Source organism: Dipteris shenzhenensis, chromosome 18, assembly GCF_047967505.1.
Source record: "Dipteris shenzhenensis isolate YYH24624 ecotype China chromosome 18, Dip_SZ_1.0, whole genome shotgun sequence".
Classification (NCBI taxonomy): domain Eukaryota; kingdom Viridiplantae; phylum Streptophyta; class Polypodiopsida; order Gleicheniales; family Dipteridaceae; genus Dipteris; species Dipteris shenzhenensis.
In genome coordinates this window covers 55,353,561-55,466,826 of record NC_141613.1, presented here as the reverse complement: position 1 = coordinate 55,466,826, position 113,266 = coordinate 55,353,561, and the positions used below count along the sequence as shown (strand labels likewise).

Below are 113,266 nucleotides of genomic sequence, written 5' to 3'. Positions count from 1 at the left end.
TTCTCCCTTTGCAAAGCCAAAGTTTTGAATTGGGACATAATGCAGTGGTGCAAATTTTAAAATTTTAAAATGTTAGCTTTGTAACAGGAGAATGGAGAATGGCACTAGTGCCATTCTCCCATTGTAATGCCAGAAATTAAAACCATACAGTGTGTGTGTTCATAAATGTGGTATTCATTTGAGACCATACACTATTTTTATCTTTAAGACATTCCAATGGGAGAATGGGCCATCCTCCCAATGCAATACCCTGATTCATAAATTTTCACTGGTGCTGTTCTCACTCTGTGAAGCCAAAAATTTAAATCTGGGAGAGTGGCACCAATGCCATTCTCCCTTTGCAAAGATAACATTTTGAACCAGTACATTGTGATGGGAGAATAGCACTAGTGGTAGTCTCCCTTTGTGAAGCAAAAATTTTGAATTAGGAAATTGCATTGGGAGGATGGCATTGGTGCCATTTTCCCTTTGCAAAGCCAAGATTTTGAATTGGGACATTGCAATGGGAGAATGGTGTGAAGCAGTTTTTTTGAATTAGGACAATGTATTAGGAGAATGGTACTGATGCCATTCCCCCTTTACAAAGCCAAAGTTTCGAATCGGGACATTGCAATGGGAGAATGGGAATGGTGCGAATTTGGAATTTAAAAATTTATAGCTTTGCAAAACGGGGAGATTGGAGGATGCCACCAGTGCCATTCTCCCATTGCAATGCTAGAATTTGAAACCATAGACTTGTGTGTGTGTGTTTTCATAAACATGGTATTCATTTGAAACCATACACTATTTTATTTTTATTTATTCATAAATTTGGTATAGTTGATCGATATTATTTAGGGAACCTAGCTCATTGTGTGAGTTTATTTCATGTTAGTTTGGTTATGCTAGGTTGGTTGAGTTACAAAATTTTATGTTAGAGTATGGTTTTTATTATCAAGGTCCAAGTAATGTAAAATTTGAAGTTGTTGATTAAGTTAGTTGACGAGCATGTGATTTTTCTCCATGTTTAAAAAAAAATGTTGGATTTGGAAAAAGGAGAGGCATAGAAAAGGAGCGGATAAAGGGAAGAAAAGGAGTGGCATAGATTAAATAGGGTACATTAAAGAAATGCACAGGTGGAATAGGTTAGATAGGTTAAACCTAGGTTGAATAGGTTAGATAGGTCAGGTTATTATTTTTTTTAAAGAAATGCAAAAGGTTAAAATAATGAAATGCATAGGTAAAAAATTAAAGAACCCTAGCTACCCTACCTTCTTCTCCTTCGAGCTTTGCCCTAATGTCATAGCTATCGCAATCGTGTGCCCACCCTGTCCTCACCTCAATCTACTCACCTCAGTCTCCATGCCTTGGCTTGAGAGAAGATTGGTAATGATTCATAACATATTTTTCTTAGTACTCTAAAAAGACTTATTTTTATTTTTGATTTCTGAAAAAACTTTTTTTTATTGTGTAGGAGAAAGATCTCGGTAGACCACCGTCACATAATGAAGTGTTCTTTGAAGCACATAAGTATAAAGTCAAGGATGTTTCAAAGAAGAGATATTTGTCCTCTTATGCAAGAGATTTTGTGAATTTATCCTGGATAAATATTTTTGGTATATTTTAAAATCTCTTTTAAACTTCCATGCTATTTTAAATGTATGTAGCTTCTAACCTTAAACTAAAATTAGAATTGTATGTCTCGTTAGACTAATGAAGGAACAATTACTCCAAATTGCTTTGGCAATGTAAGTCGAGGATGGATGCCTGGTTACGGCATAGGTATGCCTTCAACATCTGGGAGTAATTCAAAGGTACTAAGGCAAACAAATATGGAGGAAATTCTATCTTCTCTTAAAGAACAAATACAAAATGATATGGAGGCAAAGTTTCAAGAGAGGCTTCACGCTAAGGTGCAAATAAGAACTCAACAAGTGTTGTCCACCATTGTAGGTGGCAACAATCCTACAGCACAACAAGATTCCTAGACAAGACTAATGGATCTTACATAAATATAAGTATGCAGTGTCAAGTATTCATTACCTTAAATGTTGTTTTTAGAAAAGATTCATATTCAATTTAGAGAAAGCATCATCTTGTTTTGTGATTTGTATCATAAACCCTTTGAGTAATAGTAAACACTTCACGTTTTAGGAAAACTTGAAATGTGAGAAACAAGCATTACAATCTAGTGCTTTGTCTCTATAAAACTTGAAGGAGGTATTGGAAATATTTTTATGCTATAAGTTGATTTATCATTTCTTAAATTTGGGATATTGATTGGATGATAGATCTATATATTAACAACTTTGATCAAAATATTTCAACTTTTGTTCTTTGATGATGTTAGGCTCATCTTGTGCCAACATTGTAAGCAAATCAAAGGTATTGCATAAGGTGCGTGTATATCCTTTCTCTCTATTTTCATCTTTTTGATAGGAATTAACTTTGAAATCTTAATTTGTTTCATATTTTTACTATAAAGCAGGTGATGTGGCATGCAATCTTGAACACAGTAATCTTTCACTACCAACTACTAGCGTATCTTTTGGAAGTAAGGTATGCTATAAATTGTATATGCTTTTCTCTTATGTTTGAGACTATAAGAAAAGATACATCAAGCAAAGGTTATATGATAACAGTTGATACTAAAATATTAAATGGATGGATATAAGTTAATATACTTTCTTTTGGTTAAAGACTAATATATTGAATGTTGAATGTATACTATCTTTTCTTATGTATAGGAAAAAAATGACTTCAGTACTATTAATTTGCAAAAAAGAATATTAAAAAGACAAGGGGATAAGCACATTGCAGAGGTACTCTCTCTCTCTCTCTCTCTCTCTCTCTCTCTCTCTCTCTCTCTCTCTCTCTCTCTCTCTCTCTCTCTCTCTGCGCGTGTGTACACGTGCATGTGTGTGTGTTTTTATTTCTCAATGGCAAAAACAAATCTTCTCTGAAGGCGGTTTCAAAGGGGTATTATCTCTTTATATTCGATACTTTAGTATCATTGTTTTAATGAAAAGTCACTTTAAACATGTCAAATATCTATTTTCAAATATATAGTTTAAAGAATAAATTCTTTTAGGTTTTCTAGGTTAGACTAGCGGTAAGCATTAATGAGTACCCTTGAAGTACACATATCAAAAGGAAACAAAAAACATAGAAAGAAAGTTGAATCTTTTTAAACTATGGAAAGTTTCATGTGAAAAGCAATAGATAATTTCATAATAGCTTTATTATTAATTACATTTAGCTTTCTTACTTGAGCGTTTTGTACCATGTTTATGTGCATAGACTCGAGTTGGGTGACAAAGTTGATATATATCAACTTTGTCACCCAAGTCGAAAGCTAGTTGCAAGGAGTTAATAAGTAAAGATCCTCAAAGTAGATGGCATTGCCAAGTAGTTGGAGAAGGGTATTATGTAGTTCAAGTGAAAGAAATATTTGAACCAAAAGAAAATAATTGTTGTTGAGTAATGATGAGTGAACTAGGATTGAACATTGAAATCTTATGCCAATTCCATGGCCTAAAAAGCTTCTCATGAAAACATATTTTTTTTAAATAGCTTTGACATGCATTGCACAAAGAATATTGCTGAATGTGCAAGTTGTCATCATCTTTAACCATTTTATATTTATTATTGTTAATAGATTCTATCTAATATAATGCTTCCATTCATGAATTTTTCTAAAGATTTTAAGTTATTGTATTGCACTTATTCTATGATTTCTAAATAAAAGTTTCCATGCCAGGCTATAAACAACATTGGATATGTGGATATGTTGGTAATGTATATTGTTATTGGGAAAGAATGGATCGATGCAAGTTTTTAATGATGTCTTCATGCCTTTCTCCTTCAAATATCTTTTCTTTTTGAACAATTATGAAAAGTAACTTGAAATTGACATCTTAAAATCTTTTTTAGACATTGAAATATCTTGATAGAAATCTATCATGCAGTACGCTTTTATTTTGTATGACCATGTTGATTGCCATGTAATTATCATTCATTTTTTCTCTATCTTTTAAAGAACGACAATCATTTATATGACCTCTTTTAGCTAATCAAATCTTGACCGCACTTTTTGGAATTTTGAGAGAAAAATAATAACCTCATACTCTACTTGTAAGCCCCCATATGAGGAGAAGGCATTTGAGTAGCTCGGTTATCTGGTAGGCCCTGGTTTAAATACTAGATGGGGGCCATGTGTGGCCTGATGGCTAGATGGCTTCAGATAGAGTGGGCACACTGCCAACTAGGCTACATGCAAGTGTGGGAAGGCATCCCATGACTGACCGCACTGAGGGTAAATGGAGCATTTCCCGGGGCAACCCACTCTTGGGTTGCGGGGCCCGTTTGGAGCCCTAGAGCATCTCGGATGGCTGTGGGCTGAACAGTGACCGTAGGTTAGTTGCTCTATTCTGCGCCACGGTTCTATGTGAGATCGGTGGCCTGTTTCGGGACCGACCTCTAGTCGGTCGGTTTGGGCAGACTGGATCGGTCTCCCAATTGAGTCTAACCAACTACGACTGGTGGCTATATAAGAGCAAGCCTGTGAAGCCCATCATCATCACTAGCTTCATTAACCTTGATTCCTTAGCATCTAGCCTTCGTACTCTACTGTTTCTAGCATGCCATCGAAGCTTCTCTCACAAAAGCGCATGGCTGGGAGGCAATGCCATCTATTGTATCAGTATTACAGTAATCAAATTTTTGATTCTCCATACTATCTGCTTTTCTCTCTTGCATACGAGATCCTGTTATCTGTTGAGCACAGACGTTGTATTGTTTTCTTATAGTTTTTAGTCCATCTATTGCTTTAGGGGCTTCTAATATTCTAGACATAATACGATTATTGCTACTAAACTTATCAACTACTTTGATGTTGTATTCTTCACCTGTTGTTGTTTGAAATACTTTGTCATTATGCCTGTTCGTTTCAAGATTGGTATAGTAAAGGTGTGGGAAAGTATGATCTTGAGGTGGTTCATGGAAGCAAGCTTGGTTGATATACTGTATTTGTTTAGGAGTGTGTGTGCACTTTTTGAAAGAGTTTAGCAGTTGTATGAATCGGCTATTGGTCTGTCACATTGTTTGTTAAAGTTCATAACATCAGGCTTTTGTTAGCCAATATGTGTTTACTAGTGTTTCCAATGTGTCTCTCTCTCATTTGAATACCCGACTATCTCTCACTGGTTTGGCTTGGTACAAATCTCCACAGCATATGACATCAACATTTCCAAAGTAGTATGCATGATTTCTATTAAAAGTTCTCATACGAAGGTTTGTGAAGTCCAAAGTTTGTCTTCCCACTCATAAAATCTTGTCAAACACAATCAGTTGTACTTGTTCATAGAGGCGAATTTGTGTCTAGTATTTCCCATGAAAGAGAGGTCAAGTTTTTTGTTTGGAGTGGTAAATGTAATGTAGAGTGTATAGTGATTCCATTGATATTGTGAGCTACTTTTCTAGTGTAAGCTAACATAAACACATGTAGCAAGTCATACTCTATGTGTGGGAGTGTATGATTGTAAAACCACATCAACCCTTGTATTATAAGTAATAGGAGGTACATTTTCCCTATGCGAGCTCCACTTGTTAGAAAGAAGTCTATTTTTCATAATGGATGAGTTCTTTTTTGTATCATGATGTCATCAAACAATTGTCTTGGTTCAAAGTTTAAAGATTGAATCATCTTGAAATATTTATCATTCTATAGGAGAATTTGTTTTTTAGTAGGAACAATGAATTTGTCAGTTAATGTTTTTTTATATATGGTTTTTATGTCTAAGGAAATATCGTAAATAGGAAAGTCATTTTGTCTTAATTGATGCTCTTCCTTTGTGTGTGTGCCATCATGATGCATGTGTTGAATGTCACTTTCTTTTGTTATTTGTTTGTTGTTGTGATCTTGCACATACAAAGCTCTATTTTGTAGAATAGTTTCATGTCAAGAATTATAAGCTTCTTGCCAAGGTCCATGTAGTGATAGTTCATGATTCTCATCATCTTTGAAGGGATACTATAGCAATAATTGCTCACGATAGTAAATTTCTAGGTATTTTGCCTTGTTGAACTTCACAAATCTTATAATTGTTGATTTTTTGCTCTTGTTAATTTTATTGTCATTGTAGTTATATCTTGTGACAAATGTTGTGTTGAGATATCGAGCTCCACTCGTGATATGCTAGGGTGACCGTTGTGCATTTATGTCACCGACTTGTTAGCTGCAAATGCGGTTGGTACACCACCCATGAATTATAGCTGGATGACAGCTATCTTTATGTACTCTAGTTAGTGGGTTAGTTAATATATCACCTTAGTTAGCTGAGTTTGGTTTGAGACCCACATATAGGGTTCACCTATTCTTTTGTACTTAGAGTTCTTTTGGCTTTCACAACTAAGATGAGGAAAACTATTTTCAGCCTCCACCTGTGTGTGTATTCCCCTATTGTGTATGTGAGAAAGCCACAAGTGAGACTCCTTCCTTCTCCCCCACTCTCTTCACATGGTATCAGAGCTCAGATCATGGTAAGGAGCTCAAGAAAGCAAACCAAGTTCACGGTGTCTTGGTAAGAGGATTAATGTTGCTTTCCTTTTTCGAGTTTGGGAGCAAATCTCTACAGGTAGCACAGCCGGAAAGTGCAAGAGTACACTATCTTAGATTGGGACACCCTTCACGGTGTGGTGACGTTATTTTTTTTATTCGAGGCCATTTCAGGGCCCGTTTTGGTGGTGAAAGTTTTCCGTAGGCACTCTGGAAAGTGCCATGTTTTTGCTGTGCGACCACTGTTCTGCAGATCGGTGAAAAGTTACCGCAGAAATTACATCGTATGCCTGCGTGCATAGATATTGGGTGACAGAATCATTCTTATTGCCTGTTGATGCAAAATCATCACTAGGAAGTAACTATGTGGTCAAATACCACTTTTGTCAGTTTTGCACATTTGCCCTTGTGAGGCAGAAGTTTTGTTTTTTGTAGTGAGAATATTTTTACAGTGTTCTGTAATGGCATCTGATGCTCTTTCACAGATAGTCACTGAAAAGCTTGACAAGAACCCAAGCATGGAAGTTTAGAATGACGAATTTCCTTAAGGGAAAAGGCTATTGGGAGTTCATTACTGGAGCTGAACAAGAACCAGTTATTCCTAATGTTCCCAATCAATAGGAGTTGCGGGCATTTAAAGGCTGGCATGAGAGAGCCAGAAAAGTTATGTACTAGCTGTCTATCAGTATTTTAGATTCTATGATTGTGCATATTAAGGATGCAAGCACGCTGAAGGAGGCATGGGATACTTTGACAAAAATGTATAGCACAAATACGCAAGCCAGGAAAATGCAGCTCAAGCAAGAGTTGCATAATTTGCAAAGAGAAAATATGAGCATCAATGACTACCACATGAAGGTGAAGAAGATTGCAGATGCACTTGCTTCTATTGGGTCGCCAGTGGAAGATGATGATTTAATTTCTGTGGCCTTAAAGGTCTAGGAAAGGATTATGCACAGTTCCGGACATCCATTGCCGTCCGTGAGAATTTTCTTGAATTTGGGGAGTTGATTGCTCTTCTAATTTCTGAAGAGCAGAGAAATGGTGGTGCATCTTCTTCAGGAGGAACTTCAAAAGAAACTGTCTTCTACTCAAATGCTCGAGGAGGTAGAGGCAGAGATAGAGCAAGCCGATTTGGAGGCCATGGTAGAAATCAAAATATGCAGCAAATTCAAGAAAACCAGTCCTATGAAAGAGGACGTGGTAACTTTAGAGGCAGGGGGAGCCAAAGAGGGCATGGTGGATGGTAGAGAGGCCAAAATGCAAACAACAATGTTGAATGCTACTACTGTGGTAAAATGGGTCATATGGTTAAAGACTGCTATAAAAAGTAGAATGACATCATGATTGGAAAATTGTAGCAAGGCAATTATGCATCCTCTAGTAGATAGGGTGATGACAGAAGTGAGCATATGTTTATGGTGCAGCACATGACCAATTCTATGACAAGTGCAGAAGAAAGCAATGATGTATGGTATGTTGATTCAGGTGCATCAAACCACATGACAGGTCATCCAGAATGGATGTAAGATGCAAGGAAAATGGAAAGACCAGGATTTGTGGAGACTGGTGATGATACTGCACATCCTATTGTGCAGATTGGTAAATTCCTTTGTCTATGCAGGATGGAAAAAAGAAATATTTGTCTGATGTATTTCATGTCCTGAATATCACCAAGAACCTGGTTTCTGTTAGTCAAATGGTTGAGTAGGGCTTGCAGGTTAGATTTAATCCTCATGGATGCTTTGTTGAGGATATGAAAAATAAAGGTCGCTTGATAGCAAAAGGGAAGAAGAAGGGCCAGATGTTTACGTTGGATGCAGACATGCCTGAAATGAGTGCAGCAATGTTTGCACATGGGACCGGTGTAGTTGCAGATATTGATATCTGGCATAAACGCATTGGTCATGTTAACGTACAACGACTTAAATTAATGCAGGCCCAAAATATTGTTGTAGGATTGCCTAAGTTCAAGGTTGCATTATTGCATAAGGTATGTGAAGCCTGTCAATTTGGAAAACAGGCAAGGAAACCATTTCGTAAACATGTTCAAGAGAGTAAGAGGCCATTGGAATTAATCCACTTTGATGTGTGGACTACTAAAGTTGCATCTATTGGAGGTTGTCATTATTTTGTCACTTTTATTAATGACTACAGCAGAAAAGTTTGGACGTATTTTATGAAAAAGAAAAGTGAAGTGTTTGGGCATTTCAAAGCTTTTAAAGCTATGGTTGAAAAAGAAACAGGCCTGCAAATAAAATGCCTAAGGTCAGATAGAGGGGGAGAGTACCTCTCAAATGAGTTTGCAAGTTTCCTACAGGAGCATGGCATAAAGCAACAATATTCATGCAGTCATACCCCACAACAAAATGGACTTGCAGAAAGGAAAAACAGGCATATTGGAGAGGTATGTCATGCCATGCTTAACAAAAAAGACATGCCAAATTATATTGGGCTGAAGCAATTGCTATAGCAGTCTACATAATGTACAGGACTCCCATTGCAGCAATACATGGCATGACGCTAGAGGAGAGGTATACTGGTAGGAAACCATATATTTCTCATTTGAAAGTGTTTGGTTGCATTGCCTATGTTAATGTGCCAGATGAGTTGAGATCCAAGTTGGATCCAAAAGCTGAGAAGTGCATCTTTATTGGTTATTCTCTGCAGCAGAAAGGGTATAGATGCTGTAACCCTTCTACTCATAAGTTTACAGTGAGCAGAGATGTTTTTTATGAGATGAGCACTTGATATAAACCAATAAATGTGATTGATGATGTAGATGCACAAAATGGTAATGCTGCACAGAATTCACAGCAGCAGTCACAAAATATTAGTGGACCTATAGTTTCCTCTAGTAGTGGTTCACATACTTCACCATGGACAAGCAAATTGAGATCAGGAGGATCTTCTCAAAGCAATGCAGATAGTGGTATGCAAGTATCACGAAAAGGAAAAGAGAAAGTAGATCAGCCCATGGTTGATGTGAATGTAGGTCACTCTTATGTGGATGGTGAATCCAGTGGCTCAGAAGAGAGCCTTGATGATGAGTTGGGTATTCCTTCTGTTGTTACACCTGGGGTAAGGAAGACAAGGGATGTTTTGAGAGAAACTAGTAGTGAGCTTATTTTGCACAAGTCTACCAGAGCTAGGTATCCTGTGGATATGCTGAAATATGATGGATTTACAGCCATTCACTATGCCTATATGGTCAAAGTGATACATGAACCAGAACCCACTTCTTTTGAGCAAGTCATGGGAAAAGAAAAATGGGAGAAAGCCATGGATGAAGAAATGGATGCCTTGGAAGCAAATGCTACATGGGAATTGGTGCCTTTTTCTAAAGACAAGAATGCAATTGGCTGCAAGTGGGTTTATAAGGTGAAGCACAATGCAGATGGTTCTATGAACAGATACAAGGCAAGATTAGTTGTCAAGGGGTATACACAGACATATGGCATTGATTATGAAGAAACATTTAGTCCAGTTGCAAGGATGGCAACCGTAAGAGCAGTCGTTGCTATGGCTGCATCAAAGGGATGGTCTTTACATCAGATGGATGTAAAGAATGCCTTCTTACATGGTGATTTGCAAGAAGAGGTCTATATGGAGCAACCACCAGGTTATGTCCATGCTGTTCATCCTGAGTTTGTTTGCAAGTTGAAGAAAGCCTTGTATGGCTTGAAGCAAGCACCCAAAGCATGGTCTGACAAGATAGGACAGTATCTTGTCACTATTGGCTTTCAGATTTCCAAGGCAGATTTCCCACTTTACGTGAGAAAAACATAGAAAGGAATTATGCTACTTGTCATTTATGTTGATGATTTGATCATCACAGGTGATAGTGATGAAGATATCCTTCATGTGAAAATGCTATTGAAGCAGAAGTTTGAGATGAAGGATTTGGGAGAGCTGCGTTACTTCTTGGGCATTGAGGTGATTAGATCCACAAGTGGGATATGGCTCTTGTAGAGGCAGTATGGATTGGACATGCTGTACAAATATGGGATGACAGGTTGTAAGTCTATTTCAGTTCCTTTGGAGTAGAATGTGAAGTTGAGCACAGATGCAGGTGAGCTTCTGGAAGATCCTACTATGTACAGACGCATAGTAGAAAGTTTGATTTATATAACTATTACCAGGCTAGATTTGAGCGATGTTGTTGGGTTGGTAAGTCAATTTATGCAGGCTCCAAGGAAATTGCATATAGATGCGGCTAGACGCATACTAAGGTATGTGAAGTCCACATTGCAGTATGGACTATTTTATGAGATTGGGGTTCAGATACAGTTGCATGGATACACTGATGCTGATTGGGTTGGTAGTATTTCTGATAGACGATCTACCAGTGGATATGTGTTCTCTTTTGGGAGTGCTGCAGTCACTTGGAGCAGCAAGAAACAACCTACAGTTGCCTTGTCGAGCACAGAGGCTGAGTACAGGGGTGCAACAATGGCTGCATGTGAGGCAGCTTGGTTGCATAAGCTACTTTATGATATGCATCAGTCTAAAGATGGGCCATTTGTCATTTATTGTGACACCATGAGTAGTATACACTTGGTAAATAACCCAGTCTATCATGCTAGAACAAAGCACATTGAGGTGCATTATTACTATGTGTGGGAGAAGGTTCTGATAGGTTTTATTGATCTAGTTTATGTCAGCATAGAGGATCAGGTAGCTGACATATTCATGAAGGCATTGGATGCAGAGAAGCTGTGCAAGTTTAGAGACCTACTTGGTGTGTAGGAATTGGGACTGAGCTCGAGGGGGAGTGTTGAGATATCGAGCTTCACTCGTGATATGCCAAGGTGACCGTCGTGCATTTATGTCACCGACTTATTAGCTATAAATGCGGTTGGTACACCGCCCATAAATAATAGCTGGATGACAACTATCTTTATGTACTCTAGTTAGTGGCTCAGTTAGTATGTCACCTTAGTTAGCTGAGTTTGGTTTGAGACCCACATATAGGGTTCACCTATTCTTTTGTACTTGAGTTCTTTTGGCTTTCACAACTAAGAAGAGGAAAACTATTTTTAGCCTCCACCTTTGTGTGTATTCCCCCATTGTGTATGTGAGAAAGCCGCAAGTGCCGCAAGTGAGACTCCTTCCTTCTCTCCCACTCTCTTCACATGTTGTGACATGTTTTCCATGTCTTTTCTTCTTGTGTATCCATTTATGATAGTCTCGCATATTTTGTCTATTGATTTAGTTGGGAGATGTTGCGATTATTGTTTTCCTTTTAGAATCAGTGCTATGTTTTCTTGTTTATTTGTATTTATAAAGTATAAGTTTGTATTGTTGTCCTATGTAATGGCAAAGATAAATTAATGAAAGATTGTTAGCCCTTGGCTTAGGCTAACATGGAGGGGTCCATGATGTATTATGTCTATGTTTGATTGCCACAAGAAGCTCATCTTTGAATTGAAAGCATTCGTGAAAATATCTTTGGATCTCTTTTCAAGAATAGGGTGGGTTTGGGTATCTGTGACCATAATACTAGTATATATGTTGACATGTCTATTCCGATGTTGTTAAGCCATGTGTAGTCTATATGAATGTGTAGATGTTTTGAATTCTATGTAGTCTATATGTGTAGCAATGTTTGTGTATATTTGTTTGTGAATGTGTATTTCATTATCTTGTAGGGATGTCTGTATCATAGTTTCATATAATGGAGGTTTAGGGTAGTGGAATTTGCAGAAGTTATTATTTTTCTTATTGCATGTGGATGTGTGTTTGAGTGCCCTTAATATTTTTTGACAATAGGTTGTTGTTGCATGTTATGTACGTATCAACAAAATACATAATGTCATCAGTTTTGTGAACACCATATGTAGGTGCATTTTGTATCTACGCGATGCCATGTTCATGTTGGCTTCCTCTACTTAGGAATTCTATTATGAAAAGGTAGTCAAGCACATGTCCAAGCTATTTTTTATCTTTCATTGTTAGAGTAAGGAATCATTGAAGTTTGTGTGTAATAACCTGTGCAAATTGTTGGATTATTTCTTATTGATCCTCATGTTCCAATGCTCATGTTTTCTTGTATCATACGATTTCTATTGCCGTTTGAATATTTAGTATGCAAACATTTTGTTAAAGGTTCCCATAGTCTCTCTGCACATGATAATGTCACAAAGAATGTTGGAGGACCTAATTGTCCCATCATCGCATATGCATCTTTTCTAAGTTTCTCTTTGTGGTCTAGAGAGGTGTGTAGGTTCTCGAAGTCCCTATATCCAATTATTGACTTCAGAACACCTTTAATATTGGTGTCATTTACAATATCTTTTGCATATATTGTTTTATTTTGTAATGCTTCTTTGCATAAGCACACCCAAATGGATTGCATTAGATGATTAATAAAAACCTTGATTGACTTGAAGAAAAGGTTTGGTATATTTTGTAAGAATTTGAGCGATGCATGTGTCAATTCCCACTTTGCAATGTCTTGAAATCTGAGTTTAGGATTTCCAATTTGCATTTCTAAGCCAAAGAAAAGTGTGGGGAAATTTAACTCTTCACTGTGCTTGTCTTGAAACAATCCTAATGGTTTCTTGTTCTCACAAGGAGCTACATTTTTTATTTCTACTTCATAATCTATAACTTATTTGGCTGAATGAGGTTATGTATTAAAGTGTATATGTAGGTCTTATCAGCATCTCTTGCATTATGTTCTTCTTCAGTGTGTTCCTCTTTGTTATGTTTTTTAGAATAAAGTGTGTGTTGCCAAGGTGCAACAAAGGCACTGCCAGACCTGGTAGCCCTTAGCCATTATGAAGAGCTCAACCAATGAGTAGATCACATAGGGCAAAAAGGGTGCTGACAGACACAGTTTTGGGCTCCTCCCATAGCCACTAAACACCTCATTGAGAGGCGTGCAATAGAATTGAGTAGCAGATTAGGGCAATAGTTTGTGGCCTCAGGTCTAGCAATAGTGGGAAGCACCTTGCTATCCATATATTTGTAAAACATTTTGGGTCCTCTCTTTGGGTACTCTCTTTGGACAATCTTATTCTATTATTGGTTGCCATATCTTGTTGTCTATTCCAAATCTGAGAGTGATTTACATTTCTACGTATGTATGCACATCCCAAGTAGGATCTACAGTTCTCAGATGTGATCTCATGGACGATTCAATTTTTGGTACCAGAAGCTAGGATTTGAGCTGGAAGTAATGTTGACATATTTTCCAACACCCACATCGTCTACAACATCCAAAACCAACCTCGATTATAGGTACAACCACACACCACCTGCTTGTGGTACTGAAACTCCAAGTTACAAACGTTTTGAAACCTCCCAAAAAAAAGACATTAGCAATGTATGCGTTTGACGTGATCTTTTGTTCTTCTTGTCATGCACATTTGTTAAAGAGTCAGGTCAATGATAAACATTTCAAGAGGTAATTTCTCAGAGGGGCAAGTACTTTCACCTAGTATTGCCCGAGAACTAATGAAAACAAAAAACATAGAAGCAATCAAGCATGAAAAGCACCCCATAATGCAACACAATCTACAACTTCAAACAAATGAGCAAACAATAAAAATTCCCAACACACTGATCAAGTAGTGAAAAATGCAAAAAAAGCAAGCAAAAAACAAAGACAATCCATAGTTAAGAAAGGGAAAACAAAATACACCAAACTAACACAATTATACCACACAAACTAAACTACCAACACTATCTTAAATGCCATGGAACAACAAACATCGAATAAAATACAACTAAACTAACAAGAAAACTAGTGACAAAAGCCATACCAAAAAACAAAACGTCAAAACCAAAACCAACTAACACATCCCATAGATAATAACTACAACCCATCCACACCTAAACATAGTAAACAGTGGCAAAGCAAGATAAACACATAGCACTAAGCAAGGAACATAAACTACCAACCAAAAATTAAACATAGTTAAAAATAACACCCAAGAATCACAACAAATCAAATACAATTGATGGCCACAAACCACACAAAATAGGTTAAGACGTCAATATCACTACGACCATACAAGCAATACAACCCAAACCTAAAGCAGGCATCAACTGAACATCACTAGCTATAGCCCGAAACTAACAACAACGAGAATGCAACAACCAAGTCACAACATACAAGACATCATCGAAGTCAAGTCCCATAGCAGCCCAAACAAAGACATCGGCTATAGGCATGACCTTACAATGAACGTGACAAAAAAGAACACATCAGATAGCAAGAACACAATATAAACCAACAAAATCGAGTAACAATCGTGCAATAAGAAAGACAAAATGCTCATAGGAAAAATGGAGGTGTAAAAGTATCTTGGGTTCGAGGCAAGCAATGCACACCTCACCACTGCAACTACCAAGAAACTCTCAGAAGTCCGGCCAGTCAGCCCTTGGCATACAAATGTTCATTACAGACTTTTCCTTTTACGTTTAGCCTTAGGGCAACTTAGAGCGGCAATGATTTGCTTGGATTCTTTTTTACCAACTCATTCTAAGGAGTTGTAGCCAACAACTCAAGAAGATGCGAGAAAAAATTGAAGATGGGAGGAGAAGCTAACTAATGTCCTTAAGGTTGTTACAACTCCCTTAGAGGCCTCGACAGGCTCTAAGAAGGCCAACCTGTTAGCAAAGGCAACAAAAGGGATGCCAAACATGTAGAAGGAAACATTGTGACAGATTTAGACAAGAAGTTAGAGGGTAAGCCCTTAAAGGCAGAGCAAATACCAAAAACAGAAGTAAAACAATTCAAGAAGGGACAAAAAACAACTACCAAACTTAGAAAAAGGGTAAGGAAAGACAGTCAGTAAGAAAACCCTCGGATGTAAATGGATGCAAACATTTTAGCCAAGTCAAGAAGCATCACGAACCTTGTAGAGCTAATGTAGGAGGCTTGCAACAAAGCAAGACACGAGAATACTAAAATGACAACTCATAACAACATCAACAAACAAAACAAACATATCGCACCAGCGAACCAAGGCAAGCAAGTATAAAGTAAAATAACGTTGGTAGCATTTAAAACTACAGACTAGTGCATTTGCAAAGTAATGACTAAGAGAAAATTCCAACACTAGTAAAAGCTAGGAAGCTAACAAAATTCCAACCACACGTAAAAGCTAGGGAGCTAACAAAATTAATTACATTCTAAAGCATTTTGCAAAGTAATGACTAAGATAAAATTCCAACACCACGTAAAAGCTAGGAAGCTAACAAGCTACTATCAAACACAATTGAGAACAGAGGCAAAAGGACATGAGAATGAAGGTTGAACACAGTCATACCAAGACCGCAACCACTTTGCGAAAAGGTAATGAGACAAAGAAGGGAAGCTGAAAAAAACTACTAATTAAAAAGTAGAGAAGAACACATAGTGAAGCTCTAAAAATAAGTGATAAGCAAGAGTGTATGAAGTCTTTGAATGAGGAAGGCATCTTCTCCAGCGAAGGCAGGTCCTCCCTACCAACTCTCATGTTCCGAGTTTGATACCTTTCAAATTTTGGGAAAGTGTGCCCAACGTTCCCTTCTTGCCATGGCTCCAAAAATCTGCTATTCTCCTATTATTTTCTCCAAAATTCCTCTCGTGCCTTTTTTCCATTACTTAGTCCATGGAATTTTATGATTATACCACTACTATCGTCACACATATTTTTGTGCTACCTTGTTCCATTCCTAGTAAGTCCTCCATTTCCCCATGAGTGCAAAGTGTTTTTTTAATTATGGTCCTCTTTTCTCCTTCCTCAATTGACCCATAAGGGGATTTCTCCATTTGTATTCCATTCTCCTTGGAGAACACTGTTTAATCCAAAGGGACATGTGTGTGCGTGTGCGCGTGCACGCGAGAGGGGGGGAGCCATGACATTGGCCAAATGATAGATTGCACGTGCACATTCTCTGTGTTTCTCCAATCATTGAGAGGATATCAACCATCTCTTATGGCACTACTCGACTACGGGGCATCTCCTTGTGACATTATCATTCGGACTCCGGATTCATTTTCCTTCACATCATTTTTCCAAGCATTTCTAGCTATTTGGGAGATTTCACTCTTCTTGTTGTCTTTGCCCCTTTGTTTGCAGGGGTTAGATATAGTGCATTCTGAACCATCTCGCATGGCAAAAATCGTCATGCATCCTCCCATGCCCCATGCATTCTTTGAGCTTGCCTTGCATACATCCCTATATGACCCCTATCATTTAGGATATGTTTCTCTGCATCTCTTAAAAATGTTTCTTCATTGTTTCTAGCTACACTTGGGTGCTAGTGGTTGTACATTTAATTAATTAAATCAATGATTTCACATTTTTTTAAAAATGTACGTGTGTGAGCGCGTGTACATATGTGCATGTACGTATGTCTGCAGCCCTTGACATGAGACTAGGTTCGTTTCTTTAACTTTAGATCCTAAGCTTCATGGATTGAAGAATTCTATAATTCTAACTGTAAGTAACTAAGCTTAAATAAGCAAATTAGCTTCCAACTATTGCATCACAAGCAGCTTAGGCCATCATTCTTTTCAAGCCTTGGTTAGCTATCATATCATTTGCTTGAATTGCACCCTTCAAACTTTGGGTGAGACCCCTAGCATTCATGTTTCCTTATGGAAGGGAAACCAAGGAGTTCAAAGCTTGATGAAATCTCAACAACACACCATCTCTTCAAATCTCTTTTCTATAAACTAGTAGACCTTCCTCACCTCAAGGGTGGGCTTAGTTTAGAGGTGCTTGTCCAGGCCAATTCAAGCATAGCATGGGTTTAATGCACTCTTGCAAACACTTCATTGCACGTGGTCAGATAATTTCTTATATATAATGGTGACTAGGACTAAATTCATATATTTGCTCAATCAAATTGGTATGGCATTGTTCTTTCTATTGGGATAACACATGCTCTACATCTAAATGCTCCATCTATAGGCAATGAACAACTATAAAACTAGCTCAATGAATTTGTATCAAGTCTTGTTGCCATGTTTCTGTAGGAAACATTGTGCAATCTAATAAGTTTGCTTGAGCCACTTTTGGATCACCTTAGCCTATCCAAGATGATGCTTGGTAACTCCTAAGCCCAAAAACTTGGTACTACTACCTCTTACCATACACAAGTCAATGTCAACCTGTTAACCCACCACACTACACGAACCTCGAAATCCCAATATAATCTTCCATTAGAGTTGTATTTTCTTTGTGAAGGAATGTGTACAATCCACCGAATTGCTACAACTATTTCTTACTGATGTGTGATTAGCTCAAAGACACAAAGCTTGGTGACATGAAGTGACAATGGTGTGATGGTGACTCAAACAAAGACTGAGTATCGATTTTCAAACGCAACGCACATTAGAAATCTACAAGTGAAGAAGATACACAAAGCTATTTAGATTGGGAAGATCACAACAACAATAATAGCACAAAATGTTTGAGATACCATGTCCAAAGTGGTTCAAATCAATAACAAAGACAATCAAGGTCTATCACTCCTACCATCATTTCATTTAGGCTTTAACTATGAATGAACGACCCTTTCATAAAATTCAACCTAGGTCTATAGATGTCAATTTATGATCACATTGTTATTGATCTTGAGGAAAGTTGTTAAGGATGACAATGGCAATATCATATTTGTGTATTTGTGAATATGCAAAAGAGAGTAGTAGAATCGAAAGCCCTAGCCCTCTAACCCTAATGGGGTTATGTATATATTACCTATTTTAAAAAGAAATGAAGCGTTCTCCAAATTGTACAATTACAAACTCATGGTAACATTTCCAAAATTCCCATCTTGGAAATATCAATCGGACAATGTAGTGGTATGGTGCTATTTGAAGAGACCACTTTCCTAGTACATGAATCTAATTGTAACTATCTTTTGAAACAATTATATGCTACAATTATATTTAGCATGCTTTCTGGGATAAGAGTTGCACTTTTGTTCAACAAACAATTATAGTAGTCTGAAATGCTTTCTGGGATAAGAGTTGCACTTTTGGTCAACAAATAATTATAGTAGTCTGAAATAGAATATATTATCCACCTGTACTCCTACAGCCCCTTTTAATACACACTATTGTACATTATTCTGAATGCAAATAGCCCACACAAGTCAACTAGACCTAAAGTCACTTAATCGTTATTAAGATATATAAGAGAACTAAATTATTATGACAATTTCATTCATGACCTACTTTAAGGCAGAAAACTCTTTGAAACCTCGACAGTCAAAAGGTAATGAATACAGAAACTAGCTTATTGCACTGATACCTTATACATCTATCAAGTATAGGCCAATAAAGTTCCTTGAAGAAAACTATTGCAACGCTAATTGTAAAATGGAAGACTATTGTACTCGCTTCTCGTGGAATTTCATGAGATACTTCATATATCCATTAGGTACAAGCTTCCTCTAGAAAAATAACCACAACCACCTCAAGATTGGACCAGGTCGAAACAACTTCAAACTTCAGTACACAGAGTTTTACTAATTTTCTAACTCTCTAGGCTATGTTTGCCACTTACGTAACACCACCAGTCAAACATTTTGGGGTAGAAATCAGCTGTATTAGGACAACATTGCAAATGAGACGATGGATATGCAAATTTTAAACAGGAAAAATTACACATATTGAACCAGCTGCTACCCGAGGCTCCACATTATGAGAATCACCATGCACATAGATTCAAATATCACACAATCCAGAAAGGCATGCCTCTTTCAAATAGAAAAAACACCACACATGGCTTACACCCAAGATGTAAAAATAAATGTTCCAGACCTCAGTTATTTGCATTCAGCCACAATTGTGAAGGTAGTCCAAAAAACTAAGGACTGATCCAGGAGAACATAAATCCAAGCATTACAAATAGCCCTGAATCATGACCATCTGGAAGCCTCAGACCAGCCCATTACACATTACCACTCAATCAATTTCCATTAGAAAGAAAATAATTGAACAAGGTACACCCACACCCACTAGTCACTTCCAAATGACTGCATTCAGTAGGGACTTGCGTTCGTGACTTATCAGCAGGATACACCATCGCTGTAGGCATGTATACCGTAGCGGAGTGGAGAATTCATGAATTCTCTATAGCCCTTCAGGCTGCCATGTATGATGTTACAAAACCCAAAACAAGCCACAGATTCAGACGGATCAGTAAATGTCACCTTTGAATGTAGCCTTCCACAAACTGATCTTGTTCACCATAAGAGTCAGTTTCATCAAGCAGCACCCCTTGTGATGACCTCCTCCTGCCAGGAGCAAGCCGACTGGTCTCAAGCGCCTCATCTCCCAAGCTGGTACGCCTACTGTCAGAAATACCAAAAGGTCTGGCGGATCTCCATGGATCAAACTCGTTCAGTTTTTTTACAGGCAATGGCGGCAGCCCTGTTCTATGACCTACCCCATCCAGGGGAGACATGTCATAGACTGCAGAAAAAGGGTTGTGTGGATCAAACAACAATGGATTTTGCATTGGATCTGCTTCCTTTATTACTTTGGCAGGGTTCTCACTCTCTAAAGAAGACAAGCCTGAAGAATGTGTGTCCTCTACCTTCCCAGCTCCAAACATTTGCTTGTGCTTGCGTAGGGTTTCCATTTCTAATCCAGTGGGAACAAATGTGCGCACCCTGTACTTCGTTGGGATTTCTTGGCTTCCATCACTGTATAAAACATAGTCATGGTACGTGGGAGCAAACTGTAATAACAGTGACCTGTCAGACTTACAAGCAAAGACCCCTCACCCTCTCCTCTCTGCTTCAGCGTGTTTTTTTCTTCGGTAAGCATTTTTCAGCATTCCAGGTGAATGTTTGGCTTTGATGCACTAGACTGTTGAAATGTATCCTTTTTACAAAAAAACAGGGTTTCGACATTTAGCGCACCATAGCATTTGCTGCTAAAAACTACGCATGGATTCGAACTAACAAAAGGTTGACATAAATAATGAAGATGGTTAGCTTGTGACTGAATTGTTCATCCTTTTTTCCATCCTTGAGCAGATATCTACACTGTTGGCAGTGACTTTGACAGTCTGTCTTCATTACACTTGACAACTGAGATATGAATCCTTAGCACCCCAATTTCAAGAATAAAATGTGGCCATTGTGAGAAGTTTCATATGATGAGCAATGGATAAAATGAATTGCAAAATTTGTATGACATGTAAATTTGATGAATCAAAGGACAACATAATGGATGAAATGAATTGCAAAATTTGTATGACATGCAAATTTCATGAATCAAAGCACAGCATAGAAGCAGGTTGGCCTATGCCCATGTAAATATCACAACTTCAAATATCACAACAACATAAAACAAAAATGGCATTTCTTAGGTGCACTGGACTAGCGTAACTGAGAACCTAGTGTGCAATAGCAAGGAGGTTTTGGATTCATCATCGAATGTCTCTGTCTGGCATTTTACAAGGCCCATATGTATGTGAAGACAGCTTTATTTCGAAAAATTATGTATAAGAAACGATCCCTTGGAGCTACAATTTCGATATTATCTATTTTCTGTGAATGAATGTGAAAATATGCAAAAGAAAAGAGGAAGAATCATTTTGGAAAATTTTTGACATTGATTTCCATGTCGAAGATTGCAGCACAGATTTAAGCCCCAGGATAATGGAATGTGGCTCCAAGACATGAAAAACTGTTTTGTAGATCTTTGAAAGAGGGACACAATCCATCTTGTTGGTTTTTCAGAGATTTGGCTTCTTTTGGAGGTTATGAGCTTCTGAAGCGGACTCATATTTTTTAGTGTTTTCTTTATTTTTTATTTACTAAAGAATGTGATTTAGGATTTGGAAAAGCGTACAGCTTTGGAAACGAATCCATTTCTTAAAAACAGGTTCATGTTTGGATAGAAGCGTGATTTTAGCAGCTTTCGCTTCTTCCGCATTAGAGGCCGACTCCCTTGCATAGACCAAGACTATTGACACAAATCGACACATGGATTCCAAGATGATTGCTCTAGGCAGATTGAGGTTCGAGATTCCAAAAACAGATTGATTCTAAGCTATCTCGAGCAGTTTTGCAAGAGATTGAAGGGAGATCGAGATTGAGGCTGATAAATGAGACTGAGACTGAGATGATGCTCACCTGGTTTGACTCATGAATACCAGTAGGAGATCGAACCAAGTGTTCATGATCCAAAATCATATTCATGAGTCGAATGAGTAGTAGTTCCCATGTGTTGTTTTTCTGGATGGAATCCGATTCTGACTTCATGGCTCTCATCCAATGCTTGTTGTAGGCCACTTAGGATCAGTCTACCCTCAGGTTGACTTCATTGGTCAACACTTGTGGTTGACTTTGGGGCATATATTGTCCACCACTTGTACTTTCTCATTTTCCACTAGCAAGTACTTCATGTTCTCTCAACTCTTGTCTGCTCCCTCGCATTCTATTTGCATTCTATTGCTCTCCGCACCTAACAATGGTATAAGAGCAGGTGCTCCAGACTACTCCCTTCTGTGCACGTCTGCTGAAAATCAAGTCTTTTGTAGTTCAGCTCTTCCTTGATCATCGCTCATTCTGCATTCAACTTGGTCGTTGCTGCTCATGCTATACTTGCATTTCAAAGCCATCTTGGAGAACTTCTGCAGTTTTGCCGTCAACAGCATGCTTTGCAGTCATCGCTTCACCATACAATCATCCTACACACCGTATGGATCTGCATTAGCATCGCTTCACTGATCGTACGACCACCGTACAGTTGTGTTTTGTCCATACAAATCTTACGCAGCTTGCAGGAAACGTCCACACATCCTGCGTTTTGTCCATAAAAGCTGTTGCACACTCATCGGCACAAGCGGATGGGACACACCCGTAAGTACGAAATTCGTCCGTACGTCTCACGGAATCTATCCGTACAGTTCACAAAATCTGTCCATATGACTGTCAAATTCCGTCTGTAGGACTGCATAAACTCTCCGCACAATCTGCTAGAATCATCCGTACAGTACCGTACAAGTACCATGTACTCAGATTCGTTTCAGTTTTGGATTGGTAACCCTGTAAAACTTGACAAAATTTGGGCTTCTTTGTGTAATTTGACAGAAATTGCAGTAAGATAACCAATTCGTAAATGGTTTTGGGGCTTTTATAGTATTTCCACTTTTTGTTGACTCAATTTTATCTCCGAAATTGAGGCTTTTGGATCTATTGCAAGATATTGTCAGATTTGCTGGTTATTTTGTCACATTTGCACACATTGCAGTGATATTTGCTGCTTTGATTTGAAATTGGGGTTTGTCATTGACATTGGCTGAAAATTGCAGCACATCGAGTCACATTTGCAGGATTGCAGCACAATTTGGGGCATTTTCCAATTTGCCCTCTTTTTGGCATTTTGGCCCTCTCCACCTTTGGGACTTTTGCTAGAATTTTCTGCCGATTACAGTGAATTTGCTTGATTCAGCCAAATTTATATTTTAATGGATTTGCCCTTTGATTTGGGCTGGTCACTTTTGCAGGAGAGCCTTTTGCAAGCCAATGTTTTCTTGGATAGATTCTTACAAGTGATTGTGCATTTTGCTAAGTGTTTGAGCAGCCACCTTTGGCACAGCCAGCTCTTTGCAGTGGTAGCCTTGAGGCTTTGACATTTGAAGTACACTATTCTTCTTTCGGGGATTTTCTTTTGCAATGGCAAACCATGAGTAATTTGCAATGCTTGCAACTGAGGACAGATTTGATGGTACTAACTATCCCATGTGGTATGAACTTGGTATGCCACCTCTTGATGCCCAGGAAGTTTTGGGGAATTGTATCGATATCAGAGACTAGACTTGTCTCTCCAACACAAGCATCTGCCACACCCCCACCCACTACTCCTGCAATGCTTGCTGCAGATGCACAGGCACATGCAGTGATTGCTATGAATAGTAAAAGGGAGGTTATACCTCACATTGGGTCTTGCAACACAGCCAAGGCTGCATAGGATATTTTGGCTAGCCTCTATTCTATTCGGAATGAGGCCAATGTTGCTTTTTTGTGTAAGCAGCTCGATGGTGTTAATATGAACGAAGAGGACAACATGAATGCCTGCCTCACACAGATTAAGGATTATAGAGCACATCTCATCAATGTGTGAGTGTGTGTGTGTGTGTGGGGTGTGTGTACATACATATCATGGCCGGGCTTCTTGCAATAATTACAACGCTTCTTCCCATCAGCAAGAGAACAAGCTTATGAGATACCAGATGTAGGTTATGCTTGGTGCGCCAAAAGCATTCCACAACCCTAGCGATGAGCCCAAAGCTTGGTGCGAAAGGCTATGCCCAGCAACATGGCATTGACTTTGAGGAGACATTTACTCCCACTTCACGCATAACGATCATTCATTGTGTTATTGCTCTTGTATCTCACAGGCATTGGGAGGTCCATCAGTGGACATTAGGACCTCTTTCCTTCGAGGGGATTTACTGGAAGAGGTCTATGACAGTCAACCTCTAGGATTTGAAATTGCAGGTTCTGAAACTAAGGTATGCTGGCTGAAAAAGGTACCGTGGGCATGGTATGCCAAGATACATTCTTTTTTTGCTATACCTTGGATTTCAGAACAGCCCTATAGAGGCCACTCTTTATGTCCGAAAGAGTGAATCAAAATTTCTGATTTTGATTCTTTATGTGGATGACATGCTTATCACTGGGCAGACACACAGAAATCTGCAAATGTCAAGGAAATTTTGAAGAAATCATTTGCAATGTCAGATATGGGCAGGTTGCACTACTATTTGGGCATCCAGTTTGCTAATGTTGAGGGGAGCATAGTGATGAGTCAATCCAAATATATTGGACATCTCTTGCAACACTTCTAATTAGAGGATTGCAAACCGATTTCTATTGCATTGGCACCTAGCTTCTGTTTCTCCTCCGAAGATGGCAGTGCCCCATTTGATGCCACTCTTTATCAACATGCTTTATTTACTTATGTCATACCCGGCCTGATTTGCAATATGTCATTTCCCAATTAACCAGATACTGTAGCCTTTGAGCTCGGTTAAGCACGTCCTCATGGGGAGCTCCAGATCAATTGAAGGGGTCGAAAAGGAGGTGATGGTAAAAGACACGTGTTTAGTTTGCATGCAAGCTCCTGTAGTTCTACAAGATGTCCTTTTATCACTCTAAGGAGCTTCTTCTTCCAGGTCGGTTTGTGAACTACTGTCTCTTCCATGAGAGTCAGTAGAGGCGACTCTTGGCAGCAGCATATGGACACCTTTGTAGGCCATCCTCTGGTGGTTCTAGTGATGCCCTATAGGCCATGGTATGTGCCTTGTAGGCATAAATAAAGACACTTATAGTGTTAGTGTCTTTTAGGCCACCTAGGACACTTAGTCCTATGTGACACCTAGGACACTTAGTCCTAGGTCTAGGTACTTGTACCTTGTACTCCTTTGTTTTTGGTTAATCTAAGTTTGATGTGACGGGTGTTCTTCTGTGACCCTTTGCTACCTGCACTCTCTCTCTCATTCGACCCTTCAGTGGTATCAGAGCAAGATCTTCTTCCTGCGCACCCTTTCCATACAGATCGTACTAGTTGCCCGTACACCTGCCGTACAGTGCTGTACCTGCTCACAAGTATCCTTTCCGTACAGATCGTACTAGTTGCTCGTACACCTGTTGTATTGTGCTGTACCTGCTCCATCGTTCAACAGATCTGCTATCCTGCGCCATTTCTCCATACAGTCCATACAGACACGTACCGATACCGTACATTTCCTGCAGCTGCTGTTCCAGGGACTTCCATGAGTTTTTCATTGGCGACTTCACAGGCGTCTGTCCACAGCACTTCGCAAATCTCCATCAGCTAGTTTAAGCCTTGTACGGCTGTCTTTTCACTTCGGGCTACTTCTACACCAGATCGCGATCTGTCTAGGACACTCTTCAGGGATTTCCAGCAGCTACATCGTTAGCTCAAAGCCTTTTGAGGCAGTTCCAGCCATCCCGTAGCTGCTCCTTCACCTCGACTTGCTGCTACTGCTCTGCTGGAGACTCTATCTCCATCGCAGGTACTTCTATTGGCTAGGCAACCAACTGGATACAATTTTTCAGCTCGCAATCTGCACTAGGCTCTATTTTGGAGGCACCTCCGAGTGGCGAATGCTCATCTACAGCAGGCGCCTACTCCACACGAGTTATTTAGGAGCCTCTCTAGAGTTGTCCAATTTGCTCTCTACAGGATCCTACAGCCTCCCCTTTGCTGAACCTACTGCATTGCGACAGTATTTGACTGTCAAACCCTAATTTCCAACAGGAAAATTTAGGGCTTTTGACATCTGGACCTTCAACCTGTCAATACAATATTTTGCACAAGGTTGACAACTGAAATCTTTCCAAAAATTGAAGTTTTCAGTTAATTTCAGGTTCAGGACTGTCACATTGTGCCACGTCATCACTCAAGTCAACAAAATTTGGGGCTTTTGTGTTGGGAGCTCAATTTCAGCTGGTGTTTGGGAAAGTAAATCATACTTTTGCAGTGTAAAGTCTTGAGGCTATACATTGGGTCAAATTTGCATACATTGGGTCACATTTGCAAAAATTTCAGCAAAATTTGAAGCTTTTCTGTATTTGCCCTCTTCTTGGCCTATTTGCCCTCAATAAATTTGGGGCTTTTGCCAAATTTACTGTTTTTGCAGTGAACATTGCCTGCCACAGTCACATTTGGGTCAGATCTGCATTTGCCCTTTGATTTGGGTCAGAAATTTGCAAATATTTGCTGTCATTTTTGGACAGCCAGCTTTTTGCAATGATAGCCTTGAGGCTTTTGGGTTTTCAAGTCTTTTTCAGGGTATCACATTTGCTATGGCTGGGAACAATCAAGATTTATTTGGAGTTCTTCGTGAACATGATAAGTTGGATGGCACCAACTATCCGATGTGGTCTTATCTCATGAAACATATTCTTGTTGCAAAGCATTTGTGGAATATTGTTTCTGGGGCTGATCTGAGGCCAGCCAATGCTACAGTGGTCGCCTCTACTGCTGGTCCTTCTGCAGGGGGTACTACTCCTGATGCCTCTTCCTCTAGCACTCCTGCTGCTGCTGTTCCAACTCAAGAACAGTCAAGATGGGATGCAAGAGATGCAAATGCACATTCATGCATTGCTTTATCATGCAAGAGAATCATTATTCCACACATCCGGTCTTGCAAGACAGCAAAGGATGCTTGGGATAAATTGGCTTCTCTCTATCAGATTCGCAATGAAGCTCGTGTTGCATATTTGAGAAGGCAATTACAAGAAGTTAGTATCAATGAAGGTGAGTCTATGGATGCATACTTGACAAAGGTCAAGGACCTCATGGAACAGCTTGCCAACATTGATGAGGTGGTGCCAAATTCACAGCTTGTCAGTACCACATTGAATGGACTGCCAGATACATATCAAGGGTTTGCTACAACCCTTCGATTAGTGGCCATGGGTAATCCAGACCACTATTCTTTTGATCAGCTAGTGACTTTGCTTTTGCACGAAGAGCAAAGTAGAGCTAATAGACAAGCCGTTATTCCTGATCATGCATTTGCTTCACAGCAGACAGGAAGAGGCAAGGCTTCCAAGCCTATGGGCAAGCCAAAATCTGCGCATGCAGCTGCAATTCCTCCCATGCATCTAAAAATACAGCAGATAAGTCAAAGAAGAAAAGATGCAACTATTGTCGCAAGCCTACACATGACATTTCAGAATACAGGAAGCGCATTGCTTCGGAGAAAAAGAAAGCAAGATTGACAGTTAATGCCTCACATGCTATTGAATTCCATCAGCCAGAAGATGCATCACATGCACATGCTCTTCATGATGATTGGGCATGGGCTGTCCATTGCTCATTTGATCCCTCCAAAGCTAATGCATTCTTTACTGCTAATGATGCTCAGTCCTGGTACTTTGATAGTGGTGCTTCCAAGCATGTCACATCTTGTAGACAGTTGTGTCATTCTTTAGCTGACGCACCTCAAGGGGGGACTCTCACATGTGCTAATAATGCTTCATATGCCGTAAAAGGAATTGGAGATGTGCAGCTCACATCATTTCAAGCCATCCTGTTACTCTGACAAATGTTCTTTTTGTGCCTGGAATTGAAGTCAACTTTATTTCAATTTCAGCAATTGCCACTTCAGGTTTCATAGCTATTTTTGATGGCTACAGATGCCTAGTTTATGATCTTCGTGATGACAAGGCCATAGTTCTCACTAGCACTTTGCAAAAGGGCCTTTATCACCTTGATCATCACTCAACTGCACTTTCTATTGAAGCATTGGCTATTTCAGATTCACAGCTTGCTGAAACTCATCTTTGGCATGAGAGAATGGGCCATCTCAATTATAGAACTCTTGCAAAGCTACATTCACAGCAGATGGCAAATGATGTACCTCAAACTCACACAATTTCCAAACATGTGTGAGGGTTGTCTTTTGGGTAAGATGCATCGGTTTCCTTTTCACAAGAATTGTCCAAAACTCTCACAAAGGAAATTGCAGCTAGTACACAGTGATGTCTGTAGCCCAATGAGGACAAATGCCATTGTAGGGTTCAAATATTTCATGACTCTCATTGATGATTTCACAAGATATTGCTGGATATATCCTTTAAAAGCCAAATCTAAAGTTTTCTTATGCTTTCAGAGGTGGCTGAATATGGTTGAGAATGAATCAGGATGCAAGCTTGTCACCCTCAACACAGATAGGGGAGTAGAGTATATGTCTAAGGAGTTTGATGCATTTCTGTCTTCACGGGGCATTATTCACTCATGCACTACTCCTTACACTCCTCAGCAGAATCCCGTTTCTGAAAGGAAAAACAGGTCCACAATAGAGATGGCCAGATGCGTGCTTAAGGCCAAGTCTTTGCCCAATAAATTTTGGCTTGATGCAGTAATGTGTACCAACTATGTGCTGAATAGATCACCTACATAGGCATTGAAGACTGTTACACCTTATGAAGCATGGAAAGGCAAGAAGCCTTCACTTTCACACATGAGAGTTTTTGGGTCTCTTGCATATGTTCATGTACCATCTCAGCTGAGACATAAGCTTGATGACAAGGCAATCAAATGCATATTTATTAGTTACAGCCAGGAGAGCAGAGGGTATCGGTTATATCAACCAAATACTGGGAAGATTATTGTCAGTAGAGATGTAATCTTTGCTGAACATTCAGCTTCTCCTCTTGTGGACTGCAAAGCAAAGCCAGATGTTGACATGTTTGATGCCTTTGAATCTTGGTTACCTCTGCCATCATCAGAAGAGGATTTTGACCAGCAAAATGAGCCTCCTGCAGGCCCTCCACTAAGCAATAATCAGCCACAACCTTATGCTAATTTGCAGGTTACTTGCAGTATGCAGTATCTCAGCTCAGCAGATTCATGCACATGCCCAATTCACAGCATTGGCAGGCAGTGAAGAGAGTCTTCAGATATCTCAGAGGCACTCAGGATTTAGCCCTCTTCTATGGTGATCACGGTTCACTTACCATGCATGCTTACACGGATAGTGACTAGGCAGGATGGTCCGACACCAGAGTGTCACATACTGGCAATTGTTTTTTGCTTGGCAATTCATGTATCTCTTGGCTCAGCAAGAAGCAACCAACAGTTGCCACGTCTAGCTATGAGGCTGAGTACAGGGCAGCTTTCACCGCTATAGTAGAGTGTGATTGGCTTCGACAGTTACTTACAGATCTTGGTATTCGCCAGACATCCTCCACTATTGTCTACACTGACAACCATAGTGCTTTGGCCATTGCGCGTAACCCGGTGTTTCATGCGCGTACCAAGCATATTGAAGTTCACTATCATTATGTTTGGGAGCGGTTGTTAGCAGGAGACATAGAGTTGTCCTATCTTCCCACAGAGGACAACATAGCAAATATGTTTACAAAGACACTTCCTCGTCCCAAGTTCGAAGTCTTTCGACAGGCTTTACACTTGGTTCCCTTTGTTACATGATCTAACATCCCTTGTACATTCATAGGTGGCTATATCCTTTTGGATAAACATGTGCCACCATGACTAGAAAATACCAGGTATTCTGAGATAAAAAAGTGATCCTGTTGAAGAGCTTACCACCTGATCAATACGAAGAAACAGTGAGGATCTTGAGACTAGATGACGAGATGGATTCTCTGGATTGTGTAGGGATGTTGCTCAGTGAGGAGAAACGTACCAATACAAGCATCTATGACCCTAGAGTGTTTGCAATTACTGATAGAAAGAAGAAGACGGGTAGAGATACTCGAAAGTGCAACTACTATGGCAGAGAATTGAAAGGTTTTGTTACACTAAACAACGCGATGAGATCTTAAAATCAGACAAAGGCAAGGAGAGAGCACTAGTGGCGGATGTTCAAGAGAAGTCGACTATGTTGGTTGAGGTAGACCACCTCAAGGATCAAGACTATGCTTTCTAGGGCAATAGTAACTACCTAGTATCATGCTCTTTGTGAGCAATTTTTTATAGTTGTTGAAGTTCTTAGTGAACTGCTTGCTAGTGTAGCTCTTTGTGAGCATTGATTCCTTTGTGGGTGTTCTGTTTAGTTTTGATTAAGCTCTTTGTGAGCAAGCGATTGTTTACTTGTATCCATGATCTCTCCATTTTGGCCGAGAGGGGGTATGTAGGCTTTGAGCTTGGTTAAGCACGTCCTCATGGGAAGCTCCAAATCGGTTAAAGGGGTCAAAAAGGAGGTGATGGTAAAAGACACGTGTTTAGTTTCCATACAAGCTTCTACATAGTTCTACAAGATGTCCTTATATCACTCTGAGGAGCTTTTTTCTTCCTGGTCGGTTCGTGAACTATTGTCTCTTTCATGAGAGTCGGTAGAGGCGACTCTTGGCAGCAGCATATGGACACCTTGAAGGCGACCTCGTGCTCATGCACCTCAAGGATTGAGTGGACGTGAAGAGGCACAGTCTCTATTGGTTGATGGTGATGATATAGTTTCGCTTTAGATCGTTCTTGTGAGTGTGTGTGTTTCTTATGATTGTATGAGCCTTTGTGGCTATGCTTGTGTGGCACATCTTCTATATTGTAAAAGCAACAAGCATGGTCGGGCTGAGCTCCTGTTAGTGAGAATACATTGTCTTTTGTGAGAGCTATTATTGTTTTTCATTTCGGTTCCACACAAATTAACCTTTGCATGCACTAAGTGTTTTAAGGTAGATTAGTCATCAGGTACATGCACAAACCCAACACACAGCATTGGCAAGTAGTGAAGAAAGTCTTCCGTTACTTTAAGGCCATGCAGCATTTGGGGATGTTCTATAGAGTGGCAACTGCTTCATGCTTGGCCTTTCATGCATCTCTTGGTACATCAAGAAGTAGCCTACAGTTGCTACTTCTGGTTGTGAAGCTGAGTACAGAGCAGCCTTCATAGCTACAATAGAGTGTGTTTGGCTCTGTAAGTTACTCCTGGATCTTCATGTCAGCCAGGACACTTCTATGATCATCTACACTGACAGCCAGAGTGCTTTAGCTACTGCGCGTAATCCAGTGTTTCATGCACGTACCAAGCACATTGAGGTGTACTGTCATTATGTTCAGGAGTGTCTGTCAACTGGAGATATTCAATTGTCCTGCCACAGAGAATAACTTAGCAGGTCTCTTCATGAAGGCTCTACCATGACCCAAGTTTGAGGCTTTTCAACATGTCTTACACGTGGCGCCATTATTACATGATATTGATCTCCCTGTACTATCGCAGGTTGCTATATCCATCTTAGATGAATATGTGCACCCATGATACAATTTCCAAGTATACCTGAGATGTATCCAATATACTTCAGCCATACCATGGAGGGGGGGTTGTTAGCACTTAGCCCTGGTATGGCCTTGCAGGCCTAGGATTAGTCAACCCTTAGGTTGAATTCATGGTCAACACGTGTGGTTGACTTTGGGACCTATATTGGCCACCACTTGTACTTCTCATTATCGATTTGCAAGTACTTCGTGTTGTCTCAGTTGTTGCCTGCTCGCTCGCATTCTGTTTGCATTCCATTGCTCCCCGCACCCAACAATGCTCATTGTCTTGATGCATACTCAAAACTGTTAGGTTCATCTGTATCATACCGTGCCCTCATCCAAGCGCTATCAGCATACTTTGCTCCTCTTTAGCCAGCCTTTGTCATGCTGGATAGAGGGGCTGAAAGTCTGCTGCCCAACAGAGTTTGTAACAGCCACCTGGGGACTGCTCTAACTTCTGTGAAGCAACTCTCTTCTCTTTGACCACCTCCTGCACATCCTCGTGTGATACGCTGATCCTAGACGTGATTGGGAGCATCCAAAGGCTGCTGTGCATCAGCGTGTGCAGGCTGAATGTTCTGATCTTCTACTGGCTTTTTTGAAGTCTCTTCAATTGCAAATAGACGTAACACTTCAAACACATCCTGAGAACCTGTATGCAGCTGTCTATCAAATTCAATCATGGACAGATCTGAGGTTTTTGCAATAAACACACCTCTCGTAGCAAAAATCCTTTAGTCTGAGGATTGTAGAGATGGTAAGCTTTGTTCTCACTACTGTAACCAACAAAAATGCACTTCATGGCCTTATCATCCAGTTTCCTTCTCAACTGACTAGGCACATGTGTATAGGCTGTGCAGCCAAACACCCTGAGGTAGTACCTAATGCATATGCTTGCATCTTTATTTACAATAAATTGGCAATGCAATAAATGTTCACCACACCGGTGGTGCAGAGATCCCATCAAGACCATAAGGTCTCCATCTAAACCTTCGTTAAGGTGTGACCATAAAATAGGCAAATCTTGACAACGTCAAATCTATATATGCTATAATATAAATTATCTCAAGCAAGGATTATCGTCTCACAATTTACAATTGTCCTATGTTCCATCTGAGGCCTAGCTAGTATTAAATGCTAATCATGCCATAACACAAGCAATCAATTCTTTTACTTTTTTGTAATCTCAAGGTATTCTTCTATCAAAGGGATGAGTGACCCCATTCACACTAAATCTGTGCAAGCTTTTTCTAACCTTGGACCTTGTTTGGATGTGCTTTTCGATAACTAGATTATGTATGATGTGAATACAGTAAATTCTCTTACTTGAACATGGATGTAGTTCACTTATGTTCCTCACCTCTAAGAAAGCATGGAAGAAAGATCTCAATGAGTTTATTGCAGCAAACAAAAAAGGGTGAACATTTGGGTCCTACCTTATATTCCACGCATATCTTATATTCCACCATAAAACCATTAATTCAACCATCCACAAAATAAAACGAAAAAACGTTTACCTGGTGAACAGTATCGTAGTAAACATCATTGAAATTCAATGCATGGGTAATGCTATCTGTCAAACCTCCAGAAGAACCAATGTTGGCCTCAGCATACTCTTTGTATGGAAATGCATACAGATGACCAATTGCAGCCACTGCCATTTCAATACAGATTACAAAATTCTGCACATCTGCCGCATCATCTGCAGTCTTTATGATGCCAGATTTTGCAGCCAAAAACACGAGCACCCCCTGTCAGCAACAATACTAATCATAAACTGTTTGAAACATTGGTGCCATTTTTACCGACACTAACAAAACGACCAGCGGTGGTTATACCGTTGCATTCTGCAATATTTGACTGTTTAAACTTTTTAGAATCTACCACCATAAACAGAACATCATACCTGCCAGTATGTAAGAAAGACAACTGATTTGATTATGATAAACTTGGGTACTGGCTTAAAAGGCCTAAGCAGGTCTTTGCAGGCGACATAAAACAGGACCAAAGCATATAGTGCAAGTGAGTAGGAGATCGTATAAATGATGGTCACATAAAGGTAACCCTGTTTGGCACTGAAATTGCCATCTTCATATTTACCCTTTGAGTATAGAAAGAAGGTAACAGCAACTAAGACTGGCTTCAAAATGACAAATTGCAGTCCCCCCTGTTTGCAACGCCGTATAAAGCGCCTGCCAACATTCAGATAGATGATTAATTCTCCCAGAATGCCCCACTAGTATCTACTTGGAGTTTCCCTCACCTTAAATCAACCTGTAACAAGAGCAAGTAAATGACCCTCTTCCTTTCAAGGCTAGTAAATTTAAAATAACCTAATACTTTTGTTTTTCATAATTTGTTTGACACAAGGAGTCTTCATATTTGTGCAACTCACACCTTATGAATTCAGATCATAAAGGTTATGTGAGGACAGCCAAAATTAACAGGTTGTTCAGACACCTAAGACACAACACATTAGACGCACTTTAGATAATAACATTCTCAAAACGTTTTTTTAAAGGGAAAAAAAGTATGTACATACATGCATGCATGCATGCATATGTATGTATGTATGTTTGCATGTATGTATGCATGTATGTACAATGAATTAATTCAGAAAAAATTAACCTAAAGAGCTTAAAATTTGACAAATTCCTAGCTACAGCCTACAACATACAAAGGTTGAAGGTTCACATCTTTAAAGTTAAAAGCTTGCCAATGACTACTAACAATGTGACATGTCTAAATAGAATGTAGACTCTAGACAAAACTAAAAGTGAGTAATAGCACTATTGAAGTCTCAAAAAACAAGCCAAGCGCATACTCCATGTACAAAAATGATTACAACACAACAAAAACATCTAATCCATATCATATTTATAGTTTCTAGGGCTTCCCAAAAACGAAATCAAAAGTTAAATCTCGAAAGATTTATCTTTTTTTAAATGTGTCTAAAGCATGCCTTGAGATACATGTGGTGTTTTAAGGGTGGTTTTCGACTAAGCCATACCAGTCCTAAAGCGAAGGCTAAATTCCTTTCCATTGGATCATATATTCCAACAGTCATAGGCAAAGCGTGGTCCTATAAGAATATGCCTCTCAAAAGACTTTGAGGTCTTAAGGAATCAAGGAGTCTTGGTGTGAAGTCTGACACAAACAAAACTGGTCAACCATTGTGAAACCAAAGAACTACCATTTCAAAGAGCTACTTGAAACGATATACAAGTATCTTGAGAGTAGGATTTTGCAGGATGATGAAAGACATCTAGGCATTTATGAGAAGGAATTGCTGGCTGTAATTCATGCCCTTGCTACATGGAAGCAGTATTTACGTGGGGCTGATTTCATAGTGTAGACAGATCATCAGTCTCTGAGATGTTTCCTCACTCAAACGAAGTTATCTAAGAAGCATATGCGTTGGGCTAATTCCTTATCCATGTTTCACTTTTAGATAGTGCATGTGGAAGGTAAAAGGAATGTAGTAGCCGATGCATTGTCAAGGAAACCTCAGGTTTCCACAATAACCATTACTTACCACAATGAGTTGGATGCAATGAAGGACCAATATGCTCAGGATGAGGATTTCTTAAGGATTTATGACTAGCTGTCTAATAATCAGCTGCATGACCATTATACTCTCAGGGATGGCTTTCTTATGATGCATGGTCGCCTTTGTGTCACAAAGCACTTGTAATGATAGAGAATCACGCTCCATCGTATGCAGGCCCATATAGAAGCATTGATGCCACGGTGAAAACAGTGGAGCACTTTTTCTATAGGCCAGCTTCGAGATGGGATGTAGACGCCTTTGTAAGAACATGCACAATTCACCAGAAGGTCAAGTTTGACCAGCAAAAGACATCTGGGTTGCTGCAGCCATTGCCAATCCTAGATAGACCATGGGTGAGCATTGCCATGGATTTAATATTTGATCTTCCTATGACACCTACAGTAAATGATGGCCTTTGGACTATTATATGCCGATTCAGCAAGCTGTATTTCATTCAAAAATTACAACAGATCACATGGCAAGATTGTTTATGCTAATCATCTTCAAATATCATGGGATGCCCCAATCTATTGTGAGTGACAAAGATCCGCACACGGTGAGTCTCTTTTGGAGAGGGCTCTTTGAGAATATGGGCACTACATTGAAGTTTTCATCTTCTTTTCATCCTCAAACAGATGGGCGTCCGAAGAGTCTAATTCCACTGTCCTTGACTTGCTGGAATGGTATATGTCTGAACATAAGACAAAAATGGGAGCAGTATTTGCCCCTAGTGGAGTTTGCTGACAACTATACTGTGCATACTTCCACCGGAAAAGATCCTTTTGAAATAGTGGAAGTAGGAAGCAAAGTCTCGCCTATCTTGCATACTAAGGATAAAAATTTTGAGGCTGGTAATGGATGTGGCATATCAGAAGAAGGCCACTGATTGTCACCATCATGAATTAGTATTTCAAGCAGGTGATGGAGTTCTTTTGTGTTTTAAAAAGGCAAGGCTCAAAAAGAAGAGGGGCAAGGACTAGTTCCCCAAGCTTAGTATGAGATACTATGGGCCTTTTCAAATTTCAGAAAAGATCAGTGATGTAGCTTACAAGCTGAAGCTACAAGCATTGGAAGACTCATAAGTCTCCTTCAGCCTTCAAGGGGGATGTGCCAGAGGAGAGGCCTCTTGAGATGCAACTAGAGGTTGAGGAGCTTGATAAGATCCTAGTTGCAGAGTAGATTTTGAGTCATAAGGAAAGGAAGATCAGGAGTAGAGTTTCATGCCGCTACTTAGTGAAATTCAAGAACTATTCATTATTCAGGCAAAGTGGCTAGAAGCGGATGATCTGGCATATACAGCTCTACCTAGAAGCTTTACAGCTTGAGCCGACTTCATTTGTGGCTCCTTCAGGCTCAACAGAGCATACGTCTGAAGCATTGCCTCATGCTCAAGAGAGGGATAGTACCTCCGTTGCTTTTGTACAGACTTGGCTTAGATATCTAGAGGTCGCTTGGTGACATTGTATGTTCACCCGAGGTACTGCTTGCTGACAATATATCTACCTTGGGGACTTCTATGCTCAGTGTACTAGTCACTATGAGATGGTTTTTGACGTATATATGGATTGATATCCTAGGCTCTGAACAATCATGTATGCTATGTCAGTTTGTAATACATGCTTCTTTGATGGTATATTCACATGTATTTATGTTATTGCATATCCTTGTAACATCCAGATGCAATCGAGGTCGCTTGCTATGTTTCAAGAGAGGGGTATCGTAACGATCTATTACGTCAATGGAACGAAAACACGTTAGGAAAGACTTGATAGACCAGACACAGAGCCAAGGTTGATCCAAGATCCAAAATGCATCTATCTTCATTCATGTTTGGTCGGCCCTTTAATCAATCATGAATCCGTTACATCAAGAAGGGAGTTGTAAGCTCCAACAATCATCTTGTACCAAGTTGTTATCCTCAACTACCGACTGAGTTGGTGACATGTGCTGACCGAGCTGGAGGTGATGCTTATGCAAGCGACTGATCTGGAATTGCTGCCGATGTAGAGGGTGACGTGTACTGCAGATCGTCACATCTACTCCCCCCTGGAGAAAGGCAAGCCGTGCATGGAAGGGCTTGATTCTAGAGATGTGAGTAGTAGTGTAGGTGTCTAGAGGGCATGATTTACAGCGCATGCATGTTGGCCTGTATGTGGGTAGTCCCTCAGGGAAAGCAAGGAGCAAGGTTGCCGGTTATTTGATGTGCTAAACCCCCTAGCAATTGTGCCTTGGGGTGAATTTTGTGGTTTTGACGAAGAAGGGGGAAAAACACCCTTAGTTTTCAAGTTAGGCCATTGGTGTGCTTCCAAAAAGAGCCCCACTAAAGGGGGCTAGGGGCAAACAAAAGAAGATGCCATGTGGCACCTTCCAAATGCAAACCAATTTGGTAAGGTTGCCCATGGAGGCTTTGAGAAAGACCAAGGAAGAAAAAAGACAATGGCCGTACGTGAAAAGATGAGACAAGTTGGTTGGTCATCACGCAGAACGACAGACGTACGGCGTAGCAAGTGAGCTAACGAGCTATGGGCATAGGGACTATGTCACGAGGACATGATTTTACGAGAATTTTGATTTGCGACTCCCGTAATTTACGTGTGACTGTCTTCGGCCTCTGAGGCATAGAAGTCTGACCACGTGTGCGAGACTTGGGGAATTAAAATTCCTAGTCAACCCTTGGAAATTGTGAATGTGCATTGAATTACTAGGTTATTAATTCCTAAGACCACTATGTGCAACAGAGGGGCAAAAGACTGGTGCAATTAAAATTTGCTATTTTTGGCATAGGACTCCAAAACAGCACAGCACACCTTTTTGGCATGCAGGAGGCCAAAATCAGCCTAAGAACAGAGAGAAAATCCATCACAAGTTTTCCCTGGAGTGTGCCTGGAGCTGGGTGACCTGTTTTCTGGCTGAGTTCTCGACTTTTGCTGCTGCTGGTGACCTCCAAGAAGCAGGGCGACTTGCTTGGATGCTGTTTCTACTGCCAGAAGCTAGGCAGGAGTCAAGCAATTTCTCTATAGGTTGGTTCTTTTGCTGTTTCTGGGCTCCAAAAGTGCTGCGATTTCTGATCTTGCTGATTTTCGGGCTCCATGAGAAGAGGCGGCCTGTTTTGTTGCTTCCCGGGTTGCAGACAGGCACCAAAAAGTGGGGCGCTTTTCTCAATTCACACAGGACTGTCTTCACAAGATTCTGAGTTCTGAAACGCAGCCAAAGAAAAGGAAGTTCGATGATGTGGATAAGGAGTTCGAAGTTAACAAGAGGCCACATGTGAATTTTCAGGATCAGCCCTCGCAAAACCCCTATGGTTTGCAGCAATGTAATGTTATTCCGGGGACAAATCAAGGCAATAATTTTCAGTCTATAGTTTCGGGACAGCAAGGAGTTATTGCACCCCCTATGCAAGAGGGTTATTACGGTGGAGGATCAGTTTTCCCAGCCCTTGAGCACAATTTGCTGGTATGCCTGTAAGTCACAGTGGGGTTTCAGCCCACTATGCAGCCCATGGGACAGAATTGAATGTATGCAAATGTTGAGGTAGTCCCAGGCATGCAAACGGGTATGCCTAATGCAACAACAGGTAACATGGTTGTGCCAAATATGCAAAACTCAGGAGCTGGTTTGAATAATACAGCTTTGCCTCATGGTGTTGGTGCTGGAGATAGTGTGAGTGTTACTGTTCCTTTTGCTGCATATGATAATTTGGCACCAAATGGGGAAGTGAAAGACTAAAAAGAAGCTGGGGCTGCGATCAAATTTGAGACCTTTAGTGGTACTCAGATCTTTCTCCAGCAGTTTGATGCAGCGTATACTGGAGGAAATTTTTCTATGTCATCTAACATACGTTGGACTGCAAGTTTTCTGAAGGATAATGCTCTCCAATGGTGGACCACTATGCTTATGTAGATCACCGTACCTACTACTTGGGTAGGCTTTAAACAAGTGTTTTCAGTTGCATGGCTTACCACAACCTTTGAGGTTGACATCATGATTGCCTGGCATGAACTGAATTCAAACAATTGCCGAGATCTTGAGGAGTACAAGAGTAAATTTTAGGTGGCTTTGTTGCTTGTAAGCTCCTATCGACATGTTTCTTTCTCTGAGCAGATAGAGAAGTATTGTTGTGGCTTAGCAAAGGAGCTTAGAGACTACTATATGAAAACGAAGGTTTCTAACATGTCTCAATTGATTAAGAATGCTAGCACAGCATATGCCTTGATGCAAGGAAAGAGTAACGGCTTTTGCCATTAATTCCATAATAAAAAGCCATATTTCAGCGTACACGGTTTTTGCTAAGGAGATTTCTCTTTGGATAGAGAAAGAGCTGTCTTTTTAAATCAGTTTCTTCAATGAATTGCCTAGAGAGCTTCCACCAAAAAGGCCAGAGGACCATGGGATTGATATTGTGCCCAGTAGTAGTCCGCCTAATAAACCACCTTACAGGGTCAGTGCGGCGCAGCAGGAGGAGATAATGAGTCAAGTTAGTGAAATTTTGGAAAAGGGCTGATTTAGCCGACTTCGTCACCTTATTGTTTTCCAATCCTGTTAGTGCAGAAGAATGATGGTTCCTAGCGTATGTGTATCGCGCCTTGAACAAGATCACTATTAAGAATCGCTTCTTGATACCCAAGATAGATGATATTCTTGATAGATTGAAGGGGGCAGTTGTATTCTCCCGCATTGATTTAAAGAGTGGGTATCACCAAGTTCGCATCCGCCCAAAAGATGTACATAAGGCGGCGTGCAAGACTTCTTTTGGATTGTATGAGTTCTTGAACATGCATTTCGCACTCACTAGTGCTCTCGCGACGTTTAATCGCACAATGGACAGGATCTTTCGAAATCACAAAGCTTTCCCTGGTACGTTCTTTGATGACATGATTGTGTTTTCGAAAGATGAAAAGCGGCATTGTGAACATCTGGCAATTGTGTTTGAAGAGCTTAGGAAAAAAAGGTTGTTTATTAACCCCAAGAAGAGTGAGTTTTTCATGGCTGAATATTGTTTCCAAGGATAGGGTCCTAATGGATCCGACTAAAGTGAAACAACCGAAGAATTTGCATGAAGTTCACAGTTTCTTAGGCTTGTGTTAATACTACCGCCGCTTTTTCCATCATTTTGCAGATAGTGCAGCTCCTATGCATACACTGTCAAAGACAGAAAGAGCGTTTCTGCGGACAAAGGTGGTAAATGACTCTTTTGAGGAGCTGAACAGAAGCTTATAACATCCGGTGCTGATTTTTTCTGATTTGCGAAAATCTTTTCATGTGCACGCGGATGCTTGTGGTACAAAGTGCGACCTACTATCCATCAGCATCGTGGGTTATCCCCTATCAAGGAAAGGGGATGGATTGCAGCAGAGCTGAGTGCCTGTGGAAGGCCATGGTCTCCCTGTACATGGAAGCTCGTATGGCTGGGAAGAGTTGCCGTTTTGCTCATAGATGGCCCGCTAGGCATTTGGAGAGCCGGGAACTCATTGCCTTGCTTGCAAGGTAGATGGTGTTGCCTGGCTGTAGGAAGCTTTGGTTGGCTGTTTGGAGGCGTTGGTGAAGCATGGCCGAGGCTCGTTTTTGAAGGCCCTTGTTTTTGAAGGCCCTTGTTGGAGATGGCACGGTAGTAGAAGTCGATGCAGAAGCGTCAGCCTATAGGATCATAGAGTTGCCTCGCTGCTATAGCTTAGGAGGGCTCGGAGGTCGAGTGGGCTTTTGATGCTTAGGTGGTTGGAGACTAGGAGCCGGTTGTAGCACTAAAACTCGTCTCGATCACTGACAATGGATTTAGGCATACCATGATGCTTGAAAATCTGTGCCAAAAAGAGCTTGGCCATGTGATCAGCCTTTATGGTTTTGCGCACTGGAATAAAATGAGCTTGCTTACTGAATCTATCTATAATAGTCCATATCCCATCATTTTCAGACTTTGACCGTGGCAAGTCAAAGATAAAATCCATTGCAATACTTTCCCATGGTGCTTGAGGCACAAGAAGAGGCCTCAATAACCAGCTGTCTTATGTCTGTCATACTTGACTTTCTGACAAGTAAGGCATTCTGTGACAAACTGATGTATGTCCTTGAGCATACCTGGCCAATAAAAATACCTCTCAATAGCTTGGGTTGTGGTTGCAATCCCTCGGTGTCCTGCATACGGAGGTGCATGGCATTCATCCAAAATCTTTTGCCTCATCTCTTGGATGATGCATAAATAGTCATTGTTAGTCAAGTACCCATCTTTCATTGAATATTGACTGGATGACTCTCCCTCTTGTATTTGCTGAAATATTTCATCAAAATCAACATCATTGGCATATTGCTCCCTCATTTTCTCAAGATCTCAGTGATGTGCAATTGTCACATTATGTACTTGAGGACTTCGGGACAATGCATCAGCCGTACTATTTCTTGCTCCCGGAGTATGGACAATCTGAAAATGATACATTGACAGTATGTTTGCCCATTTCATATGCTTTTCAGAGAGCTTAGTCTGTGGTAAGAAATATCTTAGACTTTGGTAATCAGTTTTGACGGTAAAATCTGCACCCAAAAGATAATGCTTCCATGTATTCGCAGCATGAACTATAGCCAACAATTCTTTTTCAAAGATTCCCAAGTATCTCTCAGCATTACACAATCTTCAGCTTTCGTATGCTACTACATGTCCAATGCAACCCCAACACACTCTCCACAAGCATCACAATCAACATCAAAAGGTTGATAAAGATCCCGAACTACAAGAATAGGCTCTGTAGTCAAATTCTCCTTGAGTGTATTGAATGCTTTCTTCTGTGACATTCCCCATGTGAAGGCTGCATTTTTCTTGGTAAGATCCTGTAGTGGAGCTGCAATATCAGCAAAATGCCTGATGAATCTCCTGTAATAGGAGCGGAGTTCCAAAAAGCTACGGAATTCATGCATAGTTTTCAGCTCTGGCCATTCTTGGATGTCTCGGATCTTTGCAGGATCCATCTGTATCCCATTCTTGGATATTATGTGTCCCAGATAATGGATCTCTTCCAAAAAGAATTCACTTTTCTTACTGTTGGCAAAAAGCTGATGATTTCGAAGTTCTTGAAACACCAAAGCAAAATGTTCTCTGTGCTCTTCTTCTGTCTTTGAGAAGACTAAGATATCATCAAAGAAAGTACCTGTGAAATGCATGTACTTTCGAAAAATGCGATCCATCATTCTATTGAATGTGGCTGGAGCATTTGTTAACCCAAAAGGCATCACGTAGTATTCATACAACCCAAATGTAGTGCGAAAAGCTGTCTTATGCACATCTTGTGGTTGTATTCTAACTTGATGATAACCACTCTTCAAGTCTACCCTGCTAAGACTGTTGCTCCTCTGAGCTGGTCAAGCACATCATCTATGCGTGGTATCGGAAATCTATTATTGATGGTCATCTTATTTAATGCGCGGTAATCAATACACATTCGAAAAGAACCATCTTTCTTCTGTACTAAAAGCACCGGTGAGCAAAAAGAAGATGAGCTGGGCTGAATCAACCCTTTGGACTGCAAGTCCTGCACCTGAGCCATAATCTCCTCTCTCTAAGTCGCACTGACTCTATAAGGTGGTCTATTTGGTGGCTCACTACCAGGCATTAACTCTATCCGATGATCTTCTAGTCTCTCTAGGGTTAACTCTGAAACCGGCCCTCAGTTTCCTAAAGGGCAGTAGACTATAACTTGCATTGCATATTCATTACTCACAGCCAAATTGCATCATCTCCAACCACTTAAATTTAAACAATACCACTTAAAAACAACTGAAGAAATAACTGGATGGAGGCTAGAGTGCCCCTGCTCAATGAAATCAAGTACAAGACACCACACTGGCCCCAAACACTTGGCGCCCCTTCCGGTATTTATTTATTTCTTTAGGAATGAAATTGGTACATACAACAAGGGCTCATCCTTGTGCTCTGCCCCACGGGCAAGTCCACTGTCCAAGCCAAACCTTGGCTATAAACTGCATTCCATCCTAGTGCACACACTAGCACCCAAGTGCCAAGGCAAAGCTAAGGCATTCACCATTTGTCCATGACCAACTGTAAAAGTATCCAAGCATTCCACAAAGTCTGTAACCAATTGTTAATGACCAGGCATCCAGACACTTCCCAAAAATCTCCAAATGCAATCACATGAAAAGGATAGCGACAAGAGAACTCAAACCAGCTTCAACTGACTTCAATCCAGCTCCGAAACACCTCCAGAAGCAACACATCGAGCGGTGAGGCTAGCAGGAGTAACAGGCAGTTAGGAGAGGGGAAGGAAGAGAGGGATTACGAGCTGGAATCAGAGAGAGAGAGAAAAGAGCAAGAGGATCACGGGCAGGAAAGAGAAGCTTAGCAGGCCGTACAGCAAGGGAAAGGGGCCGCACAACAGTGAATAAGCATCCGTACAGCAGCCTTTGGAATCCGTGCAGCAGCAGCAGCAGCATTAATGACGTCCGTACAGCCAGCAAATAAACGCCCATACAGCCAGCAAAATCACTCGTACTAGCAGGAAAATCATCCGTACACTCCGCCTTGGATCCCGTACAACAGCACATGAAAAATCCATACAATCAGCCTAAAAAAGCGTGCATCTGTCTGTACAGCCAGCAATAAAGACCTCATACAACAACGTTGAAAGGACCATACAGCAAGTACATACTCCTTCAATGCAGTTCCTGCAGTCCGTACGGCTCCATACAGCCGTACGGACTGCCTCGAGATGTGTGCAGGCCAAGAAATGCAAGGAGTCAAGTCTTCCCTGGAATTCGTACGACGTGCCCCTTCACCTCGGGATGCGTGAAGAAAGAATAATCCAAATAGAAAACGTACGTTGGCCTTGGAAGGAGAGAAACGTATGCATGAGGGAATGCCACGTGGCCCCCTCATTAAAGCTCTAACCCTTGCAAACCAATGGAACATTGGTTTGCCCCTCACATTAAAATCCTCACCCCTTCTAACCAATGAAACATTGGTTTCCTTGGGCCTAACTTTAAGACCCCACTAAACCTTGCCTTGCCCCTAGCAAGTAGGCCTAGTGTGTGCACCTAGGGACTTCTGGGAAGTGTCTCTTCCCCTGGGCTAGCCCCCTAAGCCAAAGTAAGTCACGGTTCATAACTTCACGTCCCCGTGACATACCCTCCTCTTGAAACAGCGAACTATCAAGTTTGCTGCTATAAACATAAACCACCAGCAATGATGATATGGTCTAGGAGAGCATGCGTGTCCATCCATATATCAATGCATCATCCATGTGGAGTGACTAGTACACTCATCATAGAAGTCCCGTAGCACATGTATTGTCAGCAAACAATACCTCGGGTGAGACATACAGTGTCACCAAGCGACTTCTAGACATCGTGAGCCTGTCTGTTGACAAGGGGGTGGAGGACCCCTCTTGAGCATCAGGCAATGCTCTAGACCTATGCTCTGCTGAGCCTGAAGGAGCTACAACCGAAGTCAGCTCAAAGCACAACAACTGAGTGGACTACACCACTCTGAGTGAAATATGCTAGTTCACTCGCCTCCAATAACTTGAACCACATACACATCACAATGATGGATCCTAGGAACATAGATCCTGGTACTCGAAATCCGTTCAGACTTGCATCACCGCAAGCTGAATCGGGTCAGCCGATCTATGCTAGACTTGGATCCTTGTCTCATGGTTCAAATCAAAAACCAACTAGCATGTACTAAATGGATTTACTGCTCGAGCCATGCCGGGCAACAAGAGCATCCAAAACAGGCATGTGATACATGGATGTGCTGCTCTAGCCATGCCGGGCAACAAGAGCAATCCAACAGTAACAAGGACTACCTATTCTGCAATTTACCATTCAGCCTAGAAGAGGAGACTCTCCATCTTCTGATTGATACAAAAACCAACAAAACTAGCAGGGAAGAACCATCCTGCAAATTACCATGCAAAGCTAGCAGGGAATAAACATCCTGCAAATAACAAAACAGCCTAGAAAGAGGAGACTCTCCAATTCTGGCTGTTACAATTGTTCATACCAATATTACTGCTTTTTACCAAAGGAAAACAAATCTCCTAGCGCACGTGGCTGTCCTTTTTCGCTTCTTGTGCTCCCATAGGTTGTTTCCGTTTACGATTGGGGCAATCTTTGGCCTGATGGCCCTCTTCTTTGCAAAGGAAACACTTTCCAGCTTCAAATAGGGCTTGCCGTTCCTCAAGAGACAATCTCTGTTTGGTACTGGGCTTACTATTAGGTCGCTGGTCCACATCAAACTTGACTTTGGTTGTCTTGGCAAATTTCCTTTTCGTGAAAGAGTCATCCTACTGCTTACCTTTGAATCCTGGAGTCATCCCTTGCATGAGAGCATAGGCTGTAGTAGCATTCTCAATCAGCTGAGAGATGTTGGAGACCTTTGTCTTGGTGCAATAGTCACGAAGCTCCTTTGGCAGCCCACAACAATACTTTTCCACCTGCTCAGACAATGATACGGTCCTATACGAGCTGACTGGCAATAAGGCCTCCCAGAACTTTTTGTTATACTCTTTAAGATTCTTAGAGTTTGCGGAATCCAGCTTATGCCATGCTGTCATTATATCCACTTCAAAAGTGGTGGTGAGCCAAGCAGATGAGAAAACTTGCTTGAACTCAATCCAAGTGTTAGGGGCTTTACCCTGCAAAAGCAAATCGGTCCACCATTGGAGTGTGTTACCCTTCAAGAAGGTGGCTGCCTTTCGTACCTTGGAAGACTCTGTGAAATGACCACCAGAATAGGCAGCATCAAACTGTTGCAATGTCAAAGCCTTCAATCTATCCTGCATTCCATTGAAGGTTTCAAACTTCACAGCTGCCCCTCCCTCCTTATAATCTTTCAGTTTACCTTTGGGAGTAAGATTATCATAAACTGGGGGCTGTAAATATGGTGGAGGCATCGTGGATCCCATATTCTGTACCATATCGCCTGTACCCATGGTGGGGTTGACCATTCCAGATCCCATTCCTTGCATCTGTGGCACACTCCAAGTGTTGCTTATCATTCATGGCATCCCTGTCTGCATACCAAGCTGCATCCCTATGTTTGCATACATCATATTGGCATTTGCAGGGGGCATTCCACCCTCCATATGCTGCTGCAAATTCTGCATTCCTGGCTGGAAACTACCCAAGTATGTACCAGGCATACCAAGCCCTTCGGTGGGCTGTCCCACCATTGACTGAAAAACCGATCCTCCGCCAAAATATCATGGATGCTTCATGGGCTGAGGAAGGACTTGCTGTCCTTGATTAACTGAATGAAAAGTATTGACATTACCCGCTACAGGGGTGACTGTGGGCATCTCTGGTGGCTGTCTACTGAAAGATACATGCCTCTGAGTCTTCTTATGTTTTGTCTGCTTCTTCTCAGCTGTCTTTTTGCTTCCAGGGGGAGCATTACCACCAGGATAAGCGTGCATAATCTCCAAGAAAGTCTGTTGCAGCTGTGACAGGGCTCCCACTGCACTTTGCATTTGTAACTGAAAAAGGGCATTGGGATCAAGCTCCTCTGCCTCATCTAACTCGTCCTACGAATCCTCAGTGGCATGCTCCTCTGCCTCATCTAACTCGTCCTGTGAATCCTCAGTGGCATGCTCAGGAGAAACATGCTGTACCTCATCATTTTGCTCTTCTTCACCCTCACTGGTGTTGTGCTCCTTCTCAAAGCTGTCTGCTTCCTGCTCAGAGATAGTCAGTGATCTCTCGCAGTGCAACATGATTGTTGATGATATGGCTATAACAAAAATGCAATGGGGCTTTCTTCACCCAACACTCCCAGGGCTCACCTTTGTAGGAAGATGGTGATATCCCGGCAATGGAACCACTGAAACCGGCCGTCAGTTTCCTAAAGGGCAGTAGACTATAACTTGCATTGCATATTCATTACTCACAGCCACATTGCATCATCTCCAACCACTTAACTTCAAACAATACCACTTAGAAACAACTGGAGAAATAACTGGATGGAGTCTAGAGTGCCCCTACTCAATGAAATCATGTACAAGACACCACACTGGCCCCAAACACTTGGCGCCCCTTCCGGTATTTATATATTTCTTTAGGAATGAAATTGGTACATACAACAAGGGCTCATCCTTCTGCTTTGCCCCACCGGCAAGTCCACTGTCCAAGCCAAACCTTGGCTATAAACTGCATTCCATCCTAGTGCACACACTAGCACCCAAGTGCCAAGGCAAAGCTAAGGCATTCACCATTTGTCCATGACCAACTGTAAAAGTATCCAAGCATTCCACAAAGTCTGTAACCAACTGTTAATGACCAGGCATCCACACACTTCCCAAAATTATCCAAATGCAATCACATGAAAAGGATAGCGACAAGAGAACTCAAACCAGCTTCAACTGACTTCAATCCAGCTTCTAAACACCTCCAGAAGCAACACATCCAGCAGTGAGGCTAGCAGGAGTAACAGGGAGCTAGGAGAGGGGAAGGAAGAGAGGGATTACGAGCTGGAATCAGAGAGAGAGAAAAGAGCAAGAGGATCACGGGCAGGAAAGAGAAGCTGAGCAGGCCGTACAGCAAGGGAAAGGGGCCGCACAACAGTGAATAAGCGTCCATACAGCAGCCTTTGGAATCCGTGCAGCCGCAGCAGCATTAATGACGTCCGTACAGCCAGCAAATAAACGCCCATACAGCCAGCAAAATCACTCGTACTAGCAGGAAAATCATCCGTACAGTCCGCCTTGGATCCCGTACAACAGCACGTGAAAAGTCCATACAATCAGCCTAGAAAAGCGTGCATCTGTCCGTACAGCCAGCAATAAAGACCTCATACAACAGCGTTGAAAGGACCGTACAGCAAGTACATACTCCTTCAATGCAGTTCCTGCAGTCCGTACAACCGTACGGACTGCCTCGAGATGTGTGCAGGCCAAGAAATGCAAGGAGTCAAGTCTTCCCTGGAATTCGTACGGCGTGCCCCTTCACCTCGGGATGCATGAAGAAAGGATAATCCAAATGGAAAACGTACGTTGGCCTTGGAAGGAGAGGAAGAGGGTAGGTATGCATGACGGAATGCCACGTGGCCCCCTCATTAAAGCTCTAACCCTTGCAAACCAATGGAGCATTGGTTTGCCCCTCACATTAAAATCCTAACCCCTTCTAACCAATGAAACATTGGTTTCCTTGGGCCTAACTTTAAGACCCCACTAAACCTTGCCTTGCCCCTAGCAAGTAGGCCTAGTGTGTGCACCTAGGGACTTCTGGGAAGTGTCTCTTCCCCTGGGCTAGCCCCCTAAGCCAAAGTAAGTCACGGTTCATAACTTCATGTCCCCGTGACAAACTCCCCTGGCAAAGCATCTGAAAAACAATCTTTAAAGTTCACAAGAAACTGAAATTTACCAGTGTCTGCATCATTCATTTCAGCATGCATATCATTTTCTTTTTCTTTTATAAAAACCATGTACGCGAAGATTGCAAACTTTATTGCTTTACCGCATGTAACATCAGATACAAAGGGAATAGTTGTCCCTTTATTCCTGGCAACTAAACGCTGGTTTTTCCCTCTATGGATAAAACTCAGCATCCTCTCAGGGTATTCTATCTTTACTTCCTTTCAATAGAACCACGGTGTACCAAGCACAACATCATGCTGCTTGAGAGGAGAAATTAAGAAGTCCTCCTGATCTATATAACTATGTATGCAAATGGTCCATCTCCTGAGGTAATCAGGGAGGACAATGATGTACTTGTTGCCCTTAGCGGAATCAAGAAAGGGACTGGTAAGATCATACGCCACGAGCTCAAAAGGCCGAGAAGCAGAGATGGATTGCATTTGTCCGGCGGGATTTAGAGAGGGATTCTTGAAAGCTTGGCAAAGGGGGCAAAATGATGCAGTGAAAGACGCATGCGAGGCCAATAATATTTAGCTTGTAATTTTGTGAATTGGGCTGGGATGAACGGACGAGGTTGAAAAGGAGGCTTACGGTAGAAAAGGACATTATCGATGAGCATGAGGTCAAGGGGTGTGGGTAGAATCGAAGGAGCAGGCAACGGAGTGTGGGATGCCACAAGGAGAGAAGCAGCATGCTGAACTACCGAGACATAAGATTGAGAAAGAGCATTAGCGACTTCATTGTCCTTGCCCGGTCGATAGAAGATAGAGAAAGAGTACTCTTGAAATAGCAACATCGAATGTGCAAGGCAGCCATGGAGACGTTTGCGATTAAGAAGGCATGTAAGTGTTGTATGGTCAGTCTGGACCTCAAACATGATACCATGCAAATAAACATGTAATTTAGAGATAGCCCAAACCACCCCTAAACATTCTAACTCAGTGACCGTGTACTGAACTTGGGGCCTGAAAGTGAGTGACTGATGTAGAAGATAGGTCGCCAGTGACCTTTGTTGTCCGGTTGGAGAAGAACGGCACCCAACCCATCCCTGGGCGTGTTTGTTCGTAATAGGAAAGTTTTCTGTAGATCCGGATGTCGAAGCAAATCATCTTCTTGGAGGAGAGTGTGAATCCGATCCAATGCTTGTTGACATGCATTGGTCCAGTGGAATTTGGATTGCTTGACTAGTAGTCGGCACAAAGGTACAAGGAGCCGAAAGGACGGCTAATTCAAGCATGAATCGGGAGCAAATGTCGCCATGCCATTGAATCTTTGACGGTTTGTGGTACAGGAAATCGCCTGATAGCCTAGATGTTTAGAGGGTTTGGTCGGATGCCATCATTGGAGATGATGAAACCCAGGTATTTCAATTCAGATTGGGCCCATTTGCATTTGGCAGGATTGAGTCACAACTGCAAGTTGTACTGTTGAAGGAGCTGTAAAACTTGCTCACGGATGGCTTTATGGTCGTCCCAGGTTTTAGTATAAATCAAAACGTCATCAAGTTGAACCAAAACAACTTCTTGAACAATTAAATCGTGCAACACAAAATTCATTAACCGATGGAACGTACCGGGAGCATTTTTCAAGCCAAACGGCATGACATTGAAGTGGTAAAGGCCAAATGGAGTGCGAAAGGCCGTCTTTTCACCGTGCTCAGGCTTCTGGGGAATCTGCCCGTACCCGGACTTGAGATCCAAGGTGGTGAAATATTTTGAATGGGCCAAAGAGTTGAGTATTTGTCACAAACAGTTTCAACATTGAGTAGCTGTTGTAGTAGTTAAGACCAAGCCGGCAAAGATGGTTGTCGAATCTAGGACTGTTGAAGAAGATCTTGATGAACTGAGTGGGCGACATGTGTGTTATTGGTGCTATTCTCGAATATACCATGGTATCGACGTCGCATTGCCTAGACGAAGAGATTGCATTCTGAAATCAACAATGGCCTGATGTTGTGGTAACTAGTCGCAGCCAAGGCTGATGGGGAAGATTTGATCTCGAAGCACAGTAGTGGAGGTCAAAAAAGTAGAGCCACCATGGTAAGTTGGATGTCCGCACCAAAGACGAAAACTGTTGTCGCCACATTATCACCGGAGAATAGAGTGGGATCTTGAGATCTTGAACAAAGATTGGTACGAGGTGGTGAGCAAGCTACCAGAATCGACCATCAAAAGGATGGGTTGCTTTCGGATCAATGCTTGTACGACAAAGGCGACGGGAGGAGGTCAAGCGACTTCTGGATTCAAGGCCTCCTTCCGAGCTTGAATTCCTGAAACCATGGAATCTGCGGAAGTGTCCACTTGTGCATTCTGAATGGGTTGGAGAAGACAACAGTGCTTCTTCAAATGGCCGTATCAATTATAGCCAAAACATCATGGTCTTCCATTGTGGGCTCGATCATGGTCTTCCATTGTGGGCTCGATCAAGAAGACGTTTGTCACCAGATGGAGAAGCTCAAGGTCGAAATGGGGGCTTTTGTAAGCTTTTTGAGTGTGGTCAATTTCCATGGCCATTGGACCAGCAACATACATGGGAATTGGAAGCAATGGGGGAGCAGCTAGCACTTTCGTCCCCGACTTCCCAAAGGAAAATTCAATCTGCTGAGCCACAAGCAATTCTTATTAAAGTTTTTTGGGGCCCTGGTCTTGAGGACAAACTGAAATATCAAGGCGAACACACGGCCATAAGAAAAACAACTTCAAATCATATTCGGGTCTACCCGTAGCAGCAAATGAGTGAGTTTGGCCCCAAACTGAGAGACGGTGTCGGTCTTTTGGCTGAGCTCTTGGAGCCGTGTGAGAGCATCGTTCAACGAATCGGTATTGCCAAACGCAGTTGTCAAGGCGTGACATAGATGGGGCCAGGAGTGCTTGACATTGTCATCTAGCTGGTGATACCAAGCTGCTGCAAGGCCTTGAAAAGAAGGCTTGATCTCTTCAACTTTCTCAGCATCTGTCCACCGATGATAGTCAACTAGATTGGAGAAGTGATCAAGCCACATGTAAATATCTTCATCGGACGAGCCACTATAAGGCTTTGGGCGAACCTTGGAATCATGACCGGCGGGATACACTTTGTTGGTCATCACGTGGGCGGTAAGATAGGCCACATGAACATTTGATTGAATCAGTTCAGACAATAGTGTGGCCAGGACATCATTCAAAAGAGGACGATGAGGGGATTGTTGTTCTTGAGCCTGGGGTTCCCCATGCACCATGCAAAGTTGTGGCATGCCAAGTTTGGGCATGTAAACTTTGCGGGTCTTATGTTTTTGCAGAAATTTCAGATGGTGGATGCCTCCTTTGGAAACTCCTCCCAAGCATATGTGTGAGGGCTGTATTCTTGGAAATATGCATATGTTCTCCTTTCCTAAGGATGATGCAGTCCGAACAGCAAAGACATGCAGCTCATTTACACAATCTCTTGGGGGTCATTTCTATTTTGTCAATTATAAGGATGACTTCAAAAGATTCACTTTGGTGTTTGCACTCACGCAAAAATCAAAAGAGTTCATTGTGTTGCATTTTTAGTTTCTACATCCACCTCTCCCATGCACGATGCAAAGTTGGGGCATGCCAAGTTTGGGCATGTAAACTTTGTGGGTCTTATGTTTTTGCAAAAATTTCAGATGGTTGATGCCTCCTTTGGTGTAAACTACTCGGTGCTTTCTATCAATTCAGACAACGGATTTTGCAGAGGCGTTTGAATGAGATGATTGCGAGTTGCCAAACACATATACTTGAACTTAAGAGTTTGCAATTAAGCTGGAACTAAGACTTATACAGCTTAAACACAAAGTGACATCATTGGAAAATGCAATATGATTGAGGGGCCAAGACGGGGCCCCCCCCCTTATCCAGGCTCACTTTATTCTTGAAAATGGAGATACAAGACCAAGGTGCAATGCACCTTCCAAACTGATGAACTCGGTGAAAACCTAGTACCTAGATACAAGACTCAAGAGCATATGTACAAGGTAGACAACAAAAAGGAGGACTCCAAGCTCAGGTTTCAACTCTTGGCTTGCCCAATCCACAAGGAAGAAGCCTGCAACAATCACCACTTATATCCAACATTAGAGGCAAGCACTAGTTTCTAGAAAGATAGTAGAAACAACATGAAATAGTGCTGTAAATGAGATAAACTTGATAATATAGGCTCCCTTCGTGACTTGACCCTTTTGTAGATGAAGTCCTTGATGCCTCTGAAGCTACCTTGGGTGGGGAGAGTGTGGAAATGGGGCTGGAATGAGAACAGCTTAGAAAAACAGCATGTAGGCTAGAGAGAGAAAGCTTTTATGGAGTGATAGCTGTAGAGAGAGAGTGCCAATGCTGATCCCAAGGGAGGGGATGTAAGAGAGGAGCTGCTGCTATTCCAGAGAAGCACAGAAAGGCAGATTTCTGCAAGGGGAATGTGCTGGAACAGTAGAGAGAGAAATTCTGCAGTAGAGAGAGAAAGACTGCAGCAGGAGAGAGAAAGGGGCTGTGGCTGCTCCAGGCTAGGAGAAGGAGAGAGGATGCTGCTGCTGTTCCAGTGGAAGATTCTCATTCCAGTGGATGGTGAAGAGCTTGACTATAGTCCCTCTGCCATGTCAGATATCAACACCATATACCTAGATGAATCCGAGAACATTCCCAAACTCATCCTTTAAAAACACAACATAGTGCAGTTTCAATCTCATGATAGTCACTCACAAGGTTGAAAACCATAAACTCCATCATGCACAGCAGGGACTAGCTACTATGACATCCCCACTGACGTCATTAGCGCCCAACAGTGGGTGTAAGATATCAACACCATGTCATCAGCATACAACAAGATAGATTTGAGTAGATGTTCCAATGTCAATCCACGGCCTCTACGTGTGTTCAGCAAATAAGCCACCTCATCACTATAGAGACCAAGGAGGGTAGACGATAAGGGACATCCCTATTTCATTCCAACAGGGCTACTAACCTTCGCTCACAACCCCTGTGCAGTAAACATTGTGCCAATGACTCTCTCATACAAAGCCATGACCACCCAAATGACATCGTGTGCAATACAGTGAAGCTCTCACAGCGTAGCTTAACTCCTGAAATTAGCACTACAAATTGAAATTTTAGCATTAGAAACAGGATGGTGCGTCTATCAGGACAGAGAAATCGACATGAACATGCTGTTGCCAGTTGGAGTTGAACACAGTACTACATACTGACATTTTAACACTGGAATGGTGCTCTCAAATGCATTTTTAAAATATATATACCTAGAACAAATACGTCTAAAAGAACATACTAACCCATCAAGAGGAATCGCAGGTAGACAGCAAGTCAGTAAGTGCCAGGATGGTTTCAATAATCGTCCACTCAAACTCGTGACCACAGCTCCCGGTCCCCCAACCCATGCTAGACACAAGGACAAGAAATTGTATATCACCCAGGCTTCATATCTGCACCAAAACCACAAGTTAGTACAGCATCTTTCAAGAATTATGCTTCCCTGAAAACACCCCCCAGCAATGATTTACTTTTTCCAAGTATCAAAAAATGATAAATCACAAAGGCTTGTACCCTAATCCCTTAATGCATGGCAACAAGAATTAAAAAGTGATGAAGCTTACATGTCACGTATTGAACTGAAGTAAATAGACTTTTCTCTCATTACAAGAGAGAAGAAAGACATCATGGCATAAACCTGCAATTAAAAGTATCAAATCATCCCAATTAAAAATATGTCATTTACCATGACAACAAACACTCCCAAAACAAAATGAAAGCTACAAACATCATATGTCCCAAATGATACTGTCATGTTGCGCAACGCTGTGTTCTTACCTTTCATTTAAAATCAATCCTTTCGGTACTCTACACAGCATTACAACCACGACAACTCATGTATTTTCCAATCTACATAAAAGAACATAGAGAAACTCCAAAAAAGTTTTACCACTTCTTCATGCAAGAGTTCTAAAAAGGGGACACTGAGCATTCCGAAAATGGACCATATAAGGAAGACTCCAGCCAGCCTGCTACGCTCCCGATCTACTGCTCTAAATTTTTGTGACCCTACTCCAGGGTCAAGCATACCCTCACACAAGCATAGAGATAACTTTCATTAATGATCAACTAGTTGGCACACTGATTAATGATGAACTAGTTGGCACACTCTCTACATACATGGGCACAAGAATGTCCAGTGCTCAATAGCCCACAAATGCACGAGGTTGATGTATAAGGGGATGAAGGAATGGAGGAATAGAAAGAACAGTAAACACTCAACAATAACTTGAAGCCTGATACAGCAGATACGGAGGACTCAACCCCGTAGCTCGGGCTGGAGGGACTCCATAACAATCAGCCTGAGTTTGAACCAGTCTGAGAGACATCACTTGTTTGGGGCCTTAGAGCTTGTACTCAAGATGATCATCTCAAGAAAGAATCCTCTAGATTATACACTTGTGAATCTGTCTCTGTTATGACATCTCATATTTAACAAAAGACCATCTACTGACATTGTACATGTCTAGATGGTGTTACAAACTTGAAATGTGGCATGAGTTTGTAACACCCAATAGCACATCAGCATACTTCCTGACAAACAAAGTACAACAGCATATGCTACTCATCCAATAACTAGGTTCTAGGCTCTAAAAGATGTCAAGTATGACTTGGGACTTCGTGATTAGACTCCTCGATGATATTATACAATTAGCATGTGACAACAAATGTGGCATCCTACGTTGGCAAGACCCACGGCTACATTTAATATACCATCACAATACTAGAATATATCCACACGAATGAAAGCACAATGTGAGAGAGAGAGAGAGAGAGAGAGAGAAGTAGAAGAAGTAGAAGTAGAATTTATTAGCATCCTCAGGGGGCCAAAAAATGACCCATGGGACCCGTCTCGATACAATGTAAAAAAAGTGGACCCGTCTCGATACAATGTAAAAAGAGTCTCCTCAAGGAGAGGGGTCAGGAGTCTAAGAGTTCCTGACGACAGGTAAAAAGACGAGTGACAAAAGATCCCAATGCTGCCGGAGAGGCAGTGAAGAGAACTGATGTCAATTGAGCGGACTCCCCCAGTATCTGCTGGTAGTCCTCCCTGATATGTGCATATCGGGGGCACTGTAGAGCTACATGTGCCTCCGTCTCAACTATCTGCATGTCACAAAGGGTACAGACTCTAGCATGTCTGGGCTGGTGTATCCAAGCTCCCTGCTCAATGGCAAATGTATGAGATCTGGTACGGAACCTGGCGATGTTTCTGCGATATAGAAGGGGGATAGGTGTGCTAATATAAGACTGAGCATGAGTCTCTATGGACATGTATGTAGACCAACATGTGGGATTTATGTTGTCCTGGTAATATTCCAGCTTTACCCTCTTTTCACTTGTCAACCAGTGATTTCGCAAAGTGCTCAGTAAAGACAGTTGAAACTCTTGCATGTTGACCTTTTCAGGCGGCATGGTCAAATATGTTTCCACTTTCCATCTGCTGAACCATTTTCTTATGTCGGTTGCCCATCCTGTGCAGATGACCTTACTTCTGTAGTTCTTTTGAAGCTTTGTGCTGGCATTCCATGCTTTATGAGGCAGCCTATCAAGTTGCATTTGCTGCACCTCTATTAGGTATTGCATAACTCTGATCAATGCATGAAATTCAATCGGCCTCCTTCCCGTTTCCAACAGAAGTATTGAGTATGGAGTAGTGGGTTTTGTGAGAGAATGGAGAGTGAGAGAGAGCAAGAGAGTGAGAGCTGAAAGCTTGGAAGCTGAAAGCTGAGTTGCAATAGAAGAGTGTGAAGAGTACAACACAATGAGTGAGAGATAAGGTTTTGTCCTAGTGACAAAACCTTAGTAGTCACTAACCATAGTTAGTGAACTAACTGAGGTTAGGGGGAAAAACCTCTTAAAGAGGGAAAAGTGCCTCTAACTAGCTTATTAAATTACATTGGTCACTGCTGAACTATATCTATAATTCTAACACCCCCTGCAGTGCCAATGTCATGTACAAGGCTAATCAATCACCAAACGGGCATCTAAAACAGCCAACCTAGAATCTGAAATGCAAGATAAAAAGGCATAATCCTGTCCAACAAAGTTGGCTGCAGCATCCCCACTGTCAGATGCATGAGGAGCTGAATCTAAAACAGCCATACCGGAGCTGTTTTTCTTCTCTTTTGCAAGCCTTTTCCTGCATTCTGCAATGTGATGACCTGGCCTTTTGCAGTAGTGACAAAAACCCTTCTTCTTGGGCTTACTTGCATCATTTTTAGCCTTTTGTGAAGGCTGTCCTGACCCACTGGAAGGCTGATTTACTGATGTCTTTGCCTATCCCTTTGTTTTTGATTTAAACTTTGAGAGCATGGCTTGTTCACCTGCCCGTGAAGCCAAATTTTTCCTGGTCTGCTCTTCCTGAAGCAGAAGTCCTATCAACTCATGAAAAGTGAGGATTTGCACCCCCCCTCAATGGTAAGTTCAGCGAGGTATGAAAGCTGAGATAAGACTCAGGAAGAGAATTCAGAGTGGTTGTAATCATCTCTGAATCAAGAATAATTTCATCTATATTTAACAATTGCTCTCTGAGATCCTGTAGCTTTGTGAGGTGGACTGCTGACATGGAGTCACCCTCTTCCATATGTGTATTACTTAGCTCTCTTTTCAAGAAAGATACCCTTGCATCATTCTGGGCTGCATACATGCTTTCTAAAATATCCCACGCTGCCTTCGAGGTCTTACACGACCGGATATACGGAATGATAAATCTTTTCACTGAAAGAGAGATGCATGACAAAGCTAAGGCATCCCATGAATCCCATCTCTTCTGATCTGGAGTAGTGGCTATAGCTGCACCAACAACTTGTTCTGCAGCTGCCCCTTGTGCACGACCTCTTCCACCTCCTTGTTGAGGAGGGGTATTAGGTGCCATACCTGCTGGTCGCATCTCACCCCTATTCACATAATCCCATAAATTGCGAGCAATCAGAATATTGCGTACCATAAAACCCCAAAGGGAGTAGTTGGTACCATCCAACTTGCTTCCTGTGAAAGACCACCGAACTAGAAGTCATTCTGATTTTGCTGGGCCATATCTGAGAAAGAGATTTAAGCAGATACAAAACTGAATTCCCTTACTGGGAATGAAATGCACAACTCCCAAAAAACACAGCCAAGCACTGGCTGTAAATGCAACTCAGATTTCTGTACTTGCACTGTCAGAAATCTGTCCAAGCATCAGAAACTCTCCAGAATCTGCCAAAAGTGCTGCAAAACACTCCAAGAAAGGCAGTATGAACTGAAAACTCCAAAAATTGCTCTCCCAACACAAAAGCCCCAAAATAGGCCTGAAATTGCAACCGGAAAGGGGCAAATAGATCACAAGCCCCAAATGTTGCAAGAATTGCGCTCTGTCTGCAAAAGCCCCAAATTTCACTGCGATATTGCAGTGTAATTACAAAATCCCCAAATTTCTTCAAGAAATTGTACTGCAGAATTGAAAGCCCCAAATTTCGAGCTTGAAATTGCAACCAGAAAGGGGCAGAAGTACAGAAAGCCCCAAATTTTGCAATTTCAGCAGAAAGTCCCAAATTTCAGACCAAATCTGCAATGTTTGCTCCAAGTGTAGCTCCGAAACTACAAAATGATTGCAGTGTCTGCAACAAACAAAATGCCCCAAATGTACTCCCAAAAAACTGAGCCAAACAATGGCTGTCTGCAAAATGTGCCTGCCAAAGATCACTTGCGAGTTTCTCCTGTACGAAATCAAAGGACTACCTGTTGTAAGGAAGCAGGTACTGTACGGAAGTACTGTACGGCTGACAGTACGGAAGTGCTGTACGGATGACAGTACGGAGAACGTGCGTGCTAGTACGAACGAAGACAGCGAGCTGTACGGTTGGTGGCGACGAGCTGTATGGCTGGTACGGAACTGTACGGCGAACCGTACAATCTGACGACGAGCTGTACGGACGACCACGACGAGCTGTACGGACGCGACGTACGACGCAGATCTGCAACGCATGTACGGTGCGGTACGACAGGTAAGGTACGACAAGTACGGTACGGATTCCGTACGATCGTACGGACTGTACAGACAAGGTGCAGCAGCGAAGCGTGGGTTGTAGCTGGAGCTCAACGGGGAAGAAGTAGGGAGCTGGATCTAACGCTCTGATACCAAATGTGAGAGAATGGAGAGTGAGAGAGAGCAAGAGAGTGAGAGCTGAAAGCTTGGAAGTTGAAAGCTAAGTTGCAATAGAAGAGTGTGAAGAGTACAACACAATGAGTGAGAGATAAGGTTTTGTCCTAGTGACAAAACCTTAGTAGTCACTAACCATAGTTAGTGAACTAATTGCGATTAGGGGGGAAAACCTCTTAAAGAGGAAAAAGTGCCCCTAACTAGCTTATTAAATTACATTGGTCACTGCTGAATTATATCTATAATTCTAACAGGTTTGACACCAAGGTGTCTCCTTAAGAAAGCTTTTTGCATTTTCTCAATATCATTCCATGTAGAGGCTGAAATGCTGCCTCCCCATACTTCCACTCCATATAATACTGTCTGCACTACAAACAATACATTTCGAATTTTCCAGTTCCTAGTGTCGGTGTGCCTGCAATCATTCTCAAGCTGGTAGTACTTCCCCCAACCAGTGTCCATCCTTCTATGTATACATTGCCACCATCTGTGATCTGCCGGGATATCAACCCCTAAGTATTTGAAGGTACTGACATACTCAATGATCTGTCCATCAAAGGTGATCTCAGAGGGATGTTCTGGCTGATTGGTACATACTGCCATCATCTTTGTTAAAAGACATTTACTTGCAGCCCGCTTTCCCTACAAAAAGTCTTAAGCACTTGTAAAAGTTTGTGCATAGATTCTGGATCGTATGCAAAAAGAACGACATCATCTGCGTATAACAACAATAGCACTGTCCAAAGCCCCAATTGCGGTCCTTGCAACCCTTTCTCTACTGCAAATTCATTGATGAGTTCCTCCAGTTGGTCAATGCATGTTTCAAACAAGATAGAGGGCAGCCTTGCTTCACTCCCATATTGCTCTCAAATACATCAGACATACCTTGTGTTTGTTTGAGTCGGCATAATACCTTTTCATAGATGCGAGAGATGCCTACCCTTAAGGCCAAAGGGACTCCTATTTCTTGCATTCTCTTCCATAATCCTCCTCTTGGAACTGTGTCAAATGCTTTCTTGAAATCCACAAAACAACAAAATAGAGTGTGTCCTCTCAATCTGCATTCATCCATGAGGACCCTTAAGGTAATAAGGTGGTCGGCTGTCCTATGCTCCTTGCGAAAGCCTGCCTGTCCGGTGGCTCTTTTCTGTGCCTCTTCTGCCCATGAGCTGATTTTCATTTCAAGCACTGTACTGAAGAGCTTGGCCAATGTAGAGCTGACCATTATAGTTCTGTAATTTGTGACTGAATTTTTGTCTCCACCTTTGTGTAAAGGCTGGACCCAATTTTCTTGCCATTCCTGAGGGAAACCATGGTGTAGAGCATGTGTTAGGATGTGTGAGAGCCATGTTCTTGCTCGGTCTCCTGTCCATTTCACAAATTCCGCCTGTATCTTCATGTGATCTGATGCTTTGCCATTAGCCATCTTCTTTAGTCCAACTTCAATGTCTTCGAAGGTGAAAGGACTAGTGCATGTGACCGATAGATCCTCCTTCCCCATTTCAGTAGCAAGTGCATGATTGTACAACTTGGTAACATAATTGAGCATCGTTGCATCTGATATATCCCCTATGACCTGTTTCCGTCTACCTTTCACTTGTTTCCAGCCCTTTCTTGGATTTTTTATGAAAGTGACCAAATCAGATTTCTCTCTTTCCAAAATATATTTTCTTTTCTTTTTCCTTGTGAGGGCATTGTATGTCTTCTCCAATTGTTTATGCCTATCTGCATCCAGTATGTATTTCAGCTCTTGGCGTAGTTGTTTGCATTCCTCGTCATACCATTTCTTGTGTGGTAGTCCTTTGACCTGTTTCTTTTTTCTTGTAGTTGCTGCTCCAAATGTTTGCGTGGCTGAGGCAAGTATTGCTTCCTGCAAGGCTGTCCATGTGGGGTTGGTTATTGCTCTCAGCTTTGCATCCAAAGTGTCTACATAAACTTGGTGTTTGTCTGGGTCTACTTTGAAACCTCCTACATGTGCTGAAAATTTCTGCTCCCTATGTTCAAGGTGTATGTCAAGATCCATCCATATTGGGAGATGGTCCGCTTCCGGATATATTATCCATATTGGGAGAGGCAGGAGGAGAGAAAGAAACAAAGAAAGAAAGTCTATTAAAGTCTTCGGAAGAAACAAGGTCTATGAGATTGAGCAAAAGCTGATACAATGAGTTGATGCGTGGAGCAATCAACACCTAAGACGAATACATAAGAAAATCCATAATCTTGCGCAGAATGGCATCAATACAAAAAGAGAAAACTCTCTAAGTGGAAGCCAACGAGAGTATCAACCGTAGGAGGCGAGCATCAATGTGTGAGGCAACTGTGGTGGCAAAAACCCTGTGATAGCGCGCTTGCAGCTGCCAACATGTACACCCTGCTATAGTCTCCTGGCCATAGCCCTACGACGAACAAGTGCCACTGTCACTCTTTCAAGCATCCGGTCTAGTGAGCATGGAAGGAATGTTCCCTAGCGTGATTTGTGCCTCCGTATGTTGACGAGTCTGGCGTCTCTTTGATGGGTTAAAGTGTTGGTGTTTTGTAGGACTAAAGTGCAAAAGAGCTCGCAAATGATGGAGCAAGTGCCAAGAAAAAGGTCCCACAAGGCCAAAAAGCACTAGGGAGATGGCGCCATCAAAGAAGGCCCCACGGGGTTCTAGAAAAGGCTTAAAAAGTGGCCCCCCAGAGGGCAAAAAGCAAGAAAGTCTATTTTTGTAAAAAGTAGCTATTAAAAGCGGGCCTAGCTTTTTGCTAGTCCAAGTCTATAAAAGAAGAGCCTCGGGGCTCCCAGATCATTCAGAGTTGTCCTCAGCCTAATGCTCTTTTATGAGCCAGTTGTACAAAGTTTATTCTTTGGGGGGGCCCAGCCCTTATCTCTCGGCCCTAGTGTGTGTGTTCTCAGTTCTTTCTCCCCCTCTCTCAGTTTGTTTTGCTTCCCAAAAGAAATCTGCTCCAGCTCCCCGTCAAATGAAGCTATCGGATGCTGTTGTTTCCCTATTATCTATTAAATTCGAACTATCTTGGTGATCATATGCTGCGAATTAAGGATCCAGGCTGTGTTTCTACCAGAAGTGATTCATTTTTAGGGTTTCAAGGCTGATTATCAGTTTGTTTTAGGATTTCAAGGCTGATTACCAGCTCGTTTTAGGGTTTTTGGTCCGGTTTAGTGGTATTAGAGCGAAGGTTCACCACTTCCCTTGGTGCTAACGATCCAAAAATAGGAGAACTTTGTGGAAGCGCGACTAATCTGCACGGACAGATTAAGTAGTTGATTATGCAGTCTTATTGGAGGAGAGAGAGGCCCGTCAAACTTCAAATTAAGTCCAGCCTTGATCTATTTCGACTCTTGAGTAAATCATGGCCGGCCCCAGAAAGAACAAGAGTTGTGACTCTAGATCCTTTCCAATCACAAGGCAGCTGAGTAATGCAAGTTTTGATTTCGGGATCCAGAGTTGTTGATATATGGTTTGATCCAAAACTATTTATGTCAAAGTTATACAGTACTATAGTTTTAAATAATTCCTAGATGGGACTAACCCGAACATTGGCCATCAATTTCCCCCTTTTGTTATTTAGGGAAACAAAAGAAACATATATTCGGAGCATATTATGCTCAAGTATTGTGATAGATATATATACAAGGCAATCATCAGCCAAGGAAGAACTTTTTCTTCATGCTATGGGATACAAATCCGAAGTTTTTTTGTATGGTCACTCATGCAAAATCTTCGTAGCACCTCTCCCTCTAGGGGCTGACCATACCTATCTTTTCTTTAGCATTTCTACCCCGCCACACAGCACTTTCTACCCCGTTGAGCTCTTACTCCACTTACCATGATATACGCTTTGGTCGCAATCACTCACCTACTTACTCTGGCCCGCCGCACAGCACTTTCTACCCCGTTGAGCTCTTACTCCACTTACCATGATATACGCTTTGGTCGCGATCACTCACCTACTTACTTTGGCCGTCTGTACATACTTCTCGCATACATTGACTTTATACCCTTACTAGAAGACCGTGCTGCCATAGTCACTCGCTCACTACACAAGGCCGCTCTTCATGCCTTTTCCCACACCACCCGCCCACCACCTCCTGGGACCGTACCCTATAATAGCTGGTACAATGATGAATGTAAGGCTTTATGCCATCAGCTCAGATTCGAAACAAAAAACAGCCTTTCGAGCGAGCCAGAGATGCTACGCGAGTACCGCCGTCTGGTGCACAGGAAGAAACTTGACTTCATGCATCGGAACGAGAAGGAGCTTCTGAACATTCTGTTCAGTAACAACTCTAAGGACTTCTAGCGCAGATTTCTAGAGGGACAGTCCCCCCCACCACTCACTGACACTCAGGTGTAGTCTGATTATGCATGCACGCTCTATGATATCCCAAATCAACCAACCCCTAACCTATCACATATGCCACGCCCCACATCCTGCACCCTCTTCACTAGGGGGGGGTAAAGGATTCCGTAATGAAACTTCATAATGGTCGAGCAAAGGATCATGAGGGACTATGCACTGAGTTCATTGCATATGGGATTAACCTCCTAGCCCCGATCTTAGCCAAGCTATTTAATGAAGCCGTTTGCTTAGGGTTTCCACGCACCTGGACCATCAACACTATCTCACCCATCCACAAGGCAGGGGATCCCATGAACCCGAAGAACTAAAGAACCATTATGATTGGACATGTCATGTCCAAGATTTATGCATCAGTACTTGATTCTGAGGTCAGCAGATTTGCGGAGTGTCAAGGACTCAAAGCGACGGAACAGGCCGATTTCAGGCGGGATCATGGGACCATGGACCACATTCTCGCGCTCATATGTATCATCGAGGAGGCGTGGGCACGGAAGCACAGGGTTTACTGTTGCTTTGTGGACTTCCGCAAGGCATTTGACACCGTTCCGCGAGCCCGCCTCATACGATGCCTACAGGATCTAGGTTACGACCAGGAGATCATTTGGGCTGTCATGGCACTTTATGAGCGGGTTTCAGGCAGAGTCCGGACAGGATTTGGATGGACAGACGAGATCATGAGCACTATCGAGATCAAACAAGGGTGCCCATTATCACCTACCTTGTTTGGCCTCTACATCGACAAGCTCAAGACAGTGATGCAGGCACAGGGTGGGGTAGGTTGCTCTCTCGCGGGCACGCTGATGTGGATATTACTTTATGCAGATGACGTGCCTCTCTTGTCTTCCTCAGCAAAGGGGCTTCAGAGACACCTTGACGCACTACAGTCCTTTTGTGAGTCTCATGATTTGAAGGTCAACTTAGGTAAAACCAAGGTTATGATCTTCAATACATCCTGAGTCGTCATGCGCGATGAGCATTTCACATTGGATGGGTCCCCTGTTGAGGTAGTGTCATCATACACTTATCTGGGAGTCGTCTTTTTTGGACCCACCTTCACCATGAGACCCACGATGCAGGGGCACCTGAGCAGAGGATATGCTTCACTGGCTAGACTAGAGAGACAGTGCTTCCGCTCTCATTTTCAGGATCCACGGACCAAAGGGTTGCTTTTTGACTCCTTGGTCCGCCCTGTAGGGATGTATGGCAGCCCATGCTGGGGGCTAGATTTGTCGGATACAGAGTGGGCCAGGCTGAAGCGGCTACAAGTTCTCATGTTATCACGGATGATCTGTGGTAAGCCATTTGTCCCTCACCAGATCATTCGGGCGGAGTTTGGGTCACCCCCATTACAGCTAGATGCTGATTTCAAGTCATTACAAATCTGTACCGAGTCAGGGAGTATGGTGATTACACATCGGGCATAGCAGGATACCACGGCTAGCACTGTCCTCTTCTATGGCACTTGCAGCACGGGGAGATCAGAGGTGTTGGTATGCACGCACAGAGAGATGGTTTGCAAGACTAGGGCTCCACATGGACAGACTACCTCCTTTCCACTATAGCATGGATGCTCCTTTCTCTCCCCTCCTATCACACAAGGTCAACCAGGTTATCCAGGTTATTCGTGAGGATCTACTACAGTTACACACATTCCAGAATTGGTTGGGCCCGAGTGATCTTCTAGTAAAGCTGGGCTTCTACAGAGATCACTTCCTACATATCACAACGGAGGGTTTCATTGATCCACCAAGATACACGCAGATTTACCTACCCCACTCGTTGAGGATCTCCCTTGGGCAGTTTCAGGTCTGTTCACACAGACTTCGTATCGAAAGCGACCGAGCAGAGCGCCTACCCAGGGAGAGGCGCATATGCACACTGTGTGACATGCAGGAGGTTGAGACAGAGGAGCATTTCATCTTCAGGTGTCCTGTTTACTATGAGATCCGAGGGCGTTTCTACTGCCTCTTCAGAGTTAGTTATGATGTTGGCCCGTGTCCTCTCCTACCCAAACCAGTGATGCTTGGCTGGTTTCATTCATGAGTTGCTCAGACACCGCGATAGGATACTCCGAGCACGGAGACAGGAGCAAACTTCTCCCTCAACTTATACCTCTCAGAGCCAACAATGATGCTGAGATTGATATATATAGTCGGGATATGACTATGTTGTACTTACGATTTAGTACTGTCATTTTGCATTTTTTTGCATTCTGCATTGGTGTGGATGCTCGTTTAGTAGCTCCACTACCACAGGTCATTATACCAGGTTAGTCACAGTCTCATAGACCTATCAGTCTTCCGAAGACTTTAATAAACTTTCTTTCTTTCTTTCTTTCTTGTTCGGGTAGTAGATATCTCCTTGTCTCCCTGGATAAAAAGGCAATTGTATGTTACCCTAGGCTAGGGCAAGCAATCAATGAATTGCTGCAAATGGACAAGAGTACAAAGTACACCCTATATAAAGAAACACTAGGATATGGTGTCCTAGTGATACTAACTGTACTAACTGGTACATGACTAATTGTACCAACTGTCCTAACTACCTATAACTAGATCTACGCGCATGTTTGTCCTGAAGGGATATAGCAACCTAAGACTGTACAGAGCATAACAGATCAAGTCACAAAAGGTAGTAAGTTTAAAGCTTGCCGAATTGCCTTCATAAACAGATCTACCAAGTTGTCTTCAATGGGAACATAAGACAACTGAATATCACCTATTGCTCTCTGATATAGTGATAGTGAAACCTCAATATGCTTTGTGCGGGCATGGAATACTGGATTCCATGCAGCAGCCAAAGCAATCTGACTATCAGTAAAGATGACTGTAGGAGCAATCTGACATGCATGAAGCTCTGCGAGTAACTTCCTAAGTCAAACACACTCCATTGTAGCTGTAAAAGATACTCTGTACTCAGCCTCACAACTAGAAGTAGCAATTGTAGACTGCTTCTTGCTGAACCAAGAGATGCATGAAGTACCAAGGATAAACAATTACCACTATGTAACACACGAATGTCGAAACAGCTGGCCTAATCACTATCAGAGAATCCATGTATGACAAGCAAAGAATTGGCCTCATAGAGAAGACCCAAATGATGAGTGCCTTTGAGGCACCTAAAAACACCTTTCACGGAATGCCAATGGTGTGTAGAGAGGCTATGCATATATCTGCTCAACTCTGAGACAGCATACTAAAGATCGAGTCTGGTATAGCATAAATGAATAAACAACCAAAATGCTATAAAGTTGTCCAATATAGTTAGATTGTGAAATCAAAAAACCCCCCTCACTGTGGTACGAAAATTAAAATTAAACATAATCACAAATTCATGATTTACCAAAACCATAGAACCAAGAACAAAGAAACAAGTGGGGGAGAGAAAAGAAAGAGAGAGCGACACTGCATGGAGTCCAATCTGCCCTCCCCAGATAGTGGCTCTTGCTTCACATCTAGAGTATTTATAATTGTAATTCCAAAAGAGAAAGAGCCAATAATAGTATATCCAAAAGCATCCCTTATCCACAATTAGAGGGATTGCTCAACATAGCTCCACAAGCTTAAAATACCACAAGGCTTTATATGACCTCATCCATAATTAATAAAATAAATTAGCCCACGGCTTGGTATTCATTACTTCACAATATGGCCCATGGCCTTTGGCAACCATTCAATACTTCGATTAATCCAAATCACCTTCATCATCTCCGTTCCTCGTTATCCAACTCATCATCTGTACTCAAGCTGCCAATTGTGTTAGTTGTTGCAATCAATTGATAAATCATCACACCAAATAATCCCAATACAATTATACGCTTGATATACAGACATCAAAATATACACCTTGCGACCAATTGCAATTACACCAATAACACTAGCGACATTAGTATTAACATGGAATCACCCACAATACTAACCATCTAGCCTAGCAAAACACGGGTAGTTAGGCATCCCCAACTAAACCCCACAAAGCATCCACTAGGACCCCTGCTGCGTCCGGTACGCTCCTATGGAATACTTTGCCATAATCACACTTGATCCGACATAGCAAATGTCTTTTGCAAGTCAAGCTTTTGCTCAGCATGTGTCCCAGTCACAAGCATGTCATCCACATAGAGTACTAAAATCAACAAATCTGTCCCACTCTTACGAATGTAAAGAAGAGCCTCTGAAGGGCCATAGAATGGCCTACAAACCCCCCTCTATGGTATGGGCTGAAGTATCCTGGACACGTCTAAGAATACCTAAAAAATTAATGTCATGGTTGCAATGTTCATCATGTAAGGATATAGCAACCTATGACTTACTGTACAGAGCAAGTCACAAAAGATACTAATTTCAAAGCTTGCCGAAAAGCTTCAAACTTAGGTCGATGAAGAGTCTTCGTAAAGAGATCTTCCAAGTTATCTTCAGTGGGAACATGAGACAACTAAATATCACCTGTTAATAATCTCTCTCTAACATAGTGATAATGAACCTCAATATGCTTTGAGTGGACACAAAAAACTGGATTCCGTGCAGCAGCCAAAGCACTCTGACTATCAGTCAAGATGACGGTAGAAGTTGTTTGACATGCATTAAGATCTACAAGTAACTTCCAGAGCCAAACACACTCCAGTGTAGTTGTAAAAGTTGCTTTGTACTTTGTCTCACAGGCATTTGTAGTCTGCTTCTTGCTGAACCAAGAGATGCATGAAGTACCAAGTTGCCACGATGTGACACACGAGTGTCGGAACAGCCAACCCAATCACTATCAATGAATCCATGCATGATAAGTGAAGAATTAGCCTCATAGAAAAGGCCCAAATACTGAGTGCCGTTGAGGTACTTGAAGACAGCATACTGAAGATCTAGCCTGCATAGTTGCCACCCGAAACAGAAACGGAAGAAACGAAAACGGAAGAAATGGAAGAAACGGAGTGTGCAGCCCTCGCTAAAACGAAAATGGAAGAAACGGCAATATGATACAATTTATGTATAAAAATTTATTTTTTATACATAATATAATTATCAATAGAGTGCAAATCATACATAATACAATTATCTATACTTGAAGCTTCAAGCATCAATGCATCATTCATGCCTCTATGATTCTAAATTCTTGAATGATGCTTTAATAATCTGAAATCAACACGTATCATGACTAACAAGTTTGACATTACAAGAATCTGAAATTTAGAAGTTTGAAGTACTTTAAACTTAGCACACAAGTTGAAACTTGAAACTTGAAACTTGAAAGTATCCAATATCCAGACTCCATAGATGATCATGATTCATGATCCACAAATTCCATGATCATGACTCATGAGTCATGCAAGACTCAAAAAGCACCCATGGATGATATAAAAAAAAGCAGCTGCCACTTGGCACCAAGGTCCAAAGTATACTCAATAGTAAGTACTGTATCTACTATCATGAAAAAAGAAATAACATAGTCTAGGAATCAAGATGCATCATGCTGCAGCCTGCAGACTGCATGCATGATGCATCTGAAGTGTCATGACTAGGAGTAGGCTAGCACTGTAGTCTATACAATTGTAGTCAAGTGACAAGGACCAAGGTACATCGCTACTCATCATCTGCATCATCCATGGACTCCTCGTCATCGTCATCCTCTGCCTCCTCAAATGAGCCTGAGGCATCTATGTCAATGTCTGAAGAAGAATCATCAACATCAGGATCAGGACCATCAGGTGCAACTGAAGTACTAGCACCATCTCCAGATGGTTGAGTGTATGATCGTGTGTGGTGTGCTGGTGCTGACAGCTCCTCATACAACATGATGTATATGTCCAGCTCCTCCCGTGGGATATCTGGTATGGCCTTCATCTTCTCCACGTCCACCTTGTCTACATTCACTTGGCGAGGTTCGGGACAGCCGGCAGCGACCTCAAGGAGACGGAGGTTGCAATGACAAAACACCAACCGCTCCAATTGAGCCATGCTCAATCTGTTCCTCTTCTTTGTGTGAAAGAGGGCCCAAGTGCTCCAGTTCCTCTCACAAGGACCGGAACTGCAGTCCTGTAAGAGAACACGTATAGCAAGGCGTTTCTGCCATAAGCCAATTAAGCAGAGATAAGTATCAGGAACTTGATAACTTTAAACATATTTGTAGTAGATAAAACTTCAAATTACTTAACGACTAAGCTCTAACTAGTGGCGTTGTAACTTGTCTCTTACCAAAGTAGGAGTACAGTTGCCATATTTCTCCCACCAGGAGACAGGCTGCAACTGTGTCTCTCGGAGCCTAGCCATAGGTCGACCAAAGGAGAGGCTATGATTGCGGAACAATAGAAGTTCGTTGCATCTCCAAGTCACCACCCGTCCAATTTTGTAGATATTGTTGCATCCCCTCCTCCAACTCATCATTCTCATATTGCTCTTGATTGCGCCAGAGGGGATGCAATACATGTGCCACCGCATGGATTGGGCAGTGGAACCAATTCCACCGCTTATTCCATATAGCACGGATGGACTCAATCCTAAATCATGCCACAAGAAATTAGAATGCATTATGCATGCGAAATTCATAGACTATAGATAATAGTACATACATAATATATATCTGAAAATTCCAGGCTTCATGATAACAAATTGCAATTTAGTAACTGCAATAATTATACATATTACAAAAGTAAAAAGTCTTACTTATCAGGCGATAGGGAAGTGTTTCTGTTGAGGGCCTCTCCAATCTTGTCCATAAACTCGTACAAGAGCCCTAATGTGCTTCCCTCCATGTCCATGATGCAAAGCACCCTGGAGATAGGATTAATCGATTTGATTAATGCCTCCACCTGATTCCACCAAGACTCATCCATGATCATGCGGACAAATTTGATAGACTTTGCTTGGCCTCTATCATCCCAATCTCCCCACTCCCGAGACACAACCGTGCGCAACAAGCCCTGGCGCACTCGCACAAGCCTCTACACCACTATGAACATGTAAGCAAACCTTGTGGCTGGAGGTTTCAATAGCTCAAGGTCACTGTAAGCCCGATAGATGCTGAGGACTTTGGGTCTCTTCATGACAAACTTCACGATACTGCGGGCTGTGGAGAAGATGGCATCAATCCAAGGTATCTTCCCTAGGTCCTCGATCAAAAGATCAAGGCAATGTGAGGCACAGGGTGTCCACATAATCTTAGGGAACTCATCTTCTAACATGGCACCCATTGACACACAATTGCTGCCATTATCTGCCACAACCTGCACCACATGCTCAACACCTATCTCCATAATGGCTGCCCATAAATGCTCCCAAATATACAACCCTGTAATCATTGTACCTGCAGTGGAAGCGTCTATGGCTCTCAAGAACATGGTTCCCTTGCAAGAAGACACTAAAATATTGTACACACTCCTCCTGCGTGCATCTGACCATCCATCACATAAGAGTGTGCATCCATATTTTTTCCAAGTCTCTTTCAAGGGCTTCATTTGGTCTTCCACACATTCCCTCTCTCTTCTTAGCTCTCTTGTCCGCAAGGCCTCATATGTAGGCCCTTATATACCTAGATGAATCCAGGAACATTCCCAAACTCATCCTCTAAAAACACAACATAGTGCAGTTTCAATCTCACGATAGTCACTCATAAGATTGAAAACCATAAACTCATACTATGACATCCCCACTAACATCATCAGCGCCCAACAGTGGGTGTAGACCATAGTATAAAAGTATGCTCTCACACATACAAATCCACAAACCCACACATACTTGAGCATCCATTTATACAAAGTCTTCGTACTGAGTTTCTATCGGTACTCCGTAGGTGAAGGGCAAACTCAGCCATGACGAAGGCTAGCACTAAAGGAGAAGGCTAATCAAAAAGTAGTCCAAATCTCTTCATTCAAGCTACAACTGCTTGTGAAGTCTAAACGATTTCATATGTAGGCCCTTCCCATTCATACCCAATGCGGCTCATGGCTTTCATGGCCTTCCTCCATCATGTAGTCTTCACCACATGAAAGGGTATTGCACATTGTATGAAGAGCTTTGTGAGCTCACTAGTGGCCTCCTTCATTGCTTGCTTTTGCAAGCATGCTTGAATGCTAGACCTTTGCAGTGATCCTCTTTTTCCCGCACTAGCATCCACACTAATTGATCCATGTGGCAAGGGTGTTCTTGTAGCACTAGGACCCGCGCTCGATGTAGTTGATGCCCCTCTACTTCTGTTTGCAGAACCCAATGTGCTGGCATCATCCAATGGCTCAGTGTCAACAGCCTCTTCTTCATCTTGCAGCCCTTGCCCTCCACTTTTTGCAGCCAAGGCTGCCATGCGCACACGCTTCCATTCTGTTAGGATACCTTTCACTGGAGTAGGCACAAACTCACAAGGTCCTACATCCTTGCTGGGAACACCTGCTAGATGGTCTTTCACCCGTGTGACAGACCCCGTTTTGCTTATGCCGCAATAGTTGCATCTCCACTTCTTGGAGCCACCGCCTCCTTTATAATTATCTAGGAGGGAGACATGGACCCAATAAGCATCTCTCGGCATTGAGGAGCCTGGAGGATGGAGAGGTGAGGAGGAGGATGGAGAGGTCACAAGTGAGAAAGGATGGAGAGGTAGGAGGAGGATGGAGAGCTCAGAGGTGAAAGAGGATGAAGAGGTGGAAGGAGCCTCGAGGATCAGAGGTAGAAGTAAAGGAGGATGGAGAGGAGGAGGATGGAGAGGTTACACGTAAGAGAGGATGGCGAGAAGAAGGATGGAGGAATGGAGAGCAAGCTGCCAAGCTGCAGCTTGCAGAATGGAGAAGATGGAGAGAAGGATAAAGAGAATGGAGAGAGAAGAATGGAGGTCCGAGAAAAACAGGATGGAGAGTCCAAGAGCAAAGGATGGAGGGATGGAGAGAGCTTAGAGAAGGTGGAGAGAGCAGCAAGGATGCACAGAAGGAGTGCAATGGGCGGGAGGCGGCGAAAAAAGGAGCCAGGCGACGAAATCACAATTTTGGGGATCTAGGTCAAAAACAAGTTTTACGAAAAGAAACGCTGTTTCTGTTTCGCCGTTTCCGTTTCCTGCCAAGAAACGACCGTCTCTGGCAACTACACTAGCCTGGTATGGCATAAATAAATCAAACGATCAACTACCTTTTAATAGAGTGATATCACATGCACCACTGCCACCCTCAGATGAGAAATGACAACCAAGCTCTAATGGTGTGGATATTGGCTTGCAATCCTCAAACTAAAAACGCTACAAAAGCTGTCCAATATACTTGGATTGTGACATCAAAATGCCCCCTCACTACTAGCAAATTGAATGCCTAGTTAATAATGCAAAGGACCAAGATCTAACATAGCAAATATCTTTTGCAAGTCAAGCTTAAAAGCTGCAATTTGCTCAGCATGTGTCCTAGTAACAAGCATGTCATCCACATAGAGTACTAAAATCAACAAATCTGTCTCTTACGGATGTAAAGGGTAGCCTTTGTAGGGCTATTCTGAAAGCCAAGACTTAGTAGATGAGCATGTATTCTTTAATATCAAGCCCGATGTGCCTATTTCAATCCATAAAGGCCTTTCTTCAACCAGCATATCTTCCCTTCAGAACCTGCAATCTCAAAGCTAGGGGGTTGGGTAACATAGACTTCCTCTTGTAAGTGCCCATGAAGAAATGTGATCTTAATGTCAAGCTGATGTACCTCCCAATGAAAGTGGGCAGCAAAAGCAATAACAATCATGATCGTGGTGATCCTGAAAGTGGGGGCAAAAGTGTCCTCAAAGCCAATGCCTTGTTGCTGTGATAGCCCTTAGCAACAAGATGGGCTTTGTAACGGTCCACTGAACCATCAACTTTCCATTTAATCTTGTATACCCACTTAGTCCCAATGGCATTCTTGCGAGGAGGCAAGTCACACAACTTATTCTGATAGATGGAAACCAATTCAGCTGGCTCCTTGACACTCTAAAAGACAGCAAACAAGATGCTCTGCTGCCAGCCCATAATAGAGCAACTGTCAAGAAAGAACATGCTAATTTGGTTGCTTTTGCGATGGTTGCTACAGCATGCAATGACGAGCCATTATGCCATAAGGATGCCTTTGAAAATGATTGTTGGTTGCAGGCCATGTAACGGGGAAGCCTTTCGGGCTCCTGAATTTCAGCTCTCTGGGTCAATGGCCATGTGCACAATATCCTGATCAATCGGAGACATATCAGGCTGCAAATCTTGCTGATTTTCAAACTGCACAAGTGGCTGTAAATTACCATCAGGAGGAGGATGATTAACCTTAGATATAGCATCATCATGGAGATCTGACTGAAACAAAGGCATCAAGCTATCAAAGATAACTGATGCATCAACTGTGGTCTGTTTTTGACAGTCCAGCATGACTCCTCATCGAAAACAACATCTCTACTAACAAAAACTTTGCCTATGCGGGGCTGGTAGAGCTTACAGCCCTTGCTTTCCGGGCTGTACCCAATAAAAATGCATTTGACAGCTTTGTCATCCAACTTTGTTCGTGTCGGTGAAGGCACATGTGCATATGCTAAGCAACCAAAAGTCCTCATGTGAGAAATCCTAGGCTTATGGCCTATCCAAGCCTCATAAGGTGTGATGGTTTTCAATGCCTTGGTTGGGCATCTATTCAAAATATAGTTTGTGCACATGACAATTTGTTAGGCAAGTGCTTCCCTTTTAGTGACTGGTCTATTCTTCTTTTCAGCCACAAGATTTTGCTGAGGAGTATAAGGCATACTGCATTGATGATGTATGCCACATGAGGCCAAAAAATCAGCAAATTCCTTTGACATATATTCACCCCCTGTCTGTATTCATGTTGGCAATTTTCAGCCCACTTTTATTCTCTACCAAGGCAATGAAATGTCTGAAACATGCAAAGACTTCAGACTTGGATTTCAGTCAAAAACCCAAGTGTATCTAGTAAAGTCATCAATGAAAGTGACAAAATAGTAAAGTCCTCCAATAGATGCAACCCGCATGGGACGACAAACATCATCATGGATCAAATACAACATGCGAGGTGCACCAAGTCTCTCATCCTTGGGAAATACAAAGCGGTGCATTTTTCCAAGTAAACATGCTTCACAGACATGCTTTGAAGGCATATGCATCTTAGGAAGATCAACAACCATATCGCAAAGTAGTGGCAAAGCCCTAGTATAAATTAGAAAATCCATCGAGTGTCATGGATACAAGCTGAGAATCAGCGACTACCTCGTCATTATTGGCCAATTGCTCTTTCAAATCCTTAACATTGTAAGATAGGCATCCATGTTACCACCCTCTTCAAGCTTTAAATCCTTCAACTGCTTGCAGAGATAGGCCACTCTAGCCTCATTCCACACCTAATATAAGGAGGCAAGCTGATCCCACGCTTGTTTAGCTGACTTGCATGAACGGATATGAGGAATAAGACCCTTTTTATTGAAAGAGCAATTAAGGCATGTGCTTTGGCATCACGTCCATCCCACTGAATCTGCTCCTCAGTAGGAGGCAAAGTACCTGTAGTGGAAAAGGCAGCTGCACCAGAAGTAGCATTCAACGCATCACCAGATGAGCCGGAGGTAGTACAAGATGTACCACAAGCTGGAGGTCTAGTGGGTCTAACCTCTGAACCTGTAACAGTATTCCAAAGATTCCAAGACATGCCCCATCATATAAGCCCACATAGGGTATTTTGTGCCATCCTCAGACCCAAGCATCCCGAGCAAGTAATCCTTAGTGCCAGCCATAGTGCAAAAATGCAAGGCAAAGGCACCAACTGACAATGCAAATGAGAGGAGAGCAATCTCCCAAATCCAAAAGGAAATTCTGTCACAAAGTTACCTGCTGTAAAAAGACTTCGAAAGGCAAAACGAGGCCTTTCCAAAGGCAACACGGGGCGTTTCCACAATTCCAAGGAACCAAAGAAAGGACTGTTTTGCTGGAAATAGAAGGCAATGCAGTAGGAGCTTACCACGTGATGTTGACCAAAATTACAGCAAGAAAAAGACTCCAAGCTTCAACAAACGTAGTCACCCTTGTAGGAGAGGTGAAATGGACAGCAAATGGTAATTGAGGGTGCCAAGACAAGCTGGAAAATGAAATTACAGCAAGGGTATATGCTCCACAGCAATCAAGAGCTTATGTGGAGGCTCCCACAAGCGAAGGCCAGCAGGAGAAGGCCTCAAAATGAATGCAGCAGTGACGTGAGGGGACAAGCTCGCAGCCCGAGGTGTAGAGGCAGCAAATGAGAACAAGAGGGCTTCAAGAGAAGTCTCCAAATTGCAGCAGCAAAGCTCCAAATGACCAAATCAGCTGGTGTAACTTGTAAGTGCTCAGAAATGCAACACCAAGCTCCACAGTCGACGGTTAGGTTACTCCAAATTGCTGCAGCAGACCACACGTGTGAAGGGCGACTATTATGGAGCACTTGCAGGGGATAGAACAGCTCGGCTGAGGCTGTAAATGCTCCGAAATGCTGAACCAGCTCAAGGAGAAGCACTTGCAATAGTCGGCTATCACAGCAACTATCGCTATCGCAGCAGCACCACCCAAAAGGTGTCTTTTGGCGACAAAATTGCTTGGAGAGGCCCCGGGTGGTCACACGTGCGAGGGTGCCTTGGGAAATGTGCCAACCAGCTTCCATCCAAGCTGCCAGAATGAGACCTAAAGGACTCCGGGTGGCTGGAAATGGCTGAGGGGAGAAGCCCTAACCTCCTCTGATACCACTGTAAGCTAGTGCAAGAGATGGAAGCAATTGAGGTGGAGGCAATGAGGAGAAACTGTACTGCTGTAATGAATTGCTGCAATAATGAAATGAGTACAAAGTACACCCAATATAACAAAACCCTAGGACAAGGTGTCCTAGCAGTACTAAGTGTACTAACTAGTACATGTGCTAACTGTCCTAACTGCCTACAACTAGGCCTACAAGGCACATACCAAGGAATGAGTGGCACCTATGGATAGCCCATAGAATGGCCTACAATGACCTACACCTTCTGTTGGAATCATGCTTGCTTATCTACATGGCCTCTTCCATCGGATTGAGGTGTTGATTCATGAGTTCCCACTTGGTTACATTGCAAAACTTGGACCTGCTCAGCTAGAAACACAAAGTACGGGACCACTGCCTACGCTCTAATACCAATGAAACCTCGATGTGCTTTTTAGCGACTTAGACAAAGGAATTTACATATATATCTAGATGAACTCGCCTTTAAAAACACAACACAATGTGCAGTTTCAATCTCATCATAGTCGTTCATAAGGTTGAAACCATAAACTTCATCACCCATAGCAGGGACTAGCTATTATAGCATCCCCATTGACGTCATCAATGATGTAGACCATAGTATAAATATATGCTCTCACATGTACAAATCCCCACACCCACACATACTTGAGCATCCATTTATACAAAGATCTTTGTACTGAGTTTCTGTTGGCACTCCGAAGGTGAAGGGCAAACTCAGCCGTGACAAAGGCTAGCACTAAAGGAGAAGGATAATCAAAAAGAAGTCCATATTCTCTTCATTCAGGCTACAACAGCTTGTGAAGACAATACAATTTCATTTAAGTCCCTCTCAAACGAGCACCTAACATCTAGCTAATAGGGCAACGCACCACTTAAGATAGAAACAATTTATCGGATTATTAGCAGGACAGCACATGACGAAAACATCAGAGGGTGAAATTTGCATTTCCGCTAATATGTCACAAGCATATATCTAGATGAATCCAAGAACATGCCCAAACTCATCATTTAAAAACACAACAATAGTGCAGTTTCAATCTCATGATAGTCATTCATAAGGTTGAAACCATAAACTCCATCACACATAGCAGGAATTTACAGTTTTATTTTGCAGACTTTTTCAAGATGCTCAGATGTATGTTGGAATGGAAATTGCAGAAACGAGAGTTTGCAAAACTTGACAACTTGCTTAATTGAGAGTAGCATCCAAGAGATATAGACGATTTGGTATTTACAGAATCCATTTGAATTTGCACTTGGGTTGAGGGGCTAAGACGCCCCCCTATCCAAGCTCTTTTTATTGCTTGAAATGGAGATACAAGACCGAGGTGCAATGCACCTTACAAACTTGGACTCACTCTTGACTTGGACATAGACAAACGTCTTATTTACAGCTGTAGGACAAGAGTGCTTAGGCTGAGTATGCACAAGGAATGTCTCAAAAGCTAAACTAGTGGGACATGGACTCCACGGGCTCCTCAATCTGCAAGGAAGAGCACAACTTCATCCTATATTAGTTGCATGCACCAGAGAAAGAGGTATTGATGCTGCTCCAGAGGTGAAGAAAAGGGTATATTTCCACAGAGAGTTAGCCCTAACGGCACCTTCTCTGTAGCTACACATCTCTCTCACCCTTTGGCTCCTGAGATTTGCTCATTCGTTTCTTCTACACTTCAAGAGAGGTAGCCATAACCCTTGCAAAGCTGTGTGAACTTGTGTTGCTCGATTCTCTTGTGCTACTTGAGACTATTCCTTTCAGTTTGCCGATGTGACAGTGACTTTGCTGTTGTCGAATAAGACCAACAGATTGTGCTTGTCCATCTAACTGACTGACAAAAGGTTCTTGCACAAGGTCGGTACATACAATACACCGAAAATCAGCTCCTCGTTTCTTGCAGTCGTGATGAATGAAATACTACCAACACCCTTCACAAGGCATGACCGGTTATCCCCCACAGTAACCTTGGAATCGGGATGCGTACCTTCCATGGTTTTGAACCACTCCTTGTTGGACATGTGCTTTGAAGCTCCACTGTCTACATACCAACCTTCCTCTCCTTCACTGACTGCATAAGCGGAGCAATACTCAGTGATGATGAAGAGAATGCCGGTCGTGACGTTTGCCGATTCGGTCTTTGGCTCCTCCTTGGACGACTTGGACTCCTTTTTCTTAAGATCCGCCTTCTTCTTGCGGCACTCTTTAGCATAATGACCAAGCATCTCACAGTAGAAGCACTTGATCTGCCTCTCTTTCTCTGCATCCTCGATCTTGCTGTTGTTCTCGCAGTCTTTGAACTTACCCTCCGAGCTTGTCCCTTGCCACGAGAGCCTTCTCGTCCGATTGAGTAAATAGCTTTTCCCGAGCCTCTTCTTGCAATAGCAAAGGGCCAAGCTCCTCGAAGGTGAGAGGCTTGGTCCTCTATCATGCAGTGACCGTAGTCACGAAACTCTTGAAACTGCGAGGTAGCTTGTGGATGTCAGCAATGCTAGACGACTTGAGTCTACCTTCTGACCAACTGCCACGAGCTGGTCCCTTACCACCTTGACTTTTGTCAGATGGTCATGCACATTGCCTGCCTCATTCATGTCCAGATTGTACAGTTGATGTTGAAGAAGCAGAATGCGAGATGTGTTGTCTATTTCATACAGAGCCTTCAGAATAGCCCACGCCTAAAACCGGCCTCTAATCACTCAGAGGGCAGTGGATCACTTCAGCACTTATTTACAGCTCACAAAGCATATATCACAACCATTAACCATTGCATGATCACCATTTGGCATTTACCCATTTGTTCACAAACAAAACCACTGAAAAAGGGATGGAGGCTAAAATGACCATGCTCAATAAACATAGACAAGTGTACCTGATTGGCCCCAAACACCGTGGCGCCCCTTTCGGTATTTCTTTATATTTCACAGTGAAATGATTACAAGTTGCATCTGGGAGACCTTCCCTGCAACTGAGCACGCAGCCCCAATTCACTAAGCCTTCGCAAGGCTTTCAAGCATAGAACACCATCACATAAGTGCACTTAATCCATAGGCTCAATCCAAAGGCATTCTCTTTTCCGAGTGCAATTCCATTGGCTGTCCAGATGCAATCACACTGCACCCCAGCTGCACTCTCTTTGAGTGGTTTCCAGATGGTATTCACAAAGCTTTTCAAAGCTCCAAAATAAAATCAGAAAAGTACCCAACCAAAGAATGACTCATGTAGCACTGCCTGGGCACCTGTGAGCCAAGAAAGAGACGGCACACGAGGCCAACCAATAGCTTATGGCAAAAAAAAATTGCAGCAGCAAAATCACAACTCACCAAGCCCTGAAAACTCGAACCAAGTCCTCAATCGCCAAGAGAACATAGTAGCCAATGCCCAATTGCATTCTCAGCCAAAGAGGAGTGCAAAGGCATGAAGAAAGAGCATTTACAAGAGCCGACCAGCAAGAATTCCACTGAAAAATGCGAAAAGAAGCACTTCTGTCGCGAAGAAATGGGAGTTCTTGGGCTCAAAAGAAGCGTGCTTCAGAGAGGAATGCATTGAGAAGGTTTTGGAGAAGTTTCATCGCCGAAAAGTCCTCCAAAACTGAGAAAAACCAGTCAACCAGCGTGTGGGACCACTCGAAATTCAACAAAAAGCTGTAGATTTGCAAAAGGAGAGGCCCAAGAGGCGGTAGAAGCAAAAAGGTCTAGAAAAAGACTTTTGCAAATTCGACCAGCAAAAGAAGTGCTCAGCTCTGCCCGTTCTACCAAACGCACGGAGGGAAAAGCATATCACTACGAAGGGGAGACAGAGGGGAAGCCATCGGGCCAAACGGAAGTCGAGGAATCCAAATGAGTGAGGAGTTATGAAGAAAAACGGAATTCAGCTGAAAGAGGCTGAAAAACCAATCCAAAATCTCAACAAAGGGAGAAGATGAGAGAGAAAACCACACATGTGAAGTTTAGAAGGCCCAGGAAGGTCCAGGAATGGCAAAGGAGCATGTAGAAGGCACTAGAGCCACCTGGAACTCTAAGCCACTGAAGGTACATGGCCCTCTAGGGGGACCCATTAAAAATGCCACATCATCATTTTCTAACAACCACTCTTTTAATTCCTTGGAATGCCTTTGGGCCTAGGGATTAATTATGCTTATGTGCTAGGCACCATGCCACGTTTAATTACACATTATTAAGCCCATGCTTGGACTTTTAAAACCAAAGTTGTCACGGTCTTGTAGTACATTAAAGTACTTAGAATTTCACGCCCCCGTGACAATGCCTCTACAAACGTCTCGGCCATCTGGATGTGTGGAAGAGCAGAGTCCGCCGCGGTGACACCATGTGGCTGTAAGCCATTGGTCTACTGAGCTGGCTTGTTGGAAGAGCCATGCAAGAGTGCTAGGATCAGGTGGAGGTTTACGTGCGAAGTCTCTTGAAGATCTACAAGTGGTAGGTGACCTTTCAAGGCTCTCTAGAAGCGTCGGCAGCGGTAACTTCACGTGGTGCATGGCAATGGCGGTGAATCGAGGCGGTACATAGTTGAGGAGAACGACATGCTCTGTCCTTTTGTCGCAATCACGAGCCTGCTGTGAGGTCGTAGATGGTCATAGTTTTGATGATAGCGCAACTTAGTTGTAAGCCAACAAACCCCATAGGGTTGAGGCCTTTCTTTCTAATTGATAGAGTTAACTTTCATTTCGATCATCTACGTGATTCAACTGTCAATTTAACAGAGTTATTTGCTATCTGTGCCATCAGTGGTATCAGAGCGGGTGATCTAAGGGTCTGAGAAAGTCTTTAAGAGCTTGTGAGGAATCTATTATTGTGAAGTTTGCAGTTGCGCATGTCAAGAGGATGTCCTTGAAGTCGCTTCTTGGTGTTTCCAAAGCAGTTGAGAAGACCTAGAAGTAGGTGCAATCGGAGAAGAAGATCCGGTTTGGACGTGTTGGCCGAAGCTTGCTTTCAAGAGTATCTCGGTGTTCTACCACAAAGAAATGGATTTGAAGAAGACCAAGGCTGAAGCATCTATTGTGAAGTTTACTGGACGGAACTTTGTAAGTTAACCTGTCAACGAAGCTGTGGTTTATGCAAAAAGGCCTGTAGGGTATTGTCTCTAATACTGAGAAAGAACCGACAACTAGTGAAGGAGAGAAGCGCATATGGAGGAGGGATAACGATAAGGCCATTGGTATGATGGGTAGAGCATTGGGAGAAGAGTATTTCCATCACTTAGATGTGACAAAGACTGCAGCAGCAAACTGGGTAATTCTCGAAACTCTATTCGGAGTCAAGATGCGACACTCCAAGGCCAACCTGAAGCAGCAACTCTATTGTGCATGAGTGATAATGAGGATCTAGCGACATTTCTGAATCGTATGCAAGCAATTTTGAAGCAGCTTCATGTGATTGGGTCCAAAGTTAAACAAGACGATCAGAAAGCAATACTACTGAAGAGCTTGCCCACCCGATACAATGAAGTTGCCCGAATTCTACGACTAGATGATGATGCAAATATTATTGATTGTGTTGGATTGCTGTTAAGTGAGGATAAACGTGAAGAAGATCTTTTTATTGGAGATACTGCCTATGCTGCGAAAGATAATCGAAAGATGCAAATACGCTCGTGCTATTATTGTGGCCAGCCAGGCCATATTGAAAGATTTTGCATGAAAAAGCAAAAGGATGAGGCAGAAAAGAAGGAGAAGAACAAGGTTTGCATGGTTCAAAGATCATCACAAGAGGAGGTGGCGGGATTCGTCTCTGCAGAGTTACCTGATCAAGATTGGGCCTTTTAGAAATCAGACGATATTTACCAGAATGCTCTCTTTCGGTGCATGAAGGAATTTTTTATCTTATTTTTGGTTATGGTGTGTCTGAGCTACGATGCTCATATGATTGGCTTTGATGCCTGAGAGATATTTTGGTGTTGGTTGGACTATGATGTCCAACTGTTGGGACTACGATGTCCATTTCTTTGATGATTGTCTCCCTATTCAGATCAAGGGAGGTGTTAGAATGGTGATCTTCTAGGGCGACACCATGTGGCTGTAAGCCATTGGTCTACTGAGCTGGCTTGTTGGAAGAGCCATGCAAGAGTGCTAGGATCGGGTGGAGGATTACATGCAAAGTCTCTTGAAGATCTACAAGTGGTAGGTGACCTTTCAGGGCTCTATAGAAGCGTCGGCGGCGGTAACTTCACGTGGTGCATGGCAATGGCGGTGAATCGAGGCAGTACATAGTTGAGAACAACATGCTCTGTCCTTTTGTCGCAATCACGAGCCTGAGTGCCATGAGGTCGTAGATGGTCAAAGTTTCGGTGACAGCGCAGCTGCTAGGGTACTTAGATTGAGTCTGATACTCAGTTGTAAGCCAACAAACCCCGTAGGGTTGAGTCCTTTCTTTCTAATTGATAGTGTTAACTTTCATTTCGATCATCTACGTGATTCAATTGTCAGTTTAACAGAGTTATTTGCTATCTGTGCCATCATAAACCTTGCTCTGAGAGATAGGACAAAAACTCAGATATATTCCTCCACAAAAGTGGGCAGACAAAAGCTCAAGGATGAGCACAAAGGACAGCAAGGAAGCTGTAAGCAAGAACTGAGTATTCTCCTCTCCCTGCGTGCTTGCCCGGTGCAAGGCAGGTCAGTGCCGGTGATGGAGAATGAGGGAGGAATGGAGCCCCTTTTATAGGAGGGCCTGGAGCCCTGAAACTGACCGAGCAGGCCAGTCTGCTGCAGCCGACTGAACCGACCTGGTCAGGGCCCCTTTTGGGGCTGAATCTGGGCCAACCAGACCTGGCTGGTCTGGCTTATAAATAGGCCCCCTCTGTGGGCCCTTTGCTGCTGCTGGCTGGTCCTGGTACTGCTCCATGTGCCCCCCGTACAATGCTGGCGCAATCTTCTTGCTGGCACAGTCCTCCATGCAGCTAGGTCACCTCAGCCCCTTTCCCTCTACAGTCTCCTGCCCCCTTGTCCCCTCCAATGACAGGCTCACAGGTGGGGCAGTGACATTTCTAACAAGCCAGCGAGCATAGACAAGAGATCTCCAAATCTTCATATATAGGTCAACATGTTGGTGGATTTGTCGGGTCATCCTCTCTAGGTATCAACTACGTCGTCTCCCTAGGGATTGCTGGTCTATGCCATCTAACTGAAAAAAGACAGTAATTACCCTCTAGCTAAACTGCAATTGGACCTCATGATCTCATCTCTCTATCCAAAGCAGCTAATCTCTATACGGTAAGGCCTCATGAACGAAAATTGCTATTCATCTCTCTAGTCTAGATGGACTACGAGGCTAGACAAGGGTCCGAATCCATCTCTAAATAGACAATCCTGACGGCCTCGGATCTCATAGTACACAGGGCTTTTGTTCGACTCAACCTCTTGCATGTTGCATAGAGTGCAAATGCAGCCCTAGGATGGATGCCCATAGCCCGTCCAATGTCAATGTGTTGTCTATGAGAAGAGACATGAAACTACCCGATCGAGATCCTCAAAGCATAAGGAAGGTGAATCCAAGTGTAGCCACGTGGGAGGATGAAACCCTCCTTTAAGACCTATAGACCGTGCTCTCTGTAAAAGCTGAGCTTCACGAGAAGCTCGCCAGGTAGGTCTTGTACGTATGAAGCTATAGTAGATCCTCCCAAATGACCTAATTGCGTCATTTTAAGTGAGCGCAACAGATGGATCTTGAGACTATACTAAAAAGCTAGCAAGCTGTCCTAGTCCAAGACTCACAAACCATCTACATATCTGAGCATACCAACATCTCTAATCTCCCTCGGTCGCTCATGTCATAGATGAGAATGGGGCCAACCATGGTAACCTACGTCGGCCTAAGGTCATGGAACCCAAATCTCTAACTCAATGGAGATATATGATCATCTGGAAGGCTACGCCAAGCTAAAGGGGGGCAACTCCAAACTCAGCAAGGAGGATCTGGTGTGGGACCAAAGGTATAATGTGGATCATCTATGCGAAAACTATAATCTCTCCAATCCATCTCTAATAGTTCAAGGCCCCAACAGAGACTGCCATACAAACCAACTAGGTAGACCAAAGAGTCGAAGAGAAGAGACTTGATCCTAAGAAAGTGGAATCACCGGCGCTTGAGTCTGGAAAGTACGGGATAGCCCCCACTCAGTCAGCCTACTCCCAGATATGTATAGGACGTAACATTCTCTACTAGCAACCCATCGAAAGTAAACTGCTCTCTATGTGAGATTACACGGTCGTGTCAAAGATCATAACCTTGGTTTTACTAAGGTTGACCTTCAAATCATGTGTCTCCCAAAAGGTCTAAAGTGCATCCACATGCCGCTCGAAACCCTTACCGAAAGATGATAGTAAGAGCACATTGTCTACGTAGAGGAGAATCTCAACCAAGGATTCAGCTAAAGATGAGCCCACGCCACCTAGTGTCTCAATGAATGTCTCAAGCTCATCTATGTAGAGACAAGCTCATCTATGTAGAGACTCTCAGATGATAATAAGACCACATTCTCTGCCTAGAGGAGAATCTCAACCAAGGATCAACTAAAGATGATCCCACGCCTCCTAGTGTCCCCATGAATGTCTCAAGCTCATCTATGTAGAGACAAACGTTGGTGACAAAAAATACCCTATTTGACTCCAATCGTGCTCTCATCCAAACCTTTGCCTGAAACCCACTCATAAAGTGTCAAGATTACCCACTTAATCTCCTAACTCTATCCTAGATCATGTATGTGTTTGATGTTTGTAATTGCGTTTTTTCCTATTAGCAAATCACACACTTTTCAAGTATTGTCTTTATACAATGCATTCATTTTTTTCATCCATCGGTTTCTACCATACTAGTTGGTGACCTGCATCTTCAAGATTTCTTGGCTCTTCAATTTTGCATGATCATTGTCATAAGAGCAGAATTTGTGGTTTCAACCTATGTTGCTTTCCCTTTCTGATTGATCGTCTCATTGTTTCTTTTCTCTGGTTGTTCGTCTCAGTTCTTGTTGTTGTTCTTATTCTTCTGGTTGTTCCAATAGCTCTTCGATATCTTCTTTTGTTGAAACTATCATATCTTGTCATGTTGTTCTAGTAGCTCTTCAATACCGGCTTTTGTTGACATTATCATTTCCAATCTGAATTCTCATCAAACACTACATCTCTAAAGATCATAGTTTTCTTGTGCATTAGACTTCTGAAATAGATGTGTCCATGATATGACCCACGTAGGATAAGTAAGAAATGTTTTGCAGCTAGCTTTGGGGATAGAAAAGTGTATAGCACGCCTGAATATTCTAACAAAGCTCCAACAATTCCCCAGCTCCCTAGAGTTAAATCTAATTTCTTGCCCTAGAAGTGTTTCTTCTAATGCTGGCTCTTGATTGTTTACCGAACCAACATGTTTCGCAAACTTTTTCAAGAAATTAAGTTTCGGAATGCCGATTACCATATATTGATTTCTTAACTACATTAGACTTCTAAAATAGATGTGTCATGATATGACCCAAGTGGGATGACATCAAAGAAATGCTTAGCAACTAGCTTAGGGAATGGAAAGGAATATAGCAAGCCTGAATATTCTAACAAAGCTCCAACAATTCCCAAGCTCCCTAGAATTAAGTCTAATTGATAAAGACAGCTTGGAGAAACAGTTAACCAATTCACTCGTTGAAAAAGAAGGAAGAGAAGTAAATGTTATCAACGTAGGGAGAAATGGACACCTAATCATAGGTCCAAATGCAAGGCAAGGCCAATACGATTATAGAACTTCCTGATTCTAAAACATAGCCTACCCTTGTAGAAGATTGTGAACATGACAATTAAAAAGATTTACCTTAGTAAGACTAGAATATATCCAATCATGCAAATTCAGATCTTTAGTTGTTCTAAAGCCCAAAATTCTACAATTAGAATTTTTAACTGTCGGGGCTTCTACACGCGTGTAAGATAGTTGAACAGCTACTCACCACTTGGATGACAATTCAAGGAATTGCATGTCCGCTAAGGTGATAGAAAAATAAGACTAGTATATATCCAATCGCACAAATTCAGATTTTTGTTGTTCTAAGTCCAAATTTCTACAATGAAAATTTTTCTAGTTGTTGGGGCTTCTGCACTCGCGTAAGATAATTCGATATAGTTGAACAGCTGATCACCACTTGGACAAAAATTCAAGAAATTTGCATGTCCGCTAAGGAAGAAGCTAACTGAGTTTTCTACAATCGAACAAGAGCCACAGCTGATCCCTCATTTAAGCAAATGCTGAGAAAAGTAGTTCTAATCAGGAGAATGACAAGCTGACCATCAATAGTAATGATATGGCCAAGATGTAGCAGTTCTCTTTCGAAGAACTCGTGTTAAAACATCTTAGCGTCAAGAATTTCACGTCATAAAATAGCAAGAGCTATTTTCAAATGTTCTTTAAGTTGAAATAAAGCCCTACTATACATGAGAATATCATCAAGAAAAACAATGATAAACATTTCCACATATAGACAAAAAATATCATTCATCATCTGCTAGAATATAGCAGCCTGGAAGACTCCAAGTTGTTCACTCATTATGAGGGAGACTGCTGGAAGCTGGTGGCATCTAGATCGCTCGAGTTCAAAGGTGGGAACATGACTGAAGGTGTGGTGCCATCTAGTGCTACCTTGGATGGACCTGTGTAACAGGGGGTTTGCTTGTGCAGGACCAGACCTGGTGGAGCAGGAGCCTCTAGTTGAAAAGCCGACATCAACACCAAACTATTCCAAAGCACTACGACACGAGAGCTACTGGAGCATCTTCATCAATGAGTTGCATCGGGCCGAGATGTGTCAGCAGTGAGAGGGGGGGTTGGAAAAGTCAACTCCCCATCTGTAAGACTCTATGAGGAGAGCATGAGGGAGAGACTTAGGGTTAGGGCTACCACATGGGCAGCATAGTGGCTGCCATGTGGCTGGCATACCCACAGAGAAGGGGGCTGCCACATGGCATCACAGACTGCCATGTGGGTAGCACACCTCAGCACACCCCTGGCAGGTCAGAGGTCCTTTGGAGGCTGTAGGGAGCAGTGGTGCTGACATCAGCAACTGTAAATGCCTAGGCTGGACAGCATGGCAGGCAACGTCAGCAGCCCAAAACAATGCATCATCAGTAAGGGTGGAAGACGGGAGCTGTACGTCAGTCTGCAGCAACCTGGACAGAGTTTTGGCAGGTTTTCCAGAGCTGATCAGGTTGACCAGGAGGGGACAGATGCAGGGCCAGCATGGGCCAGGTACAGCAGAAAAAGGGGCTGCAATGGGCAGTCTGCTTGCCCTTACATAGACCAACCAGGTCAGCCAGCACACAGACCCATGCATAGGGCTGTGGGTCGGTTTACAGGGCTGGCCAGTTGACTGTTTTAGGGGCTTCCAGCCCCTATAAAAGGGGTCTCTTGGGGGCTCATTCAGTATCCACTGCAGCAGCAGACAACGAGCAACCTGAGCAGCAGACCAGCCGGATCGACCTAGTGGCATTCTGTTTCATCTGTTGTCGTATTGTCCTCTGTAACTAAAGAAAGATAAATAAAAGATTGTAAACTATCACGAATAAGGTAAAGACCAATAATTTATAGCTGCTATTACATATAGAACTACTAATTTTAAATGTCCCACCTCCGACGGGTTTTTAAAAAAAGGCAAAGCAATGCAGTTCGGAAACTCCAATAAGAGATCTCAAAGTGAAGGAGTTTTGGGTAAGTACCAGTATTACACCAACAAATATGCGTTCATCTCATCTATGAATTCTCTGATGGCATACCCAAACGCTTAGGGATCCTTGTTAGAGATCAGATAGCTCTTGTGGTAAAGATGTGATGAGGATTAAAACAACATTACTGTAGTACATGGTTGTACATGGTTGTTTAAACCATGTACTGGGACCAAATGCATCCAGTTTCATTTTTCCCATCTTCAGCCCTTGAAAGCACGTGCATGGAATCGCCATTCTAAGCAAGCAAACGACAAGACTTGATATCCGTTATTCTGATTAACAATCCTCGGCACCATCATCGATGCTCATGTGGATAGGTGTGTAAATCAGGGCATGAAAATCTCTATAAATACCGTTTCCTAGCTTGATATGGTTATGGTTCGCTCTGAGACACAGAAAACACTACTAATGCTCAAGTACTAAGATGTGCATTTTGTTCCAACTTGAATGGGGGTCACAGGGATCCTTAAATCATGGATGGAAATTCGTACCGGAACCATGAAGATGATGCGAACAGTGTATCGCTGATACGTAGGCTCTGTGTAGTTGATGAGATGCATATAAATATGCCATAGTGCCAGAACCACCGCTCCAGAGGTACACATCGCCGCTACTCCGATCGCTAAATAAGATGCCATGACTCCGCTGAGATTCAAGATCCAAACCCAAGGGTTCCTTACTTTAAGGAATTCAAGATCCAAACCCGAGCTCCTGGTTACAGGTGCGGCCTTGCGATCAGCCACAATTGGGCAATCTGAGCTGTCAGCATTATGAGCTTCCCAGGTCAAATCTCCATGTGTTCAACCGGCGATCCTTTCTTGCAACTTGGAGGCTCGTTGAATGACCGTATCAGCCTCGGCGATCGGATGCGAGTGTTTCTGACCGCCTAAGCTCAAATATTGATGCTCCTGGGCTTTCTCCTTTAACAAGGATTGTAATTCCTGAGAAGCCGATGGCGTTACCTTGTTGGTCTTCTTGACAAATTCAGTAACACGAGAGAAAATCCACAAAACATTATGCAAAAGGACACGAAGGTCAGAAGCCAAGCATCCCTGTCGAACCGAGAATGCCGATCGCCAAGATGAGCAAAAGAGGAGAGCAAAATCGGAGGCAAAGGGAAAGCAAGGATGGCCAATGGGCGCGGCAAGCGTGTGGCAATGGCCGAAGAGCAAGGGATCAAAAGAAAGGAGAAAAGAAGAGGGAAACAAACCTTTCCGGAATTACCCACGTTGTCATCATTTATAAGAAGAAGAAGATGAAGATGATGAAGAAAGAAGAAGATACAACCCCCTCCCTCTACATTCATTGCTAGAGCTCTCTTGTGTATGATTCAAGTGTACATTCGATGGTTACGATTGTAGGGTTCCTTACATTTAAATACATGAAGGTCGCCATTTGATGGAGCACAGACCTCCACCACACCATGAAAGATTATCAAAATGCTTACGGATCCATCTCCAACATAGATAGTCTTATGCCCAGTAGGAAAGGTCATTTTTTGATTGGGACCTTCCACATGTCTCTCCACAATAGCCTTTACCTGTGGGAGCCCTTTCTTGCACCTTCATGCACTCGCTCATGATTGCGCACATTCTAACAGCCACCCTCGATCATGAGTTGGTTTCTAACTGTCGTTGACTTTTGTACTCTCAAGTGCTCCCTTTGCGATCCATGGGCTCTGATTTGTCATTCATTGGCTTCATTTAATGTGATTGTCCCTTCTTGCATGTTCACATTAATTGCTTGTGTTTTTTTTGCATGGGCATTCTCTTGGATGACTTTGAATCATAGTTAATTATGTGTGACTTTCAACATTAGGAAGAGGCCTTATTTCCTCCCCTTTACTTTGTCTATCCATTCTTATTCCGGTCTTTTCTATCACATCTTCGATTGCCTTTATGCCATGATTTTTGCCACATTTTGCTCCACTAGCTGTCTGTGTGTCTAGCTACTTTGGTTTGCGCATTGAATTGTGCCATGTGTCATGATCACAATCTGATCTTCTTTGTCAGCCTATTCACATAGTAGTGACCTACTGCTTCCAATTGCCAGTAGTCCTAGCACTCTACGTCTTCCTTGTCTATCAGTTTGCCATGCCATTAATTCGTGCCAAACCATGTCGGCATTGTCGCACATCTAGATTCTGGTTTGCAATCACTTGCTTGTTGCAGTTTTTGCAGTCTTCAATTTGCGACTAGTTTTTTCATAGTTGCCCTTTTGCCAGATGCATGTGCATCAGTCTAGTTTCTATCATCGATCAGTCAGCACATCATTCACCTATTGGATGGATCCATCTGCTAGGCCATCCTTGGGTTCTTGCATCGCCGAATATGTTGGGGTTTCCAAGCCCTTGGTCAGTTTTTTTACAATTGTCTACACTATCTTTTTAACTTTTCGGGTGCAAGTTTCTTTGTCACGTGTTCTCCCAGATACTTGCCCTGCTACCACATGATGGCATCCTTAAAACTTGCACTTCCAATCATGGATAGTCAAAGCTCTTGGAGCTCTAATACCATGTTAAGATTTTAGCCATGTACTGAGGGTGGCCCAACCCTTAGCCACCTAGCCACTCCAAGAAATTCAACCCCTTAAAACTTGATCCTGGGTGATGGAGACCTTCTCCTTCCAAGGTTTATATACCTTGGTATTATCCTACCCACTTTGTATATGGGATTAAGCCCTTGCACACATTTGCCACTTGTCACATCTAGGTGAGGTTCTATTAGCCCTCTCCTTTCTCATTGCACCTTCACGCACTCACTCATGATTGCGCACATTCTAACAACATTTATATAGAGAATTGGAGATGATTCCTTATGGCTCCTTGGGGTCATAACTTATGTGTAGGTGAGTGTTTTATTTCTTGGTGTCAAAATTAATGCTCTTGCTTCCTGCTTATACCTAGGGATTTAGTGTCCTATGAAGGTGAGAACTTTCTTGCCTCATGAGTGGGGATAGGGTTGAGAGAGACCTTTTCTTCATATGGGGTGCATATTGAGGTTGGTGAAAGATATACATGGAGTTATGTGTGATTGAAAATAGGCTTGAACCCCCATGTACATCCTCTTATTTGCTCTTCCCACTTTTCTTTTAGTCACAAGCCTGCTATGAGGGGTCCACCCTCCTCCACTTGAGCTTTTTGTTAACATTCCATCCCAAAAGTCTACAAAAAGGGGGAATGAGGATCCATTGTAATATTAAAACCTATTTTCAAACTTAATAATGTAGAAATAACTTCCCCATCATCACACATGAAAAATGCAATCTTTGCATAATCCACAACATAATAGGGCAACAATGCAAATGAAAGTGCCTTTTTGATACCACTTGCTCCATAACATAATGGAACACCAACGCAAATGGAATCACCTTGTTGAGGTTGATTTTACCATGATTGAGCAAGTTGTATTAAGCTCAGACACAACATGAAGTCCAAAAACCACTCCCATCATAACATAATCAAGAAACATAAGTGTTGACTAGTATAACAAAAATGTGAGTGGCTAATCAATAGGATTTCATGACCTAGCTCAAGGAGAATGGAGGCATAATAGGGAATTTTAGGGGAATCTCCCTTAAATGCAAATTTATGGGGTAGGATCTTGGCAACCAATTAAGCCAAAAGTTAATATTTACACCCTTCTGGCAAAAGAGGATTTGTGGTGGAGTTAGGTGTTTGGCTCCACACAATTCTTTTGATGCCTAGCATGCCAATGCATTTGTTTCTATGAGAAAATAATACACGTCTGGGCTCAACAAATAACAGGATCTCGTACGCAAGAGAGAAAACAAGATAGTATGGAGAATCAAAAATCTGATTACTGTAGAACTGATACAATAGATGGTGCTGCCTCCCAACCGTGCGCTCCTGTGAAAGAAGCTTCGATGGCATGCTGGAAACAGTAGAAGACAGAGGTTGGATGCTAAGGAATCAGGGTTGCTATAGCCGCGATGAAATGGGCTTCACGAGCTTGCTCTTATATAGCCACCAGTCGTAGTCGGTTAGGCTCAATTGGGTGACCAACCCAGTCCGCCCAAAATGGTCGACTGGGGGTCGATCCCGAAATAGGCCACCGACCATACGATAGAATCGGTGCGCAAAACAGAGCAACTAACCTATGGTTACCGTTCGGCAAAGAGCCATCCGAGATCATCTGAGGCTCCAAACGGGCCCCGCAACCCGAGAGTGGGTTGCCTCAGGAAATGCTCCATCTACCCTCAGTGCGGTCAGTCAAGGGATGCCTTCCTGCACTTACATGTAGCCTAGTTGGCGGTGTGCCAACTCTATCTGATGCCGTCTAACCATCAAGCCACACATGGTCCCCATCTGGTGTCCAAACCAAGACCTACCGGATAACAGAGCTACTCAAATGCCTTCTCCTCATATGGGGGGCTTACAAGTAGAGTTAGCTGGTTCCCGCGTAGTTACACGAAAGTGGAGCATTGATATTTAACACCCCCCCTCAATGTCCACCCGCAAGTGAACTTACTTTTTCGGCCCAATGCCAAGTCGATGAAGATGCCTCTCCAGTAAGTCTCTTCCAAGAGCCTTCGTGAAGATGTCCGCAGCATTCTCTGTAGTTGGACAGTACACCAAGTTGACCTCTCCATCCATGATGAGCTCGCGTACAAAGTGATATTGAATCTCAATGTGTTTTGTGTGAGCGTGGAACACCGGGTTCTTTGCAATTGCCATGCAACTCTGATTGTCACATGATAACTGTGTAGGCTTGTTCTGCACTGCACCCATGTCCCGCAAAATCCTCCTCAACCACACTGCCTTGCAAGAAGCAAAGCATGCAGATTTGTACTCGGCCTCGGTAGAAGAAAGAGCAACTGTGGGTTGCTTCTTACTGACCCATGACACAACTCCAGATCCAAGTGAGAAACAGTACCCTGTCACTGATCTCCTGCTGTCCACGTCTCCTGCCCAATCCAAGTCACAGAATCCGGTCAAGATGTTGCCCTTGGTATAGGTGATGCCATAATCAAGTGTGCCTTTGATGTATTTTAGCACTCGCATCCCTGCCCTCCAATGGTTCTCTCGGGGCTTATTGGAAAACCTGCTTATTAGTACACCAGTCGCAAAACTGATGTCCGGCCGTGTGTTGCACAAGTAAATCAAGTTGCCCACAAGCCTTCTGTACTTCGCTTTGTCCACCAGTGGTGATGAATCCTCGTTTGAGAGCTTCGCGTCAACCTCCATAGGGTTACCAACTGTCTTGCTCTCAGCCATGCCAAATGCCTTCAGTATCTCTCCAGCAGACTTCAGCTGTGAAATAAAGATCTGTTTCGGCTCCTGCCAAACTTCAATCCCCAAACAGAAATGCATTAGCTGTCGTTTCAAACTCTCTTCCTAGCAAATGCTTCGTCTGCGAGATCTTCTCTTCATGGTTCCCTGTTATGACAAGGTCGTCCACATAAAGGACCACGATCATACACCTACCTCCTTCTCTGAAGATATATAAATTTGCATCAGATGGGCTCCTCCTGAACCTGTTTTGCAGAAAGTAGGCATCAATTCGCTGGTACCACGATCGTGGGGCCTGTTGTAGCCCGTAAAGTGCCTTCTTCAGTTTGCAAACTTTACCTTCTGAACCGGGGATCTCAAAACCTGGTGGTTGTTCCACGTATACCTCCTCCTTGAGATCTCAATTCAGAAAGGCGGATTTCACATCCATCCGAAACACGGGCCAACTTCCCTAGGTAGCTAAAGCCAAAACAGTACAAATTGTGGTTAGTCGAGCTATGGGAGCAAAAGTATCTTGATAATCAAAACCATGTACCTATGCAAATCCTTTTGCCACGAGTCGAGCCTTGTACTTATCCAACGTGCCGTCGGACTTGTACTTGGTCTTGTACACCCACTTGGTTCTGATTACCTTGCGTTTTGGTGGTCGATCCACAAGGTCCCAAGTGTTGTTCTTCATTATGGAGCCATACTCCGACTGCATAGCCTCCATCCACCTATCATCGCCTTGTGCCTCTTCAAGACACTTGGGTTCATCAGTATGGATCACTTCTGTCATCAAAGCATAGTTGACCAAGTGTTCTTGCGCCCTTCTTTGCTCCTCTAATCTCTTGGACCGGCGGTGTTTGGATGTTTCCTCCTCAATGGTTGGAGGTTCTCTGCCGTCCAAAAGCTACTTTACCCACTTCGGGAATGGCCGTTGTCGTTGTGATTCTGTAGGCTCTTCTTCATCTTCTTTGTCTTGAATCCTCCCAAGCACCGTTGGGGGAGTTCGGTCTACTACTGGTGGCAGTACTGGATGGATATCTTGGTCCTGGTTGTCTGGGAAGGAAGCATCCTCCTCCAATTGATGCGGCTGTTCTGAGAAGACCACATCACGACTTACAATGACCTTCTTGGTAACAGGGTTATAGAGATGTAACCCTTTGCCTCTTCACTGTAGCCCATGAAAATACACTTCCAGCTCTTCGGTTCCCATTTGGTCCTGGTAGCGTCAGGGACATGCACAAAACAGTTACATCCAAAAACTCTGAAATGTGCAACTGAAGGTTTCTTACCAGAAAAGGCTTGCAGTGGAGTTGTCCCATTCACAGCCTTCGTGTAGCTACGATTCAGGATGTAAACTGCAGTGTTACATGCTTCAACCCAAAAAGTCTTTGGCAAATCTTTCCCTTTCATCATACTCCGGCCCATTTCGCAGTGACGCGCATCTTGCGTTCTGCTACTCCATTTTGTTGTGATGTATGTGGCGGGGGTTTCTGCCTCTTGATTCCGTGACTTTTGCAGTAACTTTCAAATTCAGTTGATGTGAACTCTCCACCTCTGTCTGATCTCAACTTCTTCACCTTCCTCCCCGTTTCTTTCTCGACCATTACATGCCATTCCTTGAACCTATTAAAAGCCTTGTCTTTAGTCTTCAGGAAGTATATCTATATCCTTCTACTATAGTCATCGATCAGCGTCATGAAGTAGTAGGAACCACCCAAAGCTTCCATCTCCATCTTTTCGTAGAGGTCCGTGTGAACGAGCTCTAGAGGAGCCTTTGCCCTGCTGGCCTCTTTAGGAAAGGGATGCCGATGCTGCTTGCCCATCATGCAAGCTTCACATACATCGAGCAGATCTGAAATTTCTGGTAGGTATGCAATCATTCCACTTTTATGCATCTCCTTCAAAGAATTAAGGTTTAGATGACCAAACCTCTCATGCCACAGCTTAGTGTTCTTCACATCTGCTCGAGCATTGAAATCTGAGAGTTCGTAAATGTTGTTGCGCCGTGTACCTTTACCAACGACCTTCCCTTGAAGATATAGAATCTGTGCACCATTCTTATCGAATTGAGCTTTGAGGTCCCGATCCATGATCGTGGAAATAGACAAGAAGTTCCTCTTGATATCTGGCACATAAAGAACATTAGACAACTATTTTACAACTCCATCTGACTTGAGAGCAATCGTACCTTTTCCTTTTGCTGGACATTTTGCATCATTGCCGACTGCTACCAGGATGTCATTCCCTACCGGTTGTGGAGAGGTATACCAATTCCGACTGGTCATGTGGCGTGATGCACCACTATCAATGATCCACGGTTCATCTGCAGGTACATGAACTGCCTCCGCGCAAATCTCCTCAATTGCGACGAACAGCTCTATCGGTACTGCCTACGTGCTGTTGCTAGACTCTTTCTTTACTCTGTTCTTCTCATCTGTTCTTCTCATCTGCAATCTTCTTTCGGCACTCATTATGCTTGTGCCCTGCCTTGTTGCAATAGAAGCACTTGATCTTCTTCTTTCTCTTTTTATCATCAGAAGAAGATGGGTTACCAAAGTCCTTACCCTTACCTTTTGTTGATCCGGTCCAGAAAGCCGAATCTTCTCCAGTCCTCGTCTTTTGACGCATCTCCTCTTCCAAAAGCATGGCGCTAAAATCCTCAAAGTTGAGGAGTGAATTTCTATTCTGCGTATTCAGTGCCGTAACAAGACCATCGTACTTTGGTGGGAGAATCTATATGCACCTTTGTGCTAGATTCTTGCTGGTGATGGTGATGCCAATCGCAGTCATCTGATCGCGTAGATTCTTCACCCTGGTGATGAACTTCTCTGCCGCTTCAAACTCAAACAACTTCTCGTTCGTGAGTTGAGTCTCCAGATTCTGAATCTGCATTTGATTCATGGTCTCGTACTGATTTTCAAGACCGTCCATGCCTCCTCCGTTGTGGTGACATCTTGAATTAACGCCATGACGGAATCACTAACACTGCAGACAATAGAACACAGCGCATCTGCATTTCTTCTTGTCCACGCGAGAATCTCATCTGCAGTTGGTACTATCTGTTGTCCTGCATTGGCTAGATCCGGTCTCGCAACCGGCCTCACGTCCACCCCAGTAGCAGTGTCTTAAAGCTTATATGCGCTTAGGATGGTCTTCATCTTGAACTTCCAGAGTGGATAGTTAGAGCCGTCCAACTTTCTGCTTTCACCGAACGGTGGGATTCGTAGTCTTGCGGGCTGGGCCATCTCTCACAATCTGCTCGAAACAGAAAACACACTACCAAATCTCACCAAATGCACACATCAAGTAACTGCATTCATATACTTTTAAAAATGTTTAAAATGAGAATCAATACATTTTAATGTCTTGTGTTAAAATTTCTAAAAGGAATACTTGTATAGAAGATGATTTTTGAAATGTTACTAAGCCATCGTTCACTATTTATTAAATTGTTAAAAAAAGCATTGCAACAACATGTGACAATGAAAAGAGCATCACATAACAAGAACCAAAATGAACTTGAGCACTACTATGGATTTTGATGGAAATTATCATGATCGAGTTTTTCATGCGACATCAAACTAAAAAGGAGAGGTTGCTTAAAAGACACTCGAGGCTCTAACAGTTTCCAAGAATGGATATTGGTATCAAATGTGCTTGCTTGGCTATCTTGTATGATGGTAGCCCTGACTCAACAATCAAATGTGGCTCTCTTGGAATCAACGCATTCCACATGAATATGTTGCCCATATGACCATAATGTGGTATACTTTTTGTACTACAAAGGCAAATAATCAAAGCAATGAGGACTCATTTTATAGCAATTGTGACCATGATTATCTTAAGAAAATCAAAAAGCAAGAAACTTACATGTAGATCACATCCTCGTGCAAATTCCCACTCTCACTTGGTTATGACCTCTCCATCATCTTAAGCTTTATGAAGAGCTTGATGTAGCCATTAGTAAAGAACTATATAAGAATATATGAAGATTGCTTGATGCAATAGGGAAAATGTGTTAGAACTTTTAACAAGTCAATTTGGTTTGCTAAATAAGATTTCCACAATGAATCCTAAGGACTTAAGGTAAAAAAGCAAGGTTAACAATCCTCAATAGCTCATCATGACACATATCAAGTGATCCATGATGTCATATTTTAATATGGAAGAAGAAATCTCACCAAGTTGGAAGGTCAAGAAAAATGATTACATAAATACCTTAAATTTGATGAATCACTTAAACTATCTCCCTAAAAATAAAGTTTGATACCAACAAAATATTTTAATCTTTAACAAAATGGTTTTTGTATGTTATGTTGTATTTTAAGCATCATTGTGTCGACTACAAATGGCATCTTTCTTTGCAAGTAAGCTTTCTCACCCTTCTTATATTATGTGGATTTGGATTTCTTTATTTATTGTCCATCCTTTACTCTTGTTGCTCCCTTTTAGAAACATATTCGAATTTGTATTTTCATGTTGATAGAACTTATAGCACTTGTCTCGAATGTGCACATCTCCTCAATATGGGCTCTGAAGCTTTCTCATCGTCATTGCCATTCTAAACATTTACATGTATTTGTTTCCACCTGAAACCCTCTTGAAACCATTGTAAAAACTAAACTCATCCCCCCCTACCTAATACATCCCCCCTACCTTGCCTGCCACACAATAGTACTAGCTATACCCATACTAGTAGGATAGGGGAGGTTGACCACTACTTTGGAAGAGGGCATGCACTTATCAAACATGGGTGCATGTTGGGAATGAGGGGCACAGATTGGGGGGGGGGGAGATAAGGGGCACGTTGAGGAGCTTTTCCTATGCTCTTTCTTTAGATTTACAATGGAAGCTTCAAGGGAACCACTTCATCTAAACATATCTTATTCACGTGCTAGCAATAATAGTCTTATTATGTGAGAGCAATAATGGCTCTTCCATTAGGTTGGCGATAGGGGCTCTTCATCACATGGGAGTATAATGGCTTTTCCATTAGTTAATAGACCCAAGTTGATTGGTAGTTGAGGAGAACTATTGGAGGGTTGGTGGATCTCTTATAGATGATTAAGGATGCTTGCAAACTTTATCGCCTTGAATAATATATAATTTATTACTTTAAGGTCGACTTTAACATAATTGGACTAGTATATTAAGCTCACAACATGCGATAAGGTTAGGTGGGAATGGGCCATATAATTTGGGTAAATTAACACTTTCCTTTACCTCGTAGGAGAAATAGCTAGCCACAGAAGGGCCTTTGTACGATGAGTAATGGTAATGTGGAAATAGAACCTCACCTATATGTGACAAGTGGCAAATGTGTGCAAGAGGTTAATCCCACATAGAAAGTGGGTTGCCTAATACCAAGTTATATAAGCATTGGAAGGAGAAGCCTTCCAGTACCCCAGATCCATTTTTAAGGGTTGAGGTCCTTGGGGTGACTAGGTGATTGAGGGTTTGGTCACCCTTAGTACATGGCTCCACCACAATTGAATGCCACATGATGAAAATCTTAACACATGTAGAAGCCTCATCCTATCTCCACTGATATGCCACATCGCATAGTTCCATGTCTCGATGGATTACAATCATGTGGGAGATAAGAAATAACAAACCAACACCCTTAAGTCTACTACGTACATGGCATATCAAATAGCCCCTGACAAGTGGGCTATCAAAGTTATATTATATACATGTCGCGTACATGTCTAATCAAATAACAAAAAGATACATTGTTTTCAACTCAGCATGCTCCATGTAGTGGTGTGTCTATGAAGATAAAAAACTCATATATGAACCCTTGTACATGAAGGAGAGAATGTGTTCATGTTGATCCACTTGATTTACCAAGATAGATTCTTATGGAGAACATAGCAAATATGGCCATATGTACCATCGTATGTATTGACACCTTACAAGTGTTCATAATTCTTTTTTTTAATATTCATTATATCATTTTATGTAATTCACAATGATCTTCTATTGAAATGGGTTGCATCTACAAGCATTGTTAATTAGGTATATTTATGATGCACACGTCTTTATAAATAATAATCTTTGATGCATCAATCTTTTCACTTCAAGGTTGCAACATATGTAACAAATTTAAGCACATCACTTATCAAGTCATACATATAAGAGTGAAGTTATTATAGAAATAATTTTTTAACATAAGGAATTAGGGATTAATTCTCATACACTCTACCCCACCTTTTGGTTGAGATGGACATGATAGCCTTGAGGGGGAGCATTACACCAATTCATGGCTTATCTCAACAAAGGTGAGAACATGGATGCTAGCAGGATACCTCATAAGGCATTGGAAGCTACACAAACTATTGGATGGCACTGAGAAGGGATGAATTGGATGGAATTATGGGGTATAATAGTTGCTAATATGCCAAAGAATGCATGTGAGATCAGAGGGCTAGTGACACAAAAGATGTTATAGAAACTATGGCAAGACCTAGGGGCAAAAATGTAGTTTTAAAAACTAAAATTTAATCCAACGGATAGCTATGGGATGCAAAATTTCCTTGGCAAAGACATATCCACGTTTGAAAGGCATGTAATATGCAAAATGAGAACATCTCACATGATTTGGAAGTGAACAAGGGAAGGTGGACAAGTCTACGGGTCCTAAAAGAAGAATGAATATGAAAAATATTCCCCACAAGGGAGGTTAAAAATGAACAGCATGTACTCCTAACAATTCTTGTAAACAATTCTTTATGGCGTATCATGTGGGATGATGCTCCACTATCAATATACCATGGGTCTCTTCTTTGATATTGTTGGCATGGTAACTACTTTGACATGAAGTACTTGACTATTGGTTTGATTTTCCATGCTTTCAACAATTACATCATACAAGTTTGCTTGATTGGTTTGATCATAGGATTCTTTTTGTTGATTGCATGATGAATATGACTCTGATTTTGTGCATGATAATTTCCTCTTTATCTCATATTTCTTTTACTATTGTTATTCTTCTATCTAATTGATTGAAGCTCTTCCAATGTGGGTATCTACATTATCATAACCTTCTCCAAGTCCATTGATGATGACTTGAAATTGTTCTTTAGGTTTCATTGTTTCACTTGTTGTTGCACATTGAGTGTTGATATCTTTGGTTCTCAACATCTATGCATGTCCAGTCTCATTGGTCTGTTAGAAACTTTAATTCATTTTATTCGCGAGTGTGAAGATTCTTGATGTATTCTTTGATTCATATAGGGTTGCAAACATATCCCATGCTGCTTTTGATGTTTTGATTATGCTTAGTTGTCCAAGCATTCTCATTTATGTGAATTATGCTCACATTGAACTTTGTAAACCTTGTGAGAGTTTATGTAGAGGTTTGAATGAAGAGAAGATTTCATTTGGTTGTTGAGATTCACTATAATAAAGATGGTGGAGGAGTGATGGGGATCCAACCCTATTTTGCCTCAATTGGAGTTCGCCAGAGATTAGTTATTAGAATGATGAATCCACCACACTTTCTCACCATTTCATGCTCCATGGACTTTTGCTTTAAACTCTCCACCTCCTTTGTAGGAAGGAAAAGGAGCCGAATACATGTGTAAGATATATTTTGGTCAATAGATTGAACTCATTGTCCTTATAACTGATGAAAGGAGACAATCATGCTTTAAGGAGGAATTGTCTAGCTGTGGCTCAATAACCAAGACCTCTCCTCACATGATAGAGGCATAATTTAGCATGGTTGATGATATTCTATCAATGAGAGTGTGATTTTTGCTAAGTACAATTGAAAAACCCCATACTTGAAGAATGACACCTACACTGCCTGTGAGGACACAATGGAAGCTGAGAGGATGAGAGAGACACAAGTTTTTGGTGGGTGAAAAACACCCTAATCTTCTATTTCATCCATATTTATGTGTGTTTGATTATTGTACATAACCGAGGTTAAGGTACAGTGGCCTGTAACCCCCATAACCTCCCACTTAAAGGTCAACGTGCCTTTAAGGGAGAACAACCACTATCCAATGCCCATCAATACATGACAATACTTAAACCACCACTGACTAGGTAGACTCTTTGTCAGCATATCGGCAGGGTTATCATCTGTATGAACCTTGACAAGCTCTATGCGCTTGTCCTCAAGTACCTCCCATGGTACCTCGCCTCAATGTATTTGGTCTTTGCATGAAAGACCGGATTCCATGCTAGCTGAATAGCACTCATGGAATCACTATGCAATGTTGGTACACTTGTATGAATCCCAAATCTCACACTAGCTGATCAAGCCATATAGCCTCCTTGCAACCCTCTATGACTGCAACATACTCGGCCTCTATGGTAGACAAAGCAATGCACTTCTGTGCACGAAACATCCACAACACTGCACCACCTGCAAAGGTGAACACATAACTAGAAGTGGATCTCCTACTATCCACATGCCCTACATAGTCGGAATCTGTGTACCCAAATACACACATCTCTCCTCTGCCAAAGCAGATACACACCTCCTTGGTACCATTCATGTACCTCATGATGCATTTAACTGCCTCCCAATGCCTCTTTCCTGGATTAGCCATATACCGGCTAACAACTCCTACTACAAATGCAATGTCTGGTCTAGTAGCTATCATAGCATACATAAGACTCCCAACTGCTGACGCAACGCATAAGGAACCTTGGTCATCATGGCCATCTCCTCATCTGATTTGGGACTATCTTCCTGACTTAGTTTCACATATGGAGGCAATGGAGTACTTACTGCCTTCCCCCCCTCCATATTGAAACACTGCAACACTTTTGTAACATACTCCTTCTATGAAAGCCAAAGGAATTTCCTACTTCGGTCACGCGTGATGTGCATACCAAGAATATGGCCTACAGATCCCAAATCCTTCATGTCAAAGGCCTCATGTAACTTGGCCTTCAATGCATCAAGCTCATAAGTGTTCTTGCTAGCCAATAGCATATCATCGACATAAAGTGCCAGGAGTATCAGGCTATTATCCTTAGCCCTTTTATTGTAGAGGCAGTGATCAATCTCACTTCTTCTAAAACTTTGGGACCGAATGAAAGCATCAAACTTGTGATACCATTCTCTAGGCTCTTACTTAAGGCCATAGAGACTCTTTTTCAGCTTGCAAACCAAATGCTCTTTGCCCTTTTCTTCAAAGCCTTCTGCCTGTATCGTGTAAATTTCTTCATGCAAATCCCCATGCAAGAAAGTTGTCATGACATCCATCTACATAAGCTCCATATCCTCTATTGCCCAAGTCCAAGTACATATCTAAGTGTGGTCATCTTCACAACCAGAGAGAATATCTCATCAAAGTCCACACCCTTCTCTTGCTTGAACCCTTTAGTAACCAAATGGGCCTTGTACTTAGGCACATTATCACCTGTGACCTTCATCTTGTAGACCCATTTACATGGCACTGCTTTCTTTCCATGTGGCAAAGAAACCAAGTCCCAAGTCTTATTCTTTATGAGTGAACTCATCTCTAATTGCATAGCATACTCCCACTTGCACTGATCCTCGCGCATCATAGCCTCTCTATAGCAAGAAGGCTCCCCACAATCAATAAGCATCACACAATCTACCCCTGGAACAAATCTCTCAGGCCGTCTAGACACTCTAGATGTTCTTCTCAAGGGAATTTGAGCTTGCTGTCCCACATGCATATTAGCCACATTTAGCTCATCATTGCCACCAATAGATGATCCATCATCTGCCCTTGATTATGTACCCGTGGGAGTACCTGGTGGCACCATTTCCTACACATTCGGTGCATGGACAGCTTGCTATCTATCAACATATGCAGGTGGATTCACATCCTGAAAAGTGATTCTCCTCATTTCCACATCCCTCATGGGTGTCTTATGCATCTTCTTCTCATTGAAGACCACATCATGGTTTCATATCTCTTAATCCATAAAGGCATAGCAGGAGGACACTTTGTAGGGGAAGCAATAGCAAGGAAAATCCTCTTGGTAGGATATTGGTGGCCAATTCTTTGGGCAGATGCTTATGACAATGTAAAAAGATGTGATGTATATTAAGAACCAACAAAAAGACTTCAATCCCTTGACAAGAGTTGTTGCACAAAAACCATTTTGAAAAATAGGGGATGGATTTTGTGGGACCCATACATCAAGATACAAAGGGAACACATGCACGCTACATCATTGTGGCTAGGACTACTTCACCAAGTGGGCTAAAGCTAAAGTAGCAAGAAAAGTAGATGCCAAAAGGACATCAAAGTTCTTGAATGAAAATGTGATTATAAGGTATGGATGCCCCATTGAAATTGTGTCAAATAGAGGCACACATTTTGTCAATGAGGTGATAAAAGAAATTTTGTCAAGATTTATGGTTATCCATAGAAAAATCACACCATATTATCCCCAAGGAAATGGACAAGTTGAGTCCACCAACAAAGTACTATGTATTGTCGTCTCCAAGATAGTGGAGCCCAAGAGATCTAACTCGGCAGAAAAGATTAATGTAGCCTTATGGGCATATCAAAATACACTCAAGGCTAGTACATGAATTACACCTTTTCAATTGGTGTACGGCCTTAAAGCAATGGTTCCACTAGAATTTGTAATACCAAGCCTACACATAGCAATACAAGAATGCATGGGAGATCATGAGTCCCTCAAGGAAAGACTATATCAATTAGATAAGCATACTGAGACAAGGCCAGGAGCCTACCATGCCACGATAGAAGAAAAAATAAAAGGAAGGCATGGTTTGATAGTAATGTTAAGGATAAAGAGATAAACAACGGTGGCCTAGTCCTACTATATAATGCCAAGTCCACAAGGGCAAGCTCAAATATCTAGGTCAAGGGCCATATAGAGTCAAAAAGATGAATCTGCTTAGAGTTGTGCTACTAGAAACATTAGATGGAGTTTAATTCACCACGACAATCAAAGGGAGCCAACTAAAGTGCTACTACATCAACACTCAAATGCTCCTCAATAATAATGAAGATTTGGGAGCCCCAAATATTTCCTATCTAACATTAAATTGTATCACAAGCACTCAATTACATATGTACATTTTTAAACTCATAGGTAGATCCAATCCATTTCAACTTAGGGCTCAAAGGTGATGAATAAATTCTAGCTACCCTATGAACTCCCTAACAAATTAATCACATAGGAGAAATTCCCACCTCACTAGTCATGCATAGAGCACTCGCATGTTTTGAGCATCACAAATAAATTGCACAAATAAAAGCCCTAAGAGAAACTTACTTCTGTACACACTCAGTGAACCCTCATCATAGAAAGAGTAAAATGCATCAGCCACTCATTAAAAAAACATGCATCAGACATGTGGCACTATTGGCACAAGGCAATGTTTAAACGGGGACCTAATTCACATGTGCAAATGCCAACTTGATTGGATGGGAAAAAGTCCTACATAGCCATTAGCAAAGCAAAACCATGACAAACAGCCCAAACCTCAACATCAATAGCCCTCCCCAAAGAAACGACTTGAAGTAAGACAAGATCTAGAATCACCAACCATAGGTTAACCCCAAAACGACCATGGATGCTGGTCCAAACAGTGATAGCGATGAGAAGATTAATCCCATATACCAAGGAGAGATGTTGTAAGCCATGGAGATCTTGGAGTTAAGAGAACTGGAGACAAATCCATTAACCATGCAGAATATAGACCAAGATCACTCTGATACCCAAGCCAGTAAGGAGCTAGCAAAAGAAAAGACAATACAACTTGTATGGCCAAGAATCTCCATGCTTTACATGTTAGCCCCATCGCATGCAACTTCTTATAGTCCATGGGACTAGGAAAGTTTTTTGAGAAGCTACAATCCTTCTTACCAACACTTGCTATGATAGAATACATCCTTCAATTCATATCGTCATATCAAAGTAGAGGGTGGAGAAGGATAAGTATGGAACAATGATGAATAATCAAAAGCCTATACACATCTACCTCAATAGATTAACAATGCAGGAAGCTTTTCTCATTTCTCAATTCATAAGAAGAATATCCAATGAAATGTTTGGATGTGAGATACTCATAAATGTAGGACTATGGTTCCCACTTGACACAAAGTCACAAGGCATGGGAATATGATTCTAGACCGAAAAGTAGCCAAGTTTGTTGTTAAAATTTTAAGTCATATGAGAGTCATAAAATAGTTCATGTCAGTCAAAACTCACACACTTCGTGGTGGCAAGGAAAAAATACAGGATTGGTCTCAACAAATATCTTTGCTGCTAACAAAGTATGTGTCTACCCCCCATAATGACAAGAGATACATTGCCCATCTTCTCGCCATTATCATTGGATTTGATATATAGCAAGAGGAAGCCTCTACAACACTCACAACACAAGCAATAGATGATTTTGATGCATTGATATTATTTCTTAATTGGGAACTAGAGTCCCCACCCACTCTCAATGCGGAGGACATGGATGGCCAAAAAATTAGAGTAAATTATGGAGGTTTATATGTGGAACTATACAAAAAACTATTGCAACTCAGTTCAAAATTGCTACTGCAATAGCCAACATAGATTAACTCAAGGAAAGACATAAAAGAGGTAGCCACGTCTCACAAAGACTTTGCTAGTGGACCAGATAATGCGTCTCTACAAGAATCACAAGTCAACAATGTCATTGACTCTACTATTCCATTGCTACAGCCATAAAATAAATCTAGTAACACTTTACAATAGGTTGTCATTTAGGATAAATATCAAGGTGCCACACAGGTGCTTAGGAGCCAACTATATAACCAATGCAAGCAAGGTAATCTCACCTTTCACATCATATAAATCACTCCAAACCAAGTTGTAGAATGTAGGGATAGAGATTCAAAAGCTCAAGGGAATCATGGCAAAGAAAATGCAACAACATATCCTTATACAAGGTGCTCTAGAAGAAAGTAGGAAGGATGCACTACAAATCACAATGTCCCTACAATAAAAACACCTTCACCTACTAGATGACTTGAGCAATAAAGAAGAGATAAAGCATTCCATCTCCCAAATGAAAGTCTCTTGTGATGAATTTGAAAAATGAAATAGTGCACTTAAAGGATAGTTTGATGCTTAAATACGATGAGATCCATGCCATAATAGATACAAACAATGAGTTGCAAAAAATTCTTAGAGATTGGAAACATCAAGTTCAAATACTAGAGCAACAATGTAAACCATCAAAGGAGAAAATTATGAATGCCAATGCAAAAATTGATGCTCAAGGACAAGAGATAATCTAGCTTCGAGTACTTAATGATCAATTGCCAGGATAGCAAAAAGAAGCCCAACAATTCAACAATCTAAAACTTGCATACACCTCAACACTTTGCAAGTATAAAGAAAAATGCACAGAGTTGCAAAATCAAAAGAAAATTATTTTTAAACTAGAACTTCAACTACTGAATTAAGCTGAGGATGGTCTAGAGGAGTCAACACAAGATTTGATGCTACAAGGCACCATCGCATTGTACAAGTTCTTGTTGCAATTCTTAAACAAGGGGATCATCTTGAAGGACGAGATCGAATTAAATGGTGACACTTGCAACTGAAGATGCTACATGCAATATTTGATCTTGATTGGAAAAAGCCAATGGGTGCAAAGACTCTCCACAATCTATGCCAACAAATGGATGAGAGAGATGTATTCTACCTATCAATTCATGCAAACATCATATGGATAAAACCCGATGAAATGCTTATAGATGAATTCTTTAATGGGAATTCCTCCTCTTTAGGTAGTAGCTAGACTCTTGCCCCTATTGTAACAAACATCATCAACCTCCCTGGGGTATAATTCCAAGTCAAATTCCAACCTTGAAGTTGACTATGCCTTCAAATATCTACAAATATCTGTCTAAAGATTATGTGGTCTACCTGAAGAATATGTGGTCTACCTTAAATCTAATCTCCCCTATCTCACCACTCTCTTTTCTGATCTTCTCAAATCCCTCCCTAACTTCAGTAATATACTCCATACATTTCTTGAGACCCATGCTAACCCATATTCCTTGCCAAGACTCTTTGCTCATGCCTCTCAACACTTCCTACTAATTCATGAGTCTCAATCCTACCGTTCAATAGCACCTAACTTTTTTCCATCACTTGAAAACCCTTCCCTAGAGATTATTAAGTCGCTAAATCCATTTTCCCTGCTCTCCTCCACTTCCCCCACCAACCTCCCTCCTTCCCCTTCTCTAATTCACTACTTGCTTCCACCTCATGTCTATCCCCTACAACCTCTTCCCCTCCCTCAAAAGCACATATTCCTCTAACACCCATTGATTTTCCAATGGAAGGCACAATCAATGACTTGCACCAGGAGCTTCATGATCTGAATCAAACACCCACATAGGAGTTGGATAAGGATATAGATATCATTCCAATGCTTAGTAATCCCATAGGAGAATTTTGGAGACAATACCTAGACATGCAGTCAAGAAGAGGATGGGACCTCTCAAGTATTTCCATGCACATTTGCAAAGAAAAGTCACTCAAGAAGTAAGGAAAAAATTGAAGCCACAACCTCAAGGATTTTCATGCACATTCACCAAGCACAAATCACTCATGACATAAGCAACAAATTGGAGCCACAACCTACATGGTGAAGACCAAAGATGCTCAAAGAAAAATACCACCTTGAGTACTTATAAGCATCATCTTCCTTTTGAACACATCCCACATTTGATGTGGAACCCAGTTGCTATAGGTGGGAGGCCAATAGACATGATCTAGATAAGGAACATGCTCCTTGCAATTGGCCTTCTAGTCTGCTTTCTTCTTGCCATATCGGTGATGGTGGGGCTATGGGAGATGTGAAGGTAGGAAGGAATCTACTGGTGCCAGAGAGTACAGAGATAATGAATGAATTTGCACTTATATAGAGGTACTTTTATTTTGCACATCATGATTACTTACTCCTCCCCCTCCCCCCCCCCCACCTTCTCATCACTCCCTCCCTTTGCCTCTTTCTCCTTGGCCGCCCTGTCAAAGCTCCTGCCCCTAATAAATAAATACTCCGAGGTGGAATGGCCATTCCATGAAACACTAATTAGATCCTTGGACAAGAATGTATCGTAGATGCAAGGTAGCCATGACAAGAATCTCAAGGAAATTTCCAAAATATAGTGAAGCCCTAGTACTAATTTTAGAGACCTTCTACCCATGCTTAGTTTCAATCTGAATGAATAGATAGATGTTCAGACAACTAGTCACCTCTTTCAAAGAACCATATCTCTTAAAGGGTGGTATGTGTGTCTATTTGAAGAAATGGTTGATATTAGCTTCTTAAAAACTAAGCAAACAATCTATGTGTTTTCAGGATTATAAGGGAACGATTGATAACGAGCTCTATCCATCTATCACTGACACCATCTTTACCACACTCATTGGGTAAAAGCCATTGATTCACAATATTGCCTGCAAACTCAACCATAACCCAAGGAAGGGTCATCAAATTGGCCCAAGGGATTTGTTAACCCTGTGGCAACAAGGGCCAGAAGCATAGTCTAGAGCAATGAAGATGAGATCATTGAGTATGTTAAGTAGTGACAAAGTTTGCTTGTAATTTTGAGCTTAAAAGATGGTATGATAAATCTAGAAGGATGAGGATAGCCAAAATTCTCTCTAAAAAAGATCCAACCATACTTGCAAATTTAGGATCTAGAGAGAGAAATACTAGATGCCTAGACTTTTTTAGGTCCCCTACAAAAAGTTTAGAGACCTCAAGTGAGAGTGCTCTCAACGGAAGCAAGAATGGAAGAGGGAGAGAGAGAAACAGAGAGCCACACAAGTTTTGGTGGGTGCAGAACACCCTAATCTTCTTTGTGCATAACACCCTAATCTTCATTTATATATGTGTTTGAGTATTGTACATAACTGGGGTAAAGGCACAGTGACCTTTAACCCCCACAACCTCCCACTTAAAGGACAATGTGCCTTTAAGGGAGAACAACCAATGAGCATACTATCCAATGCCCATCTATACACGACAATACTCAAACTGCTGACTAGGTAGACTCTTCATCAGCATATGTGTAGGGTTATCATCTGTATGAACCTTGACAAGCTCTATGCGCTTGTCCTCAAGTACCTCCCTGATGAAATGGTACCTAACCTCAATGTGTTTGGTCTTTGCATGAAAGACCAGATTCCGTGCTAGCTGAATAGCAGTCATGGAATCACTATGCAATGTCGGTACACCTGTATGAATCCCCAAATCTCCCACTAGCCGATCAAGCCATATAGCCTCCTTGCAACCCTCTATGGTTGTAACATACTCAGCCTCTGTGGTAGACAAAGCAACACACTTCTGTGCACGAGACATCCACGACATTGCACCACTTGCAAAGGTGAACACATAACCAGAACTGGATCTCCTACTATCCACATGCCCTGCATAGTCTGAATCTGTGTACCCAAGTACACGCATGTCTCCTCTACCAAAGCAGATGCACATCTCCTTGGTACCCTTCATGTACCTCATGATACACTTAACTGCCTCCCAATGCCTCTTTCTTGGATTAGCCATATACCGGCTAACAACTCCCACTGCAAATGCAATGTCTGGTCTAGTAGCTATCATAGCATACATAAGACTCCCAACTGTTGATGCATAAGGAACCTTGGCCATCATGGCCCTTTCCTCATCTAATTTGGGACTATACGTATGACTCAGTTTCACATATGGAGGCAATGGAGTACTCACTGCCTTCCCCCCCTCCATATTGAAACGATGCAATACTTTTGTAACATACTCTTTTTGTAAAAGCCAAAGGAGTTTCCTACTCTAATCACGCGTGATGCACATACCACGAATATGACCTCCAAGTCCCAAATCCTTCATATCAAAGGCCCCATGCAACTTGGCCTTTAATGCATCTAGCTCATAAGTATTCTTACTAGCCAATAGCATATCATCCACATATAGTGCCAAGATTATCAGGCTATTATCCTTAGCCCTTTTAGTGTAGAGGCAATGATCAATTTCACTCCTTCTAAAACCCTAGGACCAAATGAAATCATCAAACTTCTGGTACCATTCTCTAGGCGCTTGCTTAAGACCTATGCATAGAGACTCTTCTTCAGCTTGCAAACTAAATGCTCTTTGCCCTTTTCTTCAAAGCCTTCCAGCTGCACCATGTAAATTTCCTCATGCAAATCCCCATGCAAGAAAGCTGTCTTAACATCCATTTGCGTAAGCTCCATATCCTCTGATGCCACTAGTCCAAGCATGCATCTAAGTGTGGTCATCTTCATAACCGGAGAGAATATCTCATCAAAGTCCACACCCTTCTCTACTTGAACCCCTTAGCGACCAAACGGGCCTTGTACCTAGGCACATCATCACCTGTGACCTTTATTTTGTAGACCCATTTACATGGCAATGCTTTCTTTACATGTGGCAAAGAAACCAAGTCCCAAGTCTTATTCTTCACAAGTGAACTCATCTCTGATTGCATAGCATACTCCCACTTGCGTTGATCCTCATGCATCATAGCCTCTCTGTAGCAAGAAGACTCCCCGCAATCAGTAAGCATCTCAGTAAGCATCACATAGTCTACCCATGGAACAAACCTATCAGGCGGTCTAGACACTCTAGATGATCTTCTCAAGGGCATTTCAACTTGTTGTCCCACCTGCATATCAGCCACATTTGGCTCATCATTTCCACCAATAGATGATCCATCATCTATCCTTGATTGTATACCTGTGGGAGTTCTTGGTGGTACCAATTCTTGCACATTTGGTGCATGGATAGCTTGTTGTCTATCAACATATGCACGTGGATTCACATCTTGGAAAGTGATTCTCCTCATTTCCACATCCATCATGGGTGCCTTATGCATCTTCTTCTCATTGAAGACTACATCACGGCTGCGTATGATCTTCTTTGCTTCTGGATCCCAGAGACAATAGCCCATCTCTCCACTTTTACCATAACCCAGAAAGATGCATTTCCTAGACTTAGGATCTAGCTTCTTTCGAAGCTCTTTTGGCACATGTGCATATGCCTCACACCCAAATATATGCAAATGAGAGTATGAGGGCTTCTTGCCACTCCATGCCTCTTCAGGAATACCACCATCCAAACTCTTACTAGGTGATCTATTGATCACATGCACTGCAGTCTTCATTGCCTCAGTCCAAAAACCACCAGAAAGACTTGCATTGGAAAGCATGCATTGCAACCTTTCTTGAATGGTATGGTTCATCTTTTCCGCAACTAGATTTTGCTCTGGAGTATGAGGGGATGTGAGCTCCCTCTTAATCCCATGTGTATCACAGAAATGCTGAAAGTCATGAGAGAGATACTCTCCACCATTGTTAGTCCGTAGGCATTTAAGCGTTCTACCTGACTGATTCTCAACCAAGGCCAGCCATTTCTGAAATACCTGGAACACATCACTCTTCCGAGCTATAGCATAAGCCCACACTTTCCTAGTTGCATCATCAATGAATGTCACATAGTATTCGGCCCCGCCTAATGACCGTGTAGGCATGGGACCACATACGTCTGAATGCACCAAATCAAGCTTTTCAAACTCTTTCTTTCCCCTTCTTTTATGGGCTGATTTAGTTTGCTTCCCATAGAGACAGTGCTCACAAAATTCAAAATTAGAGAAACTCAAATGCGGTACATAACCCAAACAGCATAAGAGTTTCATTCCATTCTGGCTCATGTGCCCCAACTTGCAATGCCACAAAGAAGTGCTTGGCTGCTCGGTTATTGCAACAACATGATCAAATACCCCTGATACATGTAAGGGATACAAAGTCCCACACTTGGCACCCTTGGCCAAAAGCATAGAGCCCTTCTGAATTTTCCAACTCTGAAAGCCAAAAGTGGTGTGAAAACCAGCATCATCTAGCTGACCCACTGAAATAAGACTCTTGGTCAACTTAGGCACATGTCTCACATGTTTCAAAATAAATGCAGGCTCATTTACAAAAGAAAACTTTATGTCACCTACTCCCACTATGTCACATGCATAGTCATTTCCAAGATGCACACAACCTATCTTTCCACTGTCATAAGTGGAGAACCATTCCCTATGGGGAGTAACATGGAATGAAGCACCAAAATCCAAAATCCAATCCTGGGAATATGCATCATTTGAAGTGGTAAGCAACTCTGCAGATAAACTAGACATGAAGAGAACGTGATTGTCACTATCATGTGTGACTGCATTAATCTCCTCGATCTTCACTTTTCGTTTGTCCTCCCTTGAACTCTCTTCCTTTTGATTTGCACCCCAATTTGCATTCTTTTTCTTATCCTTTTGCTCTCTTTTCAGCTTGTAGCAATCCTTTTTCATATGGCCCTTCTTGCCATAGTGGTAGCACTCAATGTTCTGTGCCGTGGATTTGCTACGAGACTTCCCTCTTTCTTGGGACTTCCCCTTGAACTGTGATCTGCCCCTTTGCATATTTAAGGCTGCATCCTGCTTGTTGCCATCCATAGACTTCTGTCTAATCTCCTAGGCCAACAAGCTACCCACAACATCATCAAATTTCAGTACTCCACCAGGTGCAGAGTTACTGACAGCTGTACAGAAGGTATCCCATGAGGATGGCAATGAACATAAGAGAAATAATGCCTTAGTGTCTGCATGAAAATTCATCTTTTGGGCCTGAAGCTGGCTGAAAATAATATTGAATTCATTCAAGTGAGAAGCAATGGAGACCCCTTCATCTGCACCTCAAACAACCTCTTCATGAGGTAAACTTTATTAGAGGCAGTTTCCTTCTCATAAGTGGCACACAATTTCTTCCACAAATCTTCCGTAGTCTGCTCATTTACTAGTGTGAAATAAACTAACTTTGCAAGATGAAGTCTAATATTAGACTTTGCTAATGCATCCAACTCATTCCAATCATCCTTAGACATATTTGCAAGCTTAGCTTCAATCCCTGCCAAGGGTTTAATCTACTTCTTTTGAATAAGCACATCCCTTATCTGTTCTTTCCACAAAGAAAAGTTTGTCCCATCAAACTTTTTAATGTTGAAAAACTCCTTTCCAGACATGGAAGAGGATGCCATGATGCAAATAAAGCAAAATCCCAAATGCTAGTGCCTGTAAGAGAGAATCACACCAAATACCAGGTGCACCCAAATGTGTATGCCAAAATAGAGTGAAATATCACCAAAACTCATGTCTCAAAGCATCTGACTCATGTGCATATTCTATGCATCCATATGAGCAAACCTGGCCCAAAAGAAAATGCCAACTACAATGGCAATCCAAAATGCCAATAAGTGCCAAATGACTCAAGCATAAACACCGTCCACTGGCATATGCATAAATAATGTCTCATCCAAGAGAGCATAGCACTATCAGTGCATCACGTGCAATGTGTCAAAGCTATCCCTTAGCATAAAATAGCATCCATGTGCAAAGCATCCATAAAAATAGCATCCCACAAGGCAATTTAGGCCTATCAGCACATCCAATAAGGACCGCAATGCATCCAAATGGCATATAAATCATCCACTGCAAACTAATGCACACCACAAATGAGTGCACACTGCTCAAACTACAACCAGAGTGATCTGCATAAGGTATGCTCAAGAAATCATAGTCCCACGGTAATGACCGCTACTCAAAATAGAACCTGAGATGCCTTAAAACATGGGCACCATTGCATAATCAGACTCAGCAAGAAAATCTACAAATATCTCTCTTATGCCGAAACTTTTGATTATAGGAACTAATGAGGTGTGGAAAAGTTCGAAAGAGCCGCTTAGGCATCCACTGAGCATCATCTCTTGGATGATTCTTAAATTTGAGCAAGTATTTAATATAGACATTTCCTTTTCGGGTCGAGGTTTGTTGATGATCAATAATGCATTCAGGCTCTAAAATTTCTTCTTCATCAACAATCAATGGAGCCTCTT

General features: G+C 42.1%; 1 protein-coding gene across 3 annotated transcripts; it reads right to left on the bottom strand.

Annotated features, from left to right (window-relative positions):
* Positions 1-19,259: 19,259 nt before the first annotated feature.
* LOC147891446 (uncharacterized) lies at positions 19,260-88,555 on the bottom strand. 3 transcript variants are annotated; one of them, XM_087389763.1, is made up of 7 exons: positions 88,494-88,555; positions 87,614-88,063; positions 53,767-53,840; positions 53,446-53,595; positions 33,166-33,451; positions 32,777-33,010; positions 19,260-20,226 (listed from the first exon to the last, which is right to left on the bottom strand). In XM_087389763.1, exons 2-7 carry the CDS (start codon positions 87,758-87,760, stop codon positions 19,693-19,695), a joined length of 1,425 nt encoding a protein of 474 aa, XP_087245889.1. In that variant the 5' UTR covers positions 87,761-88,063; positions 88,494-88,555; the 3' UTR covers positions 19,260-19,692. The 3 variants fall into 3 exon arrangements, with proteins under 3 accessions (XP_087245889.1, XP_087245888.1, XP_087245887.1); XM_087389762.1 differs by lacking the exon at positions 88,494-88,555 and adding an exon at positions 88,333-88,453; XM_087389761.1 differs by lacking the exon at positions 88,494-88,555 and having other exon boundaries at positions 87,614-88,314.
* Positions 88,556-113,266: the final 24,711 nt, after the last annotated feature.

Excerpts from the sequence above, each read along its gene's own strand:
- LOC147891446 (XM_087389763.1), bottom strand. The coding sequence starts at position 87,760 with ATGGCATCTTATTTAGCGATCGGAGTAGCGGCGATGTGTACCTCTGGA. Across the intron at positions 53,841-87,613 it reads GCATCATCTTCATGGTTCCG|GTTTATGCCATGATGTCTTT; the intron begins GTACGAATTTCC and ends TTTTAATTGCAG. Across the intron at positions 20,227-32,776 it reads ACTACGATACTGTTCACCAG|TTTGCTCCCACGTACCATGA; the intron begins GTAAACGTTTTT and ends CTGTTATTACAG.